Source organism: Trachurus japonicus, chromosome 8 (genome assembly GCF_045865225.1).
Source record: "Trachurus japonicus isolate A0001 chromosome 8, Traja_1.0".
Lineage (NCBI taxonomy): Eukaryota > Metazoa > Chordata > Actinopteri > Carangiformes > Carangidae > Trachurus > Trachurus japonicus.
Genome location: NC_140914.1, coordinates 4,047,075 through 4,168,970, shown reverse-complemented (window position 1 = coordinate 4,168,970; position 121,896 = coordinate 4,047,075). Strand labels below are relative to the sequence as shown.

The window sequence follows — 121,896 nt, the reverse complement described above, 5'->3', positions numbered from 1 at the left end:
GTTATTTTTAGAACAGAACCTAAATAAAACCTAAACATCCTGCATTATTTTTATTTTATATTTTAAACAGGAGCCATCACATCACCTCACAGGTGGAAGAAACCAAACAAGACAGTGGAGCTTCGTACAAACAGAGGCGAGTCCTTAGAGAACAGAGCAGCAGCATCAGCATCAAACACCAACATCCCATAACTCACACCGACGAGTCGCTGCACCGGTGTTTAACCAGGTCGTCAGCTCGACGAGCAGCTGTCTCCAACAAAAGAACTCACTCCCTCACTTTGTTAAGAAAATAAATAATGTTTTTTATTCTAAATACTTTCATATATTCTTTAATATATAGCTATATATATTGTAGTGGTTGATTTAGAAAAGAATCAGCAGATTGATCATGATCGATAATATAATGAGAGTCAAGTGTAATTTAATTAATATCAGCTAATGACCGGCTTTGTACGTCGTACGTCGACTCGCTGATAGCCTATAGTAAATTGACTGAGACACAAGTGGAAATATTTGATGGTTTTGTTCGCTTTTTTAAGACAAAAGACTGTCAGAGTATAAATGTGTTTATAGAAAACAGAAAACGGCATAATAAACGATCCCAAAACTTAACGCATAAGCAGCCAAAGTCAAAGATTTACATGCAAAATGCACAAAAATATGCAGTTCTTGCATGACTTCATAATCCATGCATTTCCGTTGCAAATGTTGCATGTTTACTTCTTACAGGAGCAACCATTTTTTTTACAGTGATGTAAAAATTACGCAACATGAAACGATACCGCTTCGCGTGCCAGAAGATAGGCTAGCTAAAAGAAAAAACACAATTCATTTTTTTGACTTGGGAATGTTATGTAAGTTTGAACCATGTTTATATACTGTAGTTTGGATGCAGCCTGTTGCTCATAGGAAGTCATAAGAAATGACTCTCTGTACATGAAGGTAGTAGAACAGGCTGTTGGGGCGATTTCTTTTTCTTATTAAAGGGATAGTTCACCCAAAATTGAAATTTCACTCATTATCACAAACAAGCTTGAAAAATAGACTTATTTAATTTTTTTCGGGGCAATTTCGCATTTCAGGGCTTCAATACAAGACGGACATTACGTACGAGCAGCATGGAGGTATTTGGATGTTTTTTTGGTGTGTCTTTTTGTTACGAAGACAGTTGGTATCCATTTGCAACCGTTACATGGACATGCACTGCTACGCCGAGACCCCCTGTAACTCAGAGAAGCCACGGAGGACTCTGAAACTTCTCCCAGCCCTTAGTCCACATGAGGGGGAGTAGCCTAGATAATGAGTGAAATTTCAATTTTGGGTGAACTATCGCTATTTAACCTTATTATTGACGTATAAAATTGCACAAATCCCCGGCATGTTCCATTTCATTTTTTAAAGAAAACCCGCCGCCACATAATCAAGGATTTTCGCCCAAAACAATCACAAAAAAAACCTCAGCATTTGTCTGGTTATTCCAGCTCGGCCCCGGCCGGCGCTGTGAGTCGTCCTACGAGAGCGTGTAGAGACAGAGGAGGATGGGCAGCAGGACGGCGGCGGCCTGGCCGGCGACTCTGGAGGAGCCGCCTGAGGGCGTGACGAAGCCCGGCTGGTTGGTGGTGATGCGGCTGTTGATCCAGGCCTGATACTGGGACACGCGGGCGTAGACTCCCGGGAACTCCGCCTGAGCGCAGCCGATGCCGAAGCTCACCACTCCGGCCTGGACCCACCGGGCGCCGTCCTTAACGACCATGGGGCCGCCGGAGTCGCCCTGCACACGACCAACAACACATATATATGTTACATGGTGTGTTCTGCAGGGTTCAACTACCTGAAAACACTTGAAATGTTTGAGAAAACTGATGAAAACTAAAGGCTAATGCTAAGCTAACATGATCAATGTGATCAATACCATGTGAATCATGTGATATTGACGTTCTAATAAACCAAACAAACTAAGATTATTGTCAAACCAAAAAAAAAAAAAAAAAAGATTATTGTCAAACCCACTAACAGGAAGCTGTCGCACAACTTCTAAAGTCAAGAAGAACAACTAAAGGCCCCGGACCGGTACCTCACTTTATTGTGTCCCCTGTGTTTAGTCAAACTTATATAAAGTTGTTTTGTAGCTTGTTTGTGTCTTTCTGTGTTTTCTGCAGCTGCAGTGATTAAGGTTAAAGTGATAGTTCACCCAAAATTGAAATTTCCCTCATTATCTCCTCCCCCTCATGTGGACTAAGGCCTGGGAGAAGTTTCAGAGTCCTCCGTGGCTTCTCTGAGTTACAGGGGGTCTTGGTGTAGCAGTGCATGTCCATATAACGGTTGCAAATGGATACCAACTGTCTTCGTAACAAAAAGACACACCAAAAAACATCCAAATACCTCCATGCTGCTCGTATGTAATGTCCGTCTTGTATTGAAGCCCCGAAATGCGAAATTGTCCCGAAAATAAGTCTATTTTTCAAGCTTGTTTGTAGCGGAAGCTCCTCTTCCCAGTTCGTCCAAATTTGGAAGAGGAAGAGGAGCTTTGAGAAGCTTCCGCTACAAAACAAGCTTGAAATATAGACTTATTCATTTTTTTCAGGACAATTTTGCATTTCGGGGCTTCAATAAAAGACGGACATTACATACGAGCAGCATGGAGGTATTTGGATGTTTTTTGGTGTGTCTTTTTGTTACGAAGACAGTTGGTATCCATTTGCAACCGTCATATGGACATGCACTGCTACGCCGAGACCCCCTGTAACTCAGAGAAGCCACGGAGGACTCTGAAACTTCTCACAGCTCTTAGTCCACATGAGGGTGAGTAGATAAGCTAATGAGTGAAATTTCAATTTTGGGTGAACTATCCCTTTAAGATTAAGACATTAAAACATCTTTTCTTGATCCCAGACTGGGGGTTGGTCAGTTCTCACCCACCTGGCAGGAGTCCTTCCCTCCCTCCCCCAGTAAACCAGCACAGATCATGTTGCTGGTGATTCCTATTCCGTTGCTGGCGTAGGCGTCGCTGCACTGAGTGTTAGAGACGACGGGGACGTCGACTTCCTGCAGCCTCTGAGGTGAAGGAAGAGACACTGACAGAGACAAAAGACAGAAAGAGAGACGTTAGATAAACACGATCAATAAACCTTCAGTAACACTTTACAATAAGGGTCCCTTAATTAACGTTAGTCAGTGCATTATTAAGCATTAATATATAAACTAATGTGTTAGTTAATGCTGAGTAATGCATACATAATGATAACTAATTATATTATTCAACTTTTATTATTACTTAATAATTTAGTAACTAACTTTGAGTAGTAAACATTAATTAACTGCTATCTAATAGGCTACATTAAAGGGATAGTTTAACATTTTGGCAAATTGGCCCATTGCCATAATCGCTATAGTCATAGCAGTAGGTTCATTACCTTTAATTGTCGGTGCAAGCTGTTTTTAGAACGGCGGAGCAGAGCCGTGAGCTGCTCAGAGCTACGCTACGGAGGCTAAAGGAATTTCTTGGTTTCCCTCATCAAACTCATCAAATACACAATCCAACAACTCAAAATCGCTGTCGTGGACAAGTTGTGAGCTGCACATTCACCACGCTATGAGATAATAACACAACGTTACCAGACAGAGTTGTTTAGAGGGAAATTCATGCAAAACCAGCTGATGCACGTTGCCTTCAGGGACAGTTTTTCATTAAAGCAGACTCTGTATTTACCCTGTATTTACCTCGAAAACGGCTCCGTTTCGTAACGTTCCATTATTATCTCATAGCGTGGTGAATGTGCAGCTCACAACTTGTCCACGAAAGCGTTTTGGAGTTTTGGGATTGTGTATTTGATGAGTTTGATGAGGGAAACCAAGAAATCCCATGAGCCTCCATAGCATAGCCCTGAGCAGCCTGCTGCTCCGGTCCGCTGTTCTAAAAATAGCTTGCACCGACAAATAAAGTTAAAGCAGAAGTAAGCGATATATTTGTGTTAATATAAGTCTTAAATAGTTCTATCTTCCGACAGCAATCACTTACATAGAGTGTTTGGACCGAAACACGGGTCTCTCAGTCCCTCTGCTCTGCTCTGAGCCGAGGAGAAAACTTTTCTCGTATCCTACAAGTTTTATCCAATGAGGAGAGAGAACGGCATAAAGGGGCGGTCCTCTCTGTGTGTGCAGCCAAGGGATGCGCCTGAATGTGGTGACGTAGGGACGAGGACCAATAGATCCATGACGAGGGCGGGGGCTGCTAACTCCATCGGCTGACAAGACGTTATGGTGCGTTCAAGGCAACCCGTAACTCGTGTTTTTCCGACCTGTGAAGTCGTACCAGTTCGATCTGGTACGAGTTCACGGGTCAGAAGTTACGAGTGGCCGTTATAGTGACTTTCACAGGTAAAACAGGTCAGAAAAACACGAGTGGGTTGCCTGGAACGCTACAAAGTCGTAAGTCGTGACTTGAAGCTGTAACTTACGGTTTCAAAAGCCTGCCTGGAACGCAGCATTAGCCAAAACGACCGGATCGCTTACTTCTGCTTTAACGAACCTACTGCTACGACTATAGCGATTATGGCAATGGGCCAATTTGCCAAAATGTTGGAACTATCCCTTTAATGAATATGTTTCCCAACCCTAAGTAATACATGATAATGATTGTTAATATATCTGTAAACAGTTAATTAATGCTTAATAATGTACTAATAGCGTTAATTAAGGGACCCTTATTGTTACCAAACCTTCAACAGAGGGTTCGGGCGGCCATCTTGTCACGTTTTAATGACCCTGACCTCCGGACTGGATGGTTCCCCAGCCTGTGACCCAGGAAGTCGTCCCGGCGTTGAAGGTGCTGCCGTCGGCTGCGAGACACACGGGACTGATGTAGCTGGTGAAGTCCACGGGGGAGGACAGCCTGAGCAGAGCCACGTCGTTGTCGCTGGTGGCGGAGTTGTAGTCGGGATGTCTGATGATCTCGGTCACGGTGCGCGACTGCTCGTTGGCGTTGGCGAGCTCCTGGGTTTCACGTCCAAGATAAACCACCAAACCGATTGAACTGGCGCTGAGAGGAATGACAGGAGAGCATGTGAGAACACGTGAGAACCACTGTTTTTATTTTTTATTCCCTGAAATAAAGTAAAAGGAACTAAATCAACTCACATTCTGTCATTAAAGGGATAGTTCAACATTTTTGGCAAATTGGCCCATTGCCATAATCGCTATAGTCATAGCAGTAGGTTCGTTACCTTTAATTATCGGTGCAAGCTATTTTTTAGAACGGCGGAGCAGAGCCGTGAGCTGCTCAGAGCTACGCTACGGAGGCTCATTATGGGATTTCTTGGTTTCTAACTCATCAAACTCATCAAATACACAATCCAACAACTCCACAACACTCTGGTGGACAAGTTGTGACCTGCACATTCACCACGCTATGAGATAATAACACAACGTTACCACACAGAGTTGTTGTAGAGGGAAATACAGAGACTGCTTGATGAAAAACTGCCCCTGAAGGCAACGTGCATCAGCTGTTTTGCATGAATTTGCCTCGAAAACAACTCTGTAAAAATAGCTTGCACCGACAATTTAAAGGTAACGAACCTACTGCTATGACTATAGGGATTATGGCAATGGGCCAATTTGCCAAAATGTTGAACTATCCCTTTACTGTAATTTAGCATGCAGCCCCCTGGTGGCCTTTGTGGGAACTGCAGGTCGGCCACCAGAGGTCATTCAACTATAAGAACATCACTCACATCTTTAGCTAGTATATTAAAAAGTCTCAGCATTTGTTTCTGTGAATGTGTCTGTTTTTGTGTTTCTGTGTTTTCATGTTAGTTTTGATTCAGGTTCCAGATTGTGTGCAGGATAAAAGTTGAGCAGTTGCTCTAAAATATTGGTATTTTGGGGAAAATGTAGTTAAATGTTTATCACGGATGGTTAAGTGTAACATTCCTTTGACGTCAACAATCGGTATACTTGGAATATACCCCAAGGACTTCATCAGAACAACGAAACAATCGAAAATGATTGACTTTGGACTTCTCCAGGATTTTTAATTTAATTTAATTTAATTTAATTTAATTTAATTTAATTGTATTGTATTGTATTGTATTGTATTGTATTTTATTTATTTATTTTTGTCCCATTTTATTCTTATTTATTTAATTTATTTAATTTACTCCATTAGTCTGATGTCTGATGTCACTGTCCATTTGCTTTTTTATTTTATTTTTTTGTCTGTTCGAGGGGATATGGGAGAAAATGTTTGTACATTTAATGTTGAGTTTGAAATACATTTGAAATTTCAATAAAAAATATTGTAAAGAAAAAAAGTTGAGTAGTTTGATGAACTATCCACACAAAAGTTTAGGAGATATGAGAGGAAATAGTTTTGTTTTTAATGCTGAACATGTTTTTCCTACGTGCACAAGAAGACAAACATGCTTTTTTAACCCCCGTGTGTCCGACTCCTCTCAGGGGTGTGAAGCATAGATCTATATAAGAAGACTAGATGACTCACCCACCGCTGCTGCCCAATGACAAAGCGTAGCCAGTACGGCGGCCATCTTGGGAAGGTCAACTCTCTCCCTCAGAGCAATGGGCCTCATTCACGAACCGTTCTTAAGAACAAATTTGTTCTTAAGTCCTACTTACGAAGTTTTTACGAAGATTGTGGCATTCATGAATGTTTTCTTATCCAGAATTTGTTCTTAACTAAGAACAAAATCTAAGAACAGTCAGGAGTATACTTACGCACTTTTAAGTGCTGAGACTTCTGCAAAAATAACCGATTATAGCGTTTTCTTTTGTTCTGCAGTTGTATGATATTATATGATTTGAATAAGAATTATTTTCTTATCTTTTATGATGTTTTTAATAATCATATATATTAATAATAATAATTGACAAATCATTTCAGTCTCTTAAAAAACATTATAGACACTTAATTCATATCATTTTTTTTCCCCCTTTTCTTTGGGGGGGGGGCATACAGCTGCCGATAAGATTTTTTTTTTCCTAATTGCGGGCTGCAACAGTGCACTTACTGTAAGTGTTCACACTACACACAACTGGTTTTTTTTCATATGTGATAATATGATGATATTTATGGTGGCACATGTGAGAGTGTGGTCTCTGATAACAACCGAAGAGCTGCATCCACGGCTGACGCTACTAAATATAAATATAAAATATAAACTAAATATAAGTCTCTGACGTAGGGTTTTCTTAAGGAACCTCTTAAGAACAACTTAAGAAAGAATCTAAGAAGGTTCTTAAGAAGATATTGGTGAATGAGGCCCATTGAGCCTATGGTGCATGTTCTGCTATAATGACCACAACTTGCTCAGTTTTTGTCCGATTTCAAAACGGTTTGATTTTTATGAACGTCTATGCAGTTATGATGCAGCATACTTAAAACCACGGATCATTTTAATCATGTACTTTTTTTTTGTAAAAGTAACATTATAGTGACATTATGCAAATAGTTAAAGTGATAGCTAATTCCTGATTTATTTTTCACAGAGTTATGAATCGTTTTTTTAATGAAGATGACTGGATCACCTATCTACTGCACTGTAACTGCAGCCAGAGTCAGAGACAGTTGCCCGTTCCAATATGGCCGACTGTGAGCTACGCCTGCGTGTAGTGCGATCTACCCCCTTGGTGTGAAGACTTTACCTGGGGAAGCAGTGAGCGGCCGTCAGGACCCACTCGTTGTTGATGAGGGAACCTCCACAGAAGTGAGAGCCGGACCTGTGCAGACTGGCCTGCCACGGCCACGCCCCCGCCGGAGCATCCTCACCCCCCACGATCCTCGGGTTGAGCGACGCGACGCCGCAAACTGAGGGGGAAACAGGAAAGAAATGTCAACGAATAATGAGGAGAAACTGGTTCCTCTTGTCCTCCTCAGAGTCCCAGCTGCTGCATTTTGTTACTCAAACCTGTTTTTGAATAATCAAATCACTCAAGTGTGTTTTGTGTAAACAGACAAAATGGCTCAATCAGTCAACAGGTGAAGAGAAACACGATGAATCGACAGAGGTTTGATCTTTGACTGGATTTATGGAAAAGTATGCAAACATGTTCATGCTCAGTGAGTTTTGAGGGTTTATGAAGTTTCCACGTTCATGGAGGCAAATTCAAGATGGACGACGTATTAGCAAATATCCAAACAATAATCATAATGATAAATGTGCCGATGCTGCAGCTTTATTTATTAAAAAAAAGTATGAAAAGCAAACTCACCGTCCGACTGTGTGTTGATTCCTGTGGGAGACACAATAAATCAAACTCTGTGTTATTGACTGAACAGAAACCAGAGGCCATTCATTGTCTGTAGAACAGTTGTTGTTAAATCTGCTCATAGATCACCATCGACACTGAGGCAAAACAAACCCAACTGGTTGTTCCTCCACTCGTGATGGTCTGACATTTACCCCTGGTATGTCGCCCGGTGAGTTGCAGTTGACTCTTGAGTCAAACCAACGGAAACTTAACTTAGAAAAATAAGTGAGTCAGTGACACTGATCGATTGTGTCAAGAGATGAGTGACGTTTCCTGGTGCGTTCAAGTGACATCAATGATTTACATCAATATTTTCACAGTGAATAGTTTTCATGCCTTTCACAAGTGATCATCAGTGTTTGCTACACTGTTTGAGACACTCGTGACGTCTTCATGTCACATGGGAAATTTTACTTTTTACTTGTCTGTCAGAGAAAACATGAAGATTTTACCATTAAATATGAAACGAGCTTCTAAAATGCAACATGTAATGAAACATTCAGTGACTTTAAAGTCATGAAACAGCCGATATTTCATGAGCATCCTGCAGCTCCGACACTTTTCCTCTGTTAGCAGCTCACAAAGCATCTTGGGAGTCGTAGTTATTGTAACTTCCACACAAATGTGTCGCTTTTATCGATGAACCGGACGTTTTGGAAACAAATTTGTGAATGATTTGTAGCCACATGTTGATTAGCAGCTCAGTGTGTGTCACCTGGAGGTTTTTACTCCTCTGAGTCTGGTTTCATTCACGAAAAATGTTCGAGCTTTTTTATTGTTGTTGAACTGGAAAAAAAAAGTAGGCCTATTAAAAAAAAAAAAAATTAAATAGCCTAAAATAAAATAAAACTTTTGAGTTTCCATTTGGTTGACCATGTTTTCCTTTGGGCAGAGCAAGGCTAGCTGCTGTTTCACCCTTCTTTATTCTTTGTTCCCAGTCTTTATGCTAAGATAAGCTAAACTAAGATAAGATAAAATAAAATAACAGCCCGTAAAGCTGTAGCTTCATAGGCTATGGCTATAGGCTTCCCACTCTCTGCTATAACAAATAGTTTATTCATATCAAACACTGTCGAGCTGTCAAGGAAGTAACTGTTTTATTTTTGCTGGATGCACTCATTCATGTTTTACAGTTGTCATATGCTGTAACTGTAAATGAAAACCAATAATACTTTTCCCATATAATGAACTGAGATGGACTGAGTATGAAAAACTTTCTCTAAAATAAAGACGTCAGCCTATCAGGTTATAAAGGTTTAACTGACTGTTCAAGATGAAACAAGATTTTCTGTTAGAACAATGTCAAAACTGGATCTTCTGGTTATTTGACGCTGAAGAGAGTCCAATTGTTTGTTTATTTTAAAATGTGAATTCCTCATACTGGTGTCATGGTTCCTCTTTAAGACCACAATATGGAGGTTTTTTTCCCTTCTTTTAAAGAAAAACTTTTTAAAAAACATTTTACACATTATTTTTCTTTTCTTTTTTTTTATTATATGCTTTTCTAATGTTAAAAATGTAAACCTGTTGTGATCAGTTATTAAATTAAAAGATACACACAGATACACACAGTGACACATGTGAATAATAGCTATTGATTAATTGTCTGAAGGTTGATTTTCTACAGAATCTGCAGCAACACTCACCTGTCAGTGTCGACACCAACAACACGGCAACACAAAGCAGCTTCGACTCCATGATGCAGACGGTGTCCAGACTGAGGCTGAGCAGGCGAGTCCGAGCCGTTATGACGGAAGTATAGGCGGGACTCTGCACTTCACCTGCTCTCTTGTCAGGTAAATGAAGGCGACACCTCACATACCACACATACAGTAGCTACGCCCAGCTATTTCACAAAACATCATCAGACTTTATATGGCCCGTAGCTCCGCTCTCTGACTTAATGTTGTCATAAAGATAATCCATAAAAAGACCTGAAGGATCGGCGGAGAATATACCTGTCCTTCTGGGTTTGGCAGCTTTATTTGATTATGCTTGCACAGAGGCCTGTATATTTGGTGTGTGTGTGTGTACTGTAGACTCTTTGCAGCATGAATGACAATAACCCAGTGTCCCTGACTGAAAGGCAGCCATAAGTACAGGTAGAGTCACAGGTTTCTGTTAGCAATAAACCCTGCTTGACTGCTCCCTGTGTTTACACATACATTCTGTAGAATTGCAGCACAGAGGTCAAGCCGGTCACAGGTCACATGTAACTAACTGATCACCTTCACATGCGTAGGCCACGATAGGCCTATTATAATACTATAACTTAAACCCACAGGGGTGTAAGGATTTAACATTTGTCAAAAATAATGTTAATGTTAAAAATAATATTGATTTATTGATTCAGCTGGATATAATCCTAACCACATGGGATTCATTAAGTCATTTTTTATCTTATCTCTCTGTGCTCTCGGTCACTGGATAAATAAAGGAGTGTGGAGTCTTGTCGGACTTGTTTTACTATTATGATTAATTGTTTTTGAAGATTGTGTTAAAATAGATTCTGAACAAAGTGTGAATTATGTAATGAAAACTAGGAGTGTCATTTTTCTCCTCAGGGTAAAAGGGGGATCATTGTAGTGCATGTGCTTCAGTCCAGTGACGTCTTACAGGCCATCAAATATGTGACAAAACTGAAATTTCAATAAACAGAAACACTCAACTACCTAAAAAATTATACTTAATTGGCTACAGTGCTTAGAATGAAAGTCGTTTGTTTGTTTTTTTCACTAATGCTAATGTAACCACTAGACCTCACCCTATAATTATATTTTAATCCTTCAACTTCCTGGAAAACTCATTAGGGAGTGCCTAGATAGTCTATAAAAAAGATGCCCATTGTCTCAGCTAAAGTAGCAAGTTAGAACATTTCAGGAAACACACACACACAAAAAAACTCTGACAGCAATAATTTGAGCCTATAGAACAAAAATCTGACATTTTCATTTTTGATTTGTCACTTGTGATTAAAAGTTATCAGAGGCTTGAGATTTCATTTAATCCAAGATCATTTTGATTCACCATAAAAAAAAATCAGACTGCTCTCATTCCCAAACATGTCATCCAAACTAGTCTATGAAACTACCGGTAGCTAACATTAGCTAATCTGTAGAAATTAGTTTGATACAGGGATGGCCCCCCTATAGGTTATAGCCTACAATAAAGATGATAAAGTTATTGCCTAAATAACAAGCAAAAGATTGTTAAAAAAGGTAGGCTAAGTGAAACCAAACAAAAAACACTAGATGGACTAATGTTATGCAGCCAGAGCACATCAAATCTGTTTTTATTCATTTTCCGGGTGTAAATGATTGACAGTTATCATGTCCCGCCCTAATCATTTGGACTAACTTTATTCAGCCCACCCACAGGCCGATCAGGATTGTCAGGTGTCATTTCACGCCCCCATTAAGTGCTTGTCATTTGGGCCGATTTCATTTAGACCGCTGTTTTCAGACTTATGAAAGGAACTGTAGTGAAAACGGTAGCTATAGTTGTTGGAGGGAGAAGACAGAAAATGGCGGGAGCTAGCATCACAGCTAGTGTAACGGAGTTAAGGTGTAGTGTGATTCCACTTGCCATAAAAACTCATCACACAACACGCAAACTTATTTGTCCTATGGCACTTAAATGCAGCACCCCTGTGGATTTGGGTTGTGGACCCCGAGGGTGGCAGCAGTTGGACCTGCTGTCTCCCTGGTATGTGCACAAGTTATGAGCTCTGCATTGTTTCATATTAATTACTTTGATTTTAATACTAAAGGGTGGTTTAAGTTGAATTTTATAGCTTTTTAATAAACATATAGTCCTTTTTAATAAAAAAAAGTTGACAGTGTTTTTCTCTCTTTGTTGTTTATTAAATTGCTAGTGCTACATGTTGTTAGCTAACCTGCACTTTCTTTTCATTTTACATTTTACAGACGTGTGTGTGTGAGAGAGTGGGGAAACCAGGACTGACTGTGTGTTGATCCTTCTGCCAGGTACACTACACTTTGTTGGTTATTTTATGTTTATTTTTAATACTAAATGAGCAGTACGACAGACCTTGCTGCTTCCTTGACGTGTAGCCTATGTGTGTCTGTGTGTGTGAGGAAACAAGACTGACTGTGTGTTGATCCTTCTGCCAGATGTCCGAAATAAAAGGCAAGTTTGCCAACAGTGATGATGGTCTTCTTCTGTGAACTACACAACGCAACAAGAGAGTACAACGCCGCTACACTACATTAAACGAGGTGGGTGATCTACTTTATAAATGCACCGGCTCTGTCTGTCTATCGAGTGGAAGAATCAACTTCAAGAACGGTCGTCGATGTGAGCTTCTGTTCAGGACATATTTGACACGCAATGTAGCTTGTTAGCCAACCCAACCAGTTTCACCACACAGGAAGGTAAGTTAAAACACAAGTTGGAACTAGCTAACATTTGTTAACGGGAAGGTAAGTTAAAACATAAGTTAACTAGCTAACATTTGTTAACGGGAAGGTAAGTTAAAACATAAGTTACGAAACTAGCTAACATTCATTAATGTTAGTTAGCTAGTAATGTTATTAGTTAGCTAGAAAGTAAAACATAAGTTAGAAACTAGCTGACATTAATGTTAGTTAGTTAGCATTAGTTAGCCAGAAGGTTGAAACATAAGTACGAAACTAGATTAGTATAATCAAAAGTTAAAGTTTATGTTAGAAAGTTGCAAACAATTTATTGATGTTAGCTAGCATTAGTTAGAAGGTAAAATAGAAGTTGTTGTTTTTTTATTTTATTTTTTTTAGCATACTTAAAAGTTAAAGTTCATGTTAGAAACTAGCAAATATAAGTGTTCGCTAAATTGTAACTCCAGGCCAAAATGAGACAGCTAGCTAGCATCAATAGATAGTACTTGACATGATAATGGTCCTTTGGAGGCGTCTGAAATCAGACTGATCAGAATGATACTGCCTGGCTCTCTACAAAGTGATGAAGCTTCTGTGCTGTAAAACAGTAAAATATATTTCACCATAGTATCTGAGCAACAAAGCTTCAAAGCTATAAACCTTTTTGACTTTAGGGCCATTTTTTACTATCTATTTCAACTTCAGGAAATGGCAGTAAGGTGATCTACTTTGGAGCCTATCCAAAGGGTAGAGAACAACAATGATTTTAAAATGTTGTTTTGTTTAAAATCATTTTGTGAAAGCTTCTGTTCGTTTAAAAAAAAAAAAACATTTAACTTTAGGCTAATTATAATCTGTAGTTAGGCTACTCAAAAGTTTTGTTTGAAGCAGAGTTTTCATAAGGGGTTGTAGTCTTGGAACAAATAGACTCCTTCCTTGAGGTAAGGTTAAAATAAGCTGTTTAAATGTCCTTTTTATTGGGCAACTCACTGTTGCTGTTATACTGTAGGCATGCTGTTTTCATCTTCAAGTCCTGAAATATATTGATATTAGAATATACTTATACATTGATCTATGTATGTATTTCTGCCGAGTATTTTGGGAATCAGAAGTACATTAATTCCACTGAGTAAAATGTTGTGTAACACTGCTCCATTTTACATACAAAATTAATAAAATTTGAAACATGAATGATAATTATAATTCCCCATATTCGAATTATAAAAGATATACCCTGTCAACAATGATCAATAAATGTATACTTAATATAATTACACTGAATTATAGGCTACTCCTCATTTTACATTTTACTTGACCATTTCTCAGCTTTTACTGTAATTGTCTTGTTTGAGAGACTTGTGAGAGATTAAACACAGTCACTGGTCATTGTAATCGATCGTCTTTGTCTTTACGTATTGGTTTTCTAATCAATCTGTTTGTTTTGATCGACTAAAACCGTCCTCACACCGTTCTTGGTACCGCGAGTAGATAATTCTCAGTCATTCTCGACGTTACCACAAGCCACAGGACACATTTCATTCATTCATGCCAGAAGCTGGTAGAAGCTTCTGCGGGCACGTTGTCGGTGACGTCATCACGCCGAGGTGGACGCTAAAGCTCTGTGATTGGTCGAGAGGCTCTATGGGGACCGAAAGCTCGAGAATCAGCCAGAACAGAAGGAGTGGAGAATAAATAACGGCGCCGGTGGAAGAGACCGGCAGAAACAGAAAGAAAGAGAGACAGAAGGAGAAGGAAAAGAAAGAGGGAGAGACGACGCAGCAGAGAAGAAACGCTTCATTTCTCCTCCAACTTTCCCATCGTTCAACCAGAGTGAGTAACCGACGGCTCTTTTTTCATTTTGTCTACATAACTTTGTGTTAAATATCGGCTCTGCAGTTGTGTGGATTGGAAATAACGCTGTTAAAGTTGTGTGATAGATGTTGATCACTGGCTATTTACCGGACCATTTTGTTCTCTTACCCGAAAATTACATTAGAAAAGTAAAAAAAAAAAAAAAAAAGTTAAAGTGTAATTCGTCACATTAATCCGCCGTGCTGTCAGCTGTCTGCTAGAGTTCGGATTGAAGTTTATAGATGTAAAGATCGAAACGAGCCTATTTGATTGTAGATTTAGCATATAAAGATTGTCCTAATGTTGGATTAATTGTACTAGGACCATGTATCAAATCTGAAAACATTGTGTGGTCTATGGATGTAGGCTACAGAAAAAGAAGAAAAAAGAAGTGAGCAGTGAGACATACAAAACAATGCAGAATATCCATGACATTTTTTAAAAGTAATTTCTAGTTTCATCTTTTAAATTCACTTGTTTTGATTACAAAATTACAAACTATTCGCAAATATATTATTATATCTCATGTGATGTTTTTATAGGTTTTATGTTTTGTATTTATTCTGTCTTGTGTGTGTTGTGTGGTACCACAGCGGAGAAGCAACGTGAATTTCGTTGAATTCTTTTTTTTCCAATGACAATAAAGGCGGTCTAATCTAATCTAATCTAAAAATAGTTTATTTAAGCCTTTTTATTAAAGCTCTACTGTATGATGTCATTTTGTCTTTTAAACAAATTGTATTGTATTTCAGTGTATGCCCATGCAGAAACCATAGTAACTGTTGAAGGTATTCACATTTCTAATTTTCCTTTCTCATGTGTCTTTGCATCTTCAGGACGCAAATACCAAACAGCCAAAATGTCTGCAGCTAAAGGTGTAGCGATCGGCATCGACCTGGGCACCACCTACTCTTGTGTGGGGGTTTTCCAGCACGGAAAAGTAGAAATCATCGCCAACGACCAGGGCAACAGGACCACCCCCAGCTATGTGGCGTTCACCGACACAGAGAGACTGATTGGGGACGCAGCCAAGAACCAGGTGGCCATGAACCCCAGCAACACTGTGTTTGACGCCAAGAGACTGATTGGAAGAAAGTTTGATGATGCAGTGGTGCAGGCCGACATGAAGCACTGGCCCTTCAAGGTGGTTTCAGACGGAGGAAAACCCAAAATTCAGGTGGAGTACAAAGGGGAGGACAAAGCTTTCAACCCTGAGGAGATTTCCTCCATGGTCCTGGTGAAGATGAAGGAGATTGCTGAGGCTTACCTCGGCCAAAAGGTGTCCAACGCCGTCATCACGGTCCCGGCGTACTTCAACGACTCCCAGCGACAGGCCACTAAAGACGCCGGTGTCATCGCTGGACTGAACGTCCTGAGGATCATCAACGAGCCGACGGCAGCCGCCATCGCGTACGGTCTGGACAAGGGCAAATCAGGAGAACGCAACGTGCTGATCTTTGACCTGGGCGGAGGCACCTTCGACGTGTCCATCCTGACGATCGAAGACGGTATCTTTGAGGTGAAATCCACGGCTGGAGACACTCACCTGGGTGGGGAGGACTTTGACAACCGCATGGTGACCCACTTTGTGGAGGAGTTCAAGAGGAAACACAAGAAGGACATCAGCCAGAACAAGAGAGCCCTGAGGAGGCTGCGCACAGCTTGTGAGAGGGCCAAGAGGACGCTGTCCTCCAGCTCCCAGGCCAGCATTGAGATCGACTCTCTGTTTGAGGGCATCGACTTCTACACCTCCATCACCAGGGCTCGCTTCGAGGAGATGTGCTCCGACCTGTTCAGGGGAACGTTAGAGCCGGTGGAGAAAGCCCTGAAGGACGCCAAGATGGACAAGGCACAGATCCACGACATCGTCCTGGTGGGAGGCTCCACCCGAATCCCCAAAGTCCAGAAGCTGCTGCAGGATTTCTTCAACGGCAGAGAGCTGAACAAGAGCATCAACCCAGACGAGGCGGTGGCCTACGGCGCCGCTGTCCAGGCCGCCATTCTCTCAGGCGACACCTCGGGCAACGTTCAGGACCTGCTGCTGCTGGACGTGGCACCGCTGTCCCTGGGCATCGAGACAGCCGGAGGAGTCATGACGTCCCTCATCAAACGCAACACCACCATCCCCACTAAACAAGCCCAGGTGTTCACCACCTACTCCGACAACCAGCCCGGGGTCCTCATCCAGGTGTACGAAGGGGAGAGAGCCATGACCAAGGACAACAATTTACTGGGCAAGTTTGAGCTGACAGGAATCCCACCTGCTCCACGAGGCGTCCCGCAGATCGAGGTCACGTTCGACATCGACGCCAACGGCATCCTGAACGTGTCCGCGGTGGACAAGAGCACCGGTAAAGAGAACAAGATCACCATCACCAACGACAAGGGCCGACTGAGCAAAGAAGAGATCGAGAAGATGGTGCAGGACGCTGAAAAGTACAAAGCCGAGGACGACGTTCAGAGAGACAAGGTCTCTGCCAAGAACTCCCTGGAGTCCTACGCCTTCAACATGAAGAGCAGCGTGCAGGACGAGAACATGAAGGGCAAAATAAGTGAGGAGGACCAGAAGAAGGTGGTGGAGAAGTGTGATGAGACCATCACCTGGCTGGAGAACAACCAGCTGGCCGATAAAGAGGAGTACCAACACAAGCAGAAGGAGCTGGAGAAAGTGTGCAACCCCATCATCAGCAAGTTGTATCAGGGAGGAACGCCTGCAAGTAGCTGTGGAGAGCAGGCACGAGCTGGCTCCCAGGGGCCCACTATTGAGGAGGTGGACTAAAGTGGCCCTTCATACGGACTCATACTTTATGGATCATGTGTAAATTGTAAAGTTTATTAAATGTGAATGTATTTTTCACCACTGGTTTACGGGACATTTTATAAAGTTGTATAATATAATAAAAAACAGAAATTGAATTAAATTCTATGGTTGTTTTGATTTCATCATCGTCTGATTTGGATGTTTATAGTTGTAGTTAATACGTTATCAAATCAAATCAAACTTCCTGTGATTAAATTCCCGCTCAAGAAGAACTAATGTCTGAGAAAACAGGAACAAATTTTACAAAAAGTTATTGACTCTGATTTGGTTTTTAAGGTTTAAATTATAATGTTAAACTCCATGAGAGCATTTAAGGTATCTACATGCTGACTGAACAGATGAATTCATAATGTGACAGAGGAAACTTGAACAAATGGGTCCAGACAAAGGTGATATAATATTCTTTAATACTCTCTTGTATTTCAATTTCATCACTACAAATATTAATATTACTTGAAGACTGTGGAGTTGTTGACTCTCAGGAAAAATAAACGTGAAGAGTAAATGTGATAATATTAAGAGAAAAAAAATGTATTGATTGAATTAATCAATTGTTGATTATGTAATGTAATGTGTGATGTTGATATTAGTAATTATCACTCTAACATTGAGTTGCACTTGTTTATTTTCAGAACAAACAATAACTCTGTGTTTAGTAAAAGGTTTTGCAGCTCCTCACTCTGACCACAGGGTGGCAGTGAAGGCAAGGCAAGTTTATTTGTATAGCACATTTCTGCAACAAGACAACTCAAAGTGCTTTACATATTAGCAAAATAAGAACATAAAAAGCAAATTATTTAAAAACAGAAAAGAGAAAGAATTAAAACATAAAACATATTAAAACAGATATAAAAAGAAGTAAAACAGAAAGGGAGACAGAACAACTAAAACTTAGTAACAAAAAAAAAAGAAAGATATAAAACAACAGAATAATAATAATGTTACAGTGCAGTTAATGAAAGACCTCAGCAAACATGAAAGTCTTCAATGTTGATTTAAAGGCACTGGCAGACCTGCAGGTTTCTGGGAGTTTGTTCCAGATAGTGGGTGCATAGAAACTAAATGCTGCCTAACCTTGTTTACCTCTGACTCTAGGTATAGATAGAAGACCAGCACCAGATGATCTGAGAGCGGCTCATAGTTGAGCAGGAGGTCAGAGATGTATTTTTGACCTAAACCATTTAATGCTTTGTGAACCATCAGCAGTATTTTGAAATCTATTCTATGAGAAACTGGAAGCCAGTACAGACAGTCCCTCCAGGATTTCGCGGGCTTTTTTTGTGATTGTTGCGGCCTAAAATGCCTGAATTTGCGGCCACATTTTGAAAAAATTGCGGTGCATGTTGTGATGTTTTAAGCCCTTTTGTTGCGATTAAATTGCGGGAGACAGCGAAAGTTGCAAAAAAAAGTTGCAGTTTTGTTCTGAATAATTAAAAATCAAAGGAAAATTGAAAATTTTGAAATGTCACAAATTAATGTGATGTCATGTTATACCAGCAATTTTCCACTTGTTAAGAAAGGCACAGGAAAATTATATAGAGTTGAAAGTTGTTTTACTTTTAATTAAAATGTCTGTTTAAAAATCGTGGTAAAAGAACTGTTTTATTAAAACAGTCCAGTTTTTGAATAAAAAGGGGAGGGTGGCTACTCAAGTCCAGGGCCAGGGCCTTAGGATGGGGGGAGGGGCACCTGGCCGCCGGCTGCTCCGCTCCGGCCCTGCAGTGGCGCACTCACTGGATTCCCCCTCGGCGAGTGCTGCGGGGGGGGGAACAGCCTCGGGTGGTCAACCAGGACAACTCACACACTCAATACGTTCAACTCAGCTTGTGTTCCTTTACTTATCACTTTGTGCACATTGTATCAAGTTTCTTGCTGTCAGCCCAGCCACGGCCTTCCTCCGTGGACTCACTTTCAACCACCGCTCCGTCCAGACTCGCACTCTCTGCTGTGTAACTCGCGGAAAGCACCGACAATTGGTCCAATTTGCGGAAAAGTTGCGGTGATTGTACAAAATTGCAAGATCGCAAAAATTCGCGGGGATTGGCTGAATTTGCGTTAATTGTTGCGATCGCAACATCGCGAATTCCTGGAGGGACTGTACAGAGATCTGAGGACTGGGGTGACATGGTCCACTTTCTTGGTGTTAGTGAGGACTCGAGCGGCAGCGTTTTGAATTAGCTGCAGCTGTCTAATGGACAATGGAGTGAAGTCCAACTGTTACTGTACATGAGACACTGATCAACAACCAGCAGCTCTTATAGTGTGGCGTTCAGGGACCCCACCCAGAGGGGGAATAACTGATTTTCACTATGATTTCATTCATAAACAATGGTCGACTAATCAGTTGGAGATTCGTGGTGTAATCAGCTCAGCTCAATGGGCTCAATCAGCTCAGCTCAAAAACCTCAGTTAATTGTGAACATCACCGTTCTTTCACAATAAATCGTGACAATACAACAAAGTTCATTCACCGCTACAGAAACGGAGAAAACGAAATAAACACATGAAAAAACAACTAAATAAAATGGAGTGAGAAGTGGAGATTTTTAGTCTTCAGTAGTGACTCTTTGATCCAACCTGTCGCTGAGGCTTACAGGTGAACATCAACTCTTTCAAAATAAAAGCTTATGAAAAAAAACTGTAAGTAAAGTATTACAAATATTGCACGACTGTAACCCAGTTAACATGACCTGAACATATACAGAAAAATGTAAACATTCACACAATTGTGAAAAGTCAAAGCCTGTTTCTCTTTTAATGATATTATATGCACCTACAGTATGTTCCTGTTGTCTACTTGGTAGAGCATGTTTTCTGATATTATTGGAGCTTCATGGCTTGATGACTAATTTAATGGGTTGATATCTATTGATTGTGATGTCCCCTGCTAACCTTACTATATTTTATCCTCTGTTCCTAGAATACTGTGAAAGCTACCGTTGTTGTACTGTTGCTGCATTTTATCCCTCACTGGTTATGGCTGTATCACATGACCTGGTCACATATCTCTGATCATCAGCCACACAGGATTTAAAACACCTGTGCAAATCAGTTGGTTCAGATCCTGATGAAGACTGTTTCAGTCGAAACGCGTTGATCCCTGCTAAATAAAGGATTTTTAACAACACCTCAGAGTGCCTCGGACCCATCAGTTTTGGAATGCCTTTTACTCTTTACCACAATTTGCACCAGGACGGTCTGCTTGCTGTGTTTTTATCTTAAGTTTTTCTCCATCCTGTGTCCTTGAAGAGCACCTGAGCGGTTCATCCACCCTCACCCAGGGCAGCACTCACATTTCTTATATTGTTCAACTCTTTTCGTCTGTTCTCTTAATTCAGTTGCAAATAAAATATCTCATTGTCATAATCCAGGTAATTAAACAAATAATTAGTCTTTTAAACCTAATTTTATTTTGGTCACTTAGTTATTACTCTTAATTTGTTCTGGCCAATTTTCATCTGTTAATGTGACGATCTCTGTCAGTCCAGAACACACAGGGAAGATGGTTGACTGACTGACTGACACACACACAATGTCCTCTTCACTTCCATCAGGACGAAGGTCTCGACTTCCATCTGTGAAGAGAAGCAGAGGACAGAGGTGATGGATCAGTGATGGATCAGTGATCAGAGACTCCATCAGCTGGACTTGAGTCCTGTTCAGTCCAGATGTGCAGCAGCTGTGTAGCTTCCTCTCAACTCTCATGTTAACGTGTTGGAGTGAACACTGAGGAGGAAGCTTACACACCTGCACAGATTTTTCGCATCAAGTCTGTTCACTCTGCACATTTCACTGAGTCACAGTGGAAACAAAGTGCTGAGTCATGAAGGTTCATCACTGATGAGTCACTGTCAGTGGCGTAGCTGGGCTGTATTCCACATGGGTTTTGAGGTCCAAGGGGCCCGCGTGCGCAGCGGGCCACATTGCACACACAAATAGAGGACAGAAACCCCCCCCCCCCCCCCCCCCCCACAAAAAAAAAAAAGGGCAGGGGTGCTCACACTTTTTCAGCCTGAGAGCTACTTTTCAAGTGACCAAGTCAAAATGATCTACCAACATTATTAATGATTCACGTTTATTTATATAGTCTAGTATATGAACATACATAACACTTAATATACAATATGTCGGTGTAGCCTACCTTTCATAACTGCATGAATCCATATGGCACAATAAATGTCCATACATTTTTGGTCATCCAGTCGTTTGTCGGACTATGCGGGGGGTTAATAGCGCTGCAGCTGCATTTACCGTGGCCCCTGTCTGTATGTGAACCTGTGTCTGTCTATGTGCGGACAGAGATGAGAGATGGTGTTTTTTTTAATAATCATGCTAGCGTTTCACTATCTCTCATCTCCGCCAGTCAGCCTCTCAACCTGCCGCCTCTCTCGTGTGCGTGCGCACACACGTGAGGAAAAAAAAAACACTTTTTTTTTTTTTTTTTTCTGTTAGTGGGAAACACTGATCAAGCTGTGCATACGCACACCTCTCCGCAATATTCCATTGATAAATCACACCGGACCCAAGAATGGTGCAGACATGAACACCTCATACTCCCCCAGAATGCCTCAGCACAACCATATGGTCAGCACGTGCATAATTAAGTAGCCATGTGCTCTGTGGAGCGGAGTAACAACAAACACAACGGGCGGAGAGCGTGACTCACCCGGAATGATGCTTCGGCGGACCTGGCCTGCCCTCGCTTTTGAGGTCGGTTGTGAGAAAAATGCCTGCTGTCCAGACAACTGTGTTTTTTTAAATATACTTTTTTTTTTGTTCTTCATCACGCGATCGACCCAATCGTAATGAGCACCCCTGGTCTATGGGATTTACCCATAAAACAAACTTTTCACGGCAAAACAGCAAAGGTAAGAGGAAATGTACAACCATGTTTTGGTCAAGCAGTGTCTGTGTGTGCTGGACTTTGCTGGTTGTTGTCTTCTCTCTCTGCCTGCTGCTGTGCAGCCGCGTTGCTATGTAACGTTCCAATCTTTGTAGCCCTTTCATATGAGCGGTAGCTGTGTAGCCTACTGTTTTGCATAATGCACAGTAGTGTACGAGCCAGAAATGTGGCGACTGGGTCCACACACAGGTGCTTCATGAAGTTTGATGTTTAGCTGTTTATTTGAGTAGTGTTTGCTGTGTGTTTGGGTTATAAAAACATGGTTTTTACACGTTGTAGACCAGCTTCTGTTGTTTAATTTGATGTAATAGACGCATGGATCAGCTCAAATTGGGAGGGGCCGCGCCCGCTCGTATCCCCCCCTAATATGCAACATAATGCAGTGACCCAGTCTGATGTTACACTCTGTGCTACCTGCCGCTGCGACGGAAGGCAGCCGCGTTCAACCGCGTCCCGAACCTCCCTATGACCAGCCCGCCCCTGATTTAAACCAAAAAATTAAAAAAAAAAATTAAAATCCTCGGCAGTGTGTGGGGGGGCCGCAGGATTTCACCACAAGAGGGCCCATGGGTTTACAAAACCCACCAACCCTACGTCATCTACGCCACTGGTCACTGTTGTCACTCAAACACAGAGTTTCTGAGTGTTGATGAACATCTGAGGGGTGTACTATGAAGCGAGTTTAGTGGGTTAGCGAGGTATGTTGAGTCTAAAGCCAGGCTTCCCTGTACTACAAAGGTGGCTCTCTTTTAACCCAGCTAGATCACCATGGTAACTTATGCTTGTAACATGGTTAGCTCGAGTTTCATCCTAAAATCGGCTATAAAAGTGCCGCTGTTTCACAATTCAACTCATTTACAGCTGGCGTTACCTTTACTTTGAAAGTCCAATGGAGCTGGATCAGAACGGGCGTCGAGCGTCAGGAGGTATTACTTTTATACAGGCTACAATCTATGGAGATTTTACTTTACTTAATTTGTTTATTTGGGTGGGACAGTGCACATTAATGAACATATAAAAACATGTTAATGTGCCAGATTATAGCAGCAGTGCTAATTTCCATCCAGAAGACCACTGAAAGAAGTTGTGCGGTCGCAGCAGGACATATAATCAGATGGATAATCGATAAAGTTAATAATTTCACTTTGATGTGGCCATGAATAAATTAATTTAGATGTTTCGCCTGTTATATGGTAGTGTTGCCCAAATGCAAATCTTGAATAGGTCTACACTGTTTTAACAGTTAAAAAGGTCTTTGTATTGTCTTTGGAATATGAGATTGTACAGCAGCTAAAAACCCACTGTAGCCTATTTTCATAGACTACGCACACACCCAAGATCAGCTGACTAACAGACATGGAGGCTCTGCTCTGATTGGCTGACTGTTGTCTCTGTTATTGTCTCACATTGACTTTAGTACAATAGTGATGAAAGCAGCACAGACTGACTCCGCCCCCCTACTGACCTCACAGTCTCCAGTCTACAGTCTGGACTCTTCACAAGATCAAACAGATCCTTCACGTCTGAAGACTTCAGGTTGTTGTTGCTCAGGTCCAGGTGTCTCAGGTGGGAGGGGTTGGACTTCAGAGCTGAGACCAGAGAAGAACAGCTGATCTCTGACAAACAGCAGTACTCCAATCTGAATAAAGAATAAAAGAAGAAGATAAATTCATTGATGATCAGAAAGAACAGGTGTATTTTGGAGTTTATAGAAAACATGAGTTGTCTAACTGTGGGAAATACAAGTTTGTGTGAAGGTTGAACTGAAGTGAACAAAGCTGAAACTGACAGTAACAGTCAGTGAACTGACCTCAGAGTCTCCAGTCTACAGTCTGGACTCTCTAGAAAACCACTCAGATCCTTCACTCCTGAATCCCGCAGCTTGTTGCAGCTCAGGTGCAGGTGTCTCAGGTGGAAGGGGTTGGACTTCAGAGCTGAGACCAGAGAAGAACAGCTGATCTTTGACAAACTGCAGTTCTCCAATCTGAATAAAGAATAAAAGCAGAAGATACATTTATTGTCCTGTCCTGACGTGTCCTGATCAATGAAAAAAGAAAAAAGAAAAGAAAAAGGTTGGTCTCTTTGGGTGATGTTCCCATTTATTGCAACAAAAAAGGTTATTAACAAAACAGAAAAGTACCATGTAGGTGATGTGGATTGTAGCAAAAACAAAAGATCCCTGGCTTTCCTCTGGCTGTCGGTAAGAACTGTGAGAACCCACCACCATCCAACTCAAACTAATCACCCTTCATTTCAGGAAGGTGGGCAGCTGCTGGGTGTTAAGAAAGCAAAAGAAAAGGTACTGCACACTTGTGGTCAAAATAAAGTACTTGCACAAAACACTAACTAAAGAGTGGCTCCTACACAGTGATTCAAGTTCTGAGTGAAGATCAATCAGTCAGGTTCAGTTGTGGATCAAAGATCTAAGATCTGGGGCGGTGTTTAGCTCAGTTGGTAGAACACCCGCCCCATGTGTTGAGGCTATAGTCCTCACTGCAGGCGACCCTGGTTCGAATCCCGCACCGAGCGGCCCTATCCTGCATGTCATTCCCCCCCTCTCTGCCTCCCATTTCCTGTCTCTCTCTGAACTATCCCGTCAATTAAAGGAAATATATTAAAAATTATTTAAAATTTTTTTTTTTTTTAAAGATCTAAGATCTACAACAGTAACAGTCAGTAAACTGACCCCAGAGTCTCCAGTCTACAGTCTGGACTCTCCAGAAAACCACTCAGATCCTTTACTCCTGTATCCTGCAGATCATTCCAGGTCAGGTCCAGGTGTCTCAGGTGGGAGGGGTTGGACTTCAGAGCTGAGACTAGAGAAGAACATCTGATCTTTGACAAACTGCAGCCCTCCAATCTGAATAAAGAATAAAAGAAGATAAATTCATTGATAACTGATAAGATGTGTCATGATCAATAATCAGATGTGTCTATTTTATAGAACAACAAACCAACTGCTCAGCGATGGCTGTCAGAGCCTGAAAACAATATGGGAGAGAGACCTGGGACGTCTGATGGATGAGGAGGAATGGACGAGAATCATATCCAACAATGGGAAATTCATTAGGGAAGCTAAAGGGAAATTTACACAGTACAAAATAACACATAGGTACTACTGGACTCCACAAAGACTAAACAGAGCAGGCATAATAAACAACTAGAAAATTTCTTCTGGGAAATTTTGAGAGGTTAACGAGCTCAGCCTATCCTATGCCAACTAAAGAATTAAAATTTGTTTATTCAGGATTTATAACTCTTTTCTCTGGAGCGGAAAAAGACACAAATGAGATCATGAATCAATGACGGACAAAACAGACATGATACCCAGGGGGCAAAGCAAAAAAACGGACACGGAGCGTTGTAAAAGCTTTGACACCAGAAATGATATCTAGGAACTTCAAGGATTAAAACCTGGGTGGACAACCCGGTCAACTAGCTGCTGGAAAGCTACAGGGGGCCAAAACCCCTTTCTGGGGTCATTTTGCTGGCGAAATGATGTAAATGCAAATATTTAGGTACTACAATGGCATAAATAGTCATACAACTATAAAATTTGGCAGAGAGTATCTTGACACATAGGGGGAGGCATGAAAAAAACATTCTGGGGTTTGTTGCAACTCAATTTTAAGATATCACTCTCAACATCCCAAAAAAGACCAAAAAAAGTACTGTTCGCCTGACAAATTCTCATGAAAATTATTATTTTTCAGCACTTTATGGAGAATATCTATGCTTAACATGTATATAGAAAAATTCCTTAATTCATAAGCTTCCATTTGAGTCCAAGATAGCCTTTCTATATCAAAAGCTCCACTTGCTGTGGCCAACGGTCTTCTCTATCTATCTGTTCACTTTGGGGAGACCAGAAATAGAATGGTTTCTGATCAGGCCAGTTAACATGTAGTTTTTCACAATAGGTGTTGCATTGTTTGGAGACAGCCTGTAGCTTTCCAGTAGCTAGTAGAAAGGCTATCTTGGACTCAAATGGAAGCTTATGAATTAAGGAATTTTTCTATATACATGCTAAGCATAGATATTCTCCATAAAGTGCTGAAAAATAATAATTTTCATGAGAATTTGTCAGGCGAACAGTACTTTTTGTGGTCTTTTTTGGGATGTTGAAGGTGATATCTTAAAATTGAGTTGCAACAAACCCGAGAATGTTTTTTTCATGCCTCCCCCTATGTATCAAGATACTCTCTGCCAAATTTTATAGTTGTATGACTATTTATGCCATTGTAGTACCTAAATATTTGCATTTACATCATTTCGCCAGCAAAATGACCCAAGAAAGGGGTTTTGGCCCCCTGTAGCTTTCCAGCAGCTAGTTGACCGGGTTGTCCACCCAGGTTTTAATCCTTGAAGTTCCTAGATATCATTTCTGGTGTCAAACCTTTTACAACGCTCCGTGTCCGTTTTTCAAAAAACTGGGATTTTGCCCCCTGGTTATGATTCAATGATTGGTCGACTAAAGGCAAAATCTGATGAATCAGATTCGACTATGAAAATCTTTGGTCGAGGACACCCCTTGTGTTTAATCAATAATCAGACATGTCTTGATCAATAATCAATAGAGGGACTTTGTCCTTGTGTTCTTGTGGATCTTCATCATGTGGCCTTCTACACACATCATCCACATGTCAGCACAGATTCATCAGCTGCTGCTGACCTCAGCTCAGTCTGTCAATATACAATCAATATCTGATCAATACCTGTTGGACTAAACACTGACTACAAGTCTCTGATTTAGAGATTCTGATTCTTTTAGACAGATTTATATTTGTACCATTTCATGTCACTAACTTTGTATTTTTCTTCTTCTCTGTCATTATTACTATAAATAACTTTATTGACCAACTCGTATGGAAACTAGCTCTGAGCTAAATCCGGCACACTTACAGGACGCCATGGTGTTAATCTGTTCATTAATGTGCATTGTCCTCAACAAATAAACAATAAAAGAATGAATGAATCAGGGTTAAATCAATAAACGACTAACTGCACAGGGGTCAATGACGTGATGAAACCCAGTGTCAGGTGTTGTAACTGGTATTTTTTTCATAAAAAACTGAATATACAGGAACTCTGTATCCAAACTTAAATGTGGAATGAATGCAACTCTACAGTATGTTTCTTTCTTCAAATTTTACATCCTTTGTCACAGATTATTTTGTGCAAAAGCTATTTGTTTTTAGGACCTGCTCAAAATGCAATCTAAATATAGAAACAGCAAAAAAATCTATTTCAATCTAATGTTTTCAGAAGAAAGGATATTTTTTTCACTACAACAGTCAGTGAACTGACCTCAGAGTCTCCAGTCTACAGTCTGGACTCTCCAGAAAACCACTCAGATCCTTTGTTCCTGAAACCAGCAGGTCGTCATAGCTCAGGTCCAGGTGTCTCAGGTGGGAGGGGTTGGACTTCAGAGCTGATCCCAGAGAAGAACAGCTGATCCCTGACAACCTGCAGTCCTTCAATCTGAATAAAGAATAAAAGCAATGAGTTGAGGACAAAGCTCCTTGTTGACAGCGTTCAGTCTTAGTCTTTGTAAACGTTATTATTTGTTGTACAGCCAGAAGAGAATCAGTAAAGCATATATAGAAACAAACAACAATACATACACACATGTACACATTCTCACTATGCTATTTAGTTTGTTCTTGTCTTTCACAGTGAGAGACCCAAACCAGCAAATAAAAGAGAAGGTTAAAACAGACTAAATAAAACAAGAACAAAACACCCTCATATAAAAGGTATCTACATTAAAACTTATCAACTTATGATAAAAGTACATGTACTGATGGGCCTTTGCACAAACTGCGTCTGCGTCTAAAATGTCAGATTACTGTTGATGACGGTACCCAGGTACTTGTACTGTTCAACAATTTCAACCTTCTAGACTTCTTCTTGTTGTCCTTGTGATTCATCAGCAAACTCAATAATATGTCTGTCAGCATGCTGACTTTGACACTCGTGTATATAAAATGAATAAAAGTGGTGAAAGGAACCAGCCCTGAGGGGAACCAGTGGAGGATAAAAGTGCATCAGATAAAAAAACCATTCACCTTCACCCTCTGAGGTCTGTGAGTTAAACAGTCAACTAGCCAGCATACTAAACTATGGCCATGATTGTGTATGCTGGTCAGACATTCAGCTAAAGTATGCAGTTGTATACAATTTAAAGCAGAAGAGAAATCAATAAAAAACAGACATGTTTTTAGCCCAAGGTGTGTGTGTGTGTGTGTGTGTGTGTGTGTGTGTGTGTGTGTGTCAAGATGACCCAGTACCAGGTTAAGTAGGGTCATAATGGCATCATCAACTCCCTTACCTGCTCTATAGACAAGCTGTAATGGGTCAAAGCTGCTCTGGGTTGTGCCCAAGATCTCTGCCTTTATAATCCGCTCAAAAGTCTTCATGACAAGAGTCGAGCAACAGGCCGGAAGTCATTTTGGGTTTTTGGTGTTCTAATCTTGGGCACCAGGACAATAGAGTCCTTCCAAAGATGAGTGAAGTCAATGAAATTGATGATATGTTGTTTTCAAATACTATTCTAGTTCTATACTAGTAGTTATTCTATACTAGTTTCCTGTTATGTTCAAAATCATATTCCAGTGAAAATCAGGGAAGATATCATGTGTAAGGAAATTGAGGTATTGTGGCTTCAGATCAACTTACCCTATATTAAATCAATTCAATTGAGCTGCTGTTATATACGGAAGCCGAGAACGGCCAGGTCCGTATAAATTTTTTTTATTACCGTTTTCTCGTGATAACGACTTATTATTTCGTTATCTCGAGATAACAAAGTCCGTTTTCTCGTGATAACGAATTAATTTATTTCGTTATCTCGAGATAACAAAGACCGTTTTCTCGTGATAACGAAATAATCATAGAATGTGTCGTTGACATGGTTGCCATGGTTGCCAGCAACAGGAGGCTACTGTTCAGCTCGAGCATGGGGCAGTTAACTTTTCTACTCTAGCCTACTCACTGGTGTGATCATTGTCCACACCAGCTGTCAACAATAACTTACCAGTAAGTTACACTTAACGTTAGTTTGTATAACGTCACTGTGCTGGGTTTATTTAAGGGGCTACCGGCCGGTGGTCCCATCTATCCTGTTTCAGCTAAGCTAACGTTAGCTACTGGCTGCTGCTGCTGTCAGAAATCACAACCTTATCTCGAACCATCAGACACCTGTTGCCTGCGACCACTGACATGTAGGCTAATGTTAATTTGGCAAGACAGCAGTGTTCATGAGCTTTATCTGAGCAGCAACTAGCTAACATTACCTTAGCTGAAGCTGCCATAACGTAGTCTACTCTCATGTGTTTATGCTAACCTGTAGCCCCTTAAATAAACCCAGCTCAGTAAACAAACTAACGTTAAGTGTAACTTACCGGGTACTTCATTGTTGACAGCTCCTCAGAGCAGACTAACGTTAGTGGCAGCTCTTGAAGGCTGAAATCAGGATGATGTGATCACATTAATCAGCTCACTGATTTGAGTTCTACACATGGTTCTGGCCAATTATCCCACGAAAAACATCTCTTCTGTTACGTTAGATCTGTAGATGTGTAGTGTTTCCAACAGACTCGCTTTAGTAGCCTCCTGCTAACGAACATACAGCGGCTAACCAGCCCATGGATGTATTATATAAACCGTCTTTGATTATATTAACCCCGTAAACAGAAGCGATTGCACCGGGGAAACATGTTGCTAGGCAACCATGTCAACGACACATTCTATGATTATTTCGTTATCACGAGAAAACGGTCTTTGTTATCTCGAGATAACGAAATAAATTAATTCGTTATCACGAGAAAACGGACTTTGTTATCTCGAGATAACGAAATAATAAGTCGTTATCACGAGAAAACGATAGTAAAAAAAATATTATGGACGTGGCCGTTCTCGGCTTCCGTAGTTATAGGCCACCAAGCTCAAACCATAATTATTTAGAGGTTATGGCTATTCCACAAATGCCTTTTAAAACATCAACTGACCAACGTAACTGATGCAGAGCAGCACGCTTTGCACTGCAATGCCCATACAATAATAGTATCAACAACATGCAGCTTCTTACCACTGCCAATAACCAAACTCAATCAAATCACATTACATACCTGTAATATTATGCGCACATACATGATGATTCATACCTATTGTAAAGATTTAATGTAGGTTTTTGTTGACTTGTCTTATTCATGTCGTGATTGTAAATGTATGTTTAAATGTACTGTTTTCAAATGTGGACCCCAGTAAGACAAGCGGTGCTCTAGAGCACAGCTAATGGGGATCCTCACAAATAAACAAATAAACAAGGGACCCTACAGAGCTGGAGCGATATCTTGAAGATAAAAGTGAAGATGCCAGCCAACTGCTCTGCACAGCTCCCCTGAAGTCTACCCCTAATGTTATCGGGTTCAAGGGCTTTTCCTCTCTTTCACACCTCTGAAAGATTTGCAAACAATGTCCTTATTTATATCTACCGATATATACATCTGGGTAGAGGGAACATTTCTGAATTAAAATAAATGAATGAAAATAAATATTTAGGTGTGATTATAGACTCTAAACCTTCATTTAAAAATCATGTTAAAATGTTATCAAAAAAAATTAAATATCACCTTTGCAACTTTAAGCAAATCAGAGGATCGTTGTCAGAAGCAGCCGCTTTGATGTTTCTGCACTCTATGATTTTTAGTAGTAGTAGTAGGAACTCTCGTTCATACTGGCGTGACTCAGTGAATACACAATAAGGCCAAAAAAGTGTTAAGGTGAGGAGTGAGACTATCCACCCTTGTTAAGTCATTTTTGGAAAATCAGTCCCGCAAAACATTATAGCATGAGTTTAAAATGATACTATGACTGCTATCACTTGCTTCTCTCTGGACTCATCTCAACTGTTTTCTCTCTTCATCTTCTTGACAAAAATCCTCACACATAAATCCTGATGTGTATAAACCAATTACAAAACTGAAGCTTCAAACAACTAAAACAGCTCCAGTCAGTGAACTCACCTGAGAGTCTCCAGTCTACAGTTTGGACTCTCCAGTCCAGCACACAGAAGCTCCACTGATGACTCCAGGTGGTTGTCACTCAGGTCCAGGTGTCTCAGGTGGGAGGGGCTGGACTTCAGAGCTGAGGCAATGACTTCACAGTGAATCTCTGAGAGTTGACAACCACCGAATCTGTGATTAGAGAAGAAACAATATGTAAAATCTGACAATTTGTACTAAACACACTCGTCATCATGTGATCAAAATCCATTCAGATTCAGATCCACCTCCTCTTGAATCATCCAACATCCATTCATCAAAGTCAAGATGGATTTTTAATCCAGATTCCTGCGGCCGACACAGGTAGATGTGGTCAGGTGAGCTCAGGTGTAGAGCTGCAGGTGTCACCTGAATACTGAAGCAGAGAACGTCCACGTCCATATATTTTTTCTTATTACCATTTTCTTGTGATAACGACTTATTATTTTGTTATCTCGAGACAACCGAGTCCATTTTCTCATGATAACGAAATAATCATAGAATGTGTTGACATAGTTGCCTAGCAATAGGGTTCACCGGTGGAATCGCTTCTGCTTACAGGGAGGTAACATTAGCAGTTGGTTAGCTGCTGCATGTCCGTAGCAGGAGGTCAATAAAGCTCTGTTGAAAACACTACACATCTACAGATATGACGTAACAGAAGAGTTGTTTTCGAAATAATAAGTTGAAAATGGTAATAATACGGGGGACACATTAGACACATCAGATTACATGGAGCCCTCTCCTCTCCACATATTTTGAACTGTCATTATCATTACCTGTTGCAACTTGTAGTTTGGCCTTAGTGTCTTGCACTCTCTCTGTGTTTCCACAGATCTCCATCCCTTTGCACCAACCACCGCCTGCATCAACGCCTTTCCCCTGCATGGCCTTGTTTCCCCGCTGTGTAAATTGGCCTGCCCCCCCTTCTCCCGAACCAGTCTACCATCTAGGGATGGGTACCTTTCACATTTAAATCATTATGGTACTGAATTGGTACCTGGAAACTGGTACTGGTACACAACGGCACCTATTTTCAATCCTTTTTGTGTGTATGTGTGGTAATTAAAGTTATTTTGTCTATTAAAAAAAATAGTCAATATTCTGAATTTTGAATACTTATTTCTCAACAACATCACAACTCCTCAGCCTTTTAAAAGTATTTTATGTTTTAGGGATGAGAAATAATTTTCGAATAGTCATTCAATGAAATTTAATAGTTATGATTTCATTTGGCGACAAGTTCATGATTTCATTTGGCGACTTTTAGGACAGTCAATAGCGACTTTCCTTACAGAGGAGTTGGCAACACTGTCTGATCCCCCAGACCCGGCTCATTTTGGTCAATGGGAAAGGAGTCAAATGCTGATTGTTAGCGGGAAAATGTTTGTGGGAAAGCGGCTTTTGTCTGGAGAAACATCAAACTGAGACTAATAAGAATCATTTAACACTGTGTGTGTGTGTGTGTGTGTGTGTGTGTGTGTGTGTGTGTGTGTGTGTGTGTGTGTGTGTGTGTGTGTGTGTGTGTGTGTGTGTGTGTGTGTAACTAATTGATGGTGTTACTGATCATGTCTGGACTCACTCAGCCTTCCTGCAGTTCCTCACAGCTGGGATCAGTCTCAGTCGTCCCTCTGGTGATGTCTTGTACTTTTTCAGGTCCAACTCGTCCAGAACCTGCTCTGACATCTGCAGCATGTAGGCCAGAGCTGAACACTGGATCTCAGAGAGTTTCTTCTCTGATCTGTTCTCTGACTTCAGGAACTGTTGGATCTCCTGATGAACTGACTGGTCCTTCATCTCCGTCAGACAGTGGAAGATGTTGATGCTTCTGTCTGGAGGGATGTAATCACTGTCATCACTGTCATCACTGTCATCTCTGTCATCAAAGTTCATCTCCTTGAGGTTGTTGATGGTTCTCTGGATGGTTCCTGGACTGTTGTCTGTCTGACCCAGCAGACCTCCTAACAGTCTCTGGTTGGACTCCAGAGAGAGGCCATGAAGGAAGCGAACAAACAGGTCCAGGTGACCGTTTCTACTGCCGAGGGATTTCTGCATGGCTCTCTGCAGGAACTCATCCGGGGTTAAATCTCTACCATTATCAGAAAATTGTCTTTCTTCTTCTTCTTTTTCTTCTTCTTCTTCTTCTTCTTCTTCTTCTTCTTCTTTTTCTTCTTCTTCTTCTTCTTCTTCTTCTTCTTCTTCTTCTTCTTCTTCTTCTTCACTGTAGTCAAGTTCCTCGTCTTGTTCTCCCAGGAAGTTCTCCAGGACCCTTCTTTTCCTGTTGGTGAAACAGTGGAACATGTAGACTGCAGCCAGAAACTCCTGAACACTCAGATGAACAAAGCAGTAGACTGTTTTCTGGAAGATCACACTCTCTCTTTTGAAGATCTCAGTACAGAGTCCTGAGTTCACCAAGGCCTCTGTGACATCCAGACCACACTGCTCCAGGTCTTCTTGGTAGAACATGATGTTTCCTTCCTCCAGCTGTTCAAACGCCAGCCTCCCCAGCTTCAGAAGAACTTCCCTGTCGGCCTCCGTCAGCTCCTGTGGACTCGTCTCATGTCCTTCACCGTACTTGTTCTTCTTCCTCTTTGTCTGGACCAGCAGGAAGTGTGAGAACAGGTCCGTCGTGGTCTTGGGCAGCTCTCCTCTCTGGTCTGTGGTCAACATGTGCTCCAGAACTGTAGCACTGATCCAGCAGAAGACTGGGACTTGACACATGATGTGGAGGCTCCTGGACGTCTTGATGTGTGAGATGATTCTTCTGGACAGATCTTCATCACTGGACCTCCTCCTGAAGTACTCCTCCATCTGGGCGTCAGTGAAGCCTCGGACCTCTGTTACCCTGTCGACACATGTAGGAGGGATCTGATTGGCTGCTGCAGGCCTGGAGGTGATCCAGACCAGAGCCGAGGGAAGCAGATTCCCCCGGATGAGGTTTGTCAGCAGCACGTTGACTGATGACGTCTGTGTGACATCAGACACAACCTCCCTGTTGTTGAAGTCCAGTGGCAGTCGGCTTTCATCCAGGCCGTCAAAGATGAAGAGAAGTTTACAGACAGCCAGCTGCTCTGCTGTGACCTTCTGTAATGTTGGATGGAAAACATGGAGCAGCCTGAGAAGACTCAACCGCTGATCTCTGATCAGGTTCAGCTCCCTGAACGAAAGCAGAACCAGCAGACTGACATCTTGGTTCTCCAAGCCCTCGGCCCAGTCCAGAGTGAACTTCTGCACCGAGAAGGTTTTTCCAACGCCAGCGACGCCATTGGTCAGAACCACTCTGATGGGTCTCTGTTGGACAGGTGAGACCGTAGAGACGTCCTCTCTCTGTTGGACAGGTGAAACCGTAGAGACGTCCTCTCTCTGTTGGACGGGTGAGACCGTAGAGACGTCTTCTCTCTGTTGGACAGGTGAGACCGTAGAGACGTCCTCTCTCTGTTGGACGGGTGAGACCGTAGAGACGTCTTCTCTCTGTTGGACGGGTGAGACCGTAGAGACGTCCTCTCTCTGTTGGACGGGTGAGACCGTAGAGACGTCCTCTCTCTGTTGGACGGGTGAGACCGTAGAGACGTCCTCTCTCTGTTGGACAGGTGAGACCGTAGAGACGTCCTCTCTCTGTTGGACAGGTGAGACTGTAGAGACGTCCTCTCTCTGTTGGACAGGTAAGTCTTTAAAGATGTCGTTGCACTTGATTGTAGTCTCATGGAGGGTCTTCTTCTTGGACGTTGTCTCCAGCTGTCTCACCTCATGTTGGGTATTAACCTCTTCACTCTGTCCCTCTGTGATGTAGAGCTCAGTGTAGATCCTGTTGAGGAGGGTTCCACTTCCTGTTCCACTTCCTGTTCCCTCAGTTCCTTCAGTCACTCGTTCACATCTGCTCCTCAGACTGATCTTATGTTGATCTAAAACCTCCTGCAGACCACGATCTGCTGAGAGACAAGAGACAGAGTCAGACTGAAGACAGAGAGTCTGACAATCTGATCAGATTATTTTCATCAACTACAGAAAAACTACAGACAACAAAGAGAAGGTTTGAATCAGCATCTTAAATGTCAGTGCTGTGTGATGGAACAATGACTCTGGAGAAAACAACAGGTCCTGGTTTCACTAATGACCACATCAGCAGACAGATGTTCAGTTTCACTTTGTCCATAGCTGCTCTGACTGGCTGTCTGCAGCTCACCTCTGGTTCTGGGTCTTTGTCCACACTGGGGACAGGAGGGGGGTCCTGAAGAACCAGACTGGTCCCAGTCTGAGGTGAAGCACTGTCTGCAGAACCGGTGTCCACAGCTGGTGGAGACTGGATCCTTCAGGACGTCCTGACAGAGACCACAGCAGGACAGCTGCTGGTCCACAGAGACACCACTCCTCTTCCTCCTGTCAAGACATTTCTGCATTTAGAGATGACATCATCCAGGTCAGAGGTCAGTAGGTCAATCTACAGACCCCGGATGTTAATAACAGCTAACCCCGGACTCAGAGGGGAATAGCACTAGCATATCATTATAAAATATTGGTGAAATGAACGAGTTTTGCGGCAGATAATGTCTTACTTAGAAGCTGCATTGCACCGCCCCGTGTATTTGCATTATATCCTGCGAAGCCTGCGAAGCTAGTTCAGGCAGACAACTCAAGCCGCGCCCATCCTGATCAGCTGATCAGTCACATGCTCTCCTCGCCCAAATAGGGCGGGTTATTTAAATCCCCATCTTATCTGCTCATCCCTGGCTATGCTTCTGCTTCTACTCTGCTGCTGCTCTGCCTTTCACTACTGCTGCTGCTGCTGCTGCCTTGCTGCCCATGAGGTTTTGCAAACCCACCTCCTCCCCAGCATCCACCTGTGGGCTCTGTCTCTTGATTCCCTATGGGGGGGTCCGCTTTATTCCCTGTAATGTCTGGCAAAGCAGATCATTCAAGGAACAAATATGAGACAGAGCCTGACGCCAAACCTGCTGCAGCCATGCTCAAGTATATGCTATCCATGCTGTGCTTCAGCTTGCTATGCTTACGCTCAATAAATGATTTCTTCTCATTCCAGAGTTGTCTGATTGAAATGGATATAAAGGGCTCTCGGCTGGAGCTAATTTTGTCGGAACGACTTGTAATGACACCACAGTTATCTGGGTTAGTAAATGATCGTATTTTATGCTAAAAATAAGGTCCAGATTGTAAAAAAAACGGTCGACCTGCGTTTAAAAAACCCGCGTCGACCCGCTAATTTTAGTGGGAAAACGGCTTAGGATTCGAGTTTGCATAATATCACCCCTACCTGGTACCAGTAGAGGGGGTGGGGCAAGCAGTGGTTCATTTGCATTTAAAGGGACAGACACTGAAACCAGTCATTCTGAACAGGGCTGGTTTGAGAGGATGAAAAGAGCTGTTATGTTTGATCCTTGGGGTGACCAAAGCATGTCACAGATAATGTCTTTAAGACCTATAACTATTATTAATTATTATTAATTTGTGGAAAAGGGGCAGAATATGTCTCCTTTAAAGTGTCTCCTCCAACATGGAGACACTGTGTCTCCTCTCTGTCCTTCTGTCCACTGACAGCTCTACAGACAGGTGGAGCTCACACAGGTGTTGACATGAGATCAGCTGATTGTGGGCGTATCTATGGAAACTGTGGAGGTGGAGACGGGGCTGGTGTTGGTGCAGCAAAGTTCACACTGACTGAGGCTGATGACACAGGAACATGAGGATGCTGTGCTTCAACAGTCTGATGTTTCTGTCTCTGAGGTTTGTTGTGAACCTTCAGACTCCGATGGATCTGGTTCTTGGTTTCTCTCTGTTTCCTTCACATGAGTCTAATGACTGAATCATCTTCAGCTCAGTTTACAGTAGAAACCGTCTCTTACCGTAACTCTGGAGGTCCAGGTCTAGGTACAGGACTAGGTACAGGACTAGGACTGAAGTCTGGATTAAGCTCTCTGGACAGGTCACTCTTCATGGACAGACAGATGGATCCTGGAGACTCTGCTCTCAGTCTGAGCTTTTGACCTCTGCAAACACAAACATGTTTTTATTCACACATTTTTGTGGCATTTTTTACTTTATTTGATAGGATAGTGTAGAGAGACTGGGGGAATGTGCTAAAGATCGCCTCAGAGTCAATCAGAGGCAATAAGCAGTTCAGGCATATGCCAACACGGGACGTGCACTCAACCACCTAGCAGCCTGATCTTTGATCAGTTCTCTAAACACAGATGCACTGTGGGAAGTCTACACAGTGACGTCAGAGTACAGCAGCACCACACACTGTAGTGAAGTGTCAGTCTCAACACTTTGTGTGTCTCTCAGCTCTGAGCTGAGCTGGTTCATGTTTAAAGAGACTCAGTCATTTCCTCAAACAGCTGCTCACTCTAGTTTCTATCAAACCAACAGGAGGAAACAAACATCTGTCAGGGACTATTTTCAGCAGCGGATTGATCCACATTTGGTGCTGTAGTGAGTATGTGGGGCAGCAGGACGGTGTCTAAATAAACTACAGTGTGTGTTGATGTCCCCCAGTGACACAGTGTGGTTCACGGATGTGTTTTAATGTGGAGCTCTATGGCTCAGAGGAGGACCTCTCAGCCTGGGACACGTTGGACTGACTCTGCATCTGATTTATAGGAACAATAAGGACAAAGATGGAAAATCACCAGACTCAGGATTCAACCTTCACTGACTCCATTTACTGCATTTAGTCCCTTAGCTGAAGAATCTTGTTTCCTGACTTAATAGACATCATCTCTGTGAACAAATCCAGATGCTGCTGCTCAGACAGTGTCTACAGTGAAGCTCTGACATGTGAAACTCATCATTCAGGCTGTAAAATGATCCTGCAAACTGCTGTAAACTCTGTTAGAAACCAGCTCATCAACGTTCACCAAACCACCTGGAATCAGCCACGTCTTTAAAGCTCATGTTGATCAGCTGCAGGAAGAACATGGAGGAGGAACAAGTCCAGATGTTCTTTCATCAGATCAGTTCAGAAGAAACATGAAGAGACCTGAGCAGTTAGTATGAAGACACTGATCAACCACGAGAACCAGTTCCTGTTGACTCACAGTCACTGAGCCTGTCCCATTCCTCCACACTTGGCTCAGTGCGCTTGGTTACACACACACTTTGGTGACGTTTTGCCAGCGGAACGTATATTTGCATATAGTGTGCAAGCATGGATTAAGTGGCCAAGCGTGTGGGGGGAGATTTAAAAGCAATCTGGACACACTTGACAAGTGCAGCCTGTGCCGTTTCGCACACTAGCACAACTACGACACAAACACACACACATGCACTCACACACACACACAGCACAGCAACAGTTGTAATAAACAGTGCTGCTGGATCACAGTCTCATCTACTCCTAAAGTGTCTCTATGCGCAAGATTCAGATCATAAATGTATAAGCCCAACTCTGTAAGTAAATAAAACAAACAAGAAAAACGGGGAAAAAAAGCATGATGTCATATAAAATATGACATTAAAAAGTCATAATTATGAGATAGAAAGTTAATTTCATCTTATTGAAATTAATTTAATCGCATTTCCTAACGTGGCTTGTTGCTCCCGGTGACGGCGGATTTCACCGTGGTGCATTGTGGGATTTATACTTGGCCAAATACCGCTCGGATGCGGTCTTACCGTCAGTGTGGGTAAAGTGAAAATCAAGCGCGCTGCACTTTCGGTCGTTGGAGAAATGGGACACACTGAGCACTGACACTAAGTCCATGAACGCACACGCCAAGTGTGTAAGTGTGATCGAGTGTGAATATTGGGACACGCCCAGTGAGCTGCAGGACCTCAACACTGGTAAAGAGGCTGGAGCAGGTCACACTTACTGGGAGTCTGACGCTCCAGGTCCAAGACTGAAGTTTGGAAAATCAAATATGGACCGGTCACTCTTCACAGACCAGCAGGAGGGTCCAGGTCCAGGTCCAGGTCCAGGTCCAGGTTCAGGACTGAAGAATAGAGGATCTCCTTTGGACCGGTCACTCTTCAGAGACGGAGAGATGGGTCCTTGAGACTCTGGTCCGTCCTCCTCTTCCTCCACATTAACACTCATCTTCAGGACTTCAGTCAGTCTGAGAGGGAAACCAGAAACACTGATCAACACTGACGTTAGCTTCAGATTCAGCAGTTAAGGGGAAAGTAAGTTAAGGGAAAATTAAATCAGCAGCTGAGCTCTGAATCCTCTGTTTATTTCACTCCTTAACTGTGTTTCATTTTGTGTTGAGTGTAAAACACTTTTCCAGAGAAGATAACCAGTCTTTAAAACAATGAAACCTGTTTTTTGTTTTCTTTGTGGAAAATACAAAAAACAGACACCATGTTTTTCTGCATCTAGACCACATCGGACCAAGTTCACAGTAGATCTGGTTCTTATCAAAAACCACAAAACTAAATCTGGTCTGATGTGGACCAGGTAATGTGAAAATTGTGCTCTAATGTCACAAATCCAATAAAAGTCATCACTAATCATAAACTGTGATAGATTTTTTTTTATCTTCTCTGGATCTCAATTAAAATTACTTGTAAAACTGCGTGTTTTAAATAGAGATAATGTTTTGTCAGCCCAATCATTGATTGCTTGATTGATTGATTGATTGATTGATTGATTGTTTGATTGTGTGATCGATTGTATTTATTATTTTTTGAAAAATATTTTTATTGCATTTTTTTAAAAACACAAAACACACAGAACTGCTCAGACATGACAGAAATGAGGGGGGGAAGCAGGGTACAGTAAATAGAAAAATGTTATGGAAATGACAGTAGGCACATTTTCTGACCAGCCCCCTCCCTATCAATCTCCTGCAGCAAGACAAGGCAGTATCCAGATGACAATCAATACAGAGCATACAAACATAACAAGGCCAGAAGGTGTTTGTTAGAAAGTGATCAACAAAGTTATGAAAACAGGCTAGGCTGATTTGGGAAATCCACGAAGCAAGGAGGATGACAGCGTGGGCCCGATATGCTGCAAGTAAGGGTCCAGACCCTATAGAAAGCATCTATTTTGGAGTGAAGCATACATATAATGTATTCACTAGGAATGCAGTCCATAACGATGTTGTGCCATGATTTTTTTGTTGGAGCAGCATTCTTGATCCAGATGAGTAGAATGTTCTTTGTATTTATTATTTTTAATATTATATTGTTTTCTTTTGTTATGTAGCCTATTAACGAATCATGTAATAGTCAGGCCCCACCCAGTAAGAATAACTGCAGCTAATGGGGATCCTTAAATTAATAAACGAATAAACTTTTATTTTTAAAGTCAAATAAAACACGCAGTTTTCACATTAAGAGGTTAAATAAACATAGGGTTCAGAGCTCAGCTGTCTGACTTAAGTTTCCTTCACTTTTTCTTTTTCTTCTTTAAAAAAAAAAATAGGCCTACCTGCTGCCTTCAGTAGCCTAGTGGGTGGCGTGTGGGTCGGGCTATGACATCATCGTTTCACAAATGCTCCGTTGTGGTTGTATAGCCTACGCCGTTTCTATGTGGACAAACGCAGTGATGATGAAAAGAATAAAAGGAGACGAAGGAGAAGAAAAACATTTGCAGACACTCCTAAACCCTGTGGAAAATAGGAAGTCCTCCTGCTGTCCCCTGTGTGGACACAAGTTCACTCTGACTCTTCCCTCCACACTTCACAGGGACTGAGACTCAGAGACTTTAACGGTGAATAATAATAATAATGTTGTTTAACACTCACCTAACGCAGCGTCACTCTCCTTCATCTCCTTCTTAAAATGGCGTTTGAACTGAATCTACTTTCACTTTCTATCTCCTCCCTCTGGGTGTTTACAGGAAACAGCTGAAACTGTAGGCTGCTGACAAGGAAAACGAATTAAAAAAAAAAACAGGATCAGGTTTTACTTTATATAAGTGTTGAAAGATAGGCTACTGTTGAGTTACACTTTGCTGATTTTCAGAATAAACAATAAATCTTTACAGTAAAATGTTTTGCAGTTCCTCACTCTGACCACAGGGTGACAGTGAAGTCCTACCCCAGCAAACAACATTTGTCTCTTCTCTGTCTGGGCTATAGGGTTATAACTTAATATATAATAGTAATACAGAGAGACACCAGTCAGTACTGTAGAGCTGAGATCTGTTAGTTTACCGTCAGTCAGCAACAATTTTCATAACTTGAGCAGTTTTTACTTAAAAATCAAGTGGTTCAGTGTGATGTTTCATCATTTCTGCCATTTCTAATCAACCGATTATGCTACAAAAGAAAATAAATATCAGATGTGTTAATAATGAAAAATAACTGTTGTTTGCAGCCTCAAAGGTCTTACATGATGGTTTAATTTGATGAGCTTGTTATGAACCAAAATGACAAAGAGACCTTACAACCAGATTTGCTCTGTAATACTCTGGTCTGAAGATGGAGCATACAATTATTTTAATTAGGCTACATAAACCCACACAATAAGGAGTAATAGTGATAGTAGTGGTACACAATTTGGCCCTTTGGATCAAATACTCTCTTTTCTGTATAAAGAGAAAACAAGAATGTGTGGAAGACAATTGGTGTATGTCAAACTGAACTTTACTGTTATCAAGAGACATAGCCTAGTTTATTTGGCCAAATTTTTCTCATGAAATCTGAAACTACAGGTGCATAAACTAGAATATCATAGAAAAGGCCATTTCCAGTCCTTTCCAGTCAAATATTTGAGTGCATTTTTCAGAATATTAAAAATGCTGTTTTTTTATTATTTTTTTTCCTAAGCTATTATTGTTACAATTAAAAAAAATTAATTAAATAAAGACATAAAATGTTTCATTCTGCGTGCAGTGGATCTATATATAATGTGTTAGTTTTACTTCTTGAATTGAATCAATGATATAAACTTTTCCATGATATAATTTATTAAGATGCACCTGTAGGCTTGGCTATTAAGATGTGTAGGCTACTTATTCCAAATAAAGCTATGTAAAAAGAAAAAAAAAAGAAAAATTAACTAGATTAATTGTGCCTGTGTTTAGGATTCTTTTTCTTTTTCTAAATCCATTCATGTCATAGTGTGTCCCCCTCACTGCCATGATGACTTGGCGCTCTCTCTGACCGAGACGCTTATCAGAGAGATGCCCTTTACTAAATGAGCTGACGAACACTGGTAAGAGATCCGATGTAGGCTATAGGTCGTAAATTAGTGATTTATCTCCTCAGAGCACTGTCTAATAAGTCTCTTATAGGAATCTCTTGTGTATTATTTTGGATGAGAGGAGCTGCTTCACTGTGTGTGGGCTGAGCTCTGTGTGAACTCTGGTAAACTGGTCACTACATGCTAAGAGGCTAGTTAGCTTGTTATTAGCTTGTTGTGAAAATGCCTTTATTGAGGTACTTTCCTAAAACCAGTCGGAATGACGGAAATGTTTTCTAATGTTTAACCCGCTGTGGTTCTATCTGTATCATTGTGAATTGTGTAAAAATGACTTTAATAAAGAGATCACTGGCTACGTTAGCGCGATGCTAACGCTAGTCGCGGGTGGCGCCAACTCAGGGATTATGCTGCGTTCGAGACAACTAGTCGGAACTCGGAGTTTTCTGACTTCCTACTTGGAAAAGGTGCAATCGATCCTAACGCCAGTAGCTACGCCACCTCATGTCAGAGCTCCCACTCGGGAAAAGTCGGAGGAAAAACCAAAATCTACCTCGACTTCTCTGAGAATCAGTTGTCTGTCTTAAAAAAAAAAAAAAAAAAGTTTTTGTGCCCTTTGTAATGTAATGCCTGCGTTTTCAACTGGGAGATTCTCTGAAGTCCGAGTTTTATCGAACGCAGCATCACTTTCAGTCGTCAATGTTGGTCAGTGTAACAGGGCACTATCACCACAGTAGTTAGTGAGGGAAATAAATAGAGATGGTACATGATATATTTTTCTGTTGACATGATGCCAGGGTGTGATAATAATTGTTCTCTGATGATTGTGATGCACCCAATGTGATTTACTTCATTGTAGTTGTGTAAACACTCATGTTGGTCAAAAAAGTAATTTAATACAGTTCATTTACAGTTAAAAGAACAGAAACTAGAGATATGCTACAGTTAAAAATTAATAAATAAATATTGATTAAAAGAGCTGTTGTAGCTGCCATAAACAAAGATAAAGTCCATGTCAAAATGTAAGTTCATGATGGATCATTATGTCATGGTAAAGTACTTATACTGTAAATGTATACAGGGTCATTTACAATGATTGGAACACTGTATATCCTGCATCTGAGTACATCATGGAAGATATTCAGAGTAAAAGTAGTGTGAGGTCATGTGATCAACAGAGATATGGCAGTAACTGAGTGTAGATTGTTTTTTTGTTTTTTTTGCCAGATAAGGAATTGATCATTCAGACTCTGAACCCTGGGATCGACTATGGATGGAAAGGGAGCATGGTGTGGCCAGTCGTGGGATCCACTTCGGAGAACGACGGACCACCGACTCACTACACTCTCTGACACAGATAAGAACATAACAACACAAAATCTACCCGGGTGGTTATATGAACAGTACACACACACACACTAGACAAGACACAGAACTAAACTCCGTCTTCTAAAACAGAAGAAGGGACACTTTTATTTGAACTTTATTATTTCATTTTTTTTGAAAGAGCTCTGTTTTTTCTACTTCTTTCCATACACTGCAAATGTATTCTTGTGAGACAATAACTTGTCAACGTTCAACTTCATGCTACTCTTTCAATTGAATAATTAAGAGGTTCAACTTCCCCAACCTGGAGGGAATGTAATCGTCATTAATGTGCTTCCTTCCAGTAAGACTAAGGGCGCTACAACTATATGAAAAAAGCTGAGTTAATTAATCAAATCAAAGATGGTGACCTTCAAGTAATTGATTTTGATTCTCTAAACGAAACCTTGATAGTTTATTGGCAAAAAGCTTTTCTCAACAGTAACAATATATCACATTTTAAGGATTATTTCCAAGATACTTAACCTCACCCTAACCCTTTGTGATTTTATTATTGGAAAACTCCCTGTTAAACTGTCACTATTTCACAAACAAGTGCTTTTATATTGGAAATTAATATAAATCATTACTTCACTCCACATAACACACTAAAATAACAGATAAAAACGAGTCACTGTATAATAAGAACAGGATGGACAAAGGCATTTGGTCAGTACTTCATTTAACTGACAGTGATAGTTACATTATGTCATATAATAGTTTATGTGGTAAATATGCCCCACCCTCCACCCCCTCCCACACACACACACGCACAAAAGAAAGAAAGATTATAAGAATCAGAAATACATTATTAATCCCACTGAGTAAAATGTTGTGAACAGTGCTCCATTTCACATATAATATACAAAATTAATAAAATTTGAAGCACAAGAATGAAAATTATATAATTCCCCATATTTAAATTATAAAAGAATATACCCTGTCAACAATGATCAATACACCTATACTTAATATATTACATTGAATTATACCATTAGACCATTTTTCAGCTTTTAATTGTCTTGTTTGAGACTTGTGAGAGATTAAACACAGTCACTGGTCATTGTAATCGATCGTCTTTACGTATTTGTTTTCTAATCAATCAGTCTGTTTTGATCAACTAACACTGCCACCGTTCTTGGTACTGCGAGTAGATATTCTCAGTCATTATTGACGTTACCACAAGCCACAGGACACATTTCATTCATTCATGCCAGAAGCTGGTAGAAGCTTCTGCGGGCACGTTTTCGGTGACGTCATCACGCCGAGGAGGACGCTAAAGCTCTGTGATTGGTCGAGAGGCTCTATGGGGACCGAAAGCTCGAGAATCAGCCAGAACAGAAGGAGCGGAGAATAAATAACGGCGCCGGGGTGGAAGAGACCGGCAGAATCCGAGAGAAAGAGAGACAGAGAGACAGAAGGAGAAGGAAAAGAAAGAGGGAGAGACGACGCAGCAGAGAAGAAACGCTTCATTTCTCCTCCAACTTTCCCATCGTCCAACGAGAGTGAGTAAACAACGGCTCTTTTTTCATTTTGTCTACATAACTTTGTGTTAAATATCGGCTCTGCAGTTGTGTGGATTGGAAATAACGCTGTTAAAGTTGTGTGATAGATGTAGATCACTGGCTATTTACCGGACTATTTTGTTATCATACCCGAAAACTAAGTTAGAAAAGTAAAAAAAAAAAAAAAAAAAAGTTAAAGTGTAATTCGTCACATTAATCCGCCATGCTGTCAGCTGTCTGCAAGAGTTCGGGCTGAAGTTTATAGAAGATCGAAACGAGCCTATTTGATTGTATAGATTTAGCATTCAAATAATGATTGTCCTAATGTTGGATTAATTGTACTAAGACAATGCATCAAATCTGAAAACACTGTGTGGTGTATGGATGTAAAAAAAAAAAAAGAAGTGAGCAGTGAGACATAAACAATGCAGAATATCCATGACCTTTTTTAAAGTAATTTCTAGTTTCATCTTTAAAATTCACTTGATTTGACTACAAAATGACAAACTATTCGCAAATAGTTTATATAGGACTTTTAATTAAAGCTCTACTGTATGATGTCATTTTGTCTTTTTTTTTTAATGAAGTGTATGCCCATGCAGAAACCATAATAACTGTGTGTTAGATGTTGATCACTGGCTATTTACCGGACCATTTTGTTCTCATACCCGAAAATTACGTAAGAAAAGTAAAAGAAAAATGTTTAAGTGTAATTTCGCCGTCATATTGATCTGCCGCGCTGTCAGCTGTCTGCTAGAGTTCGGATTGAAGTTTATAGATGTAAAGATCGAAACGAGCCTATTTGACTGTATAGATTTAGCATTCAAATAATGATTGTCCTAATGTTGGATTAATTGTACTAGGACCATGCATCAAATCTGAAAACACTGTGTGGTCTATGGATGTAAAAAAAAAAAGAAGTGAGCAGTGAGACATACAAAACAATGCAGAATATCCATGACATTTTTTAAAAGTAATTTCTAGTTTCATCTTTTAAATTCACTTGTTTTGATTACAAAATTACAAACTATTCGCAAATATATTATTATATCTCATGTGATGTTTTTATAGGTTTTATGTTTTGTATTTATTCTGTCTTGTGTGTGTTGTGTGGTACCACAGCGGAGAAGCAACGTGAATTTCGTTGAATTCATTTTTTTCAATGACAATAAAGGCAATCTAATCTAGTTTATTTAGGCCTTTTTATTAAAGCTCTACTGTATGATGTCATTTTGTCTTTTAAATAAATTGTATTGTATTTCAGTGTATGCCCATGCAGAAACCATAGTAACTGTTGAAGGTATTCACATTTCTAATTTTCTTTTCTCATGTGTCTTTGCATCTTCAGGACGCAAATACCAAACTGCCAAAATGTCTGCAGCTAAAGGTGTAGCGATCGGCATCGACCTGGGCACCACCTACTCTTGTGTGGGGGTTTTCCAGCACGGAAAAGTAGAAATCATCGCCAACGACCAGGGCAACAGGACCACCCCCAGCTATGTGGCGTTCACCGACACAGAGAGACTGATTGGGGACGCAGCCAAGAACCAGGTGGCCATGAACCCCAGCAACACCGTGTTTGACGCCAAGAGACTGATCGGAAGAAAGTTTGATGATGCAGTGGTGCAGGCGGACATGAAGCACTGGCCCTTCAAGGTGGTTTCAGACGGAGGGAAGCCCAAAATTCAGGTGGAGTACAAAGGGGAGGACAAAGCTTTCAACCCTGAGGAGATTTCCTCCATGGTCCTGGTGAAGATGAAGGAGATTGCTGAGGCTTACCTCGGCCAAAAGGTGTCCAACGCCGTCATCACGGTCCCGGCGTACTTCAACGACTCCCAGCGACAGGCCACTAAAGACGCCGGTGTCATCGCGGGACTGAACGTCCTGAGGATCATCAACGAGCCGACGGCAGCCGCCATCGCGTACGGTCTGGACAAGGGCAAATCAGGAGAACGCAACGTGCTGATCTTTGACCTGGGCGGAGGCACCTTCGACGTGTCCATCCTGACGATCGAAGACGGGATCTTTGAGGTGAAATCCACGGCTGGAGACACTCACCTGGGTGGGGAGGACTTTGACAACCGCATGGTGACCCACTTTGTGGAGGAGTTCAAGAGGAAACACAAGAAGGACATCAGCCAGAACAAGAGAGCCCTGAGGAGGCTGCGCACAGCTTGTGAGAGGGCCAAGAGGACGCTGTCCTCCAGCTCCCAGGCCAGCATCGAGATCGACTCTCTGTTTGAGGGCATCGACTTCTACACCTCCATCACCAGGGCTCGCTTTGAGGAGATGTGCTCCGACCTGTTCAGGGGAACGTTAGAGCCGGTGGAGAAAGCCCTGAAGGACGCCAAGATGGACAAGGCACAGATCCACGACATCGTCCTGGTGGGGGGCTCCACCCGAATCCCCAAAGTCCAGAAGCTGCTGCAGGATTTCTTCAACGGCAGAGAGCTGAACAAGAGCATCAACCCAGACGAGGCGGTGGCCTACGGCGCCGCCGTCCAGGCCGCCATTCTCTCAGGCGACACCTCGGGCAACGTTCAGGACCTGCTGCTGCTGGACGTGGCACCGCTGTCCCTGGGCATCGAGACAGCCGGAGGAGTCATGACGTCCCTCATCAAACGCAACACCACCATCCCCACTAAACAAGCCCAGGTGTTCACCACCTACTCCGACAACCAGCCCGGGGTCCTCATCCAGGTGTACGAAGGGGAGAGGGCCATGACCAAGGACAACAATTTACTGGGCAAGTTTGAGCTGACGGGAATCCCACCTGCTCCACGAGGCGTCCCGCAGATCGAGGTCACGTTCGACATCGACGCCAACGGCATCCTGAACGTGTCCGCGGTGGACAAGAGCACCGGCAAAGAGAACAAGATCACCATCACCAACGACAAGGGCCGACTGAGCAAAGAAGAGATCGAGAAGATGGTGCAGGACGCTGAAAAGTACAAAGCCGAGGACGACGTCCAGAGGGACAAGGTCTCTGCCAAGAACTCCCTGGAGTCCTACGCCTTCAACATGAAGAGCAGCGTGCAGGACGAGAACATGAAGGGCAAAATAAGTGAGGAGGACCAGAAGAAGGTGGTGGAGAAGTGTGATGAGACCATCACCTGGCTGGAGAACAACCAGCTGGCCGATAAAGAGGAGTACCAACACAAGCAGAAGGAGCTGGAGAAAGTGTGCAACCCCATCATCAGCAAGTTGTATCAGGGAGGAACGCCTGCAAGTAGCTGTGGAGAGCAGGCACGAGCCGGCTCCCAGGGGCCCACTATTGAGGAGGTGGACTAAAGTGGCCCTTCATACGGACTCATACTTTATGGATCATGTGTAAATTGTAAAGTTTATTAAATGTGAATGTATTTTTCACCGCTGGTTTACGGGACATTTTATAAAGTTGTTTAATATAATAAAAAACAGAAATTGAATTAAATCCTATGGTTGTTTTTGATTTCATCATCATCTGATTTGGATGTTTATAGTTGTAGTTAATACATTATCAAATGAAATCAAATTTCCTGGGATTAAATTCCAGCTCAAGAAGAACTAGGCTAATGTCTGAGAAAACAGGAACAGATTTTACAAAAAGTTACTGACTCTGATTTGGTTTTTAAGGTTTATAATGTTAAACCTCATGGGAGCATGTAAGGTATCTACATGCTGACTGAACAGTTGAATTCATAATGTGGCAGAGGAAATATGAATAAATGGGTCCAGATAAAGGTGCAAAAATATTCTTTAATATCGTCTTGTATTTCCATTTAATCACTACAAATATTAAAATAACTTTCAGCAAAGACTGTCAGGAAAAAATAAACATGAAGAGTAAATGTGATAATATTAATGAATCTGTTGATATTAGTAATAATCACTCTAACATTGAGTTGTACTTGTTGATTTTCAGAACAAACAATAATGTGTTTAATAAAATCTTTACAGTAAAAGGTTTTGCAGCTCCTCACTCTGACCACAGGGAGGCAGTGAAGTCCAACTGTTACTGTGCATGAGACACTGATCAACAACCAGCAGCTCTCAGTGTGGCGTTCAGGGACCCCACCCAGAGGGGGAAGAACTGGTTTTCACTATGATTTCATTCATAACTGATGGTCGACTAATCAGGTGGAGATTCGTGGTGTAATCAGTGGACAACAACAACAACAGCTCAAAAACCTCAGTTAATCGTGAACATCGCGGTCCTTTCACAATAAATCGTGACAATACAACAACAATACATCGCTACAGAAACGGTGAAAACACATGAAAAAACAACTAAATAAAACAGGGAGAAGTGGAGATTTTCAGTCTTCAGTCATGACTGATCCAACCTGTTGCTGAGGCTTACAGGTGAACATCAGCTCTTTCAAAATAAAAGCTCATGAAAAGAAAACAGTAAGTAAACGGTGAGTAAATAAAGCATTACACATATTGCACGACTGTAATCCAGTTAACATGAATATATACAGAAAAATGCAAACATTTACAAAGTTGTGAAAAGTCACTTTGTCATTACTGTGCAAATTCAATTTCTCATTGTCATAATCCAGGTAATTAAACTAATTTAACTCTCATTTTGTTCTGGTCAGTTTGCATCTGTTAACGTGATGAACTCTGTCAGTCCAGAACACACAGGGACGGACGGACGGACGGACAGACAGACGGACACACACACACACACACACACACACACACACACAGTCCTCTTCACTTCGGCTAAATATGAAATTCTCCATCTGTGAAGAGAAGCAGAGGACAGAGGTGATGGGTCAGTGATTGATCAGTGATGGATCAGTGATAGATCAGTGATCAGAGACTCCATCAGCTGGACTTGAGTCCTGTTCAGTCCAGATGTGCAGCAGCTGTGCAGCTTCCTCTCAGCTCTCATGTTAACGTGTTGGAGTGAACACTGAGCAGGAAGCTCACACACCTGCACAGACTTTTAGCATCAAGTCTGTTCACTCTGCACATTTCACTGAGTCGCCGTGGAAACAAAGTGCTGAGTCATGAAGGTTCATCACTGATGAGTCACTGTTGTCACTCAAACACAGAGTCTCTGAGTGTTGATGAACATCTGGTCTGCTCCTGAAAGATCAACTGGCTCTGCTCTGATTGGCTGACTGTTGTCTCTCTCTGCTCTGATTGGCTGACTGTTGTCTCTGTTATTGTCTCACACTGACTTTAGTACAATAGTGATGAAAGCACAAGCTCATCCAGATCCTTCACGTCTGAAGGCTTCAGGTTGTTCTCTCTCAGGTCCAGTTCTCTCAGGTGGGAGGGGTTGGACTTCAGAGCTGAGACCAGAGAAGAACAGCTGGTCTCTGACAAACTGCAGCCCTCCAATCTGAATAAAGAATAAAAGAAGAAGATAAATTCATTGATGATCAAAAGAAGAGTTTTTTCTTCAACAGGTGAATTTCAGTGTCTTTGTCCAAACATGAGTTGTGAGGATCTTGTGCACATTGTTGTGATAGAGATGAAGTGAGTTGATGAGCTGATACTGGACATTTTCTCCAGAGTTTCTAGAAAACATGAGTCGTCTGACTGAGAGAAATACGAGTGTGTGTGAAGGTTGAACTGAAGTGAACAGACATTATTCATGACCACTGAGTGAAACTGAAGAATCATTCTCACACAACAACAACTGCAAATATTCAACAACCACAATTTCAAATGTCATTAATCAATTCAATCAAAGTCAATGATTCAAGTTCTGAGAGAAGATCAATCAGGTTCAGTTGTGGATCAAAGATCTGAGATCTACAACAGTAACAGTCAGTGAACTGACCTCAGAGTCTCCAGTCTACAGTCTGGACTCTCCAGAAAACCACTCAGATCCTTCACTCCTGAATCCTGCAGCCTGTTTCTGCTCAGGCTCAGGTGTCTCAGGTGGGAGGGGTTGGACTTCAGAGCTGAGACCAGAGAAGAACAGCTGATCTCTGACAACCAGCAGGCCCACAATCTGAATAAAGAATAAAAGAAGAAGATTAATTCATTGGTAACTGATCAGATGTGTCCTGATCAATAATCAGATGTGTCCTGATTAATAATCAATAGAGGGACTTTGTCCTCATTGAATGCTCTGTTGCTACGACGTAGTGATGTTACGCTCGACACCCGCCTGCTCAACACCGATTCGGGCATAATGAAGCGGAAGTGTCAGTGGGCGGTAAAATCACGGCTGCTCCAAACGAGGCCTCGTTCTGTCAGACCGTGTCGAGCGGCGTTGCTGTAATTTCGAGTGGGCTGGGCTTGTCAATATCTCAGTGCTTTAAAAGGGGGTTGTAATGCCCCCAGACCAGTACAAATGATACGTTTCATAAATAAAAATCTTAAACGTTACACAAAGCCTTGTCCCACACTGTTCACTGCCCTGCTTGCATAAACATGTCCTCCCATCAACCCATATAAAAACTCTTCAGATTATGATAATACTTCTTAGAGTTAGACTCCAAAAAAACAGGCACTCAGTATCAGACTTTCTATTCCAACATTCTCTTTTTAATATTTAGATTGACTACAATAACATTATGACACAAGTTTGGTGAAAGAACATGAGCTTTATTAAAAAAACTGAATGAAACGATGAGACTTGTGACAGTCGTGGCAGTCGTGACACTTGTGATGAGACTCGTGACAGTCAATTCTTCCCCTCAACAGCCAGCAGATGTCACTATTTTCACTGTATCAAATGCTTCAAAGCAGTACATCACTTTCGGGGCAACTGTGTCAAAGTGGTTCAGTGATTCAGAAAGCTTCAGAAAGCTTCAGTACCGTAGAGGCCATTTATGAGATCAGTGATCCAAGGAGCAAGAAAAGACACGGCAGGCAGGGGTACAGACCAATAACTTCCCATTCATTCTCTAGTATGTGGGCTTCGATTGTGTAAAAAAACAGGTAGATGCACCCAACCGTTCTTCACATTTCAGGACCACTGACTTGTATAAAAAAAAAATTTGGCTAGTGGAAATTCACATTGGCTGGTGATCAAAAAAGTTAATTTAGAACCCTGGTCATAATGTTACATAATTATACATGATGCACTGTTCATGCTTATGGCTTAATCCTGAACGAGTGTGAGACGATACGATAAACTTTATTGTCCCACTCAGGGAAATTTTTCTTGGACTCTGTAGCTGCGCCATAAATGCCTTGATGGCCACAATGACAACAAACAATGCAACCTCAGCCATACCAACACCAGCAAATACATAACATACAGTAATAGTATTGCACCTATCCCATAACATAACACATATTGCACACATAACATAACATAGTACATATTGCACATACCGCAGCACGTAACATAGCATATACATACAGTACACGTCATAAATTCACCATAGTAAGAGCACTAAGCACGAGTCCGGGTTGCCAGCAGAGCAGCACCACCAGAAGTCACCCACATCAACAGGCTGCTATACTATGACCTACTGGCGGAAAGTAGCACCACTATACTAATCCAAACTGAAACCTGATTTCACCTAAATCAGGAAAATGTTTATGTTGTATGTTATCTATCAAGCTTTGCCCATTGTCTTCAGTGAGCGAGTGAGGCTAAGGCCTATCCCCCCCAGCAATATTTTGCAAGCGCACCGTTGCTATTGCACCGCCCGCAACGATTGTGATTGGTTGAAAGAAATCCAAATGGATGATTTTTTTTCTCTGATCGCAGAATCATAGTCAGCCAAGCCAGACCTTTCTTTTCTGGAGAAAGGTCTGGCGAGCAAGACTACATTTTGTTTTACTTAGACTCCAGAGGCTGTGCTAGGCGCCACTCCAGTCCCTTTTTAAAATCTGGAGGTGCGTTCACATGTCCCTAACCCTGCCAGTAATGAAGAAAGCTGAAAACCAGTGAGACGACATGACAGTGTAAAAAAACAGTCACTGAAAAAAGATGGACATGAAGAAGAAATCTGAAGACTGACATTGAAAAACACATGATAATATAGGGTACTTTTAAAAATCCAAATTAAATATTGTATATCTCTATGCATGTATTGTTCAGTGGAACATGTTTCAATGCCAATACTTGTTTCAGTGTCAATACTACTTTTATTACAATGCCAAATTCAGGTTTTTTTTGACAAATTTGAATGTCAGCGATCATGGCTCCATATATTTGCTGCATCAGAAAGGCTAATAATATAATTAGAAGCTTAGCATCAGAAAGGCTAATAATGTAATATGTTATTACATTATGAGATGTTATTACATTATAAGCCATTTGCATTATGAGTTGCTACAATGTTTTCAAAAGAAAGTATACTTTTTATAAGTACACTTTAATCCACTGTAGGCGAATCAAATACAACAGTCAGTGAACTGACCTCAGAGTCTCCAGTCTACAGTCTGGACTCTCCAGAAAACCACTCAGATCCTTCACTCCTGAATCCTGCAGGGAGTTGCAGCTCAGGTCCAGTTCTCTCAGGTGGGAGGGGTTGGACTTCAGAGCTGAGACCAGAGAAGAACAGCTGATCTCTGACAAACTGCAGCTCCACAACCTGAATAAAGAATAAAAGCAGTTCAATCAGGACCACTTTTTTCCCAAATCTTTTTATTGAGGTTTTCCAACAAAATGACTTTAAGTGATATTGTACAGTGTGGGAAAAAGACATTCACAACAGTATGTCAACAAAACCCCTAAACCCAGTTCCACCCACCCAGGACCAGTTTGGACCACTTTGTCAAAATAATCTTTTCATTCATATTTTAATGGCTTTTAACACCTCGCCAGGAGGACTACAGTCGAAAATTAGCCTTTGGCTAACACTGGCACTTCTACAGTTATGTTTGTGCACTGTCCTCCCTAAATAAATAAAAATAATAATTTGACGGTATGGAACTGTTCTGGGACCACCTGCTCTTCCACATGCTTGCGTGGAAAGCCTGAGGCAGGAAGGGCACACCTTCCTGCCCTCCATGAGCCATCCTGAACAGCATAAGCAGGGAGTGCAGCAGCAAAGAAAATCAAGACAGAGCAGAGCAACCAACAAAATACTATGATAAGGTTCATAACGGATGACAGGAGGAGCTGGGGTGGAGGTGGGTTGCAAAGAAGCCAGCAGAGGAAGCAGCAGCAAGGGAGGTGATGTTGGGCTAGAGCAGTTTAAATAGTGTGCTCTGAATGCAATTTCCCAACAGGAAGCGGGCACAGGGAGTCAGCTGATCTGCTTGGTGTTGACAGCTAAGCTGTTGATGCTGATTCAGAGCTTGACATCGTGGCCTGCCAGAACTAATGACACACTTGATTTCAGTCAGGAAGACTCAGGGTCGCTTAAATAAATCGTAAATAATCTTTATTTACTTGCACAAGTTTGATTTTGCAGTATGTTACTGTTCTGGGACCCCCTGCCCTTCCACAAGCTTGCGTGGAAAGCCTGAGGCAGGAAGAGCACACCTTCCTGCCCATCATGAGCGCAGCAGCAAAGAAAATCCCCAAAACGACAACACCAGCAAATCCCTGGACCCTCTCGCTACAAGAGATGTCAGAGGGCTATCTGAGTTGGAAATAAATGTAGCCTATTTAAATAAGAGATAGTTAAAGAACCCCCCCAAAACTCATGGAAGGAGCTGTGTCGGTGAATAGTCTAATGGCCAAAGATGATTCTGTAATATTGTTATGGAGGTTAAAACCCAGCGCAAATAAAGAATAAAGCAAACAGTTCATGTTGTGACGCTCCATCAGCTGATCTGCTCGATAGTGACAGCTACGCTTTTGATGCTGATTTAGAGCTCGACGTCGTGGCCTGCCAGAACTAACACTACACTTGACTAAATTGAGGACAAAGCTCCTTGTTGACACCATTCAGTATCTCATCATCTTTTCAGAGCTGAAGAAGCTTCAGAAAGAACAAGTTTAGAAAATCAAAGTCCAACAGCTGAAGCAACAGGAAGCAGTTTAAACAGGGACAGAGAGAAAGCGATCGTAGCGGAAATAATGAAAGTAATGGCAAACAAACCATTATATCTCCAAAATCAGGCAGTTTTCCAGGGTGCTAAGTACCCGACTCATTTAAATGTAGGAATTGCCGATGAGAACCAGTGTCAAAAAGGGGAAGAAAAAAAAAAACGATCACAGACTTCATAATCGATTGCCATGGCAACGAACGAAGCTTCTAAGCTTCTAATTTTTTGGGTCAGCCCTACTGCTAACACACTGACTGTGTTCAACAGCTCACACAAGCCCACGTTCAAGAAGCTCAGCTGTCACTTTGAGCTGCTTCTGACTCCTGCCCTCAGCCAAGCAGAGTCAACACTCTGAGCCTGAGCCGCCACATGAAGCAACAACCTTCAGCCCATCTTGGTGAGCCTCCAAACAAACCAGCTGAGCCTCTGCAGCTGCTTCATGTCAGCAGCAACAAGGCCAACACTAGCAGCTCTGCTCTCACCTGTCTCACCTTGATTCTCAGCATTCACAGTCATTGACAGGAAGTGGCTGCAGTGTGTGCCGTGCTCTTCACTTCCTGCTTCACACTCAAGCCTCTCCCAGCCAGTTGAGCTAAGTCTGCTCCCTGTTACCCCGGATTTCCATTAGGAGCGTCAGCGTCGCGGAATGTCAGCACCGGTCAAATAGCCAACAACACTTCTTCACGTCAGAGAATCAAGAAGCTGTTGTTGTTGTTGTTGTTTCCTATTACCGCGGGATCTAGCGGTCTCGCGTACGTTCGTGTGATGTAGGGATCTCCCGTAAACAGCTGGCAAGGCAGTGCTGCCCGATGCTGTGCTGCCACCACGCGCCCGGTGGAGATTGATGCGGGGCAGAGGACGGAGTAAACCCGTGGCGCTGACGTTGCGCAGCGCTGACGTTGCGCAACGCTGACGCTCTAGATGGAAACTAGGTGTCAGTCCTGAGCCTCTCCTTTACATACATTTACGTGAATAAATAAATGTTTTACAATGAACCGATCAGTCTAATACATTTTTTTTGTTAAGTCAACATGGTTACTGTCCTACATGGCAAAGATTATTACCACTTTATGACTTAAAATTGGTTGGTATTTCTATGGGAGTCCTGTGGGAGTGTCACCACTCTGTTATATCAATCGCTCTGGTCGGCAGTCACCGGGGCGGTATGTTTCACTGCTTCCTTTTTCGCGACTGTATCCGACGAGAGGCGACAGACTCGTCGGACAAAGGCCATTGGCGTCGGGTTGCATCTGGGCGGTGTGTGGGGGCCTTAGCAGCACGGCACTCATGAGCAGTGTTGTTTTTGGCAGGCATTTTAGATTTAGGGTCAATTCCAATTCCTATCTTAACCCTCAAGCTCAACCCTCACTTTTAGTAGCCCTCAAAACCAAGTGTTAAGGGCTATTTTGTGACTTAGAAATGGGACACCCCTTAAATGCAGATACGTCTGAATCAGGGCCCGCATTGTCTCTGTAGTCCCAGAGATGAAACATTTTTTTATTTTTATATTTGCACTGTTAACCCAGTGTTGTTGTGTTGTTGTGCTTGTCGCTGTTGTTTTTCACTCGTTCGCACCTGCCTCTGCTTAACTTTGGTTGCTGAATATGTGCCGGAAGATCAAACAAGTGCGCGTGGCAGGTGAAATCTGCACACGTGAAGCGAAATAATTTACTCATGAAGAGAAATCTGAGTGTGTACAGATGTTTTATCGCTTGCTCGACTTTTGACTCAAAAATAATGCCTGAAGCTTCAAACAACTTCAACAGCTCCAGTCAGTGAACTCACCTCAGAGTCTCCAGTCTACAGTTTGGACTCTCCAGTCCAGCACACAGAACCTTCACTGATGAACCTTTCAGGTTGTTCTCACTCAGGTCCAGGAGTCTCAGGTGGGAGGGGCTGGACTTCAGAGCTGAGGCAACGACTTCACAGTGAATCTCTGAGAGTCCACAATGACCAAGTCTGTGATTAGAGAAGAAACAAAATGTGTGAGAGTAAGATCAGACAATTTGTACTAAACACACACAACATATCATCATGTGATCAACATGTGCTCTTCACACTCTGGTTCAGTTCATCTTCTCTCTTTGTGTTGGACATGAAACAATAATCCTCATCATGGCTGGGCTGGAAAAACCCATGCAGATTCAGATCCACCTCCTCTTGAATCATCCAACACCCATTCATCAAAGCCAAGATGTATGTTTAATCCAGGCTCCACAGGTAGATGTGGTCAGGTGAGCTCAGGTGTAGAGCTGCAGGTGTCACCTGAACAACGCTCACACACATTGATTTTCTCCAAACATGAAATGAAGTCAAAGAAAATCAAGGTGAAATGTAGAAACATCTTTAGCAGCAGAAGATCTGATCACAAACTAAGGACACGCTCCAAGTTGTCATGGTGACATTTAAGGTGGACTGATTGATTTCCATGGGTCACTGAGCAGCACACAAGAAAACATTCCACCTTAAAAGTGTGTGAGAGCTGGCAGCTGCACAGTGACTGAGATGGTTAATGAGTAAAAAGAGAGAGAAGCTGCTTTGATCGTCCTTCACTCTTCTGACAGTTTGTGTGTCGGTGCCATAGACTGTAAAAAGAATGGACGTAGCACCCGTGACGTCACCCATTGGTTTGGGGGAGTCTGTTTTGTGCCGCTACTACGGGGGTTTGAACCACGCCATGTTGGATTCTGCTTGCCATATTTGGAGCGGTGCGGCCGTTGGCCGGCCGAGAGCCCGCCCATGTTTTTTTAAGCTGGAACATCGGCTATTTTAACATGGGCCTCAATTGGAGTTGCTCCCTTCTGGAGCCAGCCCCCAGCGACAGCCGAGGGGATTGCAGTTTTTTGAACGTGGAAGTGAGCTTCACTTCTCAGACCGACAACTGCCCCCTTGGTTGGTGCTGATGATGGACACACAAACATGACACGGTCAGTCTGTTACACTGGAGCTGCAGCTGCTTCGGCTTCACAACCAGCCACAACTGAACCAGCAGGTGAAGCACAGGTGTGTTACCGTACACAAACACACAACACCAGCAGCACACACACAGCAGCCTCTAGACTCCAAGTGAACAACTGTCCAGTCAGGTAGAAACTGTGTGGAGCTGAATGGAAGCAGATCTATGTGCAGGATGTGAAGAAGCAGCTGTGACTGTTGACACACAGTGGAGCTGCTGCTTCTGCTACATCTGCTATCTGTTGCCATGACATCTCCACTGTTGCTCATGTTCAATAGAAAGTGCATTAATGGAACTGCTTTGGCTCCATTCATCATGTCCACATTCATGGTTTTAATAATGCATCAGGTCACAGCAACAATTTACAGCATCAGTTCTCATTCATGTCCTAGTCAAACTAGAGTTGTGACTGAAATCTAAAACACAATCATGATGTTGAATCAGGAATCAAAGTGAATCAGAGATCAGATGGATTCAGGTGATCAGTGATCAATACCCAGCCCTAACCCTCATCACTCTGTCAGACATGCACATTGTTCATGTCCATTTTTGTTTGACTTTAATCTTCAGCTCAAACTGAAACATCTGCATGTTTAAAACTCAGTGTTATTGTTAAAATAAATGTCTTGGATGTTACTGAACACATCATCAGTAATATAACCTGGGGTCATCAAGTGTTTGGGCTCCATCTCTTCCCTCATCTCCTCCTGGACCAGTCTATGTCTCTCCTACCCCTTGTCCTTCTCATACTGTGGCGTAGGAAAGGTCCCCAGTCCAGCTCTACCTTGGGTCACTGCTCCAACCAGGGTTCTGTGGCGTATCTGAGATTCTGCTTGTGATCCAGCATGGTTAGCTCTCCACTTCTTACCGGTCTTCAACTTGACCCCCGCTTGAGCTACCTTGGGGTTGATGGAGTCCCTGTACATGCCCTTGTCACCTTAAACTCCTCCTCTAGTGACTTCAGGGGCAGCTGAAGCTAGGTGTTACGTCCATAGAGGGTTATGCTGCTAAAGCTCCTCGGAAGGGCCAGCCATCCTCTGAGGAAGCAGCTGACTCTCCTCTCCAAGCCCACTACGATGGAGATGGGAAATTCATAGACAAGCAAGGGCAAAAGCACCCTGGGCAGGATGCAGTGTTGATAGATCCAAGCCTTGAATTTTCCAGCAAGCCCTGATCGGTCCACTGCTCTCAACCAGCTTTCTAGCTCCTGACAGGTTTCCTGAACAGATGCTGAATCTTTCAGGTTGTTGTTGAACACCGTGCCAAGGCTCCCCAATGGCTTTTCAGAGACAGTTGGGACTGGTGTCCCTCCAATGCTGAAGCAGAACCTATCCACGACTTTGCCCTTCTTCAGCACCAGTGACCTTGATTTTGCAGGCTTGAACCTCATCCTTGCCCATCCACACAATTCCTCCAGCCCTTGCAGAATCCACCTGCTCCCTGGTACTGACTCGGTGGTAACAGTCAGGTTGTCCATGAAGGCCCTGATTGGTGGCTGGTGCACTCCTGTTCTGGTCTTTGGGCCCTGACACTGAGTTTCGGCAGACATGATGATTAAGTTAACCACCAAGGCAAAAAGGATCACAGAGAAGGTGCAGCCTGTGATGATCCCAACCTAGACTCTGTGCCAGTGGCGGCCGGTCAATAGGGGGCGCTAGGGCGCCGCCCCCATCAAAATTTCAGGAAAAAAGTGTAAACACAGTAAACATAAATAACATAATAAAAAGTATTTATTCTGAGTTGTTTTATACATTTCAATAGCAAGGGGCGCCGGCCAAATGAGTGTGTATGTGGGCTCTTAAACTTTTGGCTTCTATGTGACTTCATGCTGGTCTCTAATTGGTTACTTCAAGATTCTCCTCCAGGCGCAGCTCTCGCCCGTGGCCAATCAGCGTTTGGGTTATTTTTTCATCCAATCGGATTGATTCATGATAGGCTACCTGTCAATCAAAGTCACTCCCCTGGCAGCGGAGACGTGCCTGTCACTCAAACAGCTACAGACGCACCCGCGTGCACACGGAGCAGACAGACAACAACAACAAGACAGGAGACAATGGCGACGGCAGCAAAAGAAAAATCTGTTGTTTCTTTACGAAATAATCCTTTCACGAGGCGTTCGCTGGAGTAAAAAAAAAAAAAAAAAAGGATAAAGGAGCTTGGACCGGAGCAACCTGACTTCCAGCAGCAGGCAAGAGACCGTGGACGGAGTTGCACGACTACAATGACGCTTCTCCCGTCTGTGTCATGCCAAACACAGTTGGCTGGATGTGAAGTCAGCAATGCTCTTTATCTATCTTATTTATCTGACGCACCCCCTTATTTTAGCACCAGCCGCCACTGCTCTGTGTCACTCTGATATTATTGATCCTGATGAAACTCTCATGTTGAACTGGTTGTATTAGTCCATTATGAGTTTGGTGACTTGGCCCAGCACATGATGTTTTTCCAGGGTTGTTTGGACCAGCTTGTGTGGGATGGAATCATAGGCGTTAGTCAAGCCAGAGCACTGCCAAGTCTTTCTTGTTCTCCCAGGCTTCTCTGATGAGCTGGGTCACCACTCCTGTAAGTTCCAGGCAACTTCCAGATATGTCTCCCTTCTGTACTGAGGTGTCTATGTAGCCGTTGCTGCAGAGAAAGTTGGTCGGCCGTCTTGCTACGATGCTGAAGAAAATCTTTCCTTTGACACTCAGCAAGGAGTCCTCTTCCTTTGGGATCCAGATTCCTTCAGCAAATCGCCACTGCTGCACCACTTTCCCTTCTCTCCAAACAACTCTCAGGATCTTCCATAACCTCTTCAGTAACAATGGACACTTCTCATAGACCTTGTAAGGCACTCCGCTCGGGCCAGGAGCTGAACTGGATTGTGCCCTCCTCACAACATCCTGAACCTCTTTCAGCTGTCAAACTCCTTGGTGGACAGAGGTGGTTGTATCAGGGTGTTGCAATGGCCCAGCTCCCGCTGCCTGTCAGGGTCGCTGTAGATGGGCTGGATGTGCACGTCAATTTCTTCTTTGGCGCAGGTCAATCACTCACTGCGTTTCTGCCCCTGGAGTTGCTTGCTGAAGCCAAAGGGTTTGGCTACAAAGGATGTCCGCTTCCTGGCCCTTTCCTTCCGCTGCCTTCCGTGCCAGCTCTGCGGAGAGTCAGCAGCTTCTTCCTCAGGATGGTTCACAGCTCCGCCAAGGGGGGGTGTTTCTCCTCGCTGGCCTCTTTAAACTGCGTCTTCAGAGATTTTAGCACCTGCCGGATCCGGTGGATTTTTGGTGCTCTCTGGTTCACGGTGAAGGGTGTTCTTTCTGTCCTCTTCTCCACTGCCCTGAATCTTTCCACAGCTAATTGATTGCTGATGATTGTCGTCATCATTGGTCCACGTCTTCCTTCACTGTTGCCTCTACCACTGAGTTGGCATCCTGGTCAAACTGTTGCCAGACGGCCATCTTGCAGGCCTGTAGGGATCGACCGATATGGGTTTTTTAGGGCCGATGCCGATACCGATTTTTTTCCATAACCCTTAGTCGATGACCGATTATGGACTGCCGATTTTCTTCGGCTGATTTTTGGGGCCGATACTTTTGCTCCCTCAATTTACATTTTAAAAAATGACACAATGATAACAGGTCTCAAGTTTAAACAAACATTTATTGAACAGTAAAATTTAAGCTTAAGCTGTAGCATAAATAAAACAACTACTTCTGTACACAGTAGGATTCAACAGCTTTGTTGAACTTAACCACACATACTTTCAATTTAAAAGGGTTTGGTGCTTTTAATTATTCAAGTCCTCCATCCTTTTTCAGCCCCCATGCTCACCAATGAATTGCATATGACACACCTAGGCTTCCCTCACTAAAATGTTGCCACACCGGGTTCTTGCGTTCAGCCATCTGTATGAAGAATAAATAAAAACACAGATTAGTATCAATCAGTATCAATATTTTTGGCATAATCTTACATACCACTCATATCATCACAATTTCATCGATATCTACAACACAGCCTTGATGATGCATTGCTTGCTGATAAGACAGGTATAATTCATTTTTTCTGCACAAAGTAAAGTGATCATGTCTTAGGCTACTATGGTGTCAGGTTTGGCAACACCAGAACATAAATCAGCAGGAAAATAAGGCTGTCTTTACACTGCACGGTACAAGTGGCCCAATTCCGATTTTTTCCTCTCAAGTGGCTCAGATCGGATCTGTAACATGAATGTGTAAACGGGACAAATGCGCATTGAATCGGATATTGTTAGATCAGATTCAGGCCCCCATTATATGTGGAAATAAATCAGATACAAATCGGATATCTGCCGATGCGTCTGCAGTCTAAACAGACAGATCGCATCTTTCCTGGCAATGCGTGTCATACGTCATCAATGATAATATTAATTCACGTGCTCACGCGTCTCGCTGAACCTCTGTAGCCCTGACCTGGACTACCGTGGCCAGCTATGGCCAGCTATAATCACTGTCACAGGTGTTACAGTGTTTAATTTTTTTGGTGTCCGCGCGTCTGTTTTTTTCCCCCCTCGCTAGTTCTTGTTTTCATATAGGCCTACAGTAACATTCATTTCTATGCGGATCGATACGAGGGCAAGCGAGGGAGTGTGAAAAAAGAGAGAGCGCAAGATAAACACCGGATTTCACGTCTTCCTACCGGCAAAAACTGAACCGAGCCGATAATAAATCAAGAGAGGAAAAACAATGTACACAAATGTGTGAGGCCGCCCCATCCTCACTACGTGAGCGACGGAGGATCGAACGGTGGCACAACTGTCACCGTCACTGTCAGCTGCTCATCTCACAGCAGCTCCGCTCCACGCAGCCACTTCACTAACGTTATTTTGGAACGTTCACTTTGTAAGTGACGTGTTGGATATAAACTCTGAACACCAGACTCACCTTTGTTTAAAAATATTATTATATTATTACGTGACAATCTCCTGAAATCACTAGTTTATTTCCAGCGGGTTGTTTCATGCGAGCACAGCAGGTGTAAATGCAGATTATCAGATCTGGGTCACTTCTGATAGAACATGTAAATAGACTGTCAAAAAAATCGGATATAGGCAACAAATCGGAATTGGGCATCAAGGCCTGCAGTGTAAAGACAGCCTCAGTGTGATGTCAGAAACACATTAAGCAACAAATTGTTCAAGTATAAGTTTTAAACGGCATTATCAACTTTAAAGATGCGCAACTGGAAAACACGCTGACTGAAAAACCGCTGGATTGATAACGGCAGCAAGCGGCTCTAAACACGTACGCAACACTGACACAAATAAGTACTAAAACATTTCTCTCGTCATTAAAGTTCCTCTAGTACATGCTAAAGAACTCTGATAGCCCCGCAATGGCTGCTCCACCCTGCTCTGCTGAGGCCTCTTGTTAGCCTCTAACAAGTATAACAGTTAAAGGCTAATTGAAAGTTTAAATTTACCGTTGTTCTGAAGCAGCCTCCTGGGCAATGCCGCTTTCACCACTCTTCCAGTGGGGGACAGGTAACGCGTCGTGCTGCAGGGTCTTCCGGCAACACAGAGCTGCCCGTGGATGCGGATCTGTAAATCATGCCGCGGAACGACGAACAATGATGCAAACCGTTGTGCCAAGAGGTCAATGACCGCTTGGCAGTCAGGTTTGCATGTCCTTTATGGGTGAGTGAGTGCACCCGGACCCTCTGTTACACCCACTCCCGCTGAACTCACTCCACCCAGGGCATCCTGGTCATGGCACTAGCCAATGTTAATCTGGCCCTCTGCGTTGTGTTTCGGTACGGACGGTGAGTGAGTGCACCCGGACCCTCCGTTACAATGGCTCTATGGGGTATTTCCGGGCCTGGCTCCTCCTGTGTCTCACTAGGCTGGGTACCTGTGCGTTGTGGCGCTTGCTCTCCCTCTAAACACTTAATCCGGGACTGTTGCCATTATTCGTTAACTTTAGGTCTGTCAGATTGGGGTGCTCACCCTCCCCCCTCTCTGGCACCCCTGGGTGTATTCTTCCATGTGTTCTGTAGCTTGATGATGGGCTTCCTCTAAGAGGTGCGGTCTGGGCTGCCGACCCTCCCTGCCCCGGTTGCCGTCTCTCTACACTGTCTACTATCTCTCCAGTCGTCACCACTCTGTTCTTGGTTGTCAACCAGTCTGTTCCTGGTTGCCAATGGTTTCACCAGTAAAGTGATTGTTAAAATACATCTCTTGGATGTTCCTGGACACATCATCAGTGATGTAACCTGGGGTCATCAAGTGTTTCGGGTCTTTCAACATCAGACACTCTCGCCCAAAACATTAAAGCGTGCGTGTGTGTGTGTGTGTGTGTGTGTGTGTGTGTCATGTCTGGACTCACTCAGCCTTTCTGCAGTTCCTCACAGCTGGGATCAGTCTCAGTCGTCCCTGATCTGATGTGTTGTACTTCTCCAGGTCCAACTCATCCAGAACCTGCTCTGACATCTGCAGCATGTAGCCCAGAGCTGAACACTGGATCTCAGAGAGTTTCCATGATCTCTTCTCTGACTTCAGGAACTGTTGGATCTCCTGATGAACTGACTGGTCCTTCATCTCCGTCAGACAGTGGAAGATGTTGATGCTTCTGTCGGGAGACATTTTATCACAGTTCATCTTCTTTAGGTTGTTGATGGTTCTCTGGATGGTTCTTGGACTGTTGTCTGTCTGACCCAGCAGACCTCCTAACAGCCTCTGGTTGGACTCCAGAGAGAGGCCATGAAGGAAGCGAACTAACAGGTCCAGGTGACCGTTTCTACTGCAGACGGATTCCTGCATTGCTCCCTGCAGGAACTCATCCAGGGTTAAATCAACATGTTGTTCTCCCGGGAAGTTCTCCAGGACCTGTGTGTTCCTGTTGGTGAAACAGTGGAACTTGTAGACTGCAGCCAGAAACTCCTGAACACTCAGATGAACAAAGCAGTAGACTGTTTTCTGGAAGATCACACTCTCTCTTTTGAAGATCTCAGTGCAGAGTCCTGAGTTTACCAAGGCCTCTGTGACATCCAGACCACACTGATCCAGGTCTTCTTGGTAGAACATGATGTTTCCTTTCTCCAGCTGTTCAAACGCCAGCCTCCCCAGCTTCAGAAGAACTTCCCTGTCGGCCTCCGTCAGCTCCTGTGGACTCGTCTCATGTCTTTCACCGTACTTGTTCTTCTTCCTCTTTGTCTGGAGGAGCAGGAAGTGTGAGAACAGGTCAGTCGTGGTCTTGGGCAGCTCTCCTCTCTGGTCTGTGGTCAACATGTGCTCCAGAACTGTAGCACTGATCCAGCAGAAGACTGGGACTTGACACATGATGTGGAGGGTCCTGGACGTCTTAATGTGTGAGATGATTCTTCTGGACAGATCTTCATCACTGGACCTCCTCCTGAAGTACTCCTCCATCTGGGCGTCAGTGAAACCTCGGACCTCTGTTACCCTGTCAACACATGTAGGAGGGATCTGATTGGCTGCTGCAGGTCTGGAGGTGATCCAGACCAGAGCAGAGGGAAGCAGATTCCCCTGGATGAGGTTTGTCAGCAGCACGTTGACTGACGACGTCTGTGTGACATCAGACACAACCTCCCTGTTGTTGAAGTCCAGTGACAGTCGGCTTTCATCCAGGCCGTCAAAGATGAAGAGAAGTTTACAGACAGCCAGCTGTTCTGCTGTGACCTTCTGTAATGTTGGATGGAAAACATGGAGCAGCCCAAGAAGACTCAACCGCTGATCTCTGATCAGGTTCAGCTCCCTGAACGAAAGCAGAACCAGCAGACTGACATCTTGGTTCTCCAAGCCCTCGGCCCAGTCCAGAGTGAACTTCTGCACCGAGAAGGTTTTTCCAACGCCAGCGACGCCGTTGGTCAGAACCACTCTGATGGGTCTCTGTTGGACAGGTGAGACCGTAGAGACGTCCTCTCTCTGTTGGACAGGTGAGACCGTAGAGACGTCCTCTCTCTGTTGGACAGGTGAGACCGTAGAGACGTCCTCTCTCTGATGGACAGGTGAGACCGTAGAGACGTCCTCTCTCTGTTGGACAGGTAAGTCTTTAAAGATGTTGCTGTTGGACAGGTGAGACTGTAGAGACCTCCTCTCTCTGTTGGACAGGTAAGACTGTCGAGACGCCCTCTGCCTGATGGACAGCTGAGACCGTGGAAATGTCCTCTCTCTCTGTTGGACAAGTACGGCTTTAAAGATGTCCTTGCACTTGATTGTAGTGTCATGGAGGGTCTTCTTGAAGGTGTTCTTGAATGTTTTCTCCAGCTGTCTCACCTCATGTTGGATATTAACCTGTTCACTCTGTCCCTCTGTGATGTAGAGCTCAGTGTAGACGCTGTTTAGGAGGGTTCCACTTCCTGTTCCACTTCCTGTTCCCTCAGTTCCTTCAGTCACTCGTTCACATCTGCTCCTCAGACTAATCTTATGTTGATCTAAAACCTCCTGCAGACCACGATCTGCTGAGAGAGAAGAGACAGAGTCAGACTGAAGACAGAGAGTCTGACAATCTGATCAGATTATTTACATCAGCTACAGAAAAACTACAGACAACAAAGAGAAGGTTTGAATCATCATCTTAAATGTCAGTGTTGTGTGATGGAACAATGACTCTGGAAAAAACAACAGGTCCTGGTTTCACAAATGACCACATCAGCAGACAGAAGTTCAGTCTCACTTTGTACAGAGCTGCTCTGATTGGCTGTCTGTAGTCCAACTCTGGTTCTGGGTCTTTTTCCACACTGGGGACAGGAGGGGGGTCCTGAAGAACCAGACTGGTTGCAGTATGAGGTGAAGCACTGTCTGCAGAACCAGTGTCCACAGCTGGTAGAGACTGGATGCTTCAGGACGTCCTGACAGAGACCACAGCAGGACAGCTGCTGGTCCACAGAGACACCACTCCTCTTCCTCCTGTCAAGACATTTCTGGATCAACAACATGTCACAGCTTCACATCTGAGCTCTGATTGGTTAACCACATCAAGGGGGCGGGGCTTCAGTAAGCAGAGAAGCAGAGAGAGAGAAAGTAGAGGAAGACGAGTGTAGAGAGACGAGCTGAATGAAGACCTGGGTGGGGTTGCACCAGTCCAGTTTAAGCACTCCTGTATCTAGTAAATGCGTAAGTGGTTACTAGCAGGTTACTAGTCGCATTAAGTGACGACAACAACTTGGCTACCCAATCAGGGTGCGGAGCAGAATGTACACAGGAACAGCTGAGCGCTTTTATTTTGAAGTGTGTCCCGCATCAACACATCCCACCACATCCGGGAAGCCGGCAATGTTGTGGTATAGACCCCTTCGCAGATTGTAAATATCCTATTTTCTGCTGGTTCAAAATGTAAATGTACCAAACGTCTGAAAGCCCACGATCGCCTGTTGCAGTTTCTGAGCTGCTTAATTCAGTCCTGCTACAGTTCTCACGGTCAGATCCACACAGGTGTTGAAGCCTGGACCCGATGCGGCCCCAGACTAACGTCACGAGTATTAACTCTAGACCGGACCGCGACAAAGAAAAAAGAAAAAGCCGTGACCCGAGCTATTAAATGTTTTCAACCTGAAACCGGTACGCCTGGTCGTGCTGTTCGGTCTGGCCGAGAACTCGGACTGACACAAGGAGAGCCGGGGGCTATAGGCCTACAGTCTGTGGCTGCTAGACAAGAAGTTTAATCGGTGCTTGTAAATGAATGTTGCTCTGGATCCAACTCTTTCCTTCTATTCTCTCTATTCTTCTTTTAAACAGAGCCTATTATATATTTTCAATCTTTGCTGAGCATAACATTTGTTCAAAATTAATTAAAAACCTGTCCCGAACACAGTAGACGCCTGTCTAAAGTGCTGGGTCAGTTGTTTTGCCTCCCGTGGACGTCGCAACGTCACAGTGACGTAGGCCGCAAAGGGGTCTATTTCTGCCTGCACGTGCAGCTGCATGAACTCGTTGAGGTGCCCACACTAGCGGCCAGCGCCCACCGACACACAGTACCGTTGTAGACTTGAATTGTGTCCCCAACCACATTTTGCATCGACCCCCGTAGCGAAGTATCGCAGCATAGCAACGGAAGTAGAGCCCCGTGCTAAATTGCCACAGCTAACGTTAGCATGTCTGTGATCCGCGTGTGGTCGCATATAAACCGGTACCGACAGTAAATAAGTCATCATATACATCTAAAGGGTGGATTCTGTCTCTCAAAACCATTTTCCTAACGACAGGTTCTCTGTCTTGTAAAGCAAACCTCTCTAAACAAGCCGTTATAAGCTAGTTGTTGTTGTTGTTTTTTTCAGTTGGTTTTGATCCTGTGTCGACAAACTAATGTTAGGTAACTAGTAAACAGTTACACAACCCCTAGGGTAGGTGTAAATATTTAGTAAACACTCAGTAATTACTAGCTCTACGTGATTCCTAGTAAAACTGGTGCAACCCATTTTAATTTAGTAATGACTAAATCTTGATTTAGTAAATACTTACACATGGTTAGTAAACACTTAGTGAGAGGTGGTGCAACCGGCCCCTGGTCCTGAACTGGTCTGGTTTCTGTCTCTGTTTATCTGTTGACCTTAAATCTGGACTCTAAAACAAACTCCCTGTTAGTTTGAGTCTCTTCAGTTCTGCGTCGTCTCGTCTGGTTTTTACTCCAAATGTGTGAAATGATTGAGAAGCTGTTGGTGGTGTTTTCCTCTGAACTTGTCTGTGACTCCTTCAGACACTGATCATGTTTGATGTTGGTTCTGGACTGAGTCCTATCAGCTCTTTAACTAATGAGCTCCTCATCCAGACGCTGCTGTGTGGCTCTAATGAACCTGTGTTGGAGCTCTGGTCCAGTGTGAGGAGACTGAAGCTGACAACAGAAGCTTCAGCAGCTCCACCTGAGCTTCACTACATGTTGTGGAGAAGCTCAGTCACAGACAGGAAAGAGGAAACACTGATCACTCCTGTCTGGGTCCTGACTTTTCAAAATAGAAGTCTGTGTATCAGCTGCTTTAAAGGAGAATTACGGTCATTTTAACGCTCTACAGCTCTAGGTCCCTGAGTGCGACCATAGAAAAAAATCTGAGAAAAATATGTGCAGACCAGACCTGGCTCTCCTCCTTCTAGCTGCGCTACACTGCACTTAAACAACAAAGTAATGGGTGCAGTTCTTCTAACCGGAATATAGAGACCAAAAATAGAGGATACTGAGCTGAAGAGGATTCAGTCATTAGACTCATTTGAAGGAAAACATGGATTTAGGAGGAAAATGATTTTGGATGGGAAACAAAGCATCAATGTGAATATAAGTGCTTTTTTCCCCATCCAAAATAATTTTTCCTCCCCCCATGTTTTCCTTCACATGAGTCTAATGACTGAATCATCTTCAGCTCAGTTTACAGTAGAAACCGTCTCTTACCGTGGCTCTGAAGGTCCAGGTCCAGGTCCAGGTCTGAAGTTTAGAGGTTCTTCCCTAAACTCAAACCATTACTCATCATCTCAGAGCCGAGGGGGTTTTTCTGTTTTCTACAGTGTTAGAAATCGTCTCTTACCGTGACTCTGAAGGTCCAGGTCCAGGTTCAGGACTGAAGTATGCAGGACTATTTAACTGTGACTCTGAAGGTCCAGGTCCAGGTCCAGGTCCAGGTTCAGGTCCAGGTTCAGGTTCAGGTTCAGGACTGAAGTATGGAGGACTATTTAACTGTGACTCTGAAGGTCCAGGTCCAGGTCCAGGTTCAGGTCCAGGTTCAGGTTCAGGTTCAGGTTCAGGACTGAAGTATGGAGGACTATTTTTGGACCGGTTACTCTTCATGGACAGACAGATGGATCCTGGTCCAGGACCAGGTCCAGGTTCAGGACTGAAGTATGGAGGACTATTTTTGGACCGGTTACTCTTCATGGACAGATAGATGGATCCTGGTCCTGGTCCTGGTCCTGGTCCTGGTTCAGGTTCAGGTTCAGGTCCAGGTTCAGGACTGAAGTAGGGAGGACTATTTTTGGACCGGTTACTCTTCATGGACAGATAGATGGATCCTGGTCCTGGTCCTGGTTCAGGTCCAGGTTCAGGTTCAGGTTCAGGACTGAAGTATGGAGGACTATTTTTGGACCGGTTACTCTTCATGGACAGACAGATGGATCCTGGAGACTCTGCTCTCAGTCTGAACTTCTGACCTCTGCGAACACAAACATGTTTTTATTCCCATCACATTGATCACTGATCAGTTCTCTAATCACAGATGCATTGTGGGAAGTCTCCAGTGACGTCAGCGTCCAGCACCACACACTGTAGTGAAGGATGGAAGCAACACAGCAGCATCATGGACAACAGTGTAGAGTCAGTCAGTCATTAACTGTGTCCAGTGTCCAGATGTTACAAGGTTGGTTTTCAGACGTGAGACGCCAGGTGAAGACAGAGAGCCTCTGCTCTCACTCGTAACAAGTCACAAGTCATGTAGTTAACTACCACAATTACTCCGGAGCTTTTTAATGAAGGTAAAAATGTGGCATAACTGCGGGGAAAATCCTACTTAGTTTAATTTTATTTTGTTAAAGCAGAAGTAAGCGATATTTTTGTGTTAATATAAGTCTTAAATAGTTATATCTTCCGACAGCAATCACTTACATAGAGTGTTTGGACCGAAACACGGGTCTGTCAGTCACTCTGCTCTGCTCTGAGCCCAGGAGAAAACTTTTCTCGTATCCTACAAGTTTTATCCAATGAGGAGAGAGAACGGCATGAAGGGCTGTGTGTGCAGCCAAGGGACGCCGTGAATGTGGTGACGTAGGGACGAGGACCAATAGATCCATGACGAGGGCGGGGGCTGCTAACTCCATCGGCTGACAAGAAGTTATGGTGCGTTCAAGGCAACCCGTAACTCATGTTTTTCCGACCTGCGAAGTCGTACCAGTTCGATCTGGTACGAGTTCACGGGTCAGAAGTTACGAGTGGCCGTTATAGTGACTTTCACAGGTAAAACAGGTCGGAAAAACACGAGTGGGTTGCCTGGAATGCTACAAAGTCGTAAGTTGTGACTGTCAAAAAGCCTGCCTGGAACGCAGCATTAGCCAAAACGACCGGATCGCTTACTTCTGCTTTAAGCGCAGTCGCTATGACGACCGGCTACTCTAAAGGCGGTACTATCCTGTAATGGAAACGCTCTCTAGAATAGTAGCCTACCTGGTACCAGAGCCGAGTCGAGTCGAGCCGGTACCATGTAGAAACACGGCTTAAATGAACTATAGTGTGTGTTGATGTCCCCCAGTGACACAGTGTGGTTCACCATAGATATATATACGTAGATGCCGCATTCGGGCTTGTTTGGAATGTCTCACGGCCGCCATCTTGAGGAGTAGTTCCTCCTGACAAGCAGTCAACAGTCAGAGGGTTTGACAGCTGTGAATCTGGCAAAATGCCAAACTTTAGTGCCGCGTACAGATCATCCTATGAAAGAAACGCCAAAACGAAGAGACATGGAATAACTTTTCTCAAGTAATAGGTTGTTTCATATTATATAACTATTATGAACTTGTTGAATTTGATGTAGGTGAGTTATCTGACATAAATGAAACTAACGTAACGTATCATAGGGTGGGATATGTGTTACATTTAGTGCATATACCGGTAGAATATATTAATAGTTTGTTATTTTGTTGCCTGTATGTGTAGGCTAGGCTTATCAGCTGTTTCCCCCGGCTGTGAGTTTGTGGTTGCCATGGTGATGAGGCCGGCGAGTGAGTGTAAACCACTGTAGGCTACCTATATAATTTGTGCTAGGCCATATTAAATCAGTTTCATGGCACTTACATTAACCCTAACTGCTAACGTGAGCTATATAGCTGAATTGTAGTGATTATATTAAAACAAACGGCTTGAAAATCGGTTGAAAATTCAGTCTGCCTCTGTAGATACAGTAAGTAAAAGTTAGACACCTCCTCCTCAAGATGGCGGCGGCGGCGACAATCCGTTCCAATGGGCAGCAGCGTCAGAGGCGGCATCTACGTTTATATATCTATGGTGGTTCACTGATGTGTTTTAATGTGGAGCTCTATGGCTCAGAGGAGGACGACCTCTCAGCCTGGGACACGTTGGACTCTGCATCTGATTTACCAAACCACCTGGAATCAGCCACGTCTTTAAAGCTCATGTTGATCAGCTGCAGGAAGAACATGGAGGAGGAACAAGTCCAGATGTTCTTTCATCAGATCAGTTCAGAAGAAACATGAAGAGACCTGAACAGTTAGTATGAAGACACTGATCAACCACAAGAACCAGTTCCTGTTGACTCACAGTCACTATGAGCTGCAGGACCTCAACACACTCAACACTGGTAAAGAGGCTGGAGCAGGTCTCTTACCGGGAGTCTCCAGGTTCAGGTTCAGAACTGAACTTTGGAGGCTTTCCTTTGGACCGGTCACTCTTCAGAGATGGACAGGTGGATCCAGGTCCAGGTCCAAGACTGAAGTCTGGAACATCTCCTTTGGACCAGTCACTCTTCAGAGACGTAGAGGTGGGTCCAGGTCCAAGACTGAATTCTGGAGGATCACGTCTGGACCGGTCACTCTTCAGAGATGGACAGATGGATCCTGGAGACTCTGGTCCGTCCTCCTCTTCCTCCACATTAACACTCATCTTCAGGACTTCAGTCAGTCTGAGAGGGAAACCAGAAACATGCATGAAAGTGCATTTTAAAACAATAAATGAGATAAAGCCATCCAGACGACTAATGCATCTTAAATTGATTTAAGTATGTTTTGTAAAAACGAAATTGAGAAGAAAGAGGGTTTCTTATACACACATCACAAATCAAGACTCTGGATTTACTTGCTCTTGCCTCTGAATGTTTGTAGCCCCCTGGTGGTTGTCATTGCACTGTACTGTATTGTATATATAATGTAAATTTGTATTAAATCATTAAAGCAGAAGTAAGTGGTCCGGTCGTTTTCGCTAATGCTGCGTTCCAGGCAGGCTTTTGAAATCGTAAATTACAGCACAACTTACGACTTTGTAGCGTTCCAGGCAACCCACTCGTGTTTTTCCGACCTGTTTTACCTGTGAAAGTCACTATAACGGCCACTCGTAACTTCTGACCCGTGAACTCGTACCAGATCGAACTGGTACCACTTCACGGTCGGAAAAATACGAGTTTCCTTGAACGCACCATAACAGTCCTCGTCCCTACGTCACCACATTCACGGCGTTCCTTGGCTGCACACACAGCCCTGCATGCCGTTCTCTCTCCTCATTGGATAAAAACTGTAGGATACGATAAATGTTTTCTCCTGGGCTCAGAGCAGAGCAGAGTGACTGACAGACCCGTGTTTCGGTCCAAACACTCTATGTAAGTGATTGCTGTCGGAAGATACAACTATTTAAGACTTATATTAACACAAATATATCACTTACTTCTGCTTTAATCAATTAATTCATTTCATTAAAGATTTTAAAAAAGAAAAGAAAAGAAAAGAAAAAAACATAAGACCAACGACGAACCAGAAACATACTATGTTTTAGTAGTAGTCTCGGTGTGTGGACTATAGACTGTACGGCGTGGACAGGGCCTGAGTCAGACTGAGACAACAGGGAGTAGCTGTCCTCCTGCTGTCCCCCCTTTAGTCTCAGTGTCTCTGTGTGGACACAAGTTCACTCTGACTCTTCACTTCACAGGGACTGAGACTCTGAGACTTTAACGGTGAATAATAATAATGTTGTTTAACACTCACCATACTCAGCTGTTACTCCTTCATGCCGCCTTAAAATGGCGTCTGAACTAAATACTTTCACTTTCTTGTTCCTCTTCATTCAGTCCGGGGTGGAGCCAGGCAGCCAGCTGAGCTCACCTGCAGAATTCACTGTAAAAATAAAAAAAGAATGGCATTTTCAAACATTTGATTTTCACTTATGGAGCAAAATGGTTCTTTTTTAAAAACAAATCACCAAAATGTCCATGTTGTTATTTTTATTATTGTCTGATCTGTAACGTCCTGTGTTTCTTTTAACCCTAACCCTACGCCTTTTATCAGATACAAACCAGCTTAAATAATAAACAACAATGGAGTGGATCCTTTGAGTTTGTGTATTGTTGTTCTGACAAACAACCCACTACTGTTGAATTATACTTGTTGATTTTCAGAACAAACAATAACTGTGTTTAATTCAATCTTTACAGTAAAATGTTTTACAGTTCCTCAGACTGACCACAGGATGGCAGTGAAGTCCAGCTCAGACATCTGCAAACAACTTGTATAGGCCATATGTATATATGTCTATGGTGGGCCTATTTGTCTCTTTTCTGTCTAAGTTAGAGTTAAAGGGATAGTAGCATTTTTTAAAAGTGGGGTTGTATGATCTACAAATAGCCCCTAAGTACTTTAATTGCAGTAGAAGACTCTCTGCACTCCTCCCGTTAGCAACGCCAGCCCATAATAGCCCTGCCCAGAGATTTACAACATACATTGTTGTGAACAGACCCAAAGAAACGGCCTATTTTCGTGGCCTAAAAGAGGTTTTACCTGGAAAAAAAAAAAAACACAGTTCCATTGTTCACTATAATATAATTTTTTCCAGCCCCTCAAAGTGCAGGAAAAACACAGTTTTTATTTGGAGCTAACCAACTGCTGATCGGCGGGCGCTAACCCTGGGCGGAGGGATACGTGAGTTGGTTAGGTCCAAATAAAAACTGTGTTTTTCCTGCACTTTGAGGGGCTGCAAAAAAAATTATATTATAGCGAACAATGGAACTGTGTATTTTTTTTCACGTAAAACCTCTTTTAGGCCGCGAAAATAGGCCGTTTCTTTGGGTCCATTCACAACAATGTATGTTGTAAATCTCTGGGCAGGGCTATTATGGGCTGGCGTTATACGGGAGGAGTGCAGAGAGTCTTCTACTGCAATTAAAGTACTTAGGGGCTATTTGTAGATCATACAACCCCACTTTAAAAAAAATGCTACTATCCCTTTAAGGTTGTATAGCCTACAAACACACAGAGACACTGAAATCAAGTGGTTTCATCATTTCTGCAATTTCTTGTCAACCAGCTACTGAAAAAAATTAATATATAATGAAAAATAATTGACAGTCTTATGTCTTATCTTTCCATGTTTTCCCATATTCTGTGTTGTAAACTGTTTCCTTGTCTGTAGGCTACATGTGACAGTTGACAGTCCTGTCACTATGCCTCCAATTGATCATGTGCCACGGGGATATCTCTTTGGGTGAATGGCCAGCACACATGACTCTTACCTGGGAGACTAGGGCCCTAGGGTTCAAACCCCGCCTGGGCCCTCCTTCATACTGCCACATACACAACATGAAATGCCCATCTTCTCTGTTGCTCACCCTGAGGTTTCTCCAACTTTTTCCCTGTTTAAATTGTTTTCTTGGGAGTTTTTCCTCAGTCTGTGTGGGGCAGAGGATGTTGTTGTGATGCCTGTATGGGTGTATGGGGAGCATACATCAGTCCGACTGCCCAAAAGTCCGACGGCTCATTTCTCCGACTACTCATTCTACAGTGTTAAGGTTAGGTTTAGGGTAAGGTTAAGGGTTAGGGCAACTTAAGTCGGAGAAGTGGGAGGTCGGACTAATGGACGCAAAAATAAAGAAATGTATGGTCGGAGAAATGGGTAGTCGGACAGACGCCATGCGCCCATGCTGTATAAAGCCCCTTGAGACAAACTGTTTGTTAAAACGGGCTATACAAATAAAATGACCTGACATTGCCTTGCCTATTAAATGTGTCTAAAACAGTGGTTCTTCAACTTCTTTTATTTATTTATTTATTTTTTACATCAAGGACCCTTAAACTGACACAAATTACACCACGGACACCAGAAATAGCCGTTCTGAGACAGTCGGTGTATATCCAAATTACTGCAGATGGCATGAATTTTGGGGAAAATTTCAGGGAATTTCAGGGGGGGAAAAAGTAACATCTGGGGGGGAAAATGTGATCAAATTTTGAGAAAAAGTTGGACACCCCCTTTGAACCCTCTCAAGGACCCCACTTTGAGAACCACTGGTCTAACAGACATTAAAAGTCTTATAAAAGATGATCATTAAATCAAGCCTTGGAGCCTTTGTACTAGATTATTAATACTATCTAGGTCGATTTATTTATACCCTTTTATTTTGTGCAGTGGAAACCCTCACCGGAAACAGATAGAACCAGCCGTTTCCGGTCGCCACCGCTCGAGTCCCGCCCCACCGACTCTGTGCCATCTTGTATTTAGCAAGAACAAAAAAAAAAAAAAAAAACGGTGCGAGAAACCAGTCCAACCTCAGGATGGGGCGCAGATAGATTTTAAAAGGCGGGTTTTAAGAGTATATATATATATTTTTTTGTTGAGACGGGACAATATGGTTGTAAGTGTGGCACCGCCGCGGAGGAACAGAAGCAGCAGCCGCCACACCCCGCAGAACAGCCGCCGTTACCCGCTAGCTCCGTGCTAACTCACCACAGCTAGGATCAGTTAGCCAATTAGCTGCTAGCGGCTACTGGAGACGAGGCTGAAGGCTAGCAGAGATTTTTTTGGGGAAACCGTTGTTGATACATTATTTAACCAGGGATAGAGGGAGCTTCGGAGAGGATGATGGACCGGATGTCGTGTTGACTGTCCGCCGAGAAGAGAAGAAACCGAGACCCGGGCTATGAGGATAGAGGCTCGTTAGCTCGGCTGCTAACGGTTTGTTTTTCGGTCCAGAGCGGAACCACAATAAGCCGCGGTAAGTAAAAGTAACGGTGCTATGCTACATTAGCTTAGCTTTTAGCCTAGCTTGTTTTAGCTTAGCATAGCATAGCATAACCCAGTTAGCTAACTTAGCTGCTCCTGAGGTTTTCAAAACTTGGGTCCGGGGGACGCCCAGTGGTCCTCTGATTTATTTCCAGAGGCCTTCACTTATAAGATGATAAACAGTTTTAAATCATCGACCACAGCTTTTGTTTTTATTGTATTTATTAACTTAAACACACACACACAACCAAAGGAAATCTAAAAACATAACCAAAAACCTCGGCTAACGTTACAGCAGCTAACCCGTCATCTTTAGCTGATCCGTGACGGCGATGGTTTTCTTTTTTTTCTCCCTTTAAACAATTAGTCATGTAAGTTTAAGACAGATTTAGATCAAAGCTGCAAGCCTAAGTTGTGTAATAAATGTCAAATATCTGCTGATTTGGGCCTTATAAACAGGCGAGAGCTTGTTGTTTCTCGTCTGTCGTGTGTTGTTGTGTGAATATTTGAGCTGTTTGGACTTTAATTAGAACAAAAAGAGACGTTTTGTTGCTGTTATTGCTTGTACAAACAGGATTAAATCAGAAAACTAAACGTTAGATGAGTGTAATGAATGAAAGTGATCGTTACTAGCAGCTCAGTCTGTTAGATGAACTGGTTATAACGGTTGTTCTCCGGTCGTTGGGATGCAGGATGAAGCCGTTTGAGGAGAGACATGATCGGACGGTGAGCTGAGGTTTAACTGCGTGTCTTGGCTCTGGAGATCACATAATATGTTAACATCAGGGCTAGGACTGCTCAGATTTTTACATTTCATCTAACGTTTGGTTTTCCCTTTGGCCTTGGCAACACTACACAATAAAAAACGTCTCATTATGTCATAATTAAAGTCCAAACAGCTCAAATATTCATCCAATAACACATGACAGAAGGGAAACAACAAGCTCTCACCTGTTTAAAAGGCTGAAATCAGCAGGTATTTCATATACTACACAACATATGCTCGAAGGTTTGTCCTAAATCATGACTAATTGTCTACAACAACACCAAAAAAACGTCTCTTTTGTTCTAATTAAAGTCCAAACAGCACAAATATTCACACAACACACGACAGAAGGGAAACAACAACCTCTCACCTGTTTAAAAGGCTGAAATCATGACATTTAGGCCACTATACAACGTATGCTCGTAGGTTTGATCTAAATCCGTGTCCACTTGCATGACGAATTGTTTAGAGCAACAAAAAACACATCTTTTTGTTCTAAATAAAGTCCAAACAGCTCAAATATTCATACGTACAGTAACACATGACAGAAGGGAAACAACAAGCTCTCACCTGTTTATAAGGCTGAAATCAGCAGGTGTTTGACATTTACTACACAACTTATGCTCGAAGGTTTGTCCTAAATCTGTGTCCACATTGTTAAAATCAACTTACATGACTAATTTTTTACAACAACACCAAAAAAACATCTCTTTTTGTTCTAATTAAAGTCCAAACAGCTCAAATATTCATCCAATAACACATGACAGAAGGGAAACAACAAACTCTCACCTGTTTAAAAGGCTGAAATCAGCAGGTATTTGACATTTACTACACAACTTATCATTGAAAACAAAGTCCACTTTGTTAAAATCAACTTGACTAATTGTTTAAACTCATCTCAGGGCTCCACTCTGCCCCTAAATGGAGGCATTTGCCCCTAAAATCTGAGATGGTGCAAGTACATTTTTCATCTACTTGCACACGTGCAACCAGTAAGTTTGCTGTTTTATTTTTAACACTGGTGAAACTTGGAAGAGGCGACTCAAACAATCTGGAATCGGTCATTTCAGGTGTCAGGCCAGTGTGTGTGAGGATCATCATGAATGAAAAGGAAATGTGAATATTTGCTTTTGCAAGATGGTTTACGGTGTGGGCCCCTAGTTTTTCTGTATCCGCTCCTAAAGTTTTCAGTAAGGGACCGATGTGCTCCTTGTAAAAAAAGTTAGTCTATGCTGCTATTAAATTAACCACATAAATATGCCATTGTTAATAAATGAGTCACTGTCATTCCTACATGATGCAGGAAGTTGCTGAATCCTGCATCGTTATATCCGACTTTAATCACATGGAACAACACTCAGATCAGGCTGAGCTGCTGAGAGAAGACGTGATGATGTTGAATGTTTATTTCCCACCGTTGATGAGCTGTTGGTCTGAACGGGGTGTGGAGTGGAGGCCAAACAAAAACTGGACCAGATCGGAGGTTTCCGTCTCGGGGCAGCAGACGTTGATGTAATGCTTATGTAAACTTAAATCAAAGCCACACGTCCTCCTGACTGTCCTTGTTTCCTGAAGAAAAAATAACTTTGAGGAGTTTCCAGTTAAAACAGAGGCGACGTTTTCCTCGGGGCGAGTTTGGGGTCATAGGGCTGTATACTTATAAAACATACAAATAATTGCAGTTAAAGATTTAATTATCTTTTTCTGAGAATTTTATGCCATTATTATAGTAGAAGCCTGAACACAGTTGAATAACATTCACCTTTAGGGCTGCAACTAACCATTATTTTAATTTATCGATTAATCTGTTGATTATTTAAATGATTAATCAGTAGTAATTTAGTTGTTTGGTCAATAAAATGTTAAAAAATGTTGAAAAACATCAATCAGTGTTTCTCAAACCACCAGACGACATCGTCCTCAAATGTCTTGTTTTGTCCACAAACCAAAGAGAGACTCAGTTTATTGTCATAAAGGAACAAAGAAACCAGAAATATTCACATTTAGGAAGCTGAAATCAGAGAATTTGGACTTTTTTTCTTAAATAGCGATTATTAGAATATCAAAATAGTTCACAATTAATTTAATTTAATTAATCGATTAATTGTTGCGGCTCTATAAACCTTGTGAAGAAGAAGCTAAATCCATGAAGCTAATTAATGTCAATAGATGCTCATCGAATATTACAGATAAACAGTTTGTGGCTCCAATCATGAGCCATTAAACCATAGTAGAAGGGGGCGCAATGTGATGATGTAATTTAAAAGAGGACCAGGAAAATGACTGATACGAAACAAATTGATAACAATGCCGATAACTGATAACATTTTTACTAGTTCATGTTCACACCTGAGGTTAAAAAAGAAGAAGACGTAGAGAGTAAAGACGAATTTAACATTATAGCTCTGCCTCTGACTTAATAACAAACACAAGAGCAGTTATGACTCTTCAAAAATAAATATTTATTATTGTTTCAGAGGGCAAACGGACTAGCCTCGTAAACCAGCCTCTCCCGGAAATGCATTTCATTTAATTTAATTTCTCAGAGAGTCTGGCCTCATTCCCCCTGTAAGCGTTTGGGGTGGGCGGGAGTAGTAGCGTTGACAGACAACCCCATTCAGCCAATCAGCAAGTTGGTATATCAAACTTTTGCCGAATCCAGTTGGAAGAACAGCGAAAACATTGTTTCCTTCAAGAAACTCAACAAGCGCCGACTCTCGCTCTTGTTTAATTGCTGTAATGGATGGTGTTTCAGTAAGAACTTCCCTTGTTGCTGTTTTTTAGGCTGCTACTGCTAGATCGCTCCACCATATTCGTTGTGGTAAGAGTCGTTATCATCCGGGGCTTTGCACCAGTCGGTCCCTGATTGGCCAACGTCCTGTGTCAATCACAGAAATCTGAGCGGCGACGCTGATTGGCTCGGCCTTCTGAGGATTTCAGGCCATGAATGACGCCAGACTCTCCCTCAGAAATGAAATGAAATGAAATGCATTTCCGGGAGAGGCTGGTTTACGAGGCTACAAACGGACTGAAATTGAGTCAAATCAAGGCAACGCTGGTTCTAGTGGCTCCTGGAGCTGTGATTAGTTTGTAATTTGCGACATCACAGTTAATTTGGTGAAGCAGTTTTTCGTTTAGATGCTTTTTTATTTGAACATTTTGATCCTCACAGTTAGAAATCACCTGGATGTTGTTGAATGACGCTACAGTAACTTCACATCTATACACTGTAGATGTAGGAGCTTCTTTTCATGTCAAACATGAATTCTCCTGAGCTCCGCCATGTGACGTGGGTCATCCGCCGCCACTGACACACCAGATTTCACGTCACTGGTTGTGTTTAAAGAACAACTGTCTGGGGATCAGTTTCCCCTTTTATACGTCTCTTCCTCCTCCTCCTCCTCCTCCTCCTCCTCCTCCTCCGTTGTCTTTAAATTGAACCTGATTGAACTGGTGTGAGGTTGTTTCCACATAGGAAGTTGAGGAAACTCGCTCCCCCAGTGTGATGCGCTTAAACATGTGAGATCAACCCCCCTTCCTCCCCCTTTCCTCGGAAAACGACAGAAATAGACGCCGTAAGACTTCAGCGTTTTGTTGAGGATGTATATTAAAAAGAAAAAAACGTAGAATGATCCGGCTGTGTGTGTGTGTGTGTGTGTGTGTGTGTGTGTGTGTGTGTGTGTGAAGCTGAGGGATCAGAGAAAAAACACAGACAGACCAAAAATAGTGACAGTTTACAGTTTGTCCCAATTCATGAAGTCAGAGTTTCCATTTAGCATGAATGACCCGACAGCACCAGACATTTACATGAACTCTGCTATTGTAAACACAGGCCCAGATTGAAGGTTGTAAGTATTATTCATGGTGGAACGGCTTTTGAGGTGTGGAGGGATTGAACATTTTTGGAAATAGAGAGAGAGAGAGAGAGGATGCAGATCTAAAGAGAGAACATGCTCTTCAGGCAATTAGAGGATGTCCCACTTCTGTAAAAACCTGCTGCTCCTTCTGCACATTTCTGTCTTTAACGTTTGTCTCATTGTTCTGCTGCTGCTGCTGCTGCTGCTCACTGTACACAGCTGCTGCAGGCGTCTGCTTCCTGCCGCGCACTCAACAACACTAGTGTCACGTTATATACACACACACATATATAATATAAATACAAATATACAAAGACACAACTACAGATATGGTAGTAATATGTAATAAGAGTATACACACAAAAACATAAAGATCAACTCAATTTTCTTGAGCTGGAGTCTTTTTTTACCTAAGAGCTCTATGGCGATCATTGAGCACTGATTACCACTTTATCCAACAAAAACAGATGTGCGTTGGGCGGTGGCACCCCTAAATCATCATGTATTGGAAAAATATTTTGCATGTGGTGTTTCTACATATATTGGAACACTTTTAGCACCCAGCTATATCAAAATTCAAGAATTGTGCTTTTTGGTGAACCCTAATGTGAACAGTTCAGCAAGTGGAAGATGAAATGATCTCCAAAAGACTTTAAACAGTATATATAGATGTATATAGAAAAGGAAAATGTTCCTCAGCAAAGGTCTGGGCCCCTTAGTCAGTAGCTAGAAATCAGAATCAAAATACTTTATTCAGGGATGCAAACAGAGCGCCGAAAAGCGAAACTCGCTTTTTTCATGACTAATTAGGTGACTTGTGTGAATTGTTCAGATCCGAAGAGTTTTGGTTTTTGGGAGGAGGGGGGGGGGTCTCAGCGTCTCAGCTGGGGTCAGTAAAATGTTTTTCTAACAGGCTGACAGTGACAATCACGTGAAACTGAGGCGAACTCATTCATGGTCTCTGATTACACTGATAACAGCCGACCTCCAATGTAGACGCGCGACGTGCGCGCTCATCAAAGCGGCGCGTAGCCGTGTGCAGTTGGTGCGACGGTGACGCCGTTTTTTCCCCCGGTTCCCTACGTTGCTGTGTCAGGCAGGTGTTTCCACGGAGCTCTGCCCCGTTTCAGAGGTGAAGGAGAGACGTCGCCTCCGCGATGTAGAATGTGTTCAATTCAAAAAGTGAAACTAACACATTATATAGGCCTATATGTCCATTACACACTGAATGAAACATCCCGTGTCTTTATTTATTCTGTTTATTTTAATAGTAATAATTATGACTAACATTCAGTGAAGACCTAAAAATCAGTATCTCCAAAATGGAAATATTGCAAAGGAATTTTTTTTTTTAAAGCATTTTTAATATAGAAATGTTGGCCTTCTGAAAACTATGTCCATCTATATGCACTCAATACTTGGTAGGGGTTGAACTACTGGAAATTGACTTTTCCCCGTGATATTGTAATGTACTTACTTACTGTACTTACTTACTTCCCCCCCCGGGAAATTCCTCTCTTTTTTGGTCCTGACCCGTTTGCATCCCTGTTTATTGATCCCCAAGGGGAAACTGCTTTTTGTTACAACAACACCTCCAACTCAAAGTGTACAAGTTAAAAGAGCAAAGTAGTCAAGTGACAGTAGACAAATAAAGAAATATAAATATATATAAAAAATATATAAAAGAAAAAAGTAGTAGTACCCCCCCCTTTGTAAACTCTCCCAGTGTTTAAATAGTAAATCTCTTGTCTGATACCTTGGTCAAAGTTATGTGAGAGCTCAAGTCTCCTGGGTTTCCAGTTCTTCTGCAGGCTGCTGCTTTGTTTCCCTTTTTCACTCTGAAACTGTAGAAAACTAAAATAATACACTGATATTGATTAATCATTTAATTTTCCACTTGCTGAACTGTTTCACATTAAAGCAGAAGTAAGCGATCCGGTGGTTTTGGCTAATGCTGTGTTCCAGGCAGGCTTTTGAAACCGTAAATTACAGCTTCAAGTCAGGACTTACGACTTTGTAGCGTTCCAGGCAACCCACTCGTGTTTCTCCGACCTGTTTTACCGGTGAAAGTCACTATAACGGCCACTCGTAACTTCTGACCCGTGAACTCGTACCAGATCGAACTGGTACGACTTCACAGGTCGGAAAAAACACGAGTTACGAGTTGCCTTGAACGCACCATAACGTCTTGTCAGCCGATGGAGTTAGCAGCCCCCGCCCTCGTCATGGATCTATTGGTCCTCGTCCCTACGTCACCACATTCAGGCGCATCCCTTGGCTGCACACACAGAGAGGACTGCCCCTTTATGCCGTTCTCTCTCCTCATTGGATAAAACTTTTATCATTAGATAAAACTAAAATAAAAGTTTTCTCCTGGGCTCAGAGCAGAGCAGAGTGACTGACAGACCCGTGTTTCAGACCAAACACTCTATAGAAGTGATTGCTGTCGGAAGATACAACTATTTAAGACTTATATTAACACAAAAATATCGCTTACTTCTGCTTTAACAGACATTTAGATAAGGGCTCAGTTTTCATGAATCCATCATCAGCGGATCTCAGAGGTCCGGTTGTCGTTGGCTCCTCAGGATGAGGATGAGCAGCAGCATCATGAAGCCTCGTTATAAAACGATGCTGCGTTTTGTCAGAGTTCAGTCACATGATTAGATCTGAAGCTGTAGCCTCGTCTTTGGGTTTCCATGGATTCATTCATACCGAGCTTTGATTAGAGTCGGTCTGTCACGGTGAGGAACCGTCACAGCCTCAACCACGTGTCGTGCATGTAATTAAATTAAATTAAAGAAAAAAAGGACTTTAGTTTATAGAATAAAATAAAACAAAACAGTCTCACATACCCATAGATATTGAAAACCAGAGAAACTGATAACTTTGCAGTGCTCCTTTAATATTTTTCCAGAGCTGGATGTCAAGTCTTTTTCTCTTTGGGCAGTTGAATTTGGCACTGTGGTTTATTTAATTAATTGATTCTGAAAAAGTTAATCCACAGTGATTTGGGTAATCGATTAATCATTTCAGTGAGTTTTCAAACAAGCGAACCAAATATTTATAGATTCTAGCTTTTTTAAATGTTCGGATCGGATCATAAACGAGATTAAACTGAACTTTATCTGGTTTGGATCTGTTGGATTAATTGGACATTTTCCTTTTTATTTTCTGTTAAAACTGCAGCTCAAACTACAGTTTCAGTGATTGTTAGTTTCATCCCAAGTTTGATGGGTTTAGTGGATAATTTAAAGTATTTCTATACAGAATTAAAAAATGTGGGAAATGGCATCGTCTGATTTTCACAGTTTTTTAAAAGATCAATTATCATGTAATCTATTATTATTATAATTTCATTATGTTATGTATCTTCATGCACAGTGAGAATCAGCGTCTGAACCTGTGTGGAGTGTTTGTGTAACGAGGCCGCGGCTCCGTCAGTCGTCATCACATTCTCAACCTTCACGGTCGACTCGAGACGTTTTAGAGATGATTGAGATTTTCTCACGGTCGGTCTGCGGCCGCGACCTCGTCTGAAGGACACGCGCTGAGAACAGACGGTTTATCAGAGCTGCTGCTTCTCTTCGTCTGCAGCGACTGTAGGATGAGTAAATACACTCACAGTCACATCGTCATGGAGTCGTTCCTGACTTAAATCCACATTTGTACTGATGTCATTTAAATGAAACCTGAGGAGTGTTCACGTGTTGCAGCTTCTTCATGAGCTTTCGTCTGTTTTCTGTCAGTACGTTTACATGCAGAGCTTAATCCAGCTCGGCTCAAAATTCGATTTTGGCGTCAAGTCGGACTTCTGTCCTTGTCTCAATTTACATGCAACTGAGAAAACCGAATAACTGACAGGGTCCGCCCCCTCATGCGGCGTCACCCGTCATTTCAGTGGGTTAATACGCCTCCTGTCCTGTTGACTTTTCTGTCACCTCGTAAAAAACTGAATATAAACAACTTATAAGCTTAATAATACATTCTCAACTGCAGTTCCAGCCCAGACGCGTCAGTCTGGGCTGGATGCGCACTGAGAATAGGATACGGACTTCCTTTTTCCCCTCTCTCTTTTTTTTAAAGAAAACCCTCTTGCTGGTTGCGCTGTGTGAAATGCATTGAATCGGCGCTGATGTTGGGTTTTTTTGCCGGGTTCGGGCGGCTTCTCTGCTCCACTTGGTGCCGTCTCTACTGTTGTGGAGCAGCGCACATGTATTGTCCAGTTATACTCCGACTAAGGTGTTTACATGACGGAGAAAATCGAATTCCAATCACATTATCTGGGTGTCTTAATCGGAGTTCTCAACTCCGATTTCAGTCGGACTAAGGTGTTTACATGCACTTCAGTTGTCCAGTTATAGTCGGATTAAGGCAATAATTCGGTTTTTTCAAGTGTCATGTAAACGTAGTGTGTTGAACTGACTTGTGTCATCATGATGGGATGTTGGGCCGTTAATCTTCCCCCCAAATCAGATTCAAATTTCTAACGCTTCTTATGTTAAATATTCAAATTATATTCAAACTTTTAATGTTTTTTTTCTTTTACCTCATTATATTTGACTGAATGCCTCTGAAAATGTCAAATGGTGTAACCACAAAAGAATGATCAACATTAAATATTTGATCCATCTACAGTGGATTTAAGTGTAGTTATAAAAACTATACTTTTCTTCTGAAAACATTACATTGAAATAGATTTTTTTAAATGTATTTCTATTTTATAGATTCAGATTTTGATGAAAAAATAGCGGTTACACCTCTTGACATTGGGTTGCATCACGTCACTGACCCATTTACACCTATAACATCTCCCAGTCTCTGTCGTAGTGTCCTTGGGCAAGACACCTAACCCAACTTGCACTTACACTAGGTGTCTTTATTGATTTAAAAAAGGCATTTGATACTATTGACCACCGAATATTAATGAATAAATTAGAGAGATATGGCATCAGGGGGATTGTTTATAAGTGGATGGAGAGTTATTTGGAGGACAGATATCAGTATGTGCAATTAAATAATGTAAAATCTAAATACTTGAAGGTCACCTGTGGGGTTCCCCAAGGGTCCGTTTTGGGCCCTAAATTATTTTTGTTATATGTTAATGATATTTGCAATGTCTCCGATTTATTGAAATGTGTTTTATTTGCTGATGACACCACTCTCTACTGCTCTGGTAAAAATCTTGAACAGCTTCTGAGTATAGTTGAAAATGAATTGAACAAACTGAAAGACTGGTTTGATTTGAATAAGTTATCATTGAATCTAAATAAAACAAAGTTTATAATTTTTGGTACCAAACAAATTAAAACTCAGGTTAAAATTATAGTAAATAGTATTGAAATAGAAAGAGTGTATGAAAACAAATTTCTGGGTGTTACAATTGACGACAAACTGTGTTGGAAGCCACATATAAACAATGTGATAACCAAAATGTCAAAAATCATCGCAATATTTTATAAAACAAGAAATTATCTCAACCAAAAGTCATTATACACACTCTACTGTTCGCTGTTACTTCCATATATGACCTATTGTGCCGAGATATGGGGTAATGCGTACAAAACTAACACTCAACCTATCTTCAAATTACAGAAGAAAGCTATAAGAATTATAAATCATTTAAATATTACAGAGTCAACAAACGCTTATTTTGTACAGTCAAAGACTCTTAAATTTTACGACTTAGTTAATTTCAAAATGGCTCTAATTATGTTTAAAGTGCATAACCATATGTTTTGTTGCAGTACTCAGAGGCTGTTTGAAACTCGAGAGAGTCGTTATGAATTGAGAGGATTAGGTGTCTATAAAAGACCAAAAATACGAACTAATATAAAACAGCGTTGTGTTTCCGTCAGAGGTGTCAATTTGTGGAACAGTTATGATGAGGAATTAAGAATGTGTAGCTCGATTTCTATTTTCAAGAAAATGTTTAAATCCAAGGTACTTAAAGAATATATAGATTTGTTATGAGCGCCAAATGCTTGTTTGATTTAAACTCTAATGTAAAAGTTGCCTTGTTGAAATAGTTTCTGGATTGATTGTTGTTTTTTTTTTGTTTTTTCTCTCTCTTTACCTCTTTTTTTGTTTTGGTAAAAAGGGTAGGCATAATAAGCCTAGGCTTCAGCCTACACCTTTTCGATCAGCACCCCTCATCACATGTACAGTAAGCACTTGTGTACATTTAGTAAATTTTACCTGTGGAGAAGGGGGGGGGGGGTGGGGGGGTAAAATGCTGATCGAATAAACTGAACTGAACTGAACTTGCCTCGTGTGAATGCGTATGAATGATCATGGTGGTGGTCGGAGGGGCCGTTTGGCGCGAAATGGCAGCCACGCTTCTGTCAGCATGCCCCAGGGCAGCTGTGGCTACACACGTAGTTTACCACCACCGGTGTGAATGTGGTATGAATGAATAATGGTTGCTGTACGCGCTTTGGGTATTGGGTAACAATAGAAAAGCGCTATATAAATGTAATCCATTATTATTATTATTATTATCTTGTTATTACGTCCTGCTGCATCTACTAAAGGGCATTCCAACCAAATCAGTTATGTTACATTTGCAATACACTTAAGCCTGCCACACACATAAAGATAATCGGCCCCAATTTTCCCCCTTTTAAAAGTGTTCAGAAAAGAAAATTGAATTTGAGCCCACTATGGGTCTTAACATTAGTGTAATAACTCATCTATCAGACGATGGAGCCCAAACTTTGTGCAAAATTCTATTTTCAAGTAAATCCAGGATGAAAGTGTGGTATTTTTTTCCTCATTGGATAACGCAGGCGCACGGATTATACGTCACGTTGCTCACGATTCATCAGCCACTGATATTGGATCCGTCATCTCTCAATCAAACATCTGAGACACACACACACACACACACGGAGCTCGGTCTTACCCCAAGCTTTGAATATCCCGCCCGCTCAATAACGACCAATCAAATTTGTTTTCCTTACTTGTGGAAAAACTTTTTTATCACTCACGGCAACAACAGAGCAACATCTTGATGTAAATAAACGATCTTTGGCCGCTCGTGTGACCGCTCACAGCTTTCCCTGGAGTTTAGCCTGTCATGGCTTGACTGCTCGGCTTCTGGGTAAAAGCTACAAACACACCGATGGGATCAATGTAAAGGCTGAAGTGTCCTGCTTTCATTAAAAAAAGAATGACGAAGCTTTTCTTTTTTCTAAAGAGTACGCCTATATCCCCGTTATCGCCGGTGATGGCAGCGGGTCTTAATATTGACGGGCGGGTCGGATCCGGGTTGTAGTCAGAAATAATCACGGGTCACGGGCTTAAAAACCAACGGGTCGGGCGGGCGCGGGTTTCCAAAATTGGACCCGTGCAGGACTCTGGTGTAGTGTGGGAACACGTAGGAACCGCTCCAGACGAATAAACGAGCAATTGAAATCTCTGCTGGTATTTGAAGCTGCAGCTCTACGACGCTCAACAACAACAACATAGTTTGTTTTATCAACATGTTACTACCGCGACGTCACGACGCACAACGTTACTTTGCGTCGTTGCAGAAGTTTCACCTTCGAATGTTCTCATTTATAAAATAATCTGAACTCTGAACAGTGAAGTTTGTGCAGCTGCTGTAAGACGTCAGGTGAACACAACAAGACTTTTCTCCTCTGGAGGAAAGTTTTCTCGCTGCGTTTTGACATTTTATAAACAACAAACAGAAACAAACTTCCTGTTCTTTTTGTAAATCTGAATGTTTCAGGTTGTTTTAGAAGCTTCAGCTCCGGCTTCCACTCTGTTAATGAAGATGTTTTCATCACTCGTCTCTTTTGATGTCTCAACTTCTAGACAGTTAATAATTGAAATCCATTCATATTGAAACCAAGCAGCCATTTTGTTTCCAGCTCGCTGTCAGCTGTTGGTGTCACGCTCTTCTTCTCCTTCTTCCTCTTCTCCTGGTAAACACCCGCGGCCGTCCCTGTAACTGTCGGCTGTCTTCATGTCCCGACCTGTCAGCTGCTACTGTCCCAGATACACCACCCATCGCTGCTGTTGTGTTACTGTTGTGTTGTTGTGTTGTTGTGTTGATCTCACGACGAGTCCAGAGTGTTTTGGGCCAGAAAGCAGCCGCTCGTCGTCGTGACATTCCTGAAATACTCCGGAGTCTGTGGGCCCGGTGTCGTGATGGGAGCTGATAAGATGTGAGGAGGAGAGGAGAGGAGGAGGAGGGGAGGGGGAAGGAGGGGGGGTTGGTTGTGAAATGGGTCACTTTACGAGAGCGAGCGCTCCTTCCTTCCTTCCAGCGTGTTGAACACATTAATTAGCTGCTTTTCTGCCCGACTGGAGTGGAAAACAGAAGAGCAGACGCGTCACATCATCATCGCTCTGTGATCCAGCTGCAGTTCAGCAGCCCCCGACCACATCACTACCCCCCCCTCACCCCCCCTACACCCCCGACCACATCACTACCCCCCCCACACACCCCCCGACCACATCACTACCCCTCCACCCACTCCACCACTGGTTCATCACTGAGTTTTATATGTACCGTACATATAGATTACAGATTTAGTTTACTAGTTTATCTGCACATTTTATATCCTGCATAAAAACAATAATAATGAAAAAAAGGAAATTAAACATTGTGCAGAAGAGGTGGAAGTCAGAAAAGGCTGATGAAAATACCTCCTATGTAAAAACAGTGGTGTTCCAGAAAAAGAATAAACTTAAAATGTTCGTTTTTCATAAAGTATATGGTTAGGGATCTTCTAATGGTTTTAAAACACATTTAAAAATCAATTTTTATCTTGGTTTTAACTCTGGCTAACTTTTTTGTGTATGATTGCTATTGTTTTTAACTTGTCTTATTGCCTTTCATCTTCTTTGATTAATATTGTTTTTAACTGTTTGATGTTTTGTTCAGGCACATTGAGATGCATTATTTGTATGAGAGGTGCTGGATAAATAAAATTATTATTATTACGGAAATTCATAACATTAAAAACGAGAGAAAAAAATTTACGAGTCTAAAAAGTCTAAAATTTGAAAATCAATATTTCAGGCCTTAAAAAGTCTTAAATTAGTTGAAGTATTGTGTTCATACGCCCATTCCACTACAACTGCTCAATAAAATGCTCCTGCAACACTTAATGGTGCTGTATTGAATGTATTTACAACTACAGACTTCTATATTGCAGCCAGTTTACTTTGCAAGTCATGTTGTGACTGCGTTTCTTTTGTACGTTTTTTATTTGTCATGATGTCGGTCTTAGATTTCATCCATAATGGTCTAAAAAAATCTTAAATTTGAGTTGGTGAAACCTGCAGAAACCCTGAAGATAGATGTTTTTGTTGTGTCATGTATAAATGTGTGTTTTTCATGTGTATATGTGAATGTATGTTTCTTATGTGTTGATGTGAATGTTTATGTTGTGTGTATGTCGGACCCCAGGAAGAATAGCCGATGCTGTGGCAGGTGCTAATGGGGATCCTAATAAAGAAAGAAAGAAAGAGATTGACAGATCCAGAAGTGTTACGACTCTTTACTAAAGGATGATTTTTTCAGTAGTTTTTTGTAGAAGCAGGTTAAATTTCTCCATAGAGAAGCTCCTCTGTGTTTTAAAGTGCGTTGATTGTGGGAAGATGAAAGTCCTGTGAACGTCTTGTATGATATGAACGTATGTTTGAGGAAAACTGAACCAGTTGTGTCCAGATTAACACCGTCTCTCCCCCCCTCCTCCCCCTCAGGCCCTGGCCATGCCCTCGAGTGCACGGGCGGGCAATCTGAAAGACCCCGATGTGGCAGACCTCTTCTGCAAAGATGATCCGGAGAAGCTGTTCGCCGACCTCCGAGAGATCGGCCACGGAAGCTTTGGAGCCGTTTACTTTGTGAGTACGATGTCGATAAATGTTTTGTTTTGTCTTCACTTCCAGCGACAGTTCTCATGGTCGGAGTGTCGGCCTGTTTCTGCTCTGACGTCACACACACAGTCTCAGTTTGAAGTCGTCACTGCAGGTTACACAGAGTTCCCACTAACCTGGAAAACCTGGGAAATGGTTGACCAGTTTTCCAGTCACGGAAAACACACGAAACACGTGAGGAAAAAAAAAGTCCTGGAAAATAATTTTTCCCACTGTGACATCGGCTCCCACAGCTGTTTGACTTTTTCAACCCCACTGAGGAATTCATTCCCAGAGAAAACTAGAGACTGAGCTGCTGCATGTTTCCAGTCGGAGCTGTTGTCTCCTCCGCTGGGGGACAGACAGAGGAGCAGCTCAGAGCCGGAGGGGCCTGGGTTAACACGTCTAGTGCTAAAAACTAACAAAAACACATCATATAAAGTTTGCAGTGCTTAAAACCGCTGTGCTACTTCCTCGTATCAATACAATCGATTTTTTACCATTTAAAACAATGTTAGATGGATATGTCGCTCAGAAGGCCGACTTGGATCATAGGAAAATAAATCAATGCATCAATGTAGTAGATGAATTCTTACACCCCTAACTCATGATGAATATTTGTGACTTAAAGGGATAGTTCAACATTTTGCCATAATCCCTATAGTCATAGCAGTAGGTTTGTTACCTTTGATTGTCGGTGCAAGTTATTTTTAGAACGGCAGAGCAGAGCGGTGAGCTGCTCAGAGCTACGCTACGGAGGCTCATTATGGGATTTCTTGGTTTCCCTCATCAAACTCATCAAATACACAATCCAACAACTCCACAACGCTCTGGTGGACAAATTGTGACCTGCACATTCACCACGCTATGAGATAATAACACAACGTTACCACACAGACTTGTTGTAGAGGGAAATTCATGCAAAACCGTGTTGCCTTCAGGGACAGTTTTTCATCAACAGTCTCTGTATTTCCCTCTAAAACAACTCTGTGTGGTAACGTTGTGTTATTATCTCATAGCGTGGTGAATGTGCAGCTCACAACTTGTCCACCAGAGCGTTGTGGAGTTGTTGGATTGTGTATTTGATGAGTTTGATGAGGGAAACCAAGAAATCCCATAATGAGCCTCCGTAGCGTAGCTCTGAGCAGCTCACGGCTCTGCTCCGCCGTTCTAAAAACAGCTTGCACCGACAATTAAAGGTAACAAACCTGAAACAGCAGAAACCTGATGAAGCCTGTTTTATAAATGATATTTAGGTAACTCCTGTTGAGTTGCTGTTGTCTTTTCAGTAAAATTAGAAAACATGAAGTGATCATCCTCAGCCTGAGGAAGCTGTCGAGCCGTGAAACAGTTTCTCCATCTGGTGGAAACGGTGATTCACAGAACGAGCCACAAAGTCTGACTCGTTAAATATTCAAACATACGAGCGGCCGGACGGACGCCGCCTGTCGTCTGTAGCTCGTCTCGTACGTAGCTTCCTGTTCCGAGTTTAAAGGTTTCACTCACTCAGAGAGACTGAATGCTGAGATTATGATCAAGTAAAATCAAAGGCTTTATTTTTTAAATGCAGCGTCTCTGTTGAATCCCCATCCTGAGCCCAGGAGTTCAGCTGAGTCTGAGTGGGTGATGCAGAAACAGAAACAGAACGAGAGGTTTAGCTGCAGCTGCAGGAGAAACCGCTGGGAGACGACGTGTCCAACTCCTCCACAGTCTGAGTGTCAGAGGATCTTAACAGCCCATTAGAGACCAGACACGCTACAGAAATAGACGCTGTGCATCAATTTACATCCATTTACCTGCTTTTATCATACTGTTTCCTGTGTGTGTGTGTGTGTGTGAGAGAGAGACCACCAACCAAGGATTTAAAAACAACCTGAGACACTACAGGTCAATAGGGTGAACATTTAAACTAACAGATATCACCATGAAACTTCCCATGTTTATCACTTACAATAAGACAATTATTTTTTGTATCACAAGTTTTGTTGAATTCTATGTTTAAATATGTAAATGAGGCAATATCTGATGAAATATGCGCTAATTTGCATATACTTCCAGAACCGAAATCTGAACAATGGATAAAGCCACTTTCAAAATTCTTGTTTTATTTTGTTGACATATTAGAGTCAGAAGTTTTTACAGAGGAGGATTCTGGATATCTCTTTTTATCACTCTGTAAATGAGAAAATACTGTCACCAGCCCTAAAAAAAAAAATCAAATGTCGCCATGTTTTTAGTAATAAAATGTTGTCTAAATGAGGCTGTGAATGATATATCAACAATCCTCTCTGTAAAAACCTTCAGAATATAGAAAGGGATCAAACTGGAAGGTTTGGTGTCTGTAAGAGCTGCTGAAGTGGAGATTTCTAGCTCAGAGTATAAGAATAAACAGCATTTAAAGATTTGTATTAAAATAACATAGATTGTTATTATCAATCGTACTTTTATGATTTGTTGCAGAAACAAAGGAGATTATCATTTTTTTGAGCCAGTAACATTGTTCAGGAGAGAGAGAGCTCTACAACGATGGCTGACATGACCTGGGTCAGACTAACTTCTGGTGAATTTAGGAGAAATTTACAGACAAAATTAAACAAAATGAAGTAAAATAAAAACACTTTAATGTGGATTTCCTACCATTTATTTCCTCTATTCTGAAACAAGACATGATACAGAAGCAAAACAGCCTGAAATCTCTAAATTGACCAGCGCATGAAAGAAACAACAACAGTTTTTGCCTTGAAGAAGATGTTTATAATAGTGTAGTTAGTATTTTGGTCCGTCCGTCCTCTCGGTACCGACTGTCTGTAATCATCACTGAGCCGTTGACACGTCGTCGGTGTCATCGCTGGGCAACGACACGACGCGGTCTGGTGTCTGATAGCAGCGCCCTCACTGGGGATTTAGGATTAATCCGTTTGGAGGATTAAAGGTTTGGACGAGCTGGGAGGAAGATATCGGCCTTTCATCCCAAAATAAATCAATCCTCTAGTTAGTCTGGTCCCGGCTCTTTGTCCTGAGCTCGTCGGACCGGTTTCTCACACACACACACACACACGCACACACCTGAACAACGGTTTGAGCTGCTGAAGCATCGGGATCACAAACAGAGTTCAGACCAATCAGAGAAGAGAAGAGAAGTGTCGATGTCGCTCCGTTCAAGTCCCGACGTGTCGATCAAAACAGGATTTAAAGAGAATTTCCTCCGGAGATGGAACTGGTTCTTGTGTAACGGCAACTTGTTGTGGCTTTTATGCAAATGCAGAAGACGGTTGTAGTGTTTTTCTTCACAGACACACACACAGACGAACACACAAGAGCCATAACTGCACTAAACGCAGCTGACAAGACAGAGTTGTTGTTTTTTTCTTTATTAAATATGAATATATAGAGTGAATATATATTTTTTACCTGTATTTTTTTGGTCCTTCTCCTCTAATGCCGCCTAAGGAGGACTGAACCTCTCTGTTTGTTTGTGCTTGTTGCAAAGACATTAAAGACATCTTCTATTCTATTCTATTCCACAGGTTATAGTTTCTATTCACTACTGCAGATGATCAGATATCAGGGGGATGGGGGGAACACAGTTTTCTCCAACATGTGTAAAAATTTCCGATCAGATTTATCTTATTCAACACAATGAGCTCCGTCCAGCCTGGAATAATACAACCTGTGACAGACGGAGGGTTAACGTTTAACATTTAACTTTAAAGACTGAATGAAAACTCTCTCTCTGCTGTGGGTTCAGTTGGAGCTAAACTTCTTTTAATTAAAACGACTAAAACAACTCAACATGTGGAGGGGGGGTATAAATACGAAGCAGATTGTTTCTCTTCAGTTCATTAAAAAAAAAAAAAAAACCCTTCTCAGTCAGATGAGAAACAGCTGCAGAGTTAAACCAGATGTGAACTGAACCACAGCTGCTCCACAACCAGAACCAGAACCAGAACCAGAACCACTGGATCGATCCGGCCTGTCCAGGTGTCAGGCTGTTAGAGCTCCACCGTGGCCTTTTCTTTTACTTTCCATTTGTCCTTATCTGTTGTTTTTTCAGTTTTTCCTGAGAATCAACCTGTTTTCATAAGCTCACTGTGTGTGTGTTTGTGTGTGTGTTTGTCCCACAGGCCCGAGACGTGCGCAACAATGAGGTGGTGGCCATCAAGAAGATGTCGTACAGCGGCAAACAGACCAACGAGGTGAGGAAACACCTGAGGGTTTAAACCTCATCGTAGGGACTACAATATAACATCTGCTTTATTTTTTCCCCAAATCCTGTTTTTTTTTCTGTTTTAAATTTTTAGGAATTCGTTTTTTTTTAACCTTTTACTCTTATTTTAATACCAAAATGAGTTTGTTTTTAAAATGAATGACTAAAATCTACTTTAAATTTATTGAAAACAACACGTTTCCTCAGTATTCCACAGACATACTGTACGTTCCTCTTCCACATGAAAACAGCATTACAGTCAAATTCAGTGTCATATTCGGCGTTAAAAATAGATTCCGTTTTAATTGGCCAAAACTTTTATCAACATGATTCCTTCCATCTTTTTTTATTCTGCAGCTCCACAGTGTTTAACAGAGCTGCACAAGCCACAACTTGTACTTTACATGATATTACCCATGTGTGTAACAGCAACACTGATCCAGTTACAACCAGGACCAGACTGGTATGGCTTGGGGCGCTCGATATTAAGGAATTAAAAAAAAAGAAAAAGCTTTGATCCCTATAAATATAGTTGACACATCATGTGACGACGATATAAGTTGAAGGAAGAACTTTTGACTATTTTCTCCTACTTTTATTGTCACTTTTCTGTGTGTTTGAGGGAAGCAGCAGCTGAACAGTTGCAACACAACGTCACAAGCCCCTTTTTAATATTTAGCTTTTTTTTTTAAAAAAAAGAATAAAATGATGAAGCAAAAACAAAGTGAAGCTCTGGCACAAAGGTCAAGTCTATTATTATTATCTGTACAGTAGAGACGACCAACGTTATTCATGACCTCAGTCGTGTTCTCTCAACTTTATTCCCATTTCTCCTCCTTTTAACACCAGCACTGTTTAAAAATTTGAATTGAATTGTGTGTGTGTCCCTGTGCAGAAATGGCAGGACATCATCAAAGAGGTGAAGTTTCTGCAGAAGCTTCGTCACCCGAACACCATCGAGTACCGAGGATGTTACCTGAAGGAGCACACGGCATGGGTGAGTCTCAGGAGAGTGTGTGTGTGAGAGAGCTGTGGTTCTGGTTCCAGGTTGTTTTATCTCAATAACTGAGTATTTTCCTGTTTCCAGTGTTGATTTTAGACTGTGTTAGTGACAGTATTTGTCCGTGTGTGAGGAGGAAAGACGAAGAGTTTTGTGTTGATGTCGTTCTTCCTCTGTTTCTATGACATCATCATCATCATCATCATGTCATCCTTGTGTCTCCCTCAGCTGGTGATGGAGTATTGTCTCGGCTCGGCCTCCGACCTGCTGGAAGGTCAGTGCAGCTCGACACACACACACACACACACACACACACACACACACACACACACACACACACAGTCGTTCAGTTAGAGACACACAAGTCAAGAGCAGAAGTCGAGGTTTTACATTAGAATCATGAAGCTGATGGTAAAGATAATAATAAACTTTCACTGGCTTTGGAAACACACATTTATTAAAGCTGAAAAATACATTTAAAAAAAGGATGAGATATTTGAATAGTTATAAAATCCCCAGTTTTGCTCTGAAGCCCTGTAACAACCTGAGACTGTGTAGTACCACATAATAATTATATTAAAATGATTATTTTTCGGTCCATTGTTAAAATCTGATATTTATACGATGTGAAATTTGATAATTTATCGGCCGGTGCAGCAGTGTGTTGACAGTGAAGTGAAGGTTCAGCATCAACAAAAAATACATTAAAAAAAACATGAAATGAAAACCAGATTTCATGTTTGAGAAGCCGTCGGTGTCTCCTGGTTTTATGACCTGAGAAAATAAAACTGGATCAATCAGACAGAGCTGATCAGTGATCAGAAGTTTATTTAACTTTAAATTCTGGATCCTCATCAGCTTTTTACCTAATGACAACAGTTAATACTCAGATACATCGTATAGGAAAATAACAACTCAAAAATCTACAAATCGACATTATTTAACATTTCATAATGAAAAAGAGAAGAGTCAGAGATTATTAGGACGAAACACAAACCAGCAGCAGCTCATGAAACACTGAAAGAAGCTGTTTAACACGGTTTTTGATGGACTGACCCTGAACGCATCAGAGGGACAAACTGATCTGAGCTCAGTGTCAGACAGCAGCAGCCAACATCTGTCTGCAGAGGTCCGGCCCATGACTCAGCATCTGTCCCGTCTGCACTGTGCTGAGTCATGATCTGCTGGCGGCCGCTGGTCGTTACTCATCAGAACCTGGACACAGCCTGCTGCAGAGAATAGATCAGATTAGATCGATTAGATCAATACTTTTATTGATCCCAATGAACTTCAGACATTCAGCAGCAGCAACAGACGTACAACTAGAAATATAAAGAACATAAAAAACAAAAAACTCAGAGCTCAAAGCTGCACACGCTGAGTAAGTGAGATAAAGAAAATATACATTATGATGCTAAAAATAGAAAAAGTAGAAAAGAAAAAATCAGTTTGCATCAAATATAGTAAAAGTTTAAAAACGTTACAAGAATTAACTTGAACATGTAACTCAGTTAATTTATCGGATGTAAACGAGTCATTAAAGTCAGGTTGAAGTGTTTTTTTCCTCCGTCTGTCGTCCTCTCGTCCTGTCGACCCGAGTTATTTGTACAGGTTCATCTCTATAAATCATGGAAACGTCAATTTCCAGAAGTTCAAACAGCCCCAACCAAGTATTAAGTGCACAAAGATGGACAAATATAAGCCATAAACATTACAATTAAAAGAAATTAAATAAATAAAGACATGAAATGTTTCTTTCTGTGTGTAAAGGATCTATATAATGTGTTAGTTTTACTTTTTTGAATCGAATTACTGACATAAATAAACTTTTCCATGATATTCTCAGTTATTAAGATGCACCTGTACATCTTTTCGACCTGAACCTGGTGCATCCAGTTGTTGTGTTCGGACTAGGGGTGTGACTTTGTACACGTGTAAACGTTTACACGGAATGAAACTGTAAACGTTTAGTAAAAAATCCCTAAACGACACACGCAATTTTATTTATTTATTTATTTTTTTACATAGCGTACATTTTGGGGGGGGGCTGGGTGAAAAATAGTCCCGCACACTGTCTTAATTTAGAGAAAACTATGATTTAATAAAAATGATGCTGTGACGCGCTTCCCTCCTTCAGACAAAATGTACATTATGATGCTAAAAATAGAAAAAGTAGAAAAGAAAAAATCAGTTTGCATCAAATATAAACGAGTAAAAGTTTAAAAACGTTACAAGAATTAACTTGAACATTTAACTAGTTAATTTCTCGGATGTAAACGAGTCATTAAAGTGAAGTTGAAGTGTTTTTTTCCTCCGTCTGTCGTCCTCTCACTCCTCTTGTTCTGTTTATTCCTTTTCTTCACAGTTCACAAGAAGCCGCTGCAGGAGATCGAGATAGCTGCTATTACCCATGGTGCACTGCAGGGATTAGCATATCTTCACTCTCACAACATGATTCACAGGTCAGATCTCTCTCTCTCTCTCTCTCTCTCTCTCTGGAGTATTAATTATCATCGTTCATCACAACATTTTACTGCAGAAACCTCTGGAACATGTTTGTGTGTCTGGTTCCTTCTGCTCAGATCAATAAAATAAGTAAGTGAATGTTATAATAACGATGATGATGATTTCATTTCCTGGTGCAGGGACGTGAAGGCAGGAAACATCCTGCTGACGGAGCCGGGTCAGGTCAAACTGGGAGACTTCGGCTCTGCCTCCATCGTGGCTCCGGCCAACTCCTTCGTAGGAACTCCCTACTGGTGAGAGTCCACATAAAACCTCCTCACTGCTGTATTCCATTGAACTGAATAAACTTTATTCTACATGCCAGCAGCCCATGTACACATTCATTCTAATGACACGACAATAAGTAGACAGATTAACAATAGACGAACAAGCAGCATCTTTAAAAATATATGTAAAAATGCTTGTTAAAGGATAATTGTACAATCTGGACCTTATTTCTAGCATAAAATCCGATCATTTCCTCCCCCAGATAACTTTGGTGTCATTACAAGTGGTTGTGATGAAATGAGCTCCAGCCGAGAGCCGTGTATATCCGTATAATGGAGTCTACAGGGCAGCAGAATGCAGCCTCTAAATAACACATTATCTGCAGAGAAACCAATATTTAGTTCTGATAGGCTAGTGCTATTCCCCTCTGAGTCCGGGGTTAGCTGTTATCAACATCCGGGGTCTGTAGGTTGACCTACTGACCTCTGACCTGGATGATGTCATCTCCGACCGCTGCCCGGCTCATTCTGATAATAATCATTCCGCTTCGGCATTCGGGTCCATTTTTATCTCAACTAGCCGGAGCTTTAGTGAGTCCAGGTTGAGGAGAGGAAGCCTGTGGAAGCTGAACTTCATCCAGCTGCTCATTTTGTTCTGACAAGTCAGAAACACGCAGAAAGGAACCGTAGCATTTAGCAGTAGCTCAGAGATGACATCATCCAGGTCAGAGGTCAGTAGGTCAACCTACAGACCCCGGATGTTGATAACAGCTAACCCCGGACTCAGAGGGGAATAGCACTAGCCTATCAGAACTAAATATTGGTGAAATGAAGGAGTTTCTCTGCAGATAATCTGTTATTTCAGGGTATCCACGGGGTCTTGAAAAGTATTAAAAGGTGATAAATCAATTTTGGGAAAATTAATTAAAATTAATTAAAACGTCTTTTCACGACTTTATAAAGTCTTAAATATTGAAGGTATTTTTTCTGAATTAGCCGTCCAAGAGTTTGAGTTGTAAAAAACATTGCGGAAGTGTGTGAATTTATTTGGTTTATTAAAAAACAAAGATGAACCGGTTCATGAAAAAGAAAAGAAGATTGTTGTTTTTGTTTTTTTGAGAGTTGAGCAATGTTTTGTTTTTTTTGATAAACTTTGCCTTTGATTTATTATCCCAGCCTTTTTTAAATTCTGTTATATCATAGTGGTCTATAGTCTTTATCACAAAAACTAGAACTGTTCAGTTAAAAGTGTCACTGATGTAAATGGTTACAGCTTGAAGCGGTGGTGAGGTATTAAAAAATGTTGAGAAGGTCTTGAAAAAGTCTTAAAAAGGTATTGAAATTAACTTCAAGATTCCTGTATAAACCCTGTATTTAGAGGCTGCATTCTGCTGCCCTGTAGACTCCATTATACGGATATACGCGGCTCTCGGCTGGAGCTCATTTCATCACAACCACTTGTAATGACACCAAAGTTATCTGGAGGAGGAAACGATCGGATTTTATGCTAGAAATAAGGTCCAGATTGTAAAAAAAACGGCAATTACCCTTTAATATTAAAGGCTAAACAAGGTGCTAAGAAGAAGAACCAGACTGTGTTGGTTGTTGATGATCTGAGAGTGTGTGTGTTTTCCATCAGGATGGCTCCCGAGGTGATCCTCGCCATGGACGAAGGCCAGTACGACGGCAAGGTGGACGTCTGGTCTCTGGGCATCACCTGCATCGAGCTGGGTACGGCCTGCTGACGATGAGTCTAGACTCTGTGGATGTGAAGCTCAGCGTGTCTCTGACTCTGTGTTTGTTCCTTCCCACAGCGGAGAGGAAGCCGCCGCTGTTCAACATGAACGCTATGAGTGCCTTATATCACATCGCTCAGAATGAAAGCCCCATCCTCCAGTCCAACCACTGGTGAGTGACCATGACGACGACAACGATGATGACTCTCTGCTCCTCTCATCCCTCAGCTTCTCTCTTTAACGTCACCATGAATGAACCGTGTGTTTTCTCCTGCAGGACGGATTCCTTCCGTAACTTTGTCGACTCTTGCCTTCAGAAGATTCCCCAGGACCGTCCCACCTCAGACGTGCTGCTGAACGTGAGAACACACACACACACACACACAGAAGTCGGATCTGTTTCTATTTTCTGTTTCAGTTCTTGTGAATGAACAAAACCTCTCAAAGCCCACGATCGCCTATTTGAGCACTTTCTAATAATTCTCGGCCCAAACGTGGCCAAAAAATAAAATAGGAAGCCTGAGGTCCGACCCGACCTGAGTTATTTGTACAGGTTCATCTCTATAAATTAGAATATCATGGCAACGTCAATTTCCAGAAGTTCAAACAGCCCCAACCAAGTATTAGGTGCACAAAGATGGACAAATATAAGCCATAAACATTACAATTAAAATGAATTAAATAAATAAAGACATGAAACATTTCATTCTGAGTGATATGGATCTATATAACATGTTAGTTTTACTTTTTGAATTGAATTACCAACATAAAAAAAACTTTTCCATGATATTCACTGCAAAAATTCAAAATCTTACCAAGAATATTATTATTTCTAGTCATGTCATTTCTAGTCAAAACAAATCTAATTCTACTTAAAATAAGACTCATCACATTAAAAAGTAGCTTGTTTTTAGACACTTTTTAATTTTTTCAAGCAAATTTTTCACTTTAAATAAGTAGAAAAATCTGATAGTGGAACAAGTTTTTCTTTCTTATTACGAGCACAAAAAACTTGCTTTTCACTGGCAGATTTTTCTACTTATTTCAATTGAAAATTAGTTTGAAACAATTGAAAATGATCTAAAAACAAGTTGATTTTTAGGTGATGAGTCTTATTTAAAGTGGGAAGAGATTAGTTTTGACTAGAAATGAGGCATTTTGACAAGAAATAAGACAAATATTCTTGTAGAGATTTTGAGTTTTTGCAGTGTTCTCATATATTGAGATGCTCCTGTAAATGTTTTTGACCTGAACCCGTTGCGTCTGGTCGTGTTGTTCGTTCGTGAGAACTCAGACTGAGACAAGGAAAGAGGCGGAGCCACATTTATTTATTAGCAGTTGTATCGGTGCTGGTTAAACTTGTAAATGATGCAGCTCTGGATACGACTCGTTCCTTCTGTTCTGACTCTTTGAACAGAAACAACAGAACCAGTGGATTATGTTATATTTCCATCTTTTGTCTAGTTTCTCTGATATGAGACGAGTCAGTTCAGGTCTCTATAGGAGAATTCACATTATAATCCCAACACGGCTGTAATCATCCTCTACTCCCTCCCTTCTCCCCCCTCAGCACCGGTTCCTGTGCCGCGAGCGCCCGCTGACCGTCATCATGGACCTGATCGCTCGGACCAAGGACGCGGTGCGAGAGCTGGACAACCTGCAGTACCGCAAGATGAAGAAGATCCTGTTCCAGGAGACGCAGCAGAACGGCCCCGTGTCCGAGGGCGGGGAGGACGAGGAGGTGAGGTCAAACTGTGTAGAGATTTGGGGAAACAACTCTAAAATTTAACTTCCAACCTGTTTACACGATGAAAAAAAGGGGCCATAATGATAGTAAATCGTGCAGGATACAACCACCACACCAATAATCTGTTTATCAAAATGGAGAGTATTAAAGTTTGCTGACTTAGTAAAAATTAAAACTGCACAGATAATATACAAAGCCAAGAAAAATGTACTCCCTAATAGGGATGCACATGATTAACCATTTAACCGTTAACCGATAACAAGAACTTTGACCGATTAATACTATCGGTTATTTATTTATTTTATTATTAGGTCCTTATGTTGTCAACTCATGGGGGCGTGTCGACACATGCAGAGTTCACTGCCTTCAGTCATATTTCGCAGCAAAAAGTTACACAGGAGGACTGACAGTATGTGCAGCAGCAGCCCCCATGAAGGAAGATCAGACAATAAATGTAACCTACACGGACATAGAAGTGCATCACCTGTAACAACGGCGCTGGGAAAAAAAAAAAAAAAAAAAAAGGACGTCGCTGCTCTCCAGCCTGTTCACCTGCTGCTCTCCTGCAGCTCCACAGAGCTGTCAGAGGAGCTCTGCTGCTCCTCCAGCCTGGTGTTTGGCTGCACACACTTCTACATTGGACGATCTAACCTCCAGAGCGCGATCAGCTGAGACAGAGCGCACTGATCAGCTGTCGCGACGTGTGCATTTTTTTGGCCGTGCGCCGCAAGATTCTTAATCTTATCGGTTAACGGTTAATAATCGGTTAACGAGCGTCGGTTATCGGTCAGAAAAAAAATTCAAAATGTGCACCCCTACTCCCTAAAAATATTCAAAAAACGTTCAAGGAAAGAGAGGATAGGAGCTAAGAGGGAAACTTAACTTAAAACAACCAAGAATAAATATATACTACATTAAAAATTTATTGTTTTCTTTATAAGGCCGTTTTCTTTATAAGGCCGTCCTGTGTGACTTGCCTCCTTATTTGTGTTCTCTCTTGGTTCCTAAAGTCAACACCAGAAGCTGTCGTCTCAGGCACGATAGATTGATAATGTTCACTATTCCTCGTACACGGACTGTCTTTGGGGAAAGTGCCTTCAGAGCATTCGCACCCTCGTCCTGGTATAAATTACAGAGTCATCTTAAATTGGATTATCTCCCAAGTATGGAAGATTTTAAAGCTATAGGATCAAGGACTATTTGACTACTGAGTGCTCTCACCGAACGCAGCTGGTGATTATAATGTATTGATGCGATTTGCTGTTATTGTTTTAGCTGTTTTTATGTTTGTTTTGTTGATGTTGTCTAAATGTGGATGTACTGTGCTGCTTTCTTGGCCAGGAGTCAGGACCCCCTTGCAAAAGAGATTCTGAATCTCAATGGGATTATTCCTGGATAAATAAAGGTTAAATAAAAATAAAATAAAAATAAAAAAGCATGTGTATCCCTGTGGCGGGAGTAAAACTGTGGAATAGCTTGACAGAGGATCTCAAACAAAGCAAAAACTTAACACAATTTAAAAATAGATTAAAACATAGTATGATAGAAAGCTATAAACTGGATTGATTAATTGGGTGTTGATTGCAACTGTAATGCTGTTAAATTATTACTTTCTTTTATTTTTTGGCCACACTTGTTCTTTCTATGACTCTGAAACCATGTAGAGCTCTAATGGATTTACTGAAATATTGAATTAAAGGGTAGCCAAGGCATCTATAAGCTGGTATAGCTTCAGCCTGCACCTTTTCAATCTATTTATGAACTAGTTGAACTAATGACGGTATTATGGAAGGTTGACTGACTTGTGATTGATGCTCAACTATAAACAATTTGTGTAAAAGATCAAATAAACTACTACTAGTTTCACACCTGGAGCTGCAACAGTCGAGGCTTTAAAGGGATAGTTCACCCTAGAATGATATTTCGCTCATTATCTACTCCCCCTCATGTTGACTAAGGGCTGGAAGAATTCTCAGAGTCCACCGTCCCTTCTCTGAGTTACAGGGGGTCTTGGTGTAGCAGTGCATGTCCATATAACGGTTGCAAAGGGACACCAGAGCTCTACGTAAAAAAACACACACAAAAAAACATCCAAATACCTCCATGCTGCTCGTATGTAATGTCCGTCTTGTGCTGAAGCCCCAAATTGCGTAATTGTCCCGAAAAAAATTAAATAAGTCTATATTTTAAGCTTGTTTGTAGCGGAAGCTTCTCGAAGCTCCTCTTCCTGGTCCGTCCAAATCTCGCATGATTCGCAGTAACCGCACTGACGCCGGCGCAAATCACGCGAGATTTGGACGGATAATGAGCGAAATATCATTCTAGGGTGAACTATCCCTTTAACAAACACATCCTGTCTGTCTGTGTGTGTGTGTGTCTCTCTGTGTGTGTGTCAGGAGGTGGAGCAGTACCTGCTGCGGACCGGGACGGTCAACAGCATGGAGAGTTCCCAGTCCGTCCCCAGCATGTCCATCTCTGCCAGTTCCCAGAGCAGCTCGGTCAACAGCCTGGCCGACGCCTCGGACGACAGCAGCAGCGAGATGGCCATGATGCAGGAGGGAGAGCACACGGTCACGTCCAACAGCTCCATCATACACCGCCCCACGGTAACACAACAATACACAACAATACACAACACCTACACTAACAACAGCTCCATCATACACCGCCCCACGGTAACACAACAATACACAACAACAAACAACACTTACACTAACAACAGCTCCATCATCCACCGCCCCACGGTAAACTACTACTACAACAACAACACTAAGGCCGTCTTTACACTACATGGGTCAAGTGTCTCAAATCTGATCTGCAACATGAATGTGTAAATGGGACAAATACACATCATCCAGGTCATCGTTCTTTTCTGGGCAAATAGACCGAATCACCTTGTTGTTTACATTCTACTTCCGGGTAGAAAACCAGCTGTAATTTGAATGAGATCAATAGTAACGAACGAGAGTTTAGCTATATATCATATTTTTCAGGCCCTATCACCGTTTAGACAAATCTGAAATGATTGAAGAAACATTACTATTTCTGTGTGTGTGTTTTGTGTTGCTATGTGTTGTATTTATTCAGTTTGGGGGAATCACAGTGTCTAGAAAGCATCAGTGGCTGCAGCTGACAGGGACAGCTAACGGTAGCTAAGCTAATGGCAGCAGATAAGCTGACAGCAGGACGTCAGCTGTTAAAACCCTCCCGTTGTGGGACACGACATGAAACTACTCCAGTTAGCTCAGTCATGTTGGAACTCAGATATCCGCTGGAGAAAATATTTTTTCATGGAGCGTTTATTGAGTCACTGAGTTATTAAAGTTAAACAGTTAGCTAACCGTTAGCCCGGCTAACCTATGATAACCATGACTAATTACAAAAATGTGCACACGTAAATGGTAATGTTTGTCCAATCATTGGTTTTATAAACTTTACAAACATCAGATTAGTCTAAACGGCGATATAGTGACATGAAAAAGTAGATATTTATAGTGAAACTCTCGTCCGTCACTATTGTTCTCATGCTGGTTTTCTACCCGGAAGTAGTTGTAAACAACAAGGAGATTCGTCCTATTGAATTGTAGGCAAGGCAAGGCAATTTTATTTGTATAGCCCGTTTTTACAAACAGTTTGTCTCAAAGGGCTTCACATGGCATCGTAACAACATCCTCTGTCCTTAGACCCTCACATCCACTGAGGAAAAACTCCATGGAAAACCCTTTTAACAGGGAAAACCAGGAGAAACCTCAGGGTGAGCAACAGAGGAGGCAACCGGACTTGTATTTGTCTGGGAAGACGTTTCGCCTCTTGTCCAAGGGGCTTCATCAGTTCGTACGCAACTAGTCTCACTTAGTCCGAGACGACAAATACAAGTCCAGTTGCCTACGATTCAATTTGCCCAGAAAAGCATCATCAGATGTTGTCAGATCAGATTCAGGCTCCGTCATATGTGGAAATAAATCAGATACAGATCAGATATCAGTCAATACGTCTGTAATCTGAACAGACTGATCCGATCTGTCGTACGTATGATAATATTAATTCCCGTTCCCACACGTTTCACTGAACCTCTGTAGCCTGTGATTGACAGGTGGGTCTAGACGACCATAGCCAGCTGACTAGTTCTGGTTTTCATACAACATTCATTTATATGTGTGAGTGTGAAAAAGAAAGCGCCTGTGAGAAACACCTACCGGGGGAAAAACTGAAACGAGCTGATTAGAAATGAAGAGAGAAAAAACAAACAATCTGTGTCCAAGAGGCTTTGTGAGGATCAGACAGTGGGATGACGTCACCGCTCCGCTCCACGCAGCCACTTGACTCACTTTATTTTGAAAGGACAGACCGGATGTTCACTTTGTAAACAGTGACGTGTCGGATAGAAACTCTGACTCACCTTCCTTTTATAAATATTATGGAATTATAACGTGACCTAATAAATCTCCTGGGTGGGTGGTAGGGATGTCACGATTACTCGTTCTCACAAATAATCGTGGTTTTAGACGCCACAATTAATTAATCGTAAAGATTCCTAAATACCGGCACTTTCCAAAAAAGATGATATGTCAGAACCATGTCGACAAAGTAAAGGTAAATGCACAGATACTGGTGAATTTACATGCATGTATGTACCTACGTACGTAACACTGAATTGGTAGGAATTTAAATGTAAGCGTGTCATTTATAAAAATAAAAAATAAAAAAAAAGATTAAAATAAACTTAAACATTTGGTATAGATTTGAAACATTTCCCATGGGGGGATTAATAATTGGTCCTATATTAATACATATTTAAAATATTTTGTGTAAACAATCAGTTATGTAAGTATATTTTGGCTATATTTGATTTTACACATTCATAGTGTTTAAAAGAAATTGATTATTGCATAATAACCGTGATAATCGTAAAAACCGTGGTTATTTCTCTGACAATAATCGTACCAAGAAAATTTATGATCGTGACATCCCTAGTGGGCGGTTTCACCTGTAGAGCCACACACACACAACCAGCACCTGAACCGGCTCTACAACCACTGACGCTCCGTCTACGATGCCACACACTGACAGGAATAGGGTTGGAAACTTTCCATGGGAATTAACGGGAATATATGGGAATTAACGGGAGTATATGGGAATTAATGGGAATATATGGGAATAAACGGGAATAAATCCGAAATTTACAAAATTGATTGGTGATGGTTAGTAATATTTTACTCAACATTCATGTTTTTGTGGTTCAGTAAAAGAATTGATTGTTCATACAAGAATTAAAACTTGATAAAGTTCTACTCACAAATAAATCTGTTGAAATGTTTTTTAATTGTATTATTTTGCAGGGATGTCGGCTTATGACAAAACTAAATATTTACATTTATGTTTGGATATGATACAGTTTGTTTAAATTAATTACCCCCAATTTCCAGTTAATTCCCATAAATTCCCAATAATTCCCATACATTTCCATGATTCGCATAAATTCCCATAATTCCCATGGAAAGTTTCCAATTTGGAATATTTCCAAAATTCCCCATCTTAACTTCCCATGGAAGGTTTCGGGAAATTTTCCGGAAATTTACTGGAAATTTTCCACCCCTTTGCAACCCTAGACAGGAATCACTGCTCCTAATTAATAACTGTCTTTTTTTTGCGTCCAAAACTCACTGGTTGTATCACTCCGTAACCAGATGATTGACGTCTGTTTTGGAAGTCTGTCTCTTTAATCGGAGAAAAAAAGAAATGAGGGGGAAAAAAGCGATTGACAGACGATGTGAGAAGCCTTAACGCCAAAGAGAAACACAACACAGACAGAGCAGAGTTTATTTACAGACTTTGATTGACAGAGGACGTCCAGCTTCCTGTGTCACTGGGATGGATTCAAGAAGCTTTTCACACTGAATAATGACGGTTTAACAAGTATTTAATAGCAGCGGGCAGAAGAATGGTGTTTTTTGTATTATACGTAAGAGTCTCTTAACTCTTTACTCTTCCTCCTCCTCCTCCTCCTCCTCCTCCTCCTCCTCCTCCTCAGAACCAGGACAACATCTATGACGACCCCTACCAGCCTGAGATGGATCAGCCTCAGGTTCCCTCCGCCGGGCGCCGTCGGGCCTACTACAGGAACCGAGACCACTTCGCCACCATCAGGACGGCATCGCTGGTGAGTCCACCTCTGACCTCTGACCTCTGACCTCCTCCTCCGCTCACACACACAGGCTGTGTTCGAAATCATCCACTCACTCACTCCCTATCCACTACATCATGTATATGATATAGTGGACTACATCATGTACACGATGTAGGGAACGACGGGAGGAGAATTCGGACACTAGACGGTAATTTTTCTGGACGTGGTTGCTCAGCTGATGCGCCAGGTGTTAGCCTACTGCTGTGACGGAAGCAGACGCGCCGAGAATCATGTAAACAAACTGGACACATAAAAATAAAATAATAAAAACCAGACACTTGCGGGAACATTTTAGGATGTGATTCTGTGTGGTTGTGTTTCTCGGACAATAAACTGTTGAAAAATCGGAAGTTTGGTTTGGTCGACTACTGTTGTGTCCCGACCGTGAGGTGGGGACACACAACACCGTGAGGTGGCTATTAGCTTAGCTCGTTAGCTCGTTAGCTGGTATTTACTACATATTTATACAGTTTCTTAATTAGATTGATTTAATGCTGCCTGTTAATGTTGGGATGCTGCTGCCCAACTCCTGCTCCTCGGACTAGGAGTTTATTGGTAAATTGTCTAAATAAATCATAGCTAACATGCTAACTAGCTTGCTCTTCTTCTCTGGCAAAACACGACCGCATTGCATTGTGGGATACATACGGGAGTAGAAAGTAGTGTACATCGCTTGTTCACTCAATTTTGCGGTGCATTGTGGGTGTTTTGTCGTCCACTACATAGAGGATGAAATTAATCGCGGAGAATTTGAACAACACTACAAAATGGCGAACACACTATATAGTTAGTGAACTACATCCGTGGTAGGGGAGATTTACAACACAGCCAAACATTCACCTCCTTACAATGAAGCAGAAGCTTCTCCTCCTTGAACACACGGCGTCAGTATCTGTCTCTATTTGAAGAAACCTGCCAGAACTCTCTGGTGTGTTACATGATGCTTTATTTTAGTCGACCCAGGAGCAACACACAGAGAGAGAGACACACACACACACACACACACACACACACACTGAGGTCTTGAGAGAGAGCAGCAGCTCCACAGATCAGGGATCAGTTTCGATCCTCCCGGTGCTTCAGGTTTCTGTGACCTGAGTCTGATATTTACAGCTCAGACTCGTCTCAGTGTTTTGTTCTGTTCAATAATCGATCAGCTTCACACCGGAGTCACATGACGTCACGGTGACCAGCTTCATCAGCTGCAACTTTGATGGTTCAGGATGTAAAACACAACCTGCTCAGTGTTCTTTCTTCTTCTTATCCACCTCTCCAAAACAGAGCGGACTGTCACAGTTCCTTACTGTCTTTCTGTGTAAATATCTCATGTTACAACATGAAAACCTGAGGCTTATATTCAAGTGCGGCCTATATATGCACAAAATTTATTTTCTTTTAAAATTTAGCTAGTGCAGTAATTTTATTGTTTGTTTGTTTTTTTATAAGTGATTTCCAGCCAGTGAATCATGGGGAAGTTACTGTGTGCAAAGCAGAGAAGTTGCAAAAGTCTGCAACAAAAAAAAAAAAGCTGCAAGACACAAGTGGTAGAAAATATTTATCCGAGGTTGTCTGGTCTGTGAAAGAGTTACTGCCCTGAATCAGTTTAAAACACAGAGTGTCTCTCTGACTCTGACTTGTTTCAGAGGGAAAGAGCAACACATGAGTTGGATGAACTGGATCAGCTCAGAGATACTTTATTCACTGCACTCACTCTGTTTCCGCTCCATCAACACTCATCAGGTTTCAGGTGTCACCACGACGCTCTGAGAGACCAACACGTCCTCATGTCTAAGTCCTGTTGCTCTGTTGCTCCTACTCTACAGGTGACGCGTCAGATCCAGGAGCACGAGCAGGGCTCGGCGCTGAGGGAGCAGATGTCTGGGTACAAGCGGATGCGGCGGCAGCACCAGAAGCAGCTGATGGGTCTGGAGAACAAGCTGAAGGCCGAGATGGACGAGCACCAGCTGAAGCTGGACAAGGAGCTGGAGAACCAGAGGAACAGCTTCTCCACCGAGGCCGACAAGCTGTGCAAGAAGCACCAGGCCATCCTGGAGAAAGAGGTCAGCTCACACTCTGTACATGGTTATATATATGTTATATAATATATAACATATATATATATAACCATATTATGTTATATATGGTTACAGACACTAACACTGTCCAGGTTTATGTCTTTTCGTGGAGGTTGTTGCTGGTTAGAAAGTTCACATCACATCACCAGCCTCTAGTGTTGACACTGATCCACGACCTGTCGGTGTTTAAAGGAACTTATTCTGCTTTTCCAGCTTTAATGTTGGTTTCATGCTTTCATTAATTAATTAATAAGGAGTGTGTTGAAGCTTCAGGAGCTCTGAGTCGCTGCAGAGTTTTTTTTTTTTTTTTTTTTTAACTTAATTTTTATTTAAGTTTAATACAAAATCATGTACAGAATCATAATCATCATATCTGCTGTTTCATACACAAGGTAACAGTTATGGTACAACAAAGGAGACGAAGACTACAGTGACAAAGAAAAATATAAAATAGAATAGAATACAGGGATGCAAACAGCGCGCCGAAAAGCGAAACTCGCTTTTTTCATGACCAATTAGGTGACTTGTGTGAATCGTTCAGATCCGAAGAGTTTTTGTTTTTGAGGGGGGGGGGGGGTCTCAGCGTCTCAGCTGGGGTCAGTAAAATGTTTTTCTAACAGGCTGACAGTGACAATCACGTGAAACTGAGGTGAACTCATTCATGGTCTCTGATTATACTGATAACAGCCGACCTATTCACCTCCGATGTAGACGCGCGACGTGCGCGCTCGTTACCCAAAGCGGCGCGTGCATTCGGTGCGACGGCGACGCCGTTTTTCCCCCCTTCCCGTCCGTGGAGCTGTGCGCCGCGGACATGCACGGTTCCCTACGTTGCTGTGTCAGGCAGGTGTTTCCACGGAGCTCTGCCCCGTTTCAGAGGTGAAGGAAGCCCTGAGTGGAAAGACGTCGCCTCCGCCATGTAGAATGTGTTCAATTAAAGTGAAACTAACACATTATATAGGCCTATATGTCTATTACACACTGAATGAAACATCCCATGTCTTTATTTATTCAGTTTATTTTAATAGTAATAATTATGACTAACATTCAGTGAAGACCTCAAATTCAGTATCTCCAAAATTTAAATTTTAAAGCATTTTTAATCTAGAAATGTTGGCCTTCTGAAAACTATGTCCATCTATAATCAATCAATCAATACTTGGTTGGGGTTGAACTACTGGAAATAGACTTTTCCATGACATTGTAATGTAATCATTTGTTAATGGTGAGCACCCCCCCCCCGCCAGACAATTCCTCTCTTTTTTGGTCCTGAGCCGTTTGCATCCCTGAGAATAAAACAAGATGGAATAAAATAAATACAATTGTATCAGTATACCCATAGCAGGGTTCCACCTTTTAGTGAATATATGTTTTTGGAGCCTCAGGGAATATGTTATTTGTTCCATTTGATATATTTCCTTTATTTTTTCAGTCCACATATTGTGTGTTGGAGGGTCAGGCTTCAACCACCTTACTGTAATACATTTAATTGCTGTTGCTAGCAGTATCTGTAAGAGATATTTTTTGGCTCTTCCTTCCATCCCTCTTGGTAATAGACCTAGTAGGGCCACCATTGGGTCCATTGTAATATTTCCACCAAATATTTTATTAAGTGTTTCAAACACAGAATGCTTCCAGTTTTGGGCATAGCCAGAGTATGTGGGTCTGATTACCAATGTGTGGCCCACAGTTTCTCCAGCATTTATTTGAGTGTGTCGCTGCAGAGTTTGATCTAAAGTCTCAGTTTGACCCGTCACAGGTTGAGGGGGAGATGAGGCAGCTCTCCTGTTCTCTGGCCTTAGTGTAATTTCCACACTTTTAGTAGAAGTTTGACGTTATATCAAACCGTACGATGATGATAACATGAGATGTGGTGGAATTTAGCGTCTTGTAAAACTTGTTACTGTAACGGAGGTTCAGGCTGCGTGTTTGTGTTTTCATTGTCAGGGACCAAGACGAACAGTTGTAAGGATGAAGTCATGACATTTATTAATATGTTAAAATAGTAAACAATAGTAAACAGATTCTATACTCATGGAGGAGCCACACCGACAGTTTAATATCACATTAAAGCCCCAGAAATGAAATAGATCCTCTGTAATGACTCCAACTGTTGTGTGTGTGTGTGTGTCCGTCCCCTGCAGACGAAGGCAGCTCTGGCCGAGGAGAAGAAGTTCCAGCAGCACATCCTGGGTCAGCAGAAGAAGGAACTGACCAGTTTACTGGAGTCACAGAAACGACAGTATCGGCAGCGTAAGGACCAGCTGAAGGAGGTACGAGACACACACACACACACACACACACACACACACAGCAGGTTTCTACTGACGGAGGAGACAGAGACTCACACCCTCTCTCTCTCTCTCTCTGTGTCCAGGAGCTGAACGAGAACCAGTCGACTCCGAAGCGCGAGAAGCAGGAGTGGCTGATCCGGCAGAAGGAGTGTCTGCAGCAGATGCAGGCGGAGGAAGAGGCCAGTCTGCTGCGGCGCCAGCGCCAGTACTACGAGCTGCAGTGTCGCCAGTACAAGAGGAAGATGCTGCTGGCCCGACACAACCTGGAGCAGGACCTGCTCAGAGAGGTACAGACCATAATAACCACTGTTCATCTCCAGCTGTCTCCAAAAACGTCATCTGCCTCCATCTCAGCCAATAGCAAAATCGGATTGTAATAGCCGCGTTTCAACCCTTCACTCTTCACTTTTATGTAGCTAAGCTTCACTTTTTACAACAAAATTCACCAGTTTGAAATATTTTGACTAATGAGTTGGACCAGAATCAGTCGACAACACGACTTCATACCCAAATATATTTGTTTTCAGCAGAAAAAAGTGGTTTAGGGGTTTAGTTACTCTTTAAAGATGAAAACCAAACCAGCTTGAACAGAGAGAACAACCGACAGCATCATTTTCAGGATTCCCACGCGTCCTGGAAAACCTGGAAAATGGTTGACCAGTTTTCCAGTCATAGAAATCACATGGAAAATGAGAAAAAAAAGTCAAAAGTCCTGAGAAATGATTTATCACATCATGACATCATCGACCAGAGTTCAGTTTGACTTTTTCAACCCCACTAAGGATTTATTCTCCAAAGAAAACTGTCGACTGTGAGTTGCTGAGTGTTTCCAGTGTTGGAGCTGTCGTCTCCTCTGCAGAGTGACAGACAGGAGCAGCTCAGAGCTGGACGGGCCTGGGTTAAAACAACATGTTTGTGTTGTTCTATGATAAGCATGTAATAGATCATTTCATAAATGAGTCAGAGTCACAGACGGCTCATCTTTAAACCAGACTACTGGAGGTGAGAGAGGAAGAAACACAGAAACAAACTGGTTAAATGTATAAAATAAGTGGAAAAGATCACTTCTCCAGAGCCTGAATTCTGTGGAGGATGTTTTAGTGTTGGGTGTGATAACATCTGTCAGACTGGAGCAGCTGGAAATGTCCTGGAGAATGAATTCAAGAAAAGAGTGGGAACTAGTTAGCCTGACAAGCCAGACTACATCATGAACATGTCTAATCGACCGGTAGACCTCGGCTCAATCCAGGGGGCGGGATGAAGGCTGTCTTTCAAACTGCCTCTGCACCAATAGGGTAGCGCTACGACCAATCAGAGCAAAGAGCAGGATGACGTTAGCCTGACAAGCCAATTAAAATGTATGTCGTCATGGCGTTAAGCCGCCCAACGACTCTCTAAACAGATAGAGCGCTGTGATTGGTGAACACAAACGGTGTTCGAGACTCAAAAAGTTCCTATGGCTCGTTTCTAGACTCTCCTATGGAGCAAATATGTTTGCTGCCGCTAGGGTGCAGCTAGATTTCTAGGCTATGAACTAATCAGATTTAATCAGATTCTGAGTCTGTTCAATAACGACTCGTTTAATTAATGAAAATGAGGAAAACTTCTGGTTCGGTGAATGAACAGATCAATAAAATATAAATAATATATACAGTTGTGCTCATAAGTTTACACACCCTGGAAGATTTTGTAACTGTGTACCATTCATTAAGGAAAACAGACAAAACAGATTTCTCTTATTTTTAATGGAATTCAAATTAAACTGTTGAGACATCCAGAAAAACCACAACCATTAAAAAAAAAAAAAAGTGATTGAACAGGTGACATTAAAGCTATAATATGTAGGAATGCTTTAACATGGTGGCCGTTCCTCTCGCCCCCCCCCCTCCAGGACCTGAACAAGAAGCAGACCCAGAAGGACCTGGAGTGCGCCATGCTGCTGCGGCACCACGAGTCGACCCAGGAGCTGGAGTTCAGGCAGCTGAGCTCGGTGCAGCGGACCCGGGCCGACCTCATCCGCACGCAGCACCAGACCGAGCTCACCAACCAGATGGAGTACAACAAGCGCCGCGAGCAGGAGCTGCGCCAGAAACACGCCATGGAGGTCCGGCAGCAGCCCAAGAGCCTCAAGGTACCGGACCGCGACGTGGTTCTTTGATGTTAAACTTCTTATTGGAAGAGAAAATGGGTTTTACATACTGCTCTTAATGTTGTTAAGTCTCATCGTCAAAGCTGGTAATGAAAGTAAAATAGATTTAAAAAAGGGAAAGAAAGAAAAATTCACATCATTACAAAAACCTTTGCAGCATACATGTGTATAGGGATGGGCTCAGAATTCAGTTATTTTATTCACATGAAGTTGAACGGTACCACATTTAAAATGAAATCAGACTAATGAGAATCGGTAGCTGGAAATATTGTAACGGTACCGTTCAATTAAGTCTTTGTCACGTGATGAGAGCTCATCTAAACGAGGACGAAGTCTCATAAACTATCCAATTTTTTTTTTTCATTGAATGACTATTTGAAAATCATTTCTCATCCCTAAAACATAAAATGCCCTTAAAGGCTGAGGAGTTGTGATGTTGAGAAATAAATATTCAAAATTCAGAAGTTTTGACATTTTTTTTAAAGACAAAATAACTTTAGTACTTTTTGTGTTTATGTGTGGTAATTAAACAGGCTGTTGAGTACTGTACCGGTTCTCAGGAACTGAGTATCGGACATCGAACAGTGTAGCTGCTGAAACAAAGAAGGAGCGGAGGAGTGGAGTTTTATCACTTTACTATGGAAGAGCAAACAACAAGAGAGCCAACAATGGAGATTTATTTTAAAAAAAATTAAGATTCTGAGTTAAAAGTCAGAATTTCTGAGATAAAAACTCTGAAATTCTGACTTTTTATCTCAGAAATTATTCAATTCAATTCAATTCAATTTATTTAAAGTGGGACAATGCGAGTTCATGAACGAAAACAAAATCGTAAACAAGCCGGATTGTAGCCACAGGCTAATTTCCATCCGCTGTCCCATACATAGATGTTCCCTGGCACAAAAAAAAAACAATAAATAAAAACAAAAGCATGTTATAAAATAGCAGCAGTCAGTTTACAGTACAATAGATAATAATACAGATTCAGACAGTACAAAAGTGCAACCGTGTCATGATAAAGTGCTTACAATCATCAAAGTGCTTAGAAGGTCCTGGGAGTAATCTAGTTGAGCTGTGTTACAATGATAGGTCTAAGGATATATTTTAATCACTTGCACTGCTATGAATAACTAAAGGTTATATAATAATGTGAGTGATAATACTATTGAATATATATGTATACACATACATACCGTATGTCTGACTTTTAAATCCCAAAGAAAGTCTCTTTTAGCCCTAATTCTCTTCCGTACTTCACCCAGTGTCTTTCCTCTAAGTTGTTCTGTAGTTTCGTCCTGTGAATGTTTCTCCAGTCGGATCAAAACGTTCAGATCTAACCTCTGTGTCCATCTCTCCCTCGTCTCTTCGTCTCCAGTCCAAAGAGCTGCAGATCAAGCGGCAGTTCCAGGAGACCTGTAAGATCCAGACGCGTCAGTACAAGGCGCTGAGGAACCACCTGCTGGAGAGCACGCCCAAGTCCGACCACAAAGCCGTCCTCAAGCGCCTCAAGGAGGAGCAGACACGTAAGCTGGCGATCCTGGCCGAGCAGTACGACCACTCCATCAACGACATGCTGTCCACACAGGCTGTGAGTAAGGCAAGGAAACTCCGCCCACCTGACACCGAGCAACCAATCACAGCCGGCCGCGATCAATGACCTCACATCAGTAGTGTAGCGCCAGAAGTTCAGACATCAACACGCACGACTTTACTGAAGAGATAATCTCAGAACTGATCAGTTTGATTTCAAATGTGGAGAAATTAGACATAAAACAACATAAAAAAACAAATACATTATATTCATCAACAGTCTTAAAGGGATAGTTCAACATTTTTGGCAAATTGGTCCATTGCCATATAATAATCCCTATAGTCATAGCAGTAGGTTCGTTACCTTTAATTGTCGGTGCAAGCTGTTTTTAGAACGGCCGAGCAGAGCCGTGAGCTGCTCAGAGCTACGCTACGGAGGCTCATTATGGGATTTTTTGGTTTCCCTCATCAAATACACAATCCAACAACTCCACAACGCTCTGGTGGACAAGTTGTGAGCTGCACATTCACCACGCTATGAGATAATAACACAACGTTACCAGACAGAGTTGTTTTAGAGGGAAATGCAGAGACTGTTGATGAAAAACTGTCCCCGATGGGAACGCGCATCAGCTGTTTTGCATGAATTTCCCTCTAAAACAACTCTGTGTGGTAACGTTGTGTTATTATCTCATAGCGTGGTGAATGTGCAGCTCACAACTTGTCCACCAGAGCGTTGTGGAGTTGTTGGATTGTGTATTTGATGAGTTTGATGAGGGAAACCAAGAAATCCCATAATGAGCCTCCGTAGCGTAGCTCTGAGCAGCTCACGGCTCTGCTCCGCCGTTCTAAAAATAGCTTGCACCGACAATTATAAAGGTAACGAACCTACTGCTATGACTATAGGGATTATGGCAATGGGCCAGTTTGCCAAAATGTTGAACTATCCCTTTAATATTACTTATTAGGATATCAAAATATGTAAGTAAAAACAAATATATAAATCTACTCTGAATCTACATCCATAGACAAACCTGTATACATTAATATTCAGCCGTTATGCATCTATATAACTCAAATACAGATTTCTGTAAACGTTAACAAGGCAGGTGATTTCTGAGCGGTTTGGGGGAGCGGGCGTTGGGCGTCTGTTGGGCGCTCGCCGCCGCAGGTTGTGCTCTACTGATGCGGAGGCTCGGGCCGCTCTGTCCCCACAGCTGCGTCTGGACGAGACCCAGGAGGCGGAGTACCAGGTGCTGAGGATGCAGCTGCAGCAGGAGCTGGAGCTGCTCAACGCCTACCAGAGCAAGATCAAGATCCACACCGACACGCAGCACGAGAGGGAGGTCAAGGACCTGGAGCAGAGGGTGTCGATCCGCCGCGCGCTGCTGGAGCAGAGGGTGAGAGCGCCACCGACAGACAGACAGCACATTGGTTGATATTTAGTTTAGCGGTGTTGACATGGACACAGATAACCGGAGTAAAATAAATGCAGATCTTAATAAAACTGCGTCATGTAAACACGTAAAATGGAGAATTTTAATCCCAACGGGCTCATTCGGAAAGAAATGGATCGTCTCCTGCTTATAGATAATTAATCAATAATGGTAGAAGATATGAGAAAGTTGAATGCAGGTTGAATAGTTTGAAGTTTTGTCAACGCTTTACAGGTTGAATGAAGTCCGTAGGTGAAAGTATGCAGAAGTAGTCAAAGTTCAAACAAGTTGAATATTTGAAGTTTTGATGTATGAACTGTTTGAATAGTACAAAGTATATAGAAGTAGTTACAGACCGGAAAAGGGAAAAATAACCCATAATAATAATAATAAAGATTTGCTTTTAGCATTCACACTGATACTATTAAAGGGATAGTTCAACATTTAGTCAGATCCTCCTCTCTCCATAATCTCTACAGTCGTAGCAGTAGGTTCATTATACCTTTAATTATCGGTGCATGTTGTTTTGAGATCGGCGGGGCAGAGACGTGAGCTGCTCAGTGAACACAATGGAGGTGAACGGTACAGGTCCCCTGTCCCTCATCATCAAACTCATCAAATACACAATCCAACAACTCCACAACACAACGCTCTGGTGGACAAGTTGTGACCTGCACATTCACCACGCTATGAGATAATCATGTAACATTACGACACATGAAGCAAATACTCTGAACTACTTGAATAGTAATGTTTGTCCAATAATTGGTTTTATTAACTTTACAAACATCAGATTAGTCTAAACGGTGATATAGTGACATGAAAAATGAGATAGCGAAACTCTCTTGATTGGTTCTATATTTGATTTTACACATTCATAGTGTGGTGAAATTTACTGATGTATAATAATAGTGATCAGAATCATAGCACCGTGATTATTTCTCTGATAATAATCGTACCAAGAAAATCTATAATCGTGACATCCCTAATGTCGACGTGTCTCATGTGTTTCCTGTGTTTCCTGTGTGTGTGTGTGTGTGTGTGTGTGTCAGATCGAGGAGGAGATGCTGTCGCTGCAGAACGAGCGCTCGGAGCGAATCCGGACGCTGCTGGAGCGCCAGGCCCACGAGATCGAGGCCTTCGACTCGGAGAGCATGCGGCTGGGCTTCAGCAACATGGCGCTGAGCGGCATCCCGGCCGAGGCCTTCAACCAGGGCTACCCGACGCCGAGCCCGTCGAGCGGCGCCGGCGGCTGGCCGTCGCGCCCCGTCCCGCGCTCCGGCAGCCACTGGAGCCACAGCGTGCAGAACTCCGTCGCCACGCCGTCCTGGCGCAGTCAGAGCGGCGGCGTCGGATTCAGCCGGGCCGAGTCGATCGCCTCCTCCCACTCCTCCTCCTCCTCCTCCTCCTCCTCCCAGCACCACCAGCACCTCCTCCTGCTCCAGCAGCAGCAGCAGCAGCAGCAGCAGCATCACTACCTCCCTCAGCACTACCAGCACCACCAGAGCACGCCGCAGCTCTACCGCGACGCCCACGACCACCGCGACCGCGACCGAGACCGCGAGCGCTCCAGGGAGTGGGTCGGAGGAGGAGGAGGAGGAGGAGGAGGAGGAGGAGGAGGGGGCCATTACTCCTCCTCCTCCTCCCACCACTCCCACCACTCCCAGGGCCACCACCACCACCACCACCACCACCTCCTCTCCTCCTCCTCCCACGCCGCCTCCTCCCAGTCCCTCGCTCTGCTCCCGCCGCCGCCTCCCCCTCCTCCCATCTCCCTCTCCTCCTCCTCTCCTCCCTCCTCCTCCCACTCCTCCTCCTCCTCCTCCTCTCAGGGCGGTTACGGCGGCGGCGGCCTGAGCGTCCGCGGCGGCCCCAGTCTGATGGCGCTCAGGAACAGCCCCCAGCCGCTGAGGCGGACGGCGTCGGGCGGGCCGGGCGCCGGCGGCGGCGGCGGCAGCGACGGCGGTCTGAGCCGCAGCACCTCGGTCACATCCCACATCTCCAACGGCTCCCACCTGTCCTACTCCTGAGCCACGCCCCCTCATAGTCTACTCGCCAACAATGAGTACCCGGACATGTTGAGTACCCCAAAGTTTTATGTTAGAAATAGATAGTATGGGTCCCCAGTATTCAGAAACTGCCGGATGCTAATTTATATATATTGGGCAATTAGCATAATTGACCGACTGATCTGGGCAATATTAGTGTGGTTTTAGGGGTTATTGATGATGCTGAATCCATTTCTGACATTTTCAAAATTCAAAATGGCTGTCTAAACCGGAAGTGACCAGATTTTAACCGCCAGTGGGCCGATTTTGATGGATTTTAAGCCAAATCTTACGTTTTAGAGGATGCTGGTTGGACATATACGTAACTCATGTATTTGAAGTAATATATAGTATGGGTCCCCAGCATTCAGAAACTGCCGGATGCTAACTTGTATATAGTGAACAATTAGCATAATTAGCATACATTAGCATAATTGCTATGGGCAATATTTCAACAACTGCTTGACTGATCTGGGCAATATTGGAGTGGTTTTAGGGGTTATTGATGATGCTGAATCCATTTCTGACATTTTCAAAATTCAAAATCAGCCCACTGGCGGTTAAAATCTGGTCACTTCCGGTTTAGACAGCCATTTTGAAATTTGGAAAATGTCAGAAATGGATTCAGCATCATCAATAACCCCTAAAACCACTCCAATATTGCCCAGATCAGCCAAGTCAATTTTGTTGAAATATTGCCCATATTATGCCCAATTATGCTAATTTATGCTAATTATGTATGTTATGCTAACTGCCCAATATATATAAGTTAGCATCCGGCAGTTTCTGAATACTGGGGACCCATACTATCTATTTCTAACATAAAACTTTGGGGTACTCAACATTTCCGGGTTCACAATGGGGCCTATTTATGGGCTGGCAAGTAGACTACTTCCTCTCAGAGCCACGCCCACTTCCTCCCTCCTCCCCTCGCCCCATCGCCACGGCGCCGTCGGTAGTTTTTTTTCTGTAGGAGAAAAAAGTTAGAAACACAACAAAACAAAACAAAAACACCCAGGAGAAACAGAAACAGAAATGTGGTAGAATCGGTAGTAAAAAGTCCAGATGTGTCAGTCCGTCAGAGCTTCCATTTTGGCTCGAGGTGCTTTTAAAAACAAAGAAAAAAAACCCAACAACCAACAACTAACGAACGAACGAACCACTGTAACTATGTAAATAATGACGGTAAATTGTAAACCCAGTTTTTTTTTTTATTATTATTATTATTTCTAGGTGTTTAATACGTTCAGCAGGAGGGAGGGGGGAGGAGGGGTGAGGGGGGGGCACAGGAGTCGACCAAGGGAAAACAAAAAACTTGTTAAAAAAAATACAACAATCTTCTTTTTTTCTTTTCTTTGTAGTGATTAAGTTTCTGTTTCTGACGGTAACAAATACAAAAACAAATACAAATACAAATACAAAACAAACACTGCCATCGTTGTGTTGGGTCGACGAGGACGAGTTACCACTGCCCTTTAACCTTCTTAAAGGAACAGTCC

General features: G+C 42.4%; 6 protein-coding genes across 7 annotated transcripts; 3 read left to right on the top strand and 3 right to left on the bottom strand.

The window, feature by feature from the left end:
- Window positions 1–1,358: 1,358 nt before the first annotated feature.
- LOC146982377 (trypsin-3-like) lies at window positions 1,359–10,035 on the bottom strand. Its single transcript, XM_085783367.1, has 6 exons — window positions 9,915–10,035; window positions 8,230–8,250; window positions 7,663–7,825; window positions 4,773–5,041; window positions 2,923–3,077; window positions 1,359–1,774 (listed from the first exon to the last, which is right to left on the bottom strand). The coding sequence occupies exons 1-6, from the start codon at window positions 9,964–9,966 to the stop codon at window positions 1,514–1,516; spliced, it is 921 nt and encodes a 306-aa protein (XP_085639493.1). The 5' UTR covers window positions 9,967–10,035; the 3' UTR covers window positions 1,359–1,513.
- A 4,280-nt stretch (window positions 10,036–14,315) lies between these two features.
- Window positions 14,316–17,416, top strand: LOC146982376 (heat shock 70 kDa protein 1). Its single transcript, XM_085783352.1, has 2 exons — window positions 14,316–14,474; window positions 15,332–17,416. Exon 2 carries the CDS (start codon window positions 15,355–15,357, stop codon window positions 17,272–17,274), a length of 1,920 nt encoding a protein of 639 aa, XP_085639478.1. The 5' UTR covers window positions 14,316–14,474; window positions 15,332–15,354; the 3' UTR covers window positions 17,275–17,416.
- A 1,994-nt stretch (window positions 17,417–19,410) lies between these two features.
- LOC146982373 (NACHT, LRR and PYD domains-containing protein 12-like) lies at window positions 19,411–69,860 on the bottom strand. Its single transcript, XM_085783344.1, has 10 exons — window positions 69,736–69,860; window positions 35,408–35,640; window positions 34,926–35,192; window positions 32,846–34,565; window positions 31,246–31,416; window positions 27,527–27,700; window positions 24,906–25,079; window positions 24,030–24,203; window positions 23,685–23,858; window positions 19,411–20,891 (listed from the first exon to the last, which is right to left on the bottom strand). Exons 1-10 carry the CDS (start codon window positions 69,843–69,845, stop codon window positions 20,867–20,869), a joined length of 3,222 nt encoding a protein of 1,073 aa, XP_085639470.1. The 5' UTR covers window positions 69,846–69,860; the 3' UTR covers window positions 19,411–20,866.
- On the top strand, window positions 45,172–48,666 carry LOC146982375 (heat shock 70 kDa protein 1). The gene is made up of 2 exons (XM_085783354.1): window positions 45,172–45,236; window positions 46,585–48,666. The coding sequence occupies exon 2, from the start codon at window positions 46,608–46,610 to the stop codon at window positions 48,525–48,527; it is 1,920 nt and encodes a 639-aa protein (XP_085639480.1). The 5' UTR covers window positions 45,172–45,236; window positions 46,585–46,607; the 3' UTR covers window positions 48,528–48,666.
- LOC146982374 (protein NLRC3-like) lies at window positions 53,551–66,354 on the bottom strand. The gene is made up of 4 exons (XM_085785516.1): window positions 66,350–66,354; window positions 64,440–66,068; window positions 56,928–57,101; window positions 53,551–53,737 (listed from the first exon to the last, which is right to left on the bottom strand). The coding sequence occupies exons 1-4, from the start codon at window positions 66,352–66,354 to the stop codon at window positions 53,551–53,553; spliced, it is 1,995 nt and encodes a 664-aa protein (XP_085641642.1).
- Window positions 69,861–76,521: 6,661 nt separating the features above from the next.
- taok2a (TAO kinase 2a) lies at window positions 76,522–120,386 on the top strand. Of its 2 annotated transcripts, none has more exons than XM_085783343.1 (20): window positions 76,522–76,752; window positions 91,104–91,244; window positions 95,381–95,452; window positions 96,359–96,460; window positions 96,692–96,737; window positions 98,829–98,925; window positions 99,109–99,222; window positions 100,835–100,926; window positions 101,010–101,103; window positions 101,209–101,290; window positions 102,502–102,672; window positions 105,075–105,284; window positions 108,710–108,838; window positions 110,689–110,925; window positions 113,085–113,213; window positions 113,318–113,521; window positions 115,126–115,365; window positions 116,759–116,971; window positions 118,131–118,313; window positions 119,402–120,386. In XM_085783343.1, exons 2-20 carry the CDS (start codon window positions 91,113–91,115, stop codon window positions 120,377–120,379), a joined length of 3,525 nt encoding a protein of 1,174 aa, XP_085639469.1. In that variant the 5' UTR covers window positions 76,522–76,752; window positions 91,104–91,112; the 3' UTR covers window positions 120,380–120,386. The 2 variants fall into 2 exon arrangements, with proteins under 2 accessions (XP_085639469.1, XP_085639468.1); XM_085783342.1 differs by having other exon boundaries at window positions 116,759–116,980.
- The last annotated feature ends 1,510 nt before the right edge of the window (window positions 120,387–121,896 follow it).

Coding starts and splice junctions, on each gene's coding strand:
- LOC146982377 (XM_085783367.1), bottom strand. CDS start 9,966: ATGGAGTCGAAGCTGCTTTGTGTTGCCGTGTTGTTGGTGTCGACACTG. Junction 7,826..8,229: donor AATCAACACACAGTCGGACG/GTGAGTTTGCTT, acceptor TTTCCCCCTCAG/TTTGCGGCGTCGCGTCGCTC. Junction 5,042..7,662: donor GCCGCTCACTGCTTCCCCAG/GTAAAGTCTTCA, acceptor CATTCCTCTCAG/CGCCAGTTCAATCGGTTTGG.
- LOC146982376 (XM_085783352.1), top strand. CDS start 15,355: ATGTCTGCAGCTAAAGGTGTAGCGATCGGCATCGACCTGGGCACCACC.
- LOC146982375 (XM_085783354.1), top strand. CDS start 46,608: ATGTCTGCAGCTAAAGGTGTAGCGATCGGCATCGACCTGGGCACCACC.
- LOC146982374 (XM_085785516.1), bottom strand. Junction 57,102..64,439: donor AGGAACTGCAGAAAGGCTGA/GTGAGTCCAGAC, acceptor CTCTAATCACAG/ACTTGGTCATTGTGGACTCT. Junction 53,738..56,927: donor TGTAGACTGGAGACTCTGAG/GTGAGTTCACTG, acceptor TTCTTTATTCAG/GTTGTGGAGCTGCAGTTTGT.
- LOC146982373 (XM_085783344.1), bottom strand. CDS start 69,845: ATGAAGAGTAACCGGTCCAAAAATAGTCCTCCATACTTCAGTCCTGAA. Junction 27,701..31,245: donor TGTAGACTGGAGACTCTCAG/GTGAGTTCACTG, acceptor TTCTTTATTCAG/ATTGAAGGACTGCAGGTTGT. Junction 20,892..23,684: donor TGTAGACTGGAGACTGTGAG/GTCAGTAGGGGG, acceptor TTCTCTTCACAG/ATGGAAGTCGAGACCTTCGT.
- taok2a (XM_085783342.1), top strand. CDS start 91,113: ATGCCCTCGAGTGCACGGGCGGGCAATCTGAAAGACCCCGATGTGGCA. Junction 101,291..102,501: donor CCTCAGACGTGCTGCTGAAC/GTGAGAACACAC, acceptor CTCCCCCCTCAG/CACCGGTTCCTGTGCCGCGA. Junction 118,314..119,401: donor GCGCGCTGCTGGAGCAGAGG/GTGAGAGCGCCA, acceptor TGTGTGTGTCAG/ATCGAGGAGGAGATGCTGTC.